General features: G+C 44.3%; 3 protein-coding genes across 3 annotated transcripts; all 3 read right to left on the bottom strand.

The window, feature by feature from the left end:
• Positions 1 to 16,581: 16,581 nt before the first annotated feature.
• LOC143766299 (gastrula zinc finger protein XlCGF66.1-like) lies at positions 16,582 to 37,590 on the bottom strand. Its single transcript, XM_077253868.1, has 7 exons — positions 37,533 to 37,590; positions 33,721 to 33,860; positions 33,412 to 33,591; positions 33,207 to 33,330; positions 33,026 to 33,123; positions 32,743 to 32,833; positions 16,582 to 19,869 (listed from the first exon to the last, which is right to left on the bottom strand). The coding sequence occupies exons 2-7, from the start codon at positions 33,796 to 33,798 to the stop codon at positions 18,920 to 18,922; spliced, it is 1,521 nt and encodes a 506-aa protein (XP_077109983.1). The 5' UTR covers positions 33,799 to 33,860; positions 37,533 to 37,590; the 3' UTR covers positions 16,582 to 18,919.
• Positions 37,591 to 47,472: 9,882 nt separating this feature from the next.
• LOC143766302 (uncharacterized) lies at positions 47,473 to 88,993 on the bottom strand. Its single transcript, XM_077253871.1, has 7 exons — positions 88,636 to 88,993; positions 88,327 to 88,506; positions 88,121 to 88,244; positions 87,941 to 88,038; positions 87,659 to 87,749; positions 85,249 to 86,370; positions 47,473 to 49,474 (listed from the first exon to the last, which is right to left on the bottom strand). Exons 1-7 carry the CDS (start codon positions 88,708 to 88,710, stop codon positions 48,723 to 48,725), a joined length of 2,442 nt encoding a protein of 813 aa, XP_077109986.1. The 5' UTR covers positions 88,711 to 88,993; the 3' UTR covers positions 47,473 to 48,722.
• Positions 88,994 to 99,115: 10,122 nt separating this feature from the next.
• Positions 99,116 to 101,194, bottom strand: LOC143769290 (uncharacterized). The gene is made up of 3 exons (XM_077257800.1): positions 100,676 to 101,194; positions 100,436 to 100,595; positions 99,116 to 100,309 (listed from the first exon to the last, which is right to left on the bottom strand). Exons 1-3 carry the CDS (start codon positions 100,788 to 100,790, stop codon positions 99,310 to 99,312), a joined length of 1,275 nt encoding a protein of 424 aa, XP_077113915.1. The 5' UTR covers positions 100,791 to 101,194; the 3' UTR covers positions 99,116 to 99,309.
• Positions 101,195 to 132,002: the final 30,808 nt, after the last annotated feature.

Here is a 132,002-nt window from a genome sequence, read left to right as displayed (position 1 = left end):
GCGGGAAAAACGCAGAAAATCCGCAAAATTCTGGCAAATAGGATTAGCAAGATTCTTGCTAAAATTATACATGCAGAACCAATTAGGCTTCAAGACGACTGATAATTGTAGACTCATTACTTGTCTTCCACTTAAGTGCTCAAACTGTTTCCCTACGTGTGCACAAAACATGCAGAATGCATTCTAAATGATAGGATGCATAATGTATGAGTTTTTATAGCGTTTTTATAGTGGAAAAAACGCGAAAAAACCTGAATGTGTGCACATACCCTTAGGGGTATTCTCATCTGTGATATTTATGGTCCAAGTAAATGCTACAAACATTTGACAGGCGCCTTCCTTGCTCGGGACTCTACGCGAGGCTGCTGAGCAGTGCGGTAGCTGCAGATAAGTGTATAGTTATGCACAATATCATGGTTTAACACAAGGGCATAGCTTGATGTTTTCCTTACTAGTTTTCCTTTGCCTTCTGTTTTTATCTTTTTTGTTCGTGCTCAATGGACAATGCCATCAGGTGTGCATCTTGTGAGATGTATGCATGCCAACAGCCATTTGAGGGTGAATATATCTGTGCTCAATGTCAGTGTGTTACATGTTTAGAAGCCCAGGTAATGGATCTAAATGTGCAGCTTGCAACACTCGGGAGCATTGCAAACTTGGAGAGGAGTTTAGAGCTCACTGAGTGGCTCTGGCTGGGGCCAGTGATATGGAGGAGGGTGGAGGTGGGGAAGATCAGGACCCAGAAGTACATGGCTGTGTGACAGAAAAAGGGGTTGGGGAAAAAAGTGCCAGGGAGCCCAGTTCTGATCTGGCACAGCCTAGTAAATATGCCTGTTTGGCTGATATTAGGAATGCAAGCCCAGCTCTACAATCACTACAGCAGGACACTGCTCCTAGCAACCAAGAAAATGACTGCTGTAGGAAGGAGGGAAATAGGAGTGCAGCAAAGTCCAGACAGATGTTGGTGGTAGGGGACTCTATAATTAGGCGGACATACAGGGTCAACTGCCGCCGAGACGGCGAACAATGTGTTGTCTTCCGGGTGCTCTGGCATATTGTGGATCGAATAGTCAGATTGCTGGGAGGGGCTGGAAAAAACCTAGAGATCACGACACACATCAGTACCAATGAAAGAGAGAGTGGTGGAAGGTCCTTAAAATGATTGCAGGGAACTAAGAGAGAAGCTGAAGGCCAGGAAATCCAAGGTGGGGCTTTCAGACATATCGGTGGTGCCATGAGCATCACTAGAAAGACAGTGGATGCTCAGGGAGATAAATAAATGGCTTAGAAAGTGGTGCAGGAAGGAAAGATTTGGGTTCATGGAGTACTGGGCCGACTTCTCTGTTCTACAGGCAGGGCTGCCACTAGAAATTTCGGGGGCCCCATACTGGCAAAATTTCTGGGGCCCCCTTGAGACTCCGCCCAGGCTCCACCCCAGCCCCACCTCCACGCTCCACCCCTCAAACTGTCCACAGTCCCACCGCTCTCTCTTGGAAAAACTCCACTTCTCACCTATGACACATTGACAGTTCCCATCACCAGATCACACATATATAGCCGGCAGCTTTTGTTTTGGCCAAAAGATTTTTTTAAGCCACCAAAATGACAAGGTAGACACTTTTGGCCAGGCCCTACTCTACTGTAACCTATTAAATATTTGTTAAAATATGCAATACAATTTAGGTATATTTTTATTTTTCAATTTTTAAAATGACCTATAATACCACATACAAGGAACAAATACCACAGCACCATGACCAGACACCATATTATCACCACAGTGACCTATAATACTATCTACAAGGCACAAATACAGCCACACCATGACCAGATGACATATTACCACCACAGTGATCGAATAATATCAAATACAAGGAACAAATACCACAACATCATGACCAGACCACATATTACCACCACGTAGTGACTGAATACTACAATACTGATCAATAATAAAAAAAACACAATACTATCACCATAAGTGCCATTATACACAGGAGATCTGTACTTAGTATGCAGTGTCTGTGTACAGGTAATACAGTGATCACCAGTGACATTATACACAGGAGCTCTGTATATAGTCTATAGGTAATCCAGTGATCACTGGTGATATTATACACAGGAGCTCTGTATATAGTATACAGTGTATAGTGTCAGAGTATAGGTAACAATGACTCACCAGTGACGTCTCTAGGTGAAGTCCTTCATCTTTCATCCCGCACAGACCGACATCATTTCATGCAGCCAGGACTCGTTTCTGCAGGAAATAACACCGTTATCTCGAGTTCCACTTGCAGAACACATTACTTAATTTTCCCAACTTCTACATTACACCACATGAAGAAGGCGACATAGTGTCACTCCACACAGTAATAGGTCCGCCCCTCCATTTAAAATAGTGTACTCAAAAAATAAAATAAATACATCACTGCAGTAATAATATCCCTTAATTAGCCCCTATGGTAATAATATTCGCCATCCTGGCCCCGTGTGTCTCATTCCTGGCGTCAGCCATATGTTCTCCCATCCTGCCCTAATGAGTATCCATTCTACACCATATGATCTCCCCATCCTGCCCCATCTGTCTCCATCGTATCCATCCTGCCCCATCTGTCTCCAATCCTGCCTCCAGTGTCTCCAATCATGCCCGTATCACCATTCTGCCCCATCTCCAATCATGCCCCCATTTCTGCAATCATGCCCCCTGTGTCTCAATTCTGCCCCATCTGTTTCCATTCCTGCCCCATCTGTCTCCAGTCATGCCCCAGTGTCTCCAGTCATGCCGCCATGTCTGTCATCCTGCCCCCTGTGTCTCCAATCATGCCCCGTTTCTCCTTTCTGCCCGTGTCCAGCTTTCTGCCCGTGTCCAGCTTTCTGCCCCTGTGCCCAGCTTTCTGCCCCTGTGCCCAGCTTCCTGCCCCTGTGCCCAGCTTCCTGCCCCTGTGCCCAGCTTTCTGCCCCTGTGCCCAGCTTTCTGCCCCTATGTCCAGTGTTCTGCCCCTATGTCCAGCGTTCTGCCCGTTTCCAGCTTTCTGCCCCTATGCCCAGCTTCCTGCCCCTGTGCCCAGCTTTCTGCCGCTGTGCCCAGCTTTCTGCCTGTGTCCAGCGTTCTGCATCAATGTCCAGCGTTCTGCCTCCCTGTGTCCAGCGTTCTGCCCCCGTGTCCAGCTTTCTGCCCCCGTGTCCAGCTTTCTGCCCCCCTGTGTCCAGCTTTCTGCCCCCCTGTGTCCAGCTTTCTGCCCCCCTGTGTCCAGCTTTCTGCCCCCGTGTCCAGCTTTCTGCCCCCGTGTCCAGCTTTCTGCCCCCGTGTCCAGCTTTCTGCCCCCCTGTGTCCAGCTTTCTGCCCCCGTGTCCAGCTTTCTGCCCCCCTGTGTCTAGCTTTCTGCCCCCGTGTCCAGCTTTCTGCCCCCGTGTCCAGCTTTCTGCCCCCGTGTCCAGCTTTCTGCCCCCGTGTCCAGCTTTCTGCCCCCGTGTCCAGCTTTCTGCCCCCGTGTCCAGCTTTCAGCCCCCGTGTCCAGCTTTCAGCCCCCGTGTCCAGCTTTCAGCCCCCGTGTCCAGCTTTCAGCCCGTGTCCAGCTTTCAGCCCCTGTGCCCAGCTTTCAGCCCGTGTCCAGCTTTCAGCCCGTGTCCAGCTTTCAGCCCGTGTCCAGCTTTCTGCCCCTGTGTCCAGCTTTCTGCCCCTGTGTCCAGCTTTCTGCCCTTATGTCCAGCTTTCTGCCCCTATGTCCAGCTTTCTGCCCAGCGTTCTGCCCGTGTCCAGCTTTCTGCCCGTGTCCAGCTTCCTGCCCCTGTGCCCAGCTTCCTGCCCCTGTGCCCAGCTTCCTGCCCCTGTGTCCAGCTTTCTGCCCCAATGTCCAGCTTTCTGCCCCAATGTCAAGCTTTCTGCCCCAGTGTCCAGCTTTCTGCCCCAGTGTCCAGCTTTCTGCCCCTGTGTGCAGCTTTCTGCCCCAATGTCCAGCTTTCTGCCCCAATGTCCAGCTTTCTGCCCCAATGTCCAGCTTTCTGCCCCAGTGTCCAGCATTCTGCCCGTGTGCAGCTTTCTGCCCTAATGTCCAGCTTTCTGCCCCAATGTCCAGCTTTCTGCCCCTATGTCCAGCTTTCTGCCCAGCATTCTGCCCGTATCCAGCTTCCTGCCCCTGTGTCCAGCATTCTGCCCATGTCCAGCGTTCTGCCCCAATGTCCAGCGTTCTGCCCCTGTGTCCAGCATTCTGCCCCAATGTCCAGCTTTCTGCCCGTGTGCAGCGTTCTGCCCCAGTGTCCAGCGTTCTGCCCCAGTGTCCAGCGTTCTGCCCAGCGTTTTGCCCATGTCCAGCTTTCTGCCCGTGTCCAGCTTCCTGCCCCTGTGCCCAGCTTCCTGCCCCTGTGCCCAGCTTCCTGCCCGTGTCCAGCGTTCTGCCCCAATGTCCAGCTTTCTGCCCGTGTGCAGCGTTCTGCCCCAGTGTCCAGCGTTCTGCCCGTGTGCAGCTTTCTGCCCCAATATCCAGCTTTCTGCCCCAATATCCAGCTTTCTGCCCCAATGTCCAGCTTTCTGCCCCAATGTCCAGCTTTCTGCCCCAATGTCCAGCTTTCTGCCCAGCGTTCTGCCCGTGTCCAGCTTCCTGCCCCTGTGCCCAGCTTCCTGCCCCTGTGCCCAGCTTCCTGCCCCTGTGCCCAGCATTCTGCCCGTGTCCAGCATTCTGCCCGTGTCCAGCGTTCTGCCCCAATGTCCAGCGTTCTGCCCCAGTGTCCAGCTTTCTGCCCCAGTGTGCAGCTTTCTGCCCCTGTGTGCAGCGCTCTGCCCCAATGTCCAGCGCCCTGCCCCAATGTCCAGCGCTCTGCCCCCCCCCCGTGTCCAGGGCTCTGCCCCCCCGTGTCCAGCGCTCTGCCCCCCGTGTCCAGCGCTCTGCCCCCCCCGTGTCCAGCGCTCTGCCCCCCCCCGTGTCCAGCGCTCTGCCCCCCCGTGTCCAGCGCTCTGCCCCCCGTGTCCAGCGCTCTGCCCCTCCTGTGTCCAGCGCTCTGCCCCCCCTGTGTCCAGCGCTCTGCCCCCCTTGTGTCCAGCGCTCTGCCCCCCCTGTGTCCAGCGCTCTGCCCCCCTGTGTCCAGCGCTCCCCGGATCGCCGCTCTCAATTAAAAAAAAAACAAAAAACAAGCTCTACTTACCTCCCGCGCTCCTGCTTTCTCCAAGCAGCTGCAGCGTGCACTCGCCGGCGACTGACAATGACGTCAGACGCCGGCGACATGCACGCTGCAGCTGACGTCAGCTGCCAGCCTCAGATTGGCTGGCGGCTGTTAACTATTGATGTGCGGGCGCGGGCCCGCACGGCAATAGCGCTGCAGCGCCGGCCGCAGCTAAGGGCCCGGTTCAGCCTGCGGCTGCCGGTAGGGGCCCGGAGGTGCAGATGAGACGGGGCCCGATGCGGGCCCCCTCTGCCCACCGGGCCCCATACGCCAGTCACGGCTGTAATGCCCTGATGGCGGCCCTGTCTACAGGCTGTATGGTAGCTACGGGCTGCACCTCAATGGGGAGGGTGCAGCTGTGCTGGGGGCAAAAAAATGGTTAGATGGATGGAGGAGCTTTTAAACTAGGATCTGTTGGAGGGAGAGTCATTATGCAAATAATGGGATCGAGTAGACAGAGAGAGTGAGATTTAGTGGGCTAGGACATTAGTGAGGTGTGTAGGAGTAATAAATGTGCTAATAGTATTAATTTTCTGCTGGAAATTGCAAGAATTCTTGCAAACCAAATGTTGGAGAGTTGGAGACTCTTACAGTAGTGTTTAAAATATTAGCAGTATGATACAGTGGGGAAAAAAGTATTTAGTCAGCCACCAATTGTGCAAGTTCTCCTACTTAAAAGGATGAGAGAGGCCTGTAATTGACATCATAGGTAGACCACAACTGTGAGAGACAAAATGAGAAAACAAATCCATCTTGTCTGATTTGGCAAGATTTATTTTGCAAATTATGGTGGAAAAGGTCACCTAAAAACATGCAAGATTTCTGGCTCTCACAGACCTGTAACTTCTTCTTTAAGAGGCTCCTCTGTCCTCCACTCATTACCTGTAGTAATGGCACCTGTTTGAACTTGTTATCAGTATAAAAGACACCTGTCCACAACCTCAAACAGTCACACTCCAAACTCCATTATGGTGCCCTTGAAATAGGTCAACAAGACAACAACGCTAATCACACCAGTAAACGAGCAAAACCTTGGTTCCAGTCCAACAAAATTGAGGTTATTGAGAGGCCAACCCAATCTATGGACATTAATCCAATAGAACACTTGTGGGGTGACATAAAAGATGCCGTTTCTGAGGCAAAGCCAGCAAATGCAAAAAAAATGTGGGATGTAGTCAAAGCATCCTGGGCTGGAATAACAGTTGACACGTGCTAGAAGTTGGTTGACTCTACGCAACATAGTTGTGAAGCAGTTCTAAAAATAAGTGGGTAAACAACTAAGTATTAGGTTAGTGATTCACAGTAATGATAAATCAACAAAAAAGTACTTATTGTGAGTTTGTAAAGACAAATGCATACACTGCAATTTTTTTTTACAACAGCCCAACTTTGGGGGACATTGGGGGGAGCTATAATAATCTAGAGTCAGTGTGGAAAAATGTTCATGGGGATGGCAATAATGGAACTCTGCAAATTGCAGATAGCTAAAACCTCCTAATATAGCTAAACAGGTAGAGGATGAAATCCTGCAGCAAATTAAAAAGGCAGCAAATAATAATAGGGTCCTTATTATGGGGGATGGTAACTACCCAGATATTCAATGGGATATAGACTCTTCTGGATGTTCTAAAAGCTGCAAGTTCTTATCCGCAGTTTAAGATAACTACCTCTCTCAGCTGATAGATGAGCCAACCAGGGGAGGTAATCTACAAGATCTGGTCCTGTCAAATAGACCAGATACAATTTCAGATGTACAGGTCAAGGAGCATTCTTGTAGTAATGTCCCCATATTCTAGTACTGTACTCATCCAGGTCCCCATATTATTGTAAGGTTCCCATCCTGCTTCCCATTTTGTATTAATGACCCATCATAGTCCTCATCTTGTTGTACTGCCCAATCCAGGTCCTAATCTTGGAGTTTTGCCCCATCCTGGTCCTCATTTTGGAGTAGTGTCCCCATCCTAGTCTCTTTCTTATAGTAATTTCTCTATCCTTGTCTCATCTTATAATAATGTCCCCATCCTGGTCCTTATCTTGTAATAATGTCCCCCATAATGGTCCTCACCTTGTAGTAACGACGCATCCTGGTCCCCTTCTTATAGTAATGTCCCATTCTGGTCCCCTTCTTAAAATAATGCCCCACCCTGGTCCTCATAGTAATGCCCCATCCGTATCCCCTTCTAATGTCTCATCCTGATCCTTTTCTTATAGTAATTCCCCAAACTTGTCCTCTTCTTATAGTAATGTCCCATTCTGGTTCCCTTCTTAAAGTAATGCCCCACCCTGGTCCTCATCTTATAGTAATGCCCCATCCGTATCCCCTTCTTCTAATAAGGTCTCATCCTGGGAAACACCTGGTGCTCGGGTGACCGTATAATTTTTTTTTCCCCGCCAGTATGGAGCCTGTTCACACACAAGGTGGCAAATGTGACACAGATGATGAAGGATCTGGCTAAGGAATGCCAGTGTCTGGGATCATCACAGTTCCAGTTGCAGGGTCAGAATTAGTCTTATGAAAACTTCCTCTAACCCTTCACTGCTAGCAGAGACTGCGATGTCTGTCCCCTAGGACGTTCAGTTGGTATCTCCTGAACCAGCAGTGGCCCTTTCTGACACATTTTCAGGAGAGAGAGACCGGTTTAGAGCGTACAGAAAGAGATGCAAGCTATTATTTAACCTACGTCCAAGTGGGAGGCAATAGCTAGGTCCCTATTACAAGGGGTTCACCAGACTTGAGCATTTTCCTTGTCCTCACAAGCCCCAGAACGGTCTTCAGTTGATTATTTCTTTATGCCTTAGGGATTTTCTATGATGAACTCGGCAGAATGCAGGTCGAAGAGGCTAGGATCATGAATCTGACATATGGGAGTCGCACCACTGAGGACTGCTGTACTGGATTTCGATAGTTGTCCACTGAGGTTCAGTAGAATGATGCTGCCCTTAGGTCCCAATTTCATAGAGGTTTGTCTTAATCCCTGAAATACACTCTTGTTCTGCATGATCACCCTTGTTCTTTGGCAGAAGCCATGACCCAGGCTGTATGGATGGACTGCAGAATTCATGAGAGGCATGGTGGGCAGCAGGATGCCTTGTAGTCTTCCGCCATCCTGTTTACTAGCGGTAAGGCCAATGGAGGATGGAGCTGCCACTTTTCGTGCTGTGGAGAAAAAAGGGAGACAGGATCTTGGACCCTGTTTCTACTGTGGTGTCACAGGACATTTTTTAAAGGACTGCTATGCTTGACCTGAAGCAGGTAAGTGCAGCGCCCCAGAGTCCTGGTCGTTGCAGTAATGTTGCTCCGCCTCTAAGGGGGGCTTTGGTACGTCTGATGGCACTGAAGGAGTTCACCTGACCAGGTATCACAGACACTAATACACTTCACAGTCTGGCCTCCAGGGGGAGCTAAGGGCGCTATGTATTAGGCCACTCCTCACAATTAGGTAAAACTGGGGGTTGGATAGGAAGTTAGAGAGAAGCTGACTGGGAATCGAACAGGCAACATCCTGTGGCAGAGGGTGTTGCGGGGAGAGACTCAGGGGGGTCCTTGTCAGGAGTGGGATCCTGGCAGAGACCTAGCGAACCAGAGAGAACGTTACAGGACCGCGCCTGCACTTCCTTGCGGCGGTACCCAAGAAAGGACAAGAAGCGAGGTGCATTGAGAAGAGTGAGAAGCGAGATCAAAGCAACAAGGAGATAAGCCAGTAGGAGTAGTGCTGAAAGATCGAGCAACTTCCTACAGAGGCGCGTAGCCGGTGGCCAGAATGCCGAGGAAGTAATTGACACCAAGTATTACTTCAAACAGAGGCAGGACAGTTGATTATAGGTTGGCTGTCTCACACAAATCACCTATGAAGACATGGGGGGCAACAGTGGGAGAGGGGCGACTCTAGGGTCCCGGAAGAACTCCAGGCCTACTCGTCATACGGGTGCGTCCTAGCCAAATGATCTGGGGGACGGAGAAGAACATCAAGATCAGTTGTGAGGGAACATCAGAAACAGACACAACAGTTGTGGGGACTTTCCCGTGGTGCTCAGCAGGGGAAGACTGCAACATACAGGCGCTAGTTGGTAGGCACCGATTTCCACCTGCAAAGGGAACTCTGGAGGTGCCATTGGACCGGCCGGTCTCAGCAAGCTCGGTTAGCAGTGCTCTGGATTGAGGATCCTGAAACCATCAGTAAAGAGGTAAAGAGACTGCATCCCTGTGTCCTCGTTATTGATTGTGCCTTGCACCACACACCGAACTGTTATTTCTTTATTGGACGCCCCTTAGCAGGGTCACCGACCGGGGTCTAGCCACCGTGACATCGACAGAGCCAGCAGAGAGAGACCCGGTACTGAGTACGCTGTGGCCATGTGTCTGGGGGCGCTCCATAAGCAGCCAGGAAAACATCTAAGTCTGAGTGATAGTCGAAGGTCACACAAACTTCCAACAATCCTTTTTCTCCTCAGCTAAAGTACTGCTCAAAACGGTTTTGTCTTTCAAGAACCAGGCATTGGTGTTCATTAACTGCAGGTCTGCAGCTAACTGTATTGATTCTGAACCGGTTCGGAAAATAGGATTAGGGACACTTAGTCTGACAAAACTCATTCACATTGTTGAGATTGACAAACCACCTCTTCTTCAGAACTGTCTCAAAGATGAAATTCACACTTCAAATAGGATCACTTCAATCAGAATCCATTTCCTATTTTGTCTTGGATAAGTTACCTTCTGGGGTGGTAATGGGGCTTCCATGGTTGTTCATTTCCAATCCTGTTATTGATTGATTTCAGAAGGAAACTGTTAAATGGGGCCTCAAGGGCAAAAGTAATGTCTAAGCTCTGTGAAAGTATGCTCTACATTGTCCTTATGACTGTGCTATTGATATTGTGTATGGGGCTAAATGAACTAAAACTTGCCTGTATAATTTATCTGGCCCTGAACGTACCACCATGAAAAGTTATGTGACCGAAAGTTTACAGAAGGGTCATATCCGTGCTTTCTCCTCCCCTGTGGCTAATGGATTCTTCTTTGTAATAAAGAAGGATGGGGGTCTCTGTCCTTGCATTGACTTCCGAGAACTGAACAAGATCACTGTTAAAAATACATACTACCCACTTCCGCTCATCCTTGACTTTTATAATCAGCTTACTGGGGATAAATGGTTTTCTAAACTTGATCTTAGAGGGGCTTACAATTTAATACGCATCTGGAAGGGGGGATGAGTGGAAAACAGTATTTTTAATGTTGGAGGGTCTATTTAAAATTCTTGTCATGCCTTTTGGGTTAACAAATGCACCAGCAGTGTTTCAAAACTTTATGAATAATGTCTTTTCTGATTGCATTGGAAGATTTGTTGCTATTTACCTTTAAAAAGGATCCTGGGAAGGTGCAAGCTATAATTGATTGGGTTTAACTTAGTGACCTGAAAGCGGTGCAAAGTTTTGTTGGATTCGCCAACTATTATAGGAAATACATTAAGGGGTTTTTGCAGATTATTAAACTTCTTACTGATTTCACTTGCAAGGTGGCGCACTTCAAGGTTTGGTCACTGGATTTTATTGGACTTTTTAGAAACTTAAACAGTATGTTAAGTCGTCTGGTCCTGTTCTAGTGAGTTTTCTAGGATAAATTCTGGGTGTCTGGGGCTGGAGGTCGATGTGCGGAAGCTTTGGGATGTTTGGATGGGGTTGAAAGGAATATTGCGTTTGCTCCAGCTCGCCAAAAATGGAAGGCTGATAGAAGACGTTCATCAGTTCCTGGTTTCATTAAAGTTAAAGGTACCATCGGCGACATTAGGTCTGAAATTCATAGACATGTGCTGGAAGTGGTCAATCCAGTGGCATTTAGGTTGAAACTTTCTCTATCTCTCTGAATCCCTAATGTTTTCCATAGATCCCTGTTGCTCCCTCAGTGGTATTGCAAGTGTTCCCGACTCCTACAGTTGCTGTTGATGACAGTCTAAATTATGAGATACAAAGGGTTGTGGATTACCGGAGGGTCCAAAATTCCCTCCAGTACATTGGAAGGGATATGGACTGGAGGAGAGATCCTGTGTTCCAGCCTGATCCATGACGGCTGATTGACTGGTCAGGGCCTTTCATGCTAGGTTTCCTGGAAAGCCTGGGAGTCCAATGGCCCCCCTAAAGAGGGGGTATTGTCATGGTTTCATAAACTGTGGCATAGGGACAGAGTGACATCTCAGCCACCGCATGGAATCTGGAGTGTACTGGACTGTTGGTTTTGTGAGTGACAGTCCAGTCATCCAATCTGTTCCTGGGGCGTGCTGGGCTGTCAGCATTTTAATAGAGTAGCAGGGTAGTCAATCTAGTCTAGTCTGCAGAGGTTCTCCCTAAGTGCCTCCCATCCTAAGTAATTTGCAAGGCATTTAGCTGGCTAGCTGTTAGAAATCAGTGTCAGTTGTAGATTTGCTTTAGCTAGGTGTGTGGGCTTCCTTTGTGTCTGACTTCTGATTCTGTTTATGACCTTGGAACTGTTGTGACAATTCTCAGATTTTGATACTCTCTGACTTGAGGTATCTGACCCCAGACTTGGCCTCTATCCATTTTTGTACTCCCTGGCTTTAATGTACCCTTCTGGCATTTGACCCCGGACTGTTTTATGACCACACAATTCACTTAGCCCTTTTATACTACGAGCCATCCTGGTGTCTGACTTTGAACCTCCTGACTACCCTGTCTTATGGCTTGTCCGTGAGTACTCAGCATCATAGATACATTCTGTACTGCAAGTGAATCAAATGCCAAGCCTAAGGCATCAGCGTGTCTACACAAGTAATTTTTGGGCTATGAGCTAAACGTCCAGTTACAGGTATCCATTGACCTCACACCACGATTCTCAAAGACTATCATGGTGTATTGCAAGACGGCAATGGAGGCTCGACTGGAGTGCTAGTCTCTTCAGCAATGAGTCCCGCTTTTATCTTTGATGTAATGATAGACAGAAATCATGATTTTTTTTCCATTCCAGACCCAAACAGTCTAGAAGGGTCTCATGATCTAAAGTCTGGAAAACTAGTTATGGTCAAAAGACACGTCAGGAAATCCCCGGAGCCCAGATATGACGGTCTATATCAAGTCATGCTAACCACATCCCCTTCTGTGAAGTTAGAAGGATGAGCCAATTGGATTCACGCCAGTCACTGTAAAAGATACATCCCTCAAAAATGAGAATACATGCCATTTTATGTATCCTTATCATAAAGACGTATAGGTGAACCCCAGGCCAAATGGTGTTGGAAGAACTGAAATAATCTGTTGACAAATGTAACCTGTTTGAAATAGTATAATGAAACATTTAATTTTTCATGAGAATTTAGTATATTTTTATAAGAATATGCTATTAGAAAACGTGATTACAATTTTAATATAAAATTGTATCAAAATGTCACTTATCAAGAAGCTTTGGTAGATGCAGCTTTGTTAAAAATGAGCTAGTGCATTTGTTTTCATCTATAGGTTCCCGTACTGAACATCACTGGTATGACAATTGTATGAGATTTGGCCCTTTAGGAAATCAGATAGCCAATTATCTTTTCATTAGTACTGTTTTTTTATATGTTTTATTCATATGATGCTCATGCTTCATTAGTCTCAATGGGAGACTAGAAGCTGCAGTACTTTGATCCGCTCTGCTACATACAGGCGATGATCAGATCGCCTGTATGTATCAGAAAGTCGTCGTTACTTACCGGTAACGGTATTTTTCGGAGCCCATGACAACACCATGAGAGAGAGGATCTGCCCTTTAGGGACAGGAAACCTAGACAAAAATGGCGTCACCTCTCCCACGCATCAGTTGGACAACAGAGCATGAGAGGATCTCCATGGTTAATGGCAGAAATATACAATATGCCGAAATATACAATACCCTAATAAAATCTTTTTTTTTTTCCACAAAAATGATTTTTTAGCCCCCAGTTTTGTATTTTCCCAAGGGTAACAGGAGAAATTGGACCATAAAATATGATGTCCATATGTGGGGGTAAACCACTGTTTGGGCGCACGGCAGAGCTCGGAAGGGAAGAAGCAGTTTTACTTTTTCAACGCAGAATTGGCTGGAATTTAGATTGGACGCCATGTCGCGTTTGGAGAGCCCCTGATGTGCCTAAACAGTGGAAACCCCCCAATTCTAACCCTAACCCAAACACACCCCTAACCCTAATCCCAACCCTAACCCTAACCACACCCCTAACCCGAACATGCCCCTAACCCTAATCCCAACCCTAAACACACCCCTAACCCCAATATACCCCTAACCCAATCACACCCCTAACCCGGACATATCCCTAACCCTAATCCCAACCGTAAATGTAATCCTAACCCCATCTCTAGTACCAACCCTAACTTTAGCCCTAACCCTAACTTTCGCCCCAACCCTAACCCTAACTTTAGCCCCAACCCTAACTTTAGTCCCAACCCTAACCGTATCTTTAGCCCCAACCCTAACGTTAGCTCTAACCCTAACAGGAAAATGGAAATAAATACTTTTTTTTATTTTATCATTTTTCCCTGATAATGGGGGGTTTGATTTACTATCTTGGGGGGGTTTATAGCAGGTTTTTGATTGGCAGCTGTCACACACTAAAATTTTATTGCAAAAAATAGTGTTTGCATCACATTTTGAAAGCTATACTTTTTCCATATTTTGGCCCTCAGAGTCATGTGATGGCTCCCTGTGTGCTCCCATCAGAACGACGATGCTATCACGTTGTGCTGATGGTCTTCATGGAGACCCTTGGCCAAAAGATGGCCGTGGGGTCCTTCAGGGAAGGCAGCTTGTCAGTGCCTGCTCTGAGCAGGCACTGACATGCCTCCTCACCTGCCTGTCAGACGCTGCTCTGATGCTCTGCAGTGCAGAAGCATTACAGAGTATCAGATCAGCGATCTGGTACTGTACAGTGATGTCCCATCCTGGGACAATGTAAAAAAGTTTAAAAAAAAAAGTTATTAAAAAGTGTAAAAATATTGTTTAAAAATCCCAAGATAAAGCACAAAAAATAAAGAAACACATATTTGGTATTTCCGCATCCATAATGAATCGCTCTATAAAACTGTCCCACTAGTTAACCCCTTCAGTGAACATCGTAAGAAAAAAACGAAACCTAGGAAAAAAAAGAATGCTTTATCATCATACCACTGAACAAAAAGTGCAATAAAACACGATCAAAAAGACAAATGTAAACAAAAATGGTACCGCTGACAACTTCACCTTGTCCCTCAAAAGAAAAGCTGCCATACAGCTCTATCGGCAGAAAAATAAAAAAGTTATAGCTCTCAGAATAAAGCAATGCAAAAATAATTATTTTTTCTATAAAATAGTTTTTATTGTGTAAAAGCGCCAAAACATAAAATACAATATTAATGGGTATCGTACTGAACTTAAGAATAAAGCTGCCTTACCAATTTTACCATACACGGAACGGTATACAGAAAAAGAAAAAGCAATTCTTGAATTGCTGGTTTTTGTTCATTCTACCACCCAAAAATCGAAATACAGAGCGAACTAAAAATGTCATGTCTGAAAATGGTACCAATAAAAACGTCAAACCGTCCCGTAAAAAAACTATTTTTTTTTTGTAGAAGGGTTGAAAGTTGATCAGTGATTTTTCTTTTTTTCCAACAAAATTCACATGTCCATTTTTTTTTAAAGGACCACCTCACATTTGAGGTGACTGAGGGGTCTTTTTGACAGAAAGAACCAAAAAGTAACATCATTCTAAAAAGTGCACCCCTCAAGGTGCTGAAAACTACATTCAAGAAATGTATTAATCCTTCAGGTGCTTCACAAGAACTGAAGCAATGTGGAAGGAAAAAATTAACATTTAATTTTTTTAAACAAAAAATGTATTTTTTTTTACCTTTTTAAATGTACCTTTTTTATTTTCAGAAGGGTAACAGGAGAAAATGGATCAGAAAATTTGTTGTGCACTTTCTCCTGAGCACGCAGATACCTTATTTGTGGGGGAAATCAACTGTGTGGGTGCAAAGCAGGGCTCAGAAGGGAAGGAGCACCATTTAACTTTTTCAATGTAAAATTTGCTAGCATAATTAGGGTACGCAATGTCGCGTTTGGAGTACTCTGATGTGGAAGCCCCCCACAAGTTGCACGATTTTGGAAAACACACGCCTCAATTTTATTCAGGTGTATAGTGAGCATTTTGAACCCACAGGTATGACACAGAATTTGATAACATTAGGTTGTCATATTGAATACATCGTCATTAGTGTTGAGTGCAAGGCTCGGTACTCCAGCTCGCAACGGGTGCTTGGGTATGCACATAATATCGCGGGGTAACATGCTCGAGTCTCTGCCCTGCATGTTTCACGGCTGTTAGACACAAAAAAAATATGAGACACTCCAAGTACCCGATGCAAACTCAAGTAGTGAGCACTTGTGCTCAACACGAGTTGTCATATCTCCATTTTTTTTTTTTTTACTTTTGGAAAAAAAAAACAATTCTAACCCCAACACAACCATTAGTTTTAAAATTTGTATCTAACTAAGGGGCTGACAAAGGGGGGTCGGATTTACTATTGTTGCCGGGTAGCAGCTGGCACATCTCAGAGGACGCACTGCACATGCACCCTTTTTTTTATTCTGGAAGATGATGCAGAGGGCCATGGATGTATCAGTAGAGCCCATGGATGTAATAGAACAAAGCAGCTTACTGTCTGCCAGTTCTCGTCAGTGTGATGCTAAGGCCATAAATTTGTTGACTTCCACATTCTTCTGCAAGTTGAGGGTGGAATTTCCTGTTATCGATCAGATCCCAACTTTTCACCTCTTTCCGACATCGGGTGTAACAGTACACCAATGTCTGACTCCCTCCCTTTGATGTGGGCTCCGGTGCTCAGCCCACATCTTTTCCGGCACATGTCAGCTGTTTTGTTAACTAGTTAAATGCCATTTAAAAATGCGCTTCCGCCAAGCGTGCCGGAAATCCCGCCCATCAGCGCCAGTGTCACAAGACCGCGGGTCGCCGATGGGTTGGCATGACAACCAGAAGTCTCCAGCAGACGTCTATGGTTGTCACTGCCGAATTGCCGGTGGTCGGCGCTCACAGCAAGTGAGCAATTCTGCTACATACAGGCGATCTGATCATCGCCTGTAAGAAAAGCCGATCAAGTTATGGCAGCTTCTAGTCTCCCATGAAGACTATTAAAGCATGCCAAAATAAAAAAAAAAAAAAAAAAAGTTTAAAAATATAAAAAAAAATTAATAAGTAAAAAGTTCAAATCACCCCTCATTCAAAATTTTAAAAATAATCAAACATACACATTTTTGGTATTGCCGAGTTCAGAAAGAATTGCCTGATCTATCAATATAAAAAAAGTTCAAATGACCCCCCTTCCAAAATAAAAAAAAAAATCAAACATACACATTTTTGGTATTGCCGCGTTCAGAAAGAATCGCCTGATCTATCAATATAAAAAAAGAATTAACCCGATCGCTAAAGGACGTAACGAGAAAAAATATCGGGTGATCAAAAGATCGAATCTGCACCATGGTATCATTAAAAACATCAGCTCGGTGTGCAAGCAATAAGCCCTCACCCAACCTGAGATCACGAAAAATGGAGACGCTATGGGCATCGGAAAATGGCACCATTTTATTTTAGTCTCTTTTTCTTAAACAAAATTTAGAATTTTTTGTCGCCACATAGATAAAAAAGAAGCTAGACATGTTTGGTGTCTATGAGCACATAATGACCTGGAGAATCATAATGGCAGGTCAATTTTAGCATTTAGTGAACATAGCAAAAAAGCAAAACAAAAAATTGTGGAATTTAACTTTTTTATTACAATTTCACCACACTTGGATTTTTGTTCCCGTTTTCCATTACACTATATGTTAAAACCAATGGTGTTGTTCAAAAGTACAAATTGTTCTGCCAAAAACAAGCCCTTACATGGCCATACTGACAGAAAAATAAAAAAGTTATGGCTCTGGGAAGAAGGAAACAAAAAAACGAAAACGCAAAAATTAAAATACCTCCGGGCATTAAGGGGTTAATTACATGTTTGCAGATCGGGGGAGGGGGAAATTGGGGTGGAAGTTAAATGTTTCTCAGTTGCAGTTAAGGTTCATCTGGGGATCATAGGCTTGCATCAATTTTCACTATGAGAACACTATAGATATTACAATTATATTTACAGTGCTTTGCAAAAGTATTCGGCCCCCTTGAACTTTTCAACCTTTTCCCACATTTCATGCTTCAAACATAAAGATACCACATGTAATTTTTTGGTGAAGAATCAACAACAAGTGCAACACAATTGTGAAGTTGAACGAAATTTATTGCTTATTTAAAATTTTTGTGGAAATTCAAAAACTGAAAAGTGGGGCGTGCAATATTATTCGGCCCCTTTACTTTCAGTGCAGAAGTTCATTGTGGATCTCTGAATGATCCAATGTTGTCCTAAATGCCTAATGATGATAAATATAGTCCACCTGTGTGTAATCAAGTCTCTGTATAAAAGCACCTGCTCTGTGATAGTCTCAGGGTTCTGTTTGAAGCACAGAAAGCATCATAAAGACCAAGGAACACAACAGGCAGGTCCGTGATACTGTTGTGGAGAAGTTTAAAGCCGGATTTGGATACAAAATGATTTCCAAAACTTTAAACATCCCAAGGAGCACTGTGCAAGCGATCATATTGAAATGGAAGGAGTATCATACCACTGCAAATCTACCAAGTCCCGGTCGTCTCTCTAAACTTTCATCTCAAACAAGGAAAAAGACTGATCAGAGATGCAGCCAAGAGGCCCATGACCACTGTGGATGAACTGCAGAGATCTACAGCTGAGGTGAGACAGTCTGTCCATAGGACAATAATCAGTCGTACACTGCACATATCTGGCCTTTATGGAAGAGTGGCAAGAAGAAAGCCATTTCTCAAAGATATCCATTAAAAGTGTAATTTAAAGTTTGCAACAAGCCACCTGAGAGACACACCAAACATGTGGAAGAAGGTGCTCTGGTCAAATGAAACCTAAATCGAACTTTTTGGCAACAATGCCAAACGATATGTTTGGCAAGAAGGCAATAAAGCTTATCGCCCTGAACACACCATCCCCACTGTCAAACATGGTGGTGCCAGCATCATGGTTTGGGCCTGCTTTTCCTCAGCAGGGACAGGGAAGATGGTTAAAATTGATGGGAAGATGGATGGAGCCAAATACAGGACCATTCTGGAAGAAAACCTGTTGGAGTCTGCAAAAGACCCGAGACTGGGAGGGAGATTTGTCTTCCAACAAGATAATGATAATATTATGATAATATAATGATAATATAATGATAATATTATTAATGATCCCAAACATAAAGCAAAATCTACAATGGAATGGTTCACAAATAAACATATCCAGGTGTTAGAATGGCCAAGTCAAAGTCCAGACCTCAATCCAATCGAGAATCTGTGGAAAGAGCTGAAAACTGCTGTTCACAAAAGATCTCCATCAAACCTCACTGAGCTCGAGCTGTTTGCCAAGGAAGAATGAGCAAGAATTTCAGTCTCTCGATTTAAAAAACTGATATAGACATACCCCAAGTGACTTGCAGCTGTAATCTCAGCAAAAGGTGGCGCAACAAAGTGTTAAGTTAAAGGGGCCGAATAATATTGCACGCCCCACTTTTCAGTTTTTGAATTTCCACAACAATTTATATATATAAGTTGTTTTATGTCTAAGAAGTGATTTGCAGATAAAAAAATCTCTCGCATTCTGTGTTTTACAATGTGAGATCTTTGATGTGCAATTAGACCCGAGTTGTGGTTGAAGCACTTTCAACATGTTCTACATTAAAGTAAGGCTTCTTCCCGCTGTGACTCTTCAGATGTTTATCAAGACTGGATTTTTGAGAAAAAGATTTCTCACATTCAGAACATGAATATGGCCTCTCTCCTGTGTGAATTCTTTGATGAGTAGCAAGATTTGATTTGTGGCCAAAATATTTTCCACATTCTGAACATGAATACGGCTTCTCTCCTGTGTGACTTCTCTGATGCGCAACCAAAACTGATTTCCGGTTAAAACATTTCCTACATTCAGAACATGAAAATGGCTTTTCTCCGGTGTGAACTCTCTGATGTGTTTCTAAATATGTTTTCTTGGTAAAATATTTCCCACATTCAGAGCATGAAAATGGCTTCTCTCCTGTGTGAACTCGTTGATGTGTAGCAACATGTGATTTCTTGGTAAAATATTTTCCACATTCTGGGCATGAAAAAGGCTTCTCCCCTCTGTGGCTTCTTTGATGCTCAATAAGACTTGTTTTCCGACTAAAACATTTCCTACATTCTGAACATGAATAAGGCTTCTCCACTTGGTGAATTCGCTGCTGTACAACAAGATCAGATTCATGGTTGAAGCATTTCCCACATTCAGAACATGAAGATGGCTTCTTCACAGTGTGAATTTGCTGATGTTTAACAAGATTGGATTCATGGGGGAAACATTTCCCACATTCTGAACTTGAATGTGGCTTAATTCCTATATGAGCTCTTTCATTTTGCTTTGTAATCTGTGATGAAGCAGAAGATAGGACCAGTTGAAAAGGATCAGATGATAGGTCTTTGTTTTGAAGGGCTGAGTTTACATACGGGATAATGGTGTGCTCTTCATAAGTATCATGTGTGATTCCATTATCACGTGCCTTGAAATCTGAAGATATTTGATGTCCTTCTGGGCACCAAGAATAGTTATCTGCTTGAAATAAAACCAAATTTTACTATTTTTTATTAATATTACTTTGAATTTACATATTTTTTTTTAAACAATTTAACAAACATAAAAGTTTTTAAGTTTAAATTTTCTGGTCACCATCCCCTTTCTAGTAAATTGCTCAGTAAAGAATCATAAAGTCAACTATAGGTCAGTGTTATGAGTATCATGTGTGTGTGTCTGTTTCACACCCTCTCAGACAGCAGCACTCAAGCACAGAGCAGAGAAGGTTAGTGTCATGATCAGTTCCAGGGTTTAATCCTGTCTGCCCTTTTTCCTGGCGGATCATGTCAAGGGTTAACTTTGCCCTGCCTCATTCTGGGTTCAGGTTTGCTATTTAGCTCCCATGAATCTTGCTGGCAGTGTCAGCTGTAGTTCTGCCTTCGGTGTGTGAACCTGACCAGTAGCATAGCTACCAGCGGGGCAGAGGGGGCGGTCGCCCAGGGCCCTGCGCTCTGAGAGGGCCCACCCGGAGCTGCACTATTGTTGCAGCGCGCCGATGCAGTTACATTCTGCGGCAGAGCAGGGAGAATCGATCTCCCTGCTCTGTCGCCTGACCGCTATGGGGCCCCTGAGCAGGCGGGGGGTCCGGTGCCAGCAGTGGCCCCCCCCGCCGTCATCGGAAGATCAGCTGTACCGGCATTTAGCCAATACAGCTGATCGCATTGATGGGAGAAGGAGTGCTGCGCTCCTTCTCCCATCATCCCCCTGTCAGTGTCGGCGTCACTGCCCGGCGCCCACTGTCAGGATATCAGTGGGAGCAGCGCAGGAACCAGGACGAAGAGAGGTGAGTATTTATTTATTTTTTAATGGGTGCTGCTGCCTTATTACAGGGTCTGCCTATGGTGGGCTGCCTTATTACAGGGTCTGACTGTGGGGGCTGCCTTATTACAGGGTCTGACTATAGGGGTGTTGCCTCATTACAGGGTCTGATTATGGGGGCTGCCTTATTACAGGGTCTGCCTATAGGGGTGCTGCCTTATTACAGGGTCTGCCTATGGGGGTGCTGCCTTATTACAGGGTCTGACTATGGGGGTGCTACCTTATTACAGGGTCTGCCTATGGGGGTGCTGCCTTATACTACAGAGTCTGGCTATAGGGGTGCTGCCTTATTAAAGGGTCTGACTATGGGGGCTGCCTTATTACAGGGTCTGACTATGGGGGTGCTGCCTTATAACAGGGTCTGACTAAGGGGGCTGCCTTATTACAGGGTCTGACTAGGGGGGTGCTGCCTTATTACAGGGTCTGCCACCTTATTACAGGGTCTGCCTATAGGGGTGCTGCCTTATTACAGGGTCTAACTATGGGGGCTGCCTTATTACAGAGTCTGACTATGGGGGTGCTGTCTTATTACAGTGTCTGACTATGGGGGCTGCCTTATTACAAGGTCTGACTATGGGGGTGCTGCCTTATTACAGGGTCTGACTAAGGGGACTGCCTTATTACAGGGTCTGACTAGGGGGGTGCTGCCTTATTACAGGGTCTGCCACCTTATTACAGGGTCTGCCTATAGGGGTGCTGCCTTATTACAGGGTCTAACTATGGGGGCTGCCTTATTACAGAGTCTGACTATGGGGGTGCTGTCTTATTACAGTGTCTGACTATGGGGGTGCTGTCTTATTACAGTGTCTGACTATGGGGGCTGCCTTATTACAGGGTCTGACTATGGGGGTGCTGCCTTATTACAGGGTCTGACTAAGGGGGCTGCCTTATTACAGGGTCTGACTAGGGGGGGGTGCTGCCTTATTACAGGGTCTGCCACCTTATTACAGGGTCTGCCTATAGGGGTGCTGCCTTATTACAGGGTCTAACTATGGGGGCTGCCTTATTACAGAGTCTGACTATGGGGGTGCTCTTATTACAGTGTCTGACTATGGGGGCTGCCGTATGCTACAGAGTCTGCCTATGGGGAGTGCATTATACTATATTGTGGACTATTTGGTGCATTATGCTACTGTATATGGAGACTATCTAGGGGGCCATCATACAGCGTGGATATTACAGTGTGGGGGTCATTATACATTGTTGGAGCCATCAAATAGTTTGGGGGCTACTAAGGAGTCAGTATACTGTGTGGGTGGTACTTTACAGTGAGGGGGCATTATACTGTGTATAAGAGAGCATCATACTGTGTATAGGGGAGCTGAACAGGGGGAGACTCGGAACTTTATTAAATGTTAAGTGGGCACTTATTGTTATAGGGGAACTCAGGTTACTGTAGCTATCAAAGGGGCAAACAGGGCATTATTACTTTCTAGGGGTAAAATATGGGCACTGTTTTCTAGGTCACTTGCACCTGGCATTACTATATCGTATAGAGTTGTTTTAGAATTTAGAGGGCACAGAGAACCACACAGCAGGTGCAGTAATAGGGTCACATACGGCAGCAGCGGCTCAGTATTGGGGTATCAGGTGCAGTAATAGGGACACAAATGGCAGCAGCGGCTCAGTATTGGGGTATCAGGTGCAGTAATAGGGACACATATGGCAGCAGCGGCTCAGTATTGGGGTATCAGGTGCAGTAATAGGGGCACATACGGCAGCAGCAGCTCAGTATTGGGGTATCAGGGGCAGTAATAGGGACACGTACGGCAGCAGCGGCTCAGTATTGAGGTATCAGGTGCAGCAATAGGGACACATACGGCACCAGCGGCTCAGTAATGGGGTATCAGGTGCAGTAATAGGGACACATATGACAGCAGCGGCTAAGTATTAGGGTATCAGGGGCAGTAATAGGGACACATATGGCAGCAGCAGCTCAGTATTGGGGTATCAGGTGCAGTAATAGGGACACATATGGCAGCAGCGGCTCAGTATTGGGGTATCAGGTGCAGTAATAGGGGCACATACGGCAGCAGCAGCTCAGTATTGGGGTATCAGGGGCAGTAATAGGGACATATAAGGCAGCAGCGGCTCAGTATTGGGGTATCAGGTGCAGTAATAGGGACACAAATGGCAGCAGCGGCTCAGTATTGGGGTATCAGGTGCAGTAATAGGGACACAAATGGCAGCAGCAGCTCAGTATTGGGGTATCAGGTGCAGTAATAGGGACACATATGGCAGCAGCGGCTCAGTATTGGGGTATCAGGTGCAGTAATAGGGGTACATACGGCAGCAGCAGCTCAGTATTTGGGGTATCAGGGGCAGTAATAGGGACATATAAGGCAGCAGCGGCTCAGTATTGGGGTATCAGATGCAGTAATAGGGACACAAATGGCAGCAGCGGCTCAGTATTGGGGTATCAGGTGCAGTAATAGGGACACATACGGCAGCAGCAGCTCAGTATTGGGGTATCAGGGGCAGTAATAGGGACATATAAGGCAGCAGCGGCTCAGTATTGGGGTATCAGGTGCAGTAATAGGGACACATACGGCAGCAGCGGCTCAGTATTGGGGTATCAGGTGCAGTAATAAAGACACATACGGCAGCAGCGGCTCAGTATTGAGGTATCAGGTGCAGCAATAAGGACACATACGGCACCAGCGGCTCAGTAATGGGGTATCAGGTGCAGTAATAGGGACACATATGACAGCAGCGGCTAAGTATTAGGGTATCAGGGGCAGTAATAGGGACACATACGGCAGCAGCGGCTCAGCATTGGGGTATCAGTAGGATAAGATAGGAGGATAGGATATTGTGCAGGTTGGGAATAAATGGTGATGGGGGCTGGAACATGAGAAGTGAAACGTGTCTTTGTTGTATTCTCTGCAGACGAGTTGTAGCTGGAAGAAGTTGTCATGTCGGTCTGGGCCAGATGGAAAAGACAGGAAAAATGAACGATTCCATCAGAAAGAACGTCAGCGGTAAGACATTATCTGTAGCTGTGCTGTGATCGATGTTCTGTAGGGCTAGTATCTACTACTGACCATATGGCAATAATATCCATATTGGTCTTTATATAGAGATTATCTTCAGTAACAAGTAAGGGTTAGACGGATGCGCGGTATCTAAACACTGGTATATATTGGCTTTGGTATGTATATCTTCTATATCTTTACCATATATGATGTTATGATCAGGTTGACTAAATGGTAAATTATGATATCTATATAATGATGTGCACTTTATATGGTCTCTGGTTTTACATACGGTTATTTGTTATCTGATATGTATACTGGTATCCGCCTCCGTCTTATGCTTATGTGCTGAGGGTTATATATGGGGGATATCCCCATTTGCTGTTTTTATACCTGTTATGTTTAATAAAGACTTTTTTGTAATTTATATACTTGGACATATGACTGCGTTTTTTTAGTGGGCTGTTCTCGGTGAGTATGCAGTTTTGTCCATGATGGTCTTATCCAGTCTCTATATTTCACTCTATATATAAGTGAATAAATTCTTATTGGGAATAATATTATTATTACTCTGTTAGTGACTGGTATGTATTCCATGAAGTTTTTCTGAGTAACAGCACAGTTATCTGCTGAGGTTCTCCTCCAGTATTAGGGCGCGTCACCGAGTTGTAATCAAGGTTACCTGGTTAGGGGCCCACTCAGAGGTTTCGCCCCCCTGAACCAAAACCCTAGCTACGCCTCTGAATCTGACCCTGGTAGCTCTTGATTTGTCCTGCTGTGAACCCTGACTTGTCCTGTGTCTGTTAACTCCCTCTGTCTGCCCTTTTCCCAGCATTCCCCTGTTTATCTGCTTGATTCTCCGGTTCTGACCTCCTGGCTTGGCTATTGACTCTGTTACTGTTTGTCCCTATTGTACCGTATATTGCACGTTCGGGTTTACTGATCTCTTGCTACATCCTGACTATCCGTTCTGTCTAATCCTTTTATACTGTCTCATTCTTTTGACTCGGTTTTTCTGACCACTCTCTCGCCACTTGGTGGAATCTGTTGTTCTGCTCTGTGTGTGCAGTCTCACTTCCCTCTCAAGCTCCCCCTGGTGGAGTTTGCGCTGTACTGCACTGCAGCAGCATGACATTATAGCTGACCCATACATTTAAAGGGATTTGTGCATTTGTTTTCCTCTGCTCTGTTTGCTATGGATCCGCTCCATACCTTGGTGGATCAAATGGACAGTTTGACAGTTATGATACAAGACCTGTTTGTGGAACAGAGGGCCTTGTGATCGTCTCATAACCACCTGCAAAGGGAGCTTTCTGACACAGTTAAATCGTTGCAGACTGACCGTAAGCACTCTGACACTGTTGATGTCTCCTTGCACTCTCCTGAACCTACAGTCAAGCTCCCAGCTACCTTCTCTGGGGAGAGGGAGAGATTTCATACTTTTAAGGAGAGCTGCAAGCTTTTTTTTTCTCTTAGACCCCGATCTTCTGGAGATGAGAGTCAGCGGGTGGGGATAATCATTTCCTTACTGTGGGAGGGACCTCAGTCATGGGCTTTCTTTTTACCTGCTTCTGCCCCTGAACGTGTGTCTGCGGACAGATTCTTTGAGGCTTTGGGACTGATTTATGATGAACCAGACCGGGTCAGGGTTGCAGAGGACAAGATCATGAGCCTCTCCCAGAATGAACTCACTGCTGAACAGTATTGTTCTGAGTTTAGGCGTGGTCTGTTGAGGTATCTTGGGGTGAATCTGCTCTGAGATGCCTGTTTGAGAGAGGACTTTCTGATCATCTCAAGGATGCACTGGCCCTTCATACGCCACCCAGTTCCCTGGTGGAGGCCATGAACCAGGCCATTCGCATGGACCGGAGGTTACGGGAGAGAAGAATTATCCAGCGTGAGATTCCTGTTTTGCCTGCCAAGTCTGAGGTGATGTCATTCAAGGAGACTATGGAAGTTGGTGCCATCAATTTCAAGGAGAGGAAGCGGCGACGTGATGGGAAATTATGTTTTTATTGTGGAGATCCAGGACATTGGAAGAAGGACTACCCCTCTTGTCCATCGAGTAACAAGCTGCCAAGTCTGGGTGATGGTCTAGGAGGTCATCCAGACTCTCAGGTACCATTTTCGTCATTTCCAAATGTTTTGTTAGAGGTGGAACTGTGTTATGGAGGTGGTTTTGTATCCACTTCAGCGTTTGTGGACTGTGGATCTTCCATGAACTTCATTGACTATAGTCTGGTGTCCAAGTTAAAGTTAGGGACAGTTAAGCTAGAGACTCCCATCCATATCGTTGCCATTGATAAGACACCATTGGCTCAAAATATCCTTAAATTTGTCTCTGAGGAGTTCCTCCTCAAGGTGGATTCCTTGCACTAGGAACAAATTTCATGTTATATTATGAGTAATCTTCCTGCGGGACTGGTGTTGGGGTTCCCCTGGTTGCAGAGGCATAATCCTGTTATAGACTGGGGATCTCGTGATATTGTTAAATGGGGTCCTAATTGTTCAAATGGTTGTCTTTCTGCTGTGTTTGTGTCCGCCATTAGTCCGGAGGGTATTCCGGAGTACCTAAAGTACTTTGAGGACGTGTTCTCTGAAAAAGAGGCTGAGGTCTTACAACCCCATCGTCCTTATGATTGTACCCTCAATTTTATTCCGGGTTGTAAATTGCCCAAAGCCCGTTTGTACAATCTTCCTGGCCCAGAACGTACTGCTATGAAAAACTATATCTCTGATAGTCTACGCAAAAGGTCACATCTGTCCCTCTGTCTCACCTGTGGCCTCGGGATTTTTTTTTTGTCAAGAAAAAAGATGGTGGTTTACGCCCATGCCTCGATTTCCGGGAACTAAATAAAACTATGGTAAGAAATACCTGCCCTCTCCCACTCATTCCTGATCTCTATAACCAATTGTCTGGGGCTAAGTGGTTTTGCAAACTTGATCTTAGGGGAGCATATAACCTTATCCGCATTCAGGAAGAGGATGAGTGGAAAACGGCATTTCTCACCTCCGAGGGTCTGTTTGAAAATTTGGTCATGCCCCTTGGTCTCACGAACGCGCCCGCAGTGTTTCAGAACTTCATGACGTTTTTTCTGATTTTATCAGGCGCTTTATGGTTGTATACCTGGATGATATTCTTGTTTTATCACCTGACAAGGAATCCCACATTGATCATTTACATGCTGTTCTTCACAGGTTACAGGGACATTCTCTGTTCGCTAAACCCGAGAAATGTTTGTTTTGTGTCCAGGAGCTTTCTTTTCTGGGGATCATCCTTTCTGCGAATGGGTTTCAGATGGATCCCGGAAAGGTACAGGCCATTGTTGATTGGGTGCAACCCAAATACCTTAAGGGCATGCAGCATTTTCTGGGTTTTGCCAATTATTACCGGAAATTCATCAAGGGGTTTTCTCAGGTAGTCAAGCCACTCAATGATCTCACTCGCAAGGGGGCTGATCTCAAAGTTTGGTCATCCTTGGCAGTTGAAGCATTTATTACATTTAAAAAGTGCTTTATGTCTGCTCCTGTATTAGTTCAGCCCGATCCAACTGAATCATTCATTGTAGAGGTGGACGCATCAGAGGTGGGAGTAGGGGCGGTGTTGTCTCAGGGATCCGTTACTTTGACCAACTTAAGACCATGTGCCTTTTTCTACTGGAAGTTTTCTTCTGCTGAGAGGAACTATGATGTTGGGAACCGGGAGTTATTGGACATAAAATTGGCTTTTGAGGAATGGAGGGCACGGTTCATCGGATCACGGTGATTACTGACCGCAACAACTTGTCTTATATTGAATCACCAAATGGTTAACTCCTAGACAGGCTGGGTGGTCGCTTTTTTCTCTCATTTTCATTTTTCAATCACTTTTCGGCCTGATTCCAAGAATGTCAAGGCTGATGCCTTATCTCGCAGTTTTGATCCGATATCATCCCCCGTACCTCCTTCCCCCATTTTTCAGCACGGGGTGGTTGTTGCGGGGGTATCCACTGAATTGGAGCAGGAGATTCGGAAGGCTCAGTCTCTTGCTCCTACCTCTTTGCCTGACAATAAGCTTTTTGTCCCAGTTCAGTACCGATTAAGGGTTCTCTGGGAGTTCTACGATTCTGCTCTCAGTGGACACCCGGGGATCTCAGCCACCCGGAAAGCCATTTGTAGGCTATTTTGGTGGTCCTCCATGACCTCTGATATCACTGTGTTTGTGTCTGCTTGTGATACCTGTGCCCATGCTAAAAGCTCCCATAACCGGCCGGCCGGGGAATTGGTGCCATTGCCAATTCCGGATAGACCATGGACTCATTTGTCCATGGATTTTTTCACTGATCTCCCTCCTTCTAATGGCAAAACTGTAATCTGAGTAGTGGTTGACAGATTCAGTAAACAGGCGCATTTTGTACCTCTGGCAGGATGCCTAATGCTGAGACATTATCTAAGCTTTTTGTTGAGCACGTTGTACGGCTGCATGGTGTGCCTTTGAATGTGGTTTCTGATAGAGGGGTACAATTTGTGGACTTTTGGAGGGCATTTTGTAAAAGATTGGGTATTTGTTTGACCTTCTCTGCTTACCATCCTGAGACCAACGGTCAGACGGAGAGGACCAATCAGTCTCTTGAACAGGTGTCTTGCTATGTCTCAGCAGGATGATTGGTGTTCTTCCTTGCCCGTGGCTGAGTTTGCATTTAACAATCAGATTAACCAGTCCACGGGCACCTCCCCATTCTCCTGTAACTATGGTTTTCACCCCCATTTTGGTGAATTTTCTAGGCTGGATTCAGGATGGCCAGAGGCTGATACAGCAGTGCAACGAATAGGGGAGGTGTGGAGGGAGGTCCAGAAGAACATTGAGGATGCTTAGGGCAAACATAAACTTTTTGCGGATAGGTGACGGTCTGTGGGACCTAGATTCCTGGTAGGAGATAAAGTGTGGTTGTCTACCAGGAACATTTGTCTTAAGGTTCCTTCTGCTAAGCTAGGTCCCAGGTTTATTGGTCCTTACGAGATCATTGAGGTGGTCAATCCAGTTGCCTTTCGCTTACAGCTTCCTCCGTCGCTTCGGATCCCCAATGTGTTCCATAAGTCCCTTCTTAAGTAATTTGTAACATCCTTTGCTGGGCCTCCATCCCCTACGCCTCCTGTCTCTGTGGATGGTCAGACCGAGTAAGAAGTGGAACAGATTGTGGATTCTCACATGGTCCATAGTTCACTTCAGTATTTGGTCCATTGGAGGGGTTATCTGTTCATGCTGATCGATTAGTCCGGGCATTTCACGTACGTTATCCCAGGAAACCTGGGGGTCCGGTGGCCCCCTTGAGAGGAGGGTACTGTCATGATCCATTCCAGGGTTTATTCCTGTCTGCCCTTTTTCCGGGAGGATCATGTCAAGGGTTAACTTTGCTCTGCCTCATTTTGGGTTTAGGTTTGCTATTTAGCTCCCATGAATCTTGCTGGCAGTGTCAGCTATAGTTCTGCCTCCGGCGTGTGAACCTGATCGTGCTGGTAGTTCTTGATTTGTCCTGCTGTGAACCCTGACTTGTCCTGTGTCTATTAACTCCCTCTGTCTTCCCTTTTCCCAGCGTTCCTCTGTTTGTCTGTTTATCTGCTTGATTCTCCGGTTCTGACCTCCTGGCTTGGCTATTGACTCCGTTACTGTTTGTCCCTATTATACTGTATATTGCCGGTTCTAGTTTACTGATCTCTTGGTACATCCTGACTATCCGTTCTGTCTAATCCCTTTATACTGTCATGCTATCTCGTGCTTCTGACTCGGTTTGTCTGACCACTCTCTTGCCACTTGGTGGCATCTGTTCTGCTGCTCTGTGTGTGCAGTCTCACTTCCCTCTCCCCCTGGTGGAGGTTGCGCTGTACTGCACTGCAGGAGCATGACAGTTAGTATTGTCATATACGAAGAAACCATGACTTTAAAGACAGTGGCTCAGCAATAATTTTAATAAAAATTATGTTTACAATCACCTGCATGATTTAAATAAATATTATGATGAATTAAACAACAAATTCGGCAGCATTAAAAAAAACCATGACAAACCTTCTCACTGAACAGAAAGTCTAAAGCAAAATAAAAAAATACCTCCCCATTTCCTCCTACAGTCGTGGACAGAGTATTAAAGAAGGAGCCATTCAATATTATTATCATCATCATTATTTAGACACTGATCCAACCAAAATCGAAAGGGATTAAGGAACCCAAAAGAGGATTGAAGTGAAACACACCTCAATAGGTGGGGAATACTGCTTATGTGATTATGTGATTTTATACCTAAAGGATAGATCCAAAGAAAAATCCAGTCTTATGGGTAGTGCCTAAAGAGGACCTTTTACCAAATTTTTCATGTTGATCTGGACACAGGATGTAATATTGGCTGCAGAGCGGAATAAAACTTTATTTTTTTAACTTGTTTATGTTGTATTTTTACTGTCTGTGGCTGTGACATTAGCAATCAAAATATTTGGCTCTCAATGCGTTAACTTTGTGTAAGTGTGATCTACAAGACAGTTTGTCCTGGGAGTGTGTACTTCTTCTACCTGTAAGATGCTGACCAATCATAAGCAGGAAGCAACACTTAAGGAAAGAACACAAGCCCCAATGTAGCTTAGAACAGTTTTCTCTGTGCACAATGTAATCATACGTTTGTGGCAGTGTGGGGGATGGTGTAGTATAGCAGAAGCGAAAGGGTTAGGAGAAGAAAAAAGCTGATAGGAGGATTTGTAATGTGACACAGCTAAACTCAGTTGCACTGTTTCCCCGCCACACACTGTATTCCCCTTTGGCAAGGTATGGAACATAGTTTTGATTTATACTGTATGTCCCCTGCCCAGCTCTTTAACTACAGAGCAAGCTGTGCCACATTCGATAGTGCTGATGACCAAGTCACTATAAAGACATTGTCTGCTGAGACATCAGCTAAAAATACCGCTGCTCTCTGCATCATAGGGACAGAGGATAGAATACTTCCCCCCTTCTTAAAAAGACTGAGTTTTACTTTGTTGCTCACTGTGCCCCATTCTAGCTACTTGTAAGTGCTATACCTTTACTGAACAGTTCAGGGAAGTTTACCTGCATTTTTCTGAACAGGCACAACCCTCCTTAATGAACTTAGTGTTTCAAACCACCTGACATATAGTCACAGTCACCATATTGATTCTGAGGATAGAGAGACACATCGAGGTTATGTTACTTAGTCGAGCTTCAAGATGATCCAACCGTATCACCAAAGACCTAGCCACTAAGCTATCTCCTTTAAAAATTATAAGTCTTTATTTCCCAAGTTAAAACTTCATTGTCGTCAAAGAATCCTTGTACATAGTAGATGCATATGCAGCGGACAGAACAGGTATAAGCAATGCGTTTCGATCAACTAAGATCTTTATCACAGCTGTGATTTTTAAAGGAACTGGAACTATTACTTTACTCTGCATATTGGATCCACTACAAGTCGCGTCAGGACGAGTTCTGCGCACCTGTGGTATCGGTGAGCTGGCAGAGGCTAAGCCTCAATTTTTTTTCTATTTTTTATACTAAGCTATCTGCTTTGAACCTTAAAGCTCAAATAACTGCAGAAGATAACCAGGTTCTTCTCAGGAGACTATCCACTCTTCTATCTAGTGGGTCTTAAAACATTCTGAATTCATCGAAAGGCAATGATGATCATTTGTACACAGCTATATAAAAAAAAATTTTTTTGCCACCTGCCCTGATAGTTGATGCACCTTTTTCGAAGGGATATTTCCTTAAGGAGAGAGAGAGCAAAGTGTGGAACTGAGGAAAGGGGCCCATACCCTAGAATAGCTGAGACATGCAGACCCTTCTCATTATGTTAGGGTCGAGTCATATAAGTCTCCCATACATAACAGTCAGCCAGCCCCTCTGAATACAGTTGGTTTTGCTCTCCTCATTGTCTATCCTGAGGTTTGTTCCTCACCTTATATTCTGAATGGACCTGGACATTTTACTTAACTGTATATCTATAGTGGACTTACCGCTTTAATCAGTTTGTAAAGTCAAACCATAAAACAAAGGCCATGATAGGCTACGTTCACATTTGCGTTGTTGTGCGCAACGTCGGCGATGCAACGCACAACGCATGCACAACGCATGCATAACGCAGCGTTTTGTGATGCATGCGTTAATTTTTTTTACGCCCAAAAAATGCATCATACAGCATTGTCTGCGCCCTGACAGTTGCGCCAAAAATGACGCATGCGTCACAAAACGCTAGACAACGCATGTCCATGCGCCCACCATGTTAAATATAGGGACGCATGACGCATGCGTCGCCGCGGCTGCGCCCGACGCAACGCAAATGTGAACGTAGCCTTACTTCACCCTCATATGTGGATGATGATGAGGAGGAGGAGACATAACCATTTCCCCATCAGGGTAAAAAAAAAAAAAAAAAAAAGTTTTTAACCTCAGCTTCCTGCGTAAATGAGGGAGAGTGGGGTGAAGATTTTAGAAATGTAAAACTGACACAGTGACTTATACGCCCCACCCACTTCCGCACCTCTTCCTTCAGCTCCACCTATGTCTGCATGCGTCCCCTATCTTTAACATTGGGTACGCAGGCCATGCGGATGTATGCAGATGCTTCCGCATGCGTCGTTTTGGCGCTGCGCCGACCACAACAAAATGCAACATGTTGCGGTTGACGCAGGTCAGCCCAGAGTCAAAACGACGCATGCGGAGGCATCCGCATACATCCACATGGCCTGCGTACCCAATATAAAAGATAGGCTATGCAGGATGCATGTAGGCGGAGCTGTAGGAAGACGTGCGGCAGTCGGCGGGGCTTAACAGGAGAAGAAGGCTGCCATCCGCAGCCCTGCCGAACGCTAGTGTGAAACTAGCCTAGGTACAGGAAACCACTGAAACATTGGAGAGGCTCAACATTTTGACAGTATCTTGTAGGTTTCCTGTCCTTATGGGTGAAACCTCTCTCATGTGCTGTCATGGGTGAAAAGAAAAAATACAGTAAATAGAACTGACATGCCACAAAGTGAATGAGAAGAATCTGTGAGTTCTCTGCATTTAGTGGTTTCTACTCACCTGGGTAGTCATATGTAGGAATCTCCTCTTTACACCGGTCATCACCTCTCACATATGTCTCTGTAGTATTAATGTGGTTCAGATCTTCACCCTGAAACAAAAATTGTAAAAGTCACAGACAGATGGAGAAGTCACATCTATGATCAGCTCTAATCCTGCCATCTCCACCGTTCTCATTACACAAGTATAAAACATATAATACCGGTGGATAAAACAAGACTGAGATCTTTACAGCCGTCTACACATCATAGGGGAGATCTCATGACACCTTCTCTCCATCTACCTGATGATCCTGAGGAACATTGGGGTCTTCTTGTTTACAGTCCTGTGGAAGAAGAGGACGGGGACATCTCTCTGGTGTTGTCCTCTTACTGGATAGAACTGCAGGAAACACATACAGGGACTGAATTCATTATTTACATACAGATAATTATAGGCCGTGTGTATTTGGTCCTGTCTGGTACCTAATGATGTGCGGGTTTGGGGAACCTCCATCATGACGTCCTTGTACACATCTTTGTGTCCTTCTAAATACTCCCACTCCTCCATGGAGAAATAGACGGTGACATCCTGACACCTTATAGGAACCTGACACATACAATGATACAGTCATCCCTGATCCCTTCATAGCTTTACTATATAATGTCCCAGCATTCCCAGCAGTGTCACCTCTCCTGTCAGCAGCTCAATCATCTTGCAGACGAGTTCTAGGATCTTCCGGTCATTGATGTCCTCATGTATTAGGAGATGAGGTGGAGGCCCTGTGATTGGGCTCAGGGGTCTTTCCCATGCCTCAGACTCAGGGTCCTGACAGTGCTCACCAGAGGTCTTCTTCACTACTGTGTAATCCTGGTTTTGCAGAGACACATTAATAAATCTCACTACAGACATTTCCAGAGTCCTCACCTCTCCAGTTCTGTCCATCTGTTATTCCCATAGATAAGAATGATGTAATGTGACATCATCACAATCTCTCACCTCTCCAGTAAGCCGGAAGAGGATCTCTAGGGTGAGGTGTAATATCCTCTCCGCCATCTTGTCCCTGTCCCTATCCATCCTTGATGGACCAGAAAATTCTCTTATATAGAAGATCTGAGAGGATCAGATATTGTAGGAACCTGAATGGAAAGAAAATGAGCTAATGCAAAATTATTGGAGATAAGGGAGGTAAGATATCACCTGTGCAGCAGAAAAAAACAAACTTTTTCTCCATGAAATGTGCTATTTAAATGCCAAACTTGCGTTATAAAGAGTAAATACCAAATAACCCCTTAATGATCGCCGATATGCCTTTTAAGGGCAGTCATTGAGAGGCCTTATTCCTCAGCGTCGCTTTTTAACGATGGTGAGGAATAAAATAGTGCTGCCTCGTGGCCGCAATTCCGGCGGGTGTCAGCTGGACATAATAGCTGACACACTGCAGCATCGGCCCTGGCCGGGTTTGCGGACAATCGGGGCCGATTACCCATTAAATACTGCTGTCAATTGCAACAGTGGCATTTAATGGGTTGAAAGGGGTTTACAAAACCCGCTCTGTAACAATCGGACCCCGTGATGAGAATTGTGGATCCCGATTGTTACCATGGTAGAGGCGCAGATTCTACAAGGGGGTCACTTTGGTTTTTTTTTCTGCTGTTCTGGAACCTATGGGGCTCCGCAAATGTCGCCTGCAAACTATTCTAGCAAAATCTGTGCTCTAAAAGCCAAATAGCGCTCCTTCCTTCTCAGCCCTGACATGTGGCCTAACAGTAAATTCTGGTGACCTATGGGGCATCACCGCCCCATGAGAAATTGCGCTATAAATTATGGGGTCCAGTTTCACCTTTTAACCCTTGTGTACCTGACAAATATGTAGCAAATACAAAAATTACATTTATACCACAAAAATTTCATATTTCCACGTCTCAATGTTATAAAATTTTGTGAGGCACCTATGTGTTCAAAATACTCACTACACCCTTAGATGAATTCCCTAGGCAGTGAAATTTTCAGTATGGGATCACCTGGGTGGATTTCTGCTGTTCTTGCACCTCAAGGGCTCAGCTAATAAAGCCCACAATCCATTCAAACAAAATCTGCATTCTAAAATCAAAGTTGCGCTCATATCCATGTGATCTCCGCAATGAGCTCACACAGTAGTGTACAAACACATATGGGTACCACCACATTTGGGAGAAATTGGTTAACAAATTGTGGGATGCAATTTCTCCCATTACTCATTGTGTAAATTATAAATTTGGCGGTAAAACAGTATTTTAGTGGAAAAAAGTTAAATTTTTTGTTCTCACATCTAAATGTTATCAAGTTTTGCAAATCAACTGTAGGTTAAAAATGCTCAGTACACCCCTAGATGAATTCCTTGAGAGGTCTAGTTTCCTAAATGGGGCCAGGATTTCTGCTGTTTTCGCATGTCAGAGGGTCTCCAAATGCGACATGGCGTTCACAATCTTTTCCAGACAAATAGCACTCTTTCCTTTCCTAGTCCTGTCATGGGGACAAACAGAAATTTTTGACCACTTATAGGGTATCATCAAGTGTGGAAGAAGTTGCGTAACAAATTACGAGGTCTGTTTTCTCCTATCATCCATTGTGAAAATTACAAATTTGAGGCTAAAGCAACATTTTTGTGAAAAAATTTACATTTTCAATATGACAACCTAATTTTATCAAATTCTGAGTAGTACTTGTGGGTTTAAAATACTCACTGTACCCATGAATAAAATGAATGAGGGGTGTAGTTTCCAAAATGAGGTAACTTGTATTTTTTTCTCACTGCTTAGGCACATCAGGGGCTCTACAAACGCCACATGGCGCACGCAGATCATTCCATAAAAGTCTGTGTTATAAAACGTCACTCCAAGCCATGCGCCCAAACAGTACTTTTCCCCCAGATATGGGATATCGGTGTACTCAGGAGAAATTGCACAATAAAAGTTAGGGTCCGTTTTCTCCTGTTTCCCTTGTAAAAAAAAAAAAAAAAAATGCAAATTACATTTTTTGTTTTTTTAAAAATTTTCTGTAAAACACCTGGGAGATCATGGTGCCCATCACGCATCTAGATAAGTTCCTTGAGGGGTCTAGTTTCTAAAATGGGGTCACTTGTGGGGGGGTTCTACTGTTCAGGCACATCATGGGCCTGATCATCATCACACCATTTTTGAGTTCAAAAAGTCAATCAGTGCTACTTCCCTTCCAAGGCATGATGTGCGCCAAAACAATACTTCTCCCCCATGTATGTGGTATCGGCGTACTCAGTAGAAATTTCACAACACATTTGATGGTCCACTTTTTCCTGTTACCCTTGTGAAAATAAAAAATTTGTGACTAAAGGAAAATTTTTGTAAAATAAATTAAGATTAGATTTCCCCCACAAATAAGGTATCTGAGTACTCAGGAGAAATTGCACAACGAATTTTGTGGTCCATTTTCACCTATTACCCATGTAAAAATTAAAAAGTTTGGGTCTAAAGTAGATTTTTTGTGAAAAAAAATTAAATATTCATTTGTTCCTTCCACGTTGCTTTAGTTCCTGTGAAGTACCTGAAGGGTTAATAAACTTCTTGAATGTGGTTTTGAGCACTTTGAGGGGTGCAAATTTTTGAATGGTGTAAATTTGGGGAATTTTCCTTCATGTAGGCCCCTCAAAGTGACTTCAAATGTGAGGTGGTGCCTAAAAAAAATGGTTTTGTAAATTTTGTTGGAAAAATGAGAAATTACTGGTCAACCTTTAACCCTTATAACTTCCAAAAAAAAAATTATGTTTCAAAAATTGGGCTGATGTAAAGTAGACATGTGGGAAATGTTACTTATTAACTATTTTGTACGACATGACTCTCTGATTTAAGGGCATAAAAATGAAAAGGTTTAAAATTACCAAATATTTTTCAAAAATAAACGCAAGTCATATCAAATAAATTTTACCAGTAACATAAAGTACAATGTGTCACGAAAAAAACAGTGTTCTAGAGTTATTACTTCATAAAGTGACAGTGGTCAGATTAAAAAAAATTTGGCCTGGTCAGGAAGGTGAAAATCGGATCGGTCGCTTAGGGGATATAGAGTGGAATAGCTAATCTTGTTCCAAGACATAATGAACGTTATAATTTTCCCAAAATACGACTCACATATGAAAAAAAAAACATTTTGAATTTTTTCCTTTTTCTCAGTACATTTTATGGTAAGATGAATGGAGTCAATCAAAACTAGAACTCATCTCTCAATATACAAGCCCTCATAAGGCTCTGTGGACGGAAAAAGTAATAGAATGATGGCTCCTGAAACTAGAGGAGTCAAATACGAAACCACAAAAACTTCCCTAGTTTTTCGTTTCGAAAACTGGAAATAGGATCCATTGTTTTCCTGTTTCTACCAGAAGCAGCGGGATCTGAAATCCAACGGTCTCTGCGCCAGGGTCCAGCGAACCGATCCTCTCATCTGTAGACTGCAGCAGAGCGAGAGCATGTAGGGAAATCAGAGGATTAGACCCCGGAAACAAGTGTGACTATAGGGGTCCCTCTGATATAAGGGTCATACAGTGACCACCCTGCTGCAGTCACAGAGACAGGACTGTGCACCTGGTAATGTGGCACTGTACCATCTATATGAAGGCAGCAAAATAGTGAAAGTTACCCAAAAATATAAAATGTGTCCACATTATAGATATAATTTAGGAATGAAAAGAAATAAAAAATACAAATCTTTAAATACTCTTAAAAGCTAAATAACTCACACATGAAGGGGTTAATCATAAGGATTCCCCCCCCCCAAAGTAAATGGCATTCTACACATACCTTCAGAGCCGCCCACCACATATATGGCTGCTCTGTGCGCACAGGACCTGTGATGAGGTCACAGGAGGGGAGGAGTCAGGGGTCACATGATCAGGGGCCTCAGTGTATGCAGGACTCTGCTGTGCTGGTTGTCATGGTGCTGGATGAGGGGAAGTTTATGTGTGGGGTCAGGAGGGGTTTATAGGGTGGATGTAGTAGACCCGTGTGTGTACGAGGCGTACGGAGCGGAGCCGTGTGTGTACGAGGTGTACGGAGCGGAGCTGTGTGTGTACGAGGTGTACGGAGCGGAGCTGTGTGTGTACGAGGTGTACGGAGCGGAGCCGTGTGTGTACGAGGTGTATGGAGCGGAGCCGTGTGTGTACGGAGCAGAGCTGCGTGTGTACGAGGTGTACGGAGCAGAGCCGTGTGTGTACGAGGTGTACGGAGCGGAGCTGTGTGTGTACGAGGTGTACGGAGCGGAGCCGTGTGTGTACGAGGTGTACGGAGCGGAGCCGTGTGTGTACGAGGTGTATGGAGCGGAGCCGTGTGTGTACGGAGCAGAGCTGCGTGTGTACGAGGTGTACGGAGCAGAGCCGTGTGTGTACGAGGTGTACGGAGCACAGCCGTGTGTGTACGAGGTGTACGGAGCAGAGTCGTGTGTGTACGAGGTGTACGGAGCAGAGCTGTGTGTGTACGAGGTGTACGGAGCGGAGCCGTGTGTGTACGAGGTGTACGGAGCAGAGCCACATGTGTACGGGGTGTACAGAGTGGAGCAGCGTGTGTACGGAGCAGAGTCGTGTGTACAGAGCGGAGCAGCGCATGTACGCTGTGTACAGAGCGGAGCAGCGCATGTACGCGGTGTACGGAGTGGAGCCGCGCGTGTACGAGGAGTACGGAGCGGAGCCGCACGTGTACGAGGTGTACGGAGCGGAGCCATGCGTGTACAATGTGTATGGAGCGGAGCCGTGCATGTATGGTGTACGAAGCGGAGCCGCACGTTTATGTGTACGGAGCAGAGCCATGTGTGTATGAGGTGTACGGAGCAGAGCTGTGTGTGTACGAGGTGTACGGAGCGGAGCTGTGTGTGTACGAGGTGTACGGAGCAGAGCCGTGTGTGTACGAGGTGTACGGAGCGGAGCCGCACGTTTATGTGTACGGAGCGGAGCCATGTGTGTACGAGGTGTACGGAGCGGAGCCGCGCGTGTATGAGGTGTACGGAGCAGAACTGTGTGTTCAGTTTAATTCCCTCCTCCGCCATCCCTCATCTCTGCTGAATACTTTGCCATACACTTCAAAAAGATCAACCAAATCAGGCAAAGTCTTTATTGCTCAACCATGACAACCTGTCCATATACAACCCCTGGCAAAAATTATGGAATCACCGGCCTTGGAGGATGTTCATTCAGTTTAATTTTGTAGAAATAAAGCAGATCACAGACATGGCACAAAACCAAAGTCAATTCAAATGGCAACTTTCTGGCTTTAAGAAACACTAAAAGAAATCAAGAACAAAAAATGTGGTAGTCAGTAATGGTTACTTTTTTTAACCAAGCATAGGGGAAAAATTATGGAATCATGACAAAACAAACAAACAAGAAAACACTGCAAAACATCACTAGTATTTAGTTGCACCACCTCTGGCTTTTATAACAGCTTGCAGTCTCTGAGTCATAGACTTAATGATTGTCACACAGTACTCTTCATTGGATTGAGATCCGGACTATTTGCAGGCCATGACATTGACCTTATGTGTCTTTTTTCAAGGAATGTTTTCACAGTTTTTGCTCTATGGCAGGATGCATTATCATCTTGAAAAATGATTTCATCATCCCCAAACATCCTTTCAATTGGTGGGATAAGAAACGTGTCCAAAATATCAACATAAACTTGGGCATTTATTGAAGATGTAATGACAGCCATTTCCCCAGTGCCTTTACCTGACATGCAGCCCCATATCATCAATGACTGTGGAAATTTGCATGTTCTCTTCAGGCAGTGATCTTTATAAATCTCATTGGAACGGCACCAAACAAAAGTTTCAGCATCATCACCTTGCCAAATGCAGATTCGCGATTCATCACTGAATATGACTTTCATCCAGTCATCCACAGTCCACGATTGCGTTTCTTTAGCCCATTGTAACCTTGTTTTTTTCTGTTTAGGTGTTAATGATGGCTTTCGTTTAGCTTTTCTGTATGTAATTCCCATTTCCTTTAGGCGGTGTCTTACAGTTCGGTCACAGATGTTGACTCCAGTTTCCACCCATTGGTTCCTCATTTGTTTTGTTGTGCATTTCCTGTTTTGGAGACATATTGCTTTAAGTTTCCGGTCTTGACACTTTGATGTCTTCCTTGGTCTACCAGTATGTTTGCCTTTAACAACCTTCCCATGTTGTTTGTATTTGGTCCAGATTTTAGACACAACTGACTGTGAACAACAAACATCTATTGCAACATTGCTTGATGATTTACCCTCTTCTAAGAGTTTGATAATCCTCTCCTTTGTTTCAATTGACATCTCTCATGTTGGAGCCATGATTCATGTCAGTCCACTTGGTGCAACAGCTCTCCAAGGTGTGATCACTGCTTTATAGATGCAGACTAACGAGCAGAGCTAATATGATGCATTAGTTTTGGGAATGAAAATTTACAGGGTGATTCCATAACTTTTTCCCTCACGATTGAGTGATTCCATTCCATAATTTTTACCCTATGCTTGGTTAAAAAAAGTAACCATTACTGACTACCACATTTTTTGTTCTCGATTTCTTTTAGTGTTTCTTAAAGCCAGAAAGTTGTCATTTGAAATGAATTTAGTTTTGTGCCATGTCTGTGATCTGCTTTTTTTTCTACATAATTAAGCAGCTGAAAGAACATCCTCCAAGGCTGGTGATTACATAATTTTTGCCAGGGGTTATAACAGACCATTGCACTTCCCCATAACCTTCCTCCCCACCATCAGTGAAGGGGAGCTTACTCATCTTCTCTCCAAATTGCACCTCACCCCATCCCACCTCCTCCCCAATGTCACTACTACACGTATCCCATCCCTAACCCATCTCCTCAACCAATAATTAACCTCTGGTGTCGTCCATTTTGCTTTCAAATATGCAACAATCTAGCCTATACTGAAGAAGCCATTCCTCGACATCCAGTTATCGGCCTGTATTGCTGCTCCTGTTTGTCTCCAAACTCCTTGAACTATAAGTCACTATCGAACTTTCCTCCCATCACTCGTCCAACTCATTCGTCGATAACCTACAACCTGGCTTCTGTCCCCACCACTCCACTGAAACTGCCCTAACCAAAATTACTAACAACTTACTGCCAAAGCCAAGACATTTCAATATACTTCTCCCTCTAGATCTGTTCTTTTCCTTTGACAGTCGACCACTCCCTCCTGCTACAGATCTTCTCTTCCATTGGCATCAAAGACCTTGCCATCTCCTGGATCTACTTTTTTTTTTTACTAAATGCACATTTATCATCTTCCATTCCTATACTTCCCCTTTATACCGCCCTCTCTGTGTTGGTGTCCCTCAAGATCTCTACTCTTCTCCAACTATACCTTTGGCCTAGGACAACTCATAAAGTAGACATGGAGATTTACCTCTCTGGCCCAGATGTCACCTCTTTGGCCCAGAGTCACACTAGCGTATGGCATCCAACGCGAGAATCGGATGCGATATGCTAATGACCATCGGTTCCTGCTCTGCTACAAGTGGGAGCTGAGTGTCAGTGCTCTATGCTCCAATCCTTTCACATGAGAGGATCTCAGCACAGCTGCAGAGGAGATGGAGAAAGTAATTTCTCGATCTCTGCTACCGGTGGGAATCGCTCTGCACTTGGATGATATCCGAGTGCTGTGCGTGGTGTCACATGTATCCATAGTCTTGTATGGGTGCAAGTGAGCAGAGTCTCGCTGCCTTTGTTCTCTCATGCCGATTCGGCAGATTACTGACGAGAAAAAGATATTCATTGTTGTCAGGAGGGGTATCCATGAGCTACGGTCGTGATAGCCATCGTCTCGAGCAACATAGACTGTGACTGCACACTATACTGGCTGGAGATACCAAAAGCTGTGGTCAAACCAAAAGTTGGGAGACAGTGGGTATCACCTGGTAAGGGGCAGTGGAACTACCGATCTCAAATTGGGAACTTGTGGACTGAGGACATTGTATTTTGGCCATCAACGTGGATTTGTTCTATAACCATGGACAGAAGTAATAAAGTGAACTGCATCGTTAATCTGCTTGGGTGTTTATTGCAACCCACAGCCTCACATCTTCACAATCGTTATGTTGTGAAAATGTAGTTTCCGTTTTTTCATCATTTACAGATCAGTAGCATGTTTCAGTCTAGTGATTTCCAGAATTCCACGATTTTCCCTTGTTGCAATTTCAAGGTTGAAAAGTGCTATTTCAATGCATGTTTATCTTTTTACCATGTATCTACATTACTTAATCAGCCCATTTCTGGGTCATAACAACCATTTGTCTGCCCAGTATAAGTAATGGTGACCATTTTTTCACAAAAAAAAGTAAAATTCAAACTCACCATGACCACTCCCATGACGATTAGAGCCATCTGAGGCCTCATCTTACCTTTGAATTTGGTAGCCTGTTGTTGCTAATGGTGCAATATGGTGAGCATCTCTTGATATCTGCTTCAAGATGCTGACGTCCTGTGTATTGTCCTTCATTCCTGAAGGCCTAAGGCAGCATAAATTCTACGGCTTCCTGGTTTTCAACTGTATAAAGTGGAGCTCTTTCTTGGATTCATTGAAAGTATTGCATGAGCAGAGGACATCATGAGGCCCCAAAGTAACGATAAAATGTCCCCTCGCTCAAAAAAAAAAATACTTTGATGTACAATATTTCCATTGTCCCAATAGTGCCAGTGGTGTCACTTATATCTAAATGTTACCATTATATTGGCAGCCATACCAACCCATTGTATTATTATTATTTTTTTTTTTTTCATTTTTCCAGTAGTAGTAGTATACAAACATTCTAGCACTGGAAACTGTTCTGAAAATGCAGAAGCGCTGTAATAACTTCACTAGCCAAGAAGTATGAGTTATTGCTCCATTTTGCAGCTTGAGTGGTCAACAATTCTAACAGTTTTATTTTTTTGGGTCAGGGAAGTTATGTTATTATTAGAAGGTGTGAAGCCAGGTGAGACAAACACTCATAAAATTAGGTGATTATATACTAATTTATTTCTAAAGATTTATCAAACCTTTCTGGGAGAAAAACTGCACTTATTGTTCATACTAACCAATCATATTTTTTAAGCAACACTGAAAAAATAAAATCAGTTTGGTAATCGATTGCTATGGGTTACAAAGCCTGTTTTGCAGCAGTCTGAACGTTTTAGGCAGGTATATAAAAAGGCTGCAAAGTAAGGATTTTTTTTTTTTTTTTTAAAGTGTTAATAGTATATTTTTATCAATTAACAAAATGAATGAATAAAAGAAAAATCTAAATCAATGTTTGGTGTGACTGCTCGTTGCCTTTATCATTTAAGTACAATTGTACGCAGGTTTTGAAGGAACTTCGCAGGAAGTTTGTTCTAAACATCTTGAAGAACTAACCATAGGTCTTCTGTGTATGAGGCTTGTGCAAATTCTTGTCTTTTATGTAATCCCATACACAATCCATGATGTTGAGACCAGGGCTCTGTAGGGGCCATATAGTCACTTCCAGGTCTCCTTGTTCTTCATTACACTGAAGATAGTTCTTAATGACATTGGCTGTGTGTTTGGTGGCGTTATCCTACTGCAGAATAAATAATTCCCTGATATTGCATGATGGATGTACAGGGTCGGAGTGGCCAACAGGAGGACTGGAGGATTCTCTGGTGGGCCCGGACCTTCATTACAGCGGCAGGCTCAATGATGATAAGAAGCCAACTGATCAGAACATCATTTCCTTCAGTACACAAAGTGAGCTATGATCTGCAGCAGAAGAGTTTGTCAGTTAAGCATGAACAGCTCTCCCAGGTAGTCTAACTTCAGTGTGAGCGATGAGCAGAACTTGGAATCACAAGCATGTGGTCACCACTTTTTTTGGTGCCCGCTCCATGGCTAAGGAGGTCAGGTCAAGTAATGAGCTCTGCTGTGTTTTTGTAAAACAGGCGCCTCTATTCCCCTGAACGGTTATGGGCACACTGTAAGGTGCCAAAAGAGATACATGGCTCCCCAATATATCACAAAAGTCAGATTTCAGAACCTAAGCAGCATTATCAGCGATGGCTAACTGAGGGAACCCTTCCGACCGCAACACTGAGTGAGTGTGAATGGGCGTTTGTCAAGGATGATACAAGGAATTGGGCTCAGTCTCTTAACCCTCCTTCCTCATTTCTCCACTGACTGAGCCCTCACTTTCTGGATCACCCCTGACTGAGCTCCCAGCCCCGTAACACCTTTGACTGAGTGAGCCCCTTCTAGCCATATTCTTCTGGACCAACTTAGCCCCCTCTCCGTGTATCACCCCTTACTGATCAACTGATTGATGCCCTCTCCTTTACATCCCTGACTGAGTGAACCCCCTTCTCCTGTATCATTCCTGATTGAGTGAGCCCCCCCCATATCACCCTCAACTGACTTGGCCCACTCCCCTTGTATTGTCCCTGGCTGCCTGAGTCCCCTCCCCTTGTATCATTCTTGAATGATTTTGCCCAACTGATTTGAGATTTCTCTCTTCTTCATTCACTTTGCATTTTAATTAACAAAAATAAACTATTTTTGACAGCATTCTTATTTTGCAGCATTTTATTCCACACTTGCCTAAAACTTTTAGGCTGGTTTCACATGTCCTGATATTTCCGGTACCGGAAAAACTGGTACCAAAGATATCAGTGTCCATATGTCCGTGTGTATACTATGTGCGACACACATGTGGCAACCGTATCACACCGACGGACGCCCGGGAAGTAGCGCTACTGTAAGCGCTGTTCACCTGAGTGTGGAGCTGAAGCAAGCCGTCATCCCTTCTCCCCTGCTTTGCCAGCGAGCAGGGGAGAATCAATGAATGGTACGCAGAGGGCACAGGCTCAGTAACTAGCGCTGACGTGACAGAGTCTGTGCTCGCTGCCGGAATGAACTAATGTAACCTCAGAACCGTGGAAGAATGCCAGTGATGAGGTTAGAAAAAACAGCAAAACAAGGCAGAGATGCTTACCTGCCTAGGCCTCCAAACAAATGCTCTATCAGGATGCAGTGGACCCATGTGGTTAAGATGGAAAAACACAGGTGCAGCATAGCCGATGAGGCACCCACTCACGACCTACCAAACTAATGGAGGGGGTGGCTGCTTGGCACATTGCTGCACATAAAAGTGGCGTATGTGGCGCTGTTCACACAACGGAGATGCACAGCATCCAGGCAAGCCTAGTAGTGACACCCTTCTATTAGATCAGGCGGGCCTGCCCAGCGCTAACCAAATGCACCCCATGTGAACAGACACAACAGTTTACAAGACAAAAATGGGCCCAACTGCACCCCGGAAAAAAAGTGCAAAAAATACATAAAAAAAAAAATTTAAAATTATGTGAGGTATTAGTTGATATTTTGGCCAAAATACGGAAGCTCATGACCCGCGTCAAGGGTCCCCACACTCATGAATCCTAATTCTAAATAGCAAGAGCACAAAAAGAGGATTCAGAGATCCTCCAAAAATTTGAAAAAATAACCGATGAGGCAGCCACTCACGACCTACCAAACTAATGGAGGGGGTGGCTGCTTGGCACATTGCTGCACATCACGACCTCCATTAGTTTGGTAGGTCGTGAGTGGCTGCCTCATCGGTTATGCTGCACCTGTGTTTTTCCATCTTAACCACATGGGTCCACTGCATCCTGATAGTGCATTTGTTTGGAGGCCTAGGCAGGTAAGCATCTCTGCCTTGTTTTGCTGTTTTTTCTAATTTTTGGAGGATCTCTGAATCCTCTTTTTGTGCTCTTGCTATTTAGAACAGTGATGAGGTTACAGCAGTTCAAGCTCTGTCACAGTGACCTCATCACTTGCATTCTCCCACATTCCTGAGGTCATGTGAGTTCATGCCGGCAGCGAACACAGACTCAGTTGCTGTGCCTGTGCCCGCTGCAAATCATTAATTCCCCAGTAGTTTACAGCGGCGGCGGTTGCATTAGCATCGCTCCCGGTTGTAAACTGTGTATCCCCCAGATTTGGATTAAGGCGTGGGACTGACTGAACGCCAGACAGGTATGGGTATATGGCTGTTTTTTTTATTTTTTACATATCGAGTGCGTCGCTTGGATTACCAGTATAAGGCTAGTTTCACACTAGCGTTTTGAGGAGCTGCGGAGGGCTGCGGACTTCCTCAGTGAAGCCCCGCCATTGGCCGCACCTCCGCAGCTAGCTCCTCCTAATTCTGCATGCGGCCTGCGTACCTATCTTTAACATTAGGTACGCAGGTCGTGCCGCTGTATGCGGATGCTTCCGCATGCGTTGTTTTGACGATGCGGCGACCAGCGTAGAACGCAGCTTGTAGCAATTTTTTTTTCTCCGCATCGTCAAAACGACGCATGCGGAAGCATGCGCATACAGCGGCACGACCTGTGTACCTAATGTTAAAGATAGGCACGCAGGCCGCATGCAGAAGTAGGCGGAGCTAGCGGCCGAAGGCGGGGCTTCACGGAGGAAGTCCGCAGCGCCTCAAAACGCTAGTGTGAAACTAGCCTAATAAAGATGGCAAAACTGTGTGGTGTATGATTTCATTAAAAGACTTTATTCTGCATGTGTGCGTGTTTTATTAACCCTTTAACAACTATAGGATTAGTAAAGGACAGGTGTGTTATTGACACCTCTCCATTACTAAGCCGGCTTAATGTCACCTTACAATAGGAAGGTGACATTAACCCCTCATTACCCCACTTGCCACCACTACAGGGCAAGTGGGAAGAACCAGGCAAAGCTCCAGAATTGGCTTAACTAATAGATGAGCCTTTTCTGGGCAGCTGTGAGCTGCTGTTTTTAGGCTGGGGGGCCATATCCATGGCCCCTTACCAGCCTGAGAATAGCAGCCCGCACCTGTGAGTTTTGCCAGGTTGGTTTAAAAACATAGGGGGACCCCATTTCAGGTTTTTCATTCATTCATTCATTCATTCTCCCCTGCTCGCAGTGTCTACCATTTCACGATAAATTTACAATAATGTAGTTTCATTTCTGATGCATAGATGCGCCAAATTTATTAAGAGGCGTACACTTTACTTTTTAGAAATAGTCTTTTTTACATACATAGGCTTTAATAAATTCAACCAGATGTTATTTTGCCTGACGAATGCACCCAAGAAAATTGTAATGTCTCGTAGAACAGGGCCTACGAACTTACATTTCTAGACCAGAGGTGCACAAACTACGGCCCCAGGATCACATGCGGTCTTTATTACCCTTATGTGTGGCCATCACACATCTAGTCACAGACGTGCTTAACAGAAGTTTTGGCTGCTCACGTGTACTTTCCTTATCAGGGAGAAGAGGAATGCGAGGTAGGATAGGTACCATATTTTTCAGACTATAAGATGCACTTTTTTCCCAAAAAAGTTTTGGGGGAAAATGGGGGTGCATCTTAATATAGTCCTAATGTTCTTACAAGGAATACGGTGGCAGCAAAAGTCAGGCGATTCTGCCGGCCTTTGGCTGAGAAAAGGGGGTGATGGATGGTCCGACACTGCAGGGCGATGATCTGACTCCCATCCCATGCTGGTGTGGCAGGTTCGGCGGTGTTCGGAGGTGGGAGGGCTCCGCCGACGTTTTGTGACAGCCTGGAGCCCCCGCACTTCCATTGCTGCAATGCAGTGGCCTACGAGCATATGCGGATTGAGATCTTGGCGAAAAGATCTCGGTGCCGAGATCTCAATCTTTACATGCAATGCCTCTGGCAGCCTTTCGCAATTTAATCTTAATTTTTTTTTTATTATTTTTCTACTTGTCATACAAAATACAAAACTTGATCCTAAAAATGTCAACAATACAAAAAGATATTACAGAATATACAGCTCTGGCGAAAATTAAGAGACCACTGCAAAGTTTTCAGTTAGTCTGATTTTTCTCTTTATAGGTATATTTTTGAGTAAAATGTAAATTGTTCTTTTATTCTATAAACTACTGACAACATGTCTCCGAAGTTCCAAGCAATAAATTTTGTATTTTCAGAAAATGAGAAATGGTCAAAATAACAAAAAAAGCATTGTTTGCAGACCTCAAATAATGGAAAAAAAACAAGTTCATAATCATTTAAAAACAACAATACTAATGTGTTATCTCAGGAAGAGGTCAGAAATCAATATTTTGTGGAGTAACCATGATTTTTATTCACAGCTTTCATGCGTCTTGGCATGCTTTCCACCAGTCTTTCACACTGCTTTTGGGTGACCTTATGCCACTCCTGGTACAAAAATGTAAGCAGTTCTTTGTTTGACGGCTTGTGACTATCCATCTTCCTCTTGATTACATTCCAGAGGTTTTCAATGGGGTTCAGGTCTGGAGATTGGGCTGACCATGACAGAAATTTGATGTGGTGGTCCTTCATCCACACCTTGATTGACCTAACTGTTTGGCATGGTGCATTGTCGTGCTGGAACACATCAAATCCCTGTCATGGCCAGCCCAATCTCCAGACCTGAACCCCAATGAAAACCTCTGGAATATAATCAAGAGGAAGATGGATAATCACAAGCACCTTTTTCTACCACACTTTTTTCTTCCACTCAACTTTCCATTAATATGCTTGGATACAGCACTCTGTGAACAGCCAGCTTTTTTAGCAATGGCCTTTTGTGGCTTACCCTCCTTATGGAGTGTGTTAATGATGGCCTTCTGGACATCTGTCAAGTCAGCAGTTTTCCCCATGATTGTGGAACCTACTGAAACAGACTAATGGACCTTTTTAAAGGCTTAGGAAGCCTTTGCATTGCAGGTGTTTTTTGTTATTTATTCTAATTTACTGAGATAATGACTTTTGGGTTTTCATTGGATGTAAGCCATAATCATCAACATTAACAGAAATAAACACTTGAAATAAATCACTGTTTGTAATGACTTTATATGATATACAAGTTTCACTTTTTGTATTGAAGAACTGAAATAAATTCACTTTTTGATGATATTCTAATTGTGTGAGAAGCACCTGTATTTCTCACATTCTCGAAATGACTTGCCTTACTCTGTGAGATCTTTGATGCGCAATTAGATCTGAATTGTGGTTAAAGCACATTCCACATCCACTACATTAAAAAAAGGCTTCTTCCATCTGTGGCTCATTTGATGTTTATTAAGATCTGATTTTTGAGAATAAGATTTCTCACATTCAGAACATGAGTATGGCTTCTCCCCAGTGTGAGTTCTCTGATGTGCAATAAGATTTGATTTCTGGCTAAAACATTTCCCACATTCTGAACATGCATATGGTTTCTCCCCAGTGTGACTTCTCCGATGCGTGATCAAACTTGATTGCCGGTTAAAAAATTTACCACATTCAGAACATGAAAATGGCTTCTCACCTGTGTGACCTCTCTGATGTGCTTCAACATGTGATTTTTTGGAAAAACATTTCCCACATTCTGAGCATGAAAATGGCTTCTCCCCTGTGTGACGTCTCTGATGCATAACCAAAGCTGATTTCTGGTTAAAACATTTGCCACATTCTGAGCATGAAAATGGCTTTTCCCCTGTGTGAACTCTTTGATGTGCAGCTAAATTTGCCTTCCGTTTAAAAGACTTACCACATTGTGAACATAAAAATGGTTTCTCTCCTGTGTGAAGTCTGTAATGTCTAAAAAGTACTGATTTCTGGCTAAAACATTTAGCACAAAATGAACATGAAAAAGGCTTCTCCCCGGTGTGAATTCTGTGATGCTCAACAAGTTTTGATTTCCGATTAAAATATTTTCCACATTCTGAACATGAATATGGCCTCTCCGTTATGTGAATTCGCTGATGTGTAACAAGATCGGATTCATGGCTGAAATATTTTCCACATTCTGAATTTGAATATGGCAATGACTCAGAAGATAGGACAGGTTGAAAAGGATCAGATGATAGATCTTTGCTGTAAGCGGTTGAGTTTTCATACGGGATAATGGAGTGCTCTTCATAAGTATCATGTGTGAATCCATGATCACCTGATATAAAATCTGAAGATATTTGATGTCCTTCTGGGCTCCAAGAATAGTCATCTGCTAAAGATAAACCCAATTTTTAATTATATTGCTTTGAAATTATATTTTTTAAAACAATTTCTATATAAAAGCTTTCAATTTTCCTGTCACCGCCCCCTTTCGAGGAAATTGCTCAGTAAAGAATCAAAGTCACCTAGAGTTCAGCACAGTTTAGAAAAAAGTAGTAGAAAAGGGTAGTATGGTCATGAACAAATGCAACATGCAGCAATATCTTGCGTAAGCTATGGGTGCCTGCACCTTGCTCCTTGACAAATCACCAAATCACACATGCTTGCTGTACAAAAAAAAAATTGCATAATATAATTTACAAGAAACCCATGACAACAACCGCAAGATTCATTAAAACATCAAGTTTATTTGTAGATTAAAACATGAAAAAATAAAATGTTAAAAGGACATATTAGTGCTAAGTTCGACACGTTTCGAGCTATACTAGCTTTTAATCCTGTGATTAAGTTTAAAACACGTCAACCTTAGTGCTAATATGTACTTTTAACTTTTTAGTTTTTCATGTTTTAATCTATAAATAAACAATATTTTAATGAATCTTGCGATTGCTAGTTTTCCAACATTTTTCCATGGTTTACTTTCTCAGGAAACCAGTCTGACGCCTCTGTGCACTGCACCCTCATCCCAGGCATTGCTCTTCTCGGTGAGCTTCATTGTGTTTTTCAACCCATAACAGCACCAAAAGGGAGAGAGAGAGAGAAGGCCAAACCTTCTCACTAGACAAAAGGCCTTGAGCAAAATAAAAATATACCTCCGGTTTTTGCTGTCCAAATTTGTTATTATTACTATTACACATACAAATCCATACTTTGCAATATGTGATGAGAAAAAAAACAAAAAAAAAGCCACAACCAACTACAATTAAGAGGGAGGGAATAAGTAGTGGTGCTGTGATGGGTTTCTGTAAAATCAAAACACAAGTGTAATTAAGATGTTTTCTCATCATCCAAGAAATCACCTGAAAGAGGATTATGGAGAAACACACCCCAGTAAGGAAGGAATATGGCTTGGACAATCTTACACCTGAAGGAAAGATCCAAAGTATAACCTAGCCTTTTGGGTAGTGCTTAAGTAAAATATGAAAACTCTAGGGATCATCTAATAAGACAATAACTCTTTTGATCCAGAGCTCCTAATAGGAAATCTAAAAAGTTAAAAGAAAAACGCATTTTTTTTTTAGTTCTGAGGAGTGGATCTATATTTATAGACCTTCATTATCTTGATAGACCTATTTGATTCATTATCTTCTGTGATTGGGAATAAACAGAAGGAAAGCAGTCTAATTCTCAACAAAAGAAAACTTTGGATGCCATAAACCAAGAAATTCCAAGGGTGGTCCACCAAAAGACACTAGACACATTCATACATTCTTATAGATAAAGATAGAATTATTCCATTCTCTGTAATGGCATCAAACCGTAATGACTGCTTATATTACTCATGGAGTAACGTTTGTCCTTGTGGAGAGTGATATACCGGCTATGTCATGCCAAGGTAAGGAGGTTTATTCGCCGTGCAATGCTCCTCTTAAAAATTTTATACGCAAATTGCCTTTTTGGAGAGGAAGAGAACTTGAACTCTATAGCGCTATGGCTTTTATCCTGAGTCATATTGCAAGGCTCGTTAAAGGGTCGATAGTGACTTGTAGGATTGCTGCTTCCAACAGGTAGAGCTAGAAGAGGCAATTTGCATATAATACCCAGAGGGATTGTTTTATTTTCAATGGGGCAAAAGGGGGGTGATTTGAACTTGTGGTTTTTTATATTTATTTTTTTACTGACTTCAATAGTCTCCGTAGAACACATGATGCGATCATCTGATCGCTTGTGCTACACAGAGCAGTGCTTCAGCCAGCACTCATAGGAGATTCACAATGACAGGCACGGGGGTCTTCTGCCGACACCCGGCTGTCATGTAAACCATCGGCGCCCCACGGTCATGCGACAGGGGCACCAATGGGCAAGACTTGTGACGTGCTTCTGGCCGGCTGGGTGACCTCTTCAAAGCTATCACCAATTGTGAGCTGCTGCCTCACCACCACCAGAGCTGCCGCACCCCCGACCTTCTCTCTCTTCCCCATTATCCCATAGAATGTACGTCCGCAAGGACAGGGTCCTCTCCCCTCTGTACCGGTCTGTCATTGTAAATTTGTTTACTGTAAACGATATCTATAACTCTGTATGTAACCTCCTTCTCATGTACAGCCCCATGGAATTAATGGTGCTATATAAATAAATAATAAAATAATAATTGTAACTCTGCTTTCTGTTCCCTCAGTCTGCAAGTGGGGACACTTAAAGAAGAATTCTCCTTGATAAGACAAGATTTAAGGAAGGTAAATGAGAGAGTAGTGGAAGTGGAAAATAGTTAATCAGAGTGCCTATCTACTTGCAAAAACTGATGACCTGGAAAATCTTTCAAGGAGAAACAACATTAGGCTGGTGGGAGTACCGGAAAAGACAGTGTGGGAATTCCACTGAATACTTTGAGGCCTGGCTTCAGGAAGTGTTTCGGTCAGACACATTGTCCTAACTCTATGTAGCGGAACGAGCTCACAGAGTCCCAACTTGTCCTATGCAGCCGGGCTCATCCCAGAGCCATTCTAATAAAATTGCTACATTACAGAGACATAGTCGCTATTCTTCGTTCAGCCAGAAATAACCCGGATATTAAAATTGACGGCCAGAAGATATCCTTCTATCCAGATTAGTCGGCGGAAGTCCAAAAAAGAGACTCCAATTCATCGATGTCAAGAGGCGTCTAGGGGCAGCAGAAGTCCAATACCCAATGCTATACCCAGCTAATCTGCGGGTGGCAGCTTTGGGGTCAGTTCAGTTTTTGGACAATCCAAAAAATGCCATGGACTTGGTGAATAAGCTTTATCTACAAAAGGTTCCTTATGGTTTCATTTTTTTTTCCTGTTCGAGTTTGAATTTCTAATCTGCTGAAATGAGAACTGGTATTGTATTTGCACTTTGAACAGGAGGAGTCCAGAGGGTTTCCATTGCCAGCTGCTGGAGTGGCAATGAAAATGTGCAATCAACATGTACCGTTTACTGGAGGACAGGTTCCCCAGATTTTGTTCTCTACAGTGGGATACAAGTTCACATAGTATCACCGTATTTTTTGCTTTTCTTTTCGTGTTTTGGTTAAATGGGTTTTCTATGAGTGTCATTTGGTCATCATAGGCTTGTCAAGGTAAGGAGGCTTATTTGCCGTGCAATGCTCCTCTGGGAAATGTAATATGCAAATTGCCTCTTCAGAGAAAAAGAGCTCTATAGCGCCACCTGTTGGAAGTAGCGATCCTACAAGTCACAATCAACCCTTTAATGAGTCTTGCAATATCACTTAGGATAAAATGCCAAATAAGTATCTCAATTCGCAGACATGGTGTTTAAGTCCTCTTTTTCTCTGAAGAGGCAATTTGCATATTACATTTCCCAGAGGAGCACTGCATGGCGAATAAGCCTCCTTACCTTGACAAGCCAGCTGGTATGTCACTCTCCACAAGGAGAAACCTTACCCCTTAGACCCCAGTCCAGTGCCTCTCACCTAGCCAAATCAGTTCTCATGCTTCGCACTGACGAGGGCCAACAGCCCGAAACACCGTGTCTGCGAATTGAGATACTGATTTGGCTTTTATCCTAAGTCATATTGCACGACTCGTTAAAGGGTGGATTGTGACTTGTAGGATCGCTACTTCCAACAGGTGGCGCTAGAGAGTTCAAGTCCTCTTTTTCTCTGAAGATGCAATTTGCATATTTGGTCATCATGTCATTCAATGCTGTTTAATGTCATAACATGTGAAAGTATGTCTAAGTGTGCGATGCAGGTTAAACATATGGTGGGTCATTTATGGATCATTCTTCTAAACAATGACTAAGCATATATCTTTGATGAGCTGGAATGTGTGGGGATTGGGAGACCCTATTAAACATACAGCAATACTAAAATACATCAGGGAAACAGCGCCTTCCATCACGTGTCTGCATGAGATGCACATGAGTAGAGAAAATCTAATACTTGATAGACCCTGGCTGAGTTATTCTTTTCATTCAGTGGGATCTAGTCATGCAAGAGGAGTTTCTATTCTTATACATAAAGATACTCAGTTTAATCTTCTCCTCTGTAAGATAGACGGGGAAGGGAGATACATCTGCTTCAACTGTAGAATCTTTAGACTGGACTATATACTTGTCTCCGTGAATATACCTCTCCCATTGATGGTCACTTGATAGAACAGGCCATCAAGGATTATTTCGTATATAACTCTGGGTCATGGGATACTTTGTGGGATGCAATGAAGGCCTAACTTAGGGGAGCTCTTATTCAGGCAGTGAGCAGAGAAAAGTTAAAGGACAGACAGTTTGGGAAATTCCTCAAGTTGAGAGCTCAGGACAAGGAACAACTTTTTGCCTCAAGTGGAGAAAGAGCGCATCTTCTTGAGATGAAGGTTGCCCAAGATGCTTACAATTCACATGTATTAGAATTAGCTAAAGTTAAGAGATCATTTCAAAAACAATTTTACTTTGATGAAGGCAAAAAAGCGGGATATGTCCTAGCATTAATAGCAAACGCACAGAGGAGAAACATATATTGTGGCACTGAGGGATGAGGCTGGGGAGATGATGTATGAAACCCCACAAATATTAAAACAATTTAAAAGATTCTATGAATCCCTGTATACATCCAAGGATCCCCATTGAATTGTATAAAAAATATGGGGTATAATGTTACCTAAACTTTAAAATACATTTCCGGAAGCCATTAAATCACATTCATTGCCTAAGTCCATGCAAGAAGCCATTATATTAGCGATACCTAAACAACATAAGGATCCCCTACAACCAGATTCGTATAGGCCCATTTCCCTTCTCAATATGGATGTAGAGATAATAGCTAAGTTTCTGGCCAATAGACTTACCAGGGTTATTTATTCTATTGTTCATCAAGATCAGTCCGTGTTTATGCCAGGAAGGTTGGTGGCAACTAACATAAGACGTCTATGTTTGAATCTGCAGATGCCGGTTGAAAACTCAGGAGATAGAGTCATTTGCTCCTTAGACGCGGCCAAAGCTTTTGACAGCGTGGAGTGGGGATTCCTGTGGTCAGTTTTACAAGAATTTGGATTATGGGTGGAATTTATAAATTCGATAAAAATCTTATTTACCAAACTTACAGCCAGGATAAGGGTGAATGGTTCCTCATCAGAAGCACTGGTATTGGGGAGAGGTACTAGACAAGGTTGTCCCTTGTCACCTTTGCTTTTCGCATTGGTGGTTGAGCCCCTGGTGATTTTGCTACGGAAACATTCTGGGACAGAGGGGTTTAGAAGAGGGGGGTTGGAAGATAAAATTGCACTTTACGCGGACGACATTTTACTCTTTCTAGCTAATGCTAAGGCCGGGTTCACATTGCGTTAACAGCAGCCCGTTCAACACATACGTTAACGGGTTGCTGTTAACGCAAGTGCCGGTATGGCAGCGCACTAGCGCAGATAGAGCATCTGCTAGCTCTATCTGCGCTAGCAGTGACGGACCCGGAAATGCTGCAGCCCGCGTCTCGGGGTCCGTCACTCAATGATGGCACATTGCTAGCGCACGCCCATTGTGGGCGTGCGCTAGCGATGCATCCGTCATTGGATTCAATGGCGGCATTAACGGAATGCGTTACACCGCGTTATGCCGCGGTGTAACATAGTCCATCTAACGGACGGGTTTAACGCAATGTGAACCCAGCCTTAGTCTCTGCCGACGACAATGCGGGTGATCCAGTCTTTTGGAATCTACTCTGGGCTGGTGACTAACTGGTCTAAATTGGTGCTGATGCCACTAGATAAGAGGGGGGTCAGGTTGTCAATCCACGTAGCTCTGGACTGCAGCAGGCATCAATATTTAAATATTTGGGAGTGATGGTCTCACCTAGCCCGCTAGATTATGAAAAACTAAATTTAGCCCCAATCCTCACTAAGTTTACATGAAAAAGGAATGCATGGTCTAAACTTCCTTTATCAGTTGTGGGGAGAGCCAATTTAATTAAAATGATATTGATGCCTCAGGTGCTGTATCTTTTTCACAATTCACTGATATGGTTCCCCTTTAGGTTCTTTCAGGCTATTGAAGGATCTCTGCTTTGGAGGGGTGGAACAGCTCGTATTAAATTGGAAACTCTGCAGATGGACAAGTCAGACGAGGGGTTAGCATTTCCTAACCTGTGGGTCTATTTCTTGGCAGCCCAAGCTCAATATTTACCTGGGAGGATGCATGTAAAAATTTGTTAAAGGATCTCATGCAGTGGGGGTAAATAGCCGATCATTGTACGAAGTACTAGAGAGTAACAAATTCAAATCTTCTAAAAAAAAAACTTCCCACATTGTTAACGCATGAAATATGGCGGAAAATAAGAGATCTGCAACAAATAGAGAGTTGCACACAATTTACATCAATATGGTACACCCCATGGTTAGTTAACCTGAGACGTTTGGTGGGTTTTGGAAAGTGGAGGGAGATGGGGGTGGGCAGGGTATCCCAGCTGTTATTAGATAATGTAATCAAATCTTATGCACAATTACAGGAGGAGATTGATCTCAATCCAGAGGACTTTTATAAATTCCTCCAGCTACGTCATGCGTTCAGTGCGGACTTTACGGAGAGTGGTTTGAAAGTCTATGTACCAAATACTGCTATACAGTTAATTAGTAGATCAAATAGTTCATCTGGAATAATATCGCGGCTATATAGATCTTTATTAACATTCGTGCTAAGCAAACACCCAATAGAAGAAGGTCAGTGGATAGAGATACTGGTACCTCAACGCTTGCTTAGTGACGCGCATAGACTTTCTCAACTTTATCTAATACATAAGGTGTATAGAACACCGGAGATTATGCGTAAGATTGGGGCCAGAGCAGATGCATGCTGTCCTAGGTGTGGAGTAGAGCTGGCTACTCTACTTCATATGATGTGGTCATGTCCTAAAAAGGAGGGATACTGGAGGAAAGTACTAGGATTAATTAGAAGAGTGTTTAAGGTGGTGGAAACTACGCCCCGAGGCCTCATTCACACATCAGTATTTTTGCATCAGTTTGAAGCCAAAGCCAGGAGTGGAACTGACAGAGAAAAACTGTATTCGAAAGACTGACATCTGTTCTGTGTTTTGGAGACACTCCTGGTTTTGGCATACAAATACTGATCAAAAATACTGATATGTGAATGAGGCCTTAGTTTGTGTGCTGGAGCATGTGGAAGATCTACAGACAACTGAGCAGGGTAAAATAGCTATAGCATGAATGCTGTATTTAGAAAGGAAACTAATAGCGCAACACTGGTTGGATACTAAGAGCCCAACAAAAAAGGAATGTATCAACAAAATAAACTGGTGTATAAGTTTAGAAAAAGGTGTGTACAAAAAAAGAGGCAATATTAATACATTTGAACAGCTTTGGGCTGCCTGGATGGATGAACCAGGGCTCCCACCGAGGCAATTAGTGAGATATAGATTGGGCTTGATTTAATAAAGAGGATTACGAGAGATATGATTCATGTTTATCCCATGAGCAATAATAATGATTGCACATCTAGAAGCTCCAAAAGGAGATGTTTTCAGTGGTTACTGCTCACCTGGGTAGTCATATGTAGGAATCTCCACTTTACACCACTCATCACCCCTCACATATGTCTCTGTAGTATTAATATGGGTCAGATCTTCACCCTGAAACGCATATTGTAAAAGTCACAGACAGATGGAGGAGTCACACCTATGATCAGCTCTAATCCTGCCATCTCCACCGTTCTCATTACACAAGTATAAAACATATAATACTGGTGGATAAAACAAGACCGAGCACAAGACCTTCACAGCCGTCTACACATCTTAGGGGAGATCTCATGACACCTTCTCTCCATCTACCTGATGATCCTGAGGAATATTGGGATCTTCTTGTTTACAGTCCTGTGGAAAGAGAGGACGGGGACATCTCTCTGGTGTTGTCCTCTTACTGGATAGATCTGGAGGAAACACATACAGGGACTGAATTCATTCTTTACATACAGATAATTATATTCCGTGTGTATTTAGTCCTATCTATTACCTGGTGATGTGAGGGGCTGGGGAACGTCTATCATGACGTCCTTGTACAGATCTTTATGTCCTTCTAAATATTCCCACTCCTCCATGGAGAAATAGACAGCAACATCTTGACACTTAATAGGAACCTGACACATACAATGATACCGTCATCCCCCCGATCCCTTCATAGCATTACTGTATAATGTCCCAGCATTCCCAGCAGTGTCACCTCTCCAGTCAGCAGCTCAATCATCTTGTAGGTGAGTTCTAGGATCTTCTGGTCCTTGATGTCCTCATGTATCAGGGGGTGAGGTAGAGGCCCCGTGATTGGGCTCAGAGGTCTTCCCCATCCCTCAGACACAGGGTCCTGACAGCATTCACTAGAGGTCTTCTTCACTACTGTGTAATCCTGGATATGGAGAAACACATTAATAAATCTCACTACAGACATTTCCAGGGGCCTCACCTCTGCAGTTCTGTCCATCTGTTATTCCCATAAATAAGAATTATGCGATATCATCAGAATCTCTCACCTCTCCAGTAAGCCGGAAGAGGATCTCTAGGGTGAGGTGTAATATCCTCTCCGCCATCTTGTGCCTGTCTATATCCATCCTTGATGGGTCTATCAGGAAAACTCTCTAATATAGAAGATCTCCACGGACAGGATCCAATGTTGTAGGCAAAGAGCTGATAAGTAAAATTACTGAAGAAAATAAGTGAGATAAGATATCACTTGTGCAGAGAAAAAAAAGCTATATAACCATGAAATGTGCTATTTAAGTGCAAAAATAGAAAAAACAAACTCATCTCATTTTTATAGCACTGTAAAGAGCGGGTAGTAAAAAAAAAGGAGCTGAATTGCTATTTTGTGTGAAGAAAAATATTTCTTATTTGAACAATAAGTTATAAGATATTCCCAGGATACAACTCATCTCACACAAAAAAAAAAGTTCATAAGACTTTATAACAGATATGAAATAAATGAAATTAAGAAATGATTTGGCTTCAAGGCCTTTGTGCATATGGAGATACAGTGGGGAAAATAAGTATTTGATACGCTGCCCATTTTGCCAGTTTTCCCACCTACAAAGAATGGAGAGATCTGTAATTTTTATCGCAGGTACACTTCAACTGTGAGGGACAGAATCTAAAAATAAAAAAAACTGAAAATCACATTGTATGATTTTTACATAATTAAATTGCATTTTATTGCATGAAATAAGTATGTGATCACCTACCAACCAGCAAGAATTCTGGCTCTCACAGACCTGTTAGTTTTTCTTTAAGAAGCCCTCCTACTCTGCACTCATTAACAGTATTAATTACACCTGTTTGAACTCGTTACCTGTATAAAGGACACCTGTCCACACACTTAATCACACTCCAACCTCTCCACCATGGCCAAGACCAAAGCTGCCTAAGGACACCAGGCACAAAATTGTAGATCTGCACAAGGCTGGTGATGGACTACAGGACTAGGAATATGGCTATATACCTATGGCTCGCGAGCCAGATGTGGCTCTTTTTAGGGATGCACTTGGCTCGCAGACAAATGTTAAATAAAAAAAAAATAACGCTAAACATATAAAACATTCTCGTGGGGGCGTGGCCTGGAACTACATGGCGCCAGATGTATAGTAAATCAGCTCTAAGGAGAGAAGAAAATGGCTCACATAAACCCTCCCTGACTTTCAGAAACTGTTTTAAAAGACCACACACGAGTGACCGCTCATTCAACTGACACTGACATTGCTCCGTGGATACGACCGGAGCAGACCAGAAGTGGCAGTGACTGCCCTCATGAACGGGAGCAGAATCATTAAGCGCAGACCGGAGGCGAGCTCACCAGCAAGTATAGGGAGTTCTCGCGCTGTCACCTGGTGTTCTCCTCACCCCAGCCTAGCAGCAACTGAGCTCCGCTCGCTCAATCGCCGCTCTAGCTGTCAGGAGAGCGGGCGCCATATATCCCAGGTGACGGCTTCATGAGGTGCAGATCAGAAGGTCGTTGTGAAGTCAGGAAGTAAACTTCCCTCCTTTTAATCAAGTAGCCAGCTAGATAATTTCAGAAACCCTTTTATCGAAGAAGATGGCTAAAAGAAAAAAAGAAAAATTTTCAGCAGGAATGGACAGAGAAATTGGCCTTTGTGGAGAGAGCAGATTCTGCAGTATATCTAATATTGAAGAAACGGTCAAATATAAAGTGGCACTTAGACACACTTTCTCACATCTAAAGAACATTAAGACCAACCTACGATCACGTTTAACGGATGGAAGTCTCGACACCTGCATGAAGCTTAACCTCTCCACATAACAATCAGACTACAAAGCCATCAGCAAAACCATGCAGCGCCAGAAGTCGCATTAATAGTAAGAAGTACTTTATTCATCATTGGTTAGCAACAGCATAACAACGTTATTAGAAAGAATTCAGAGACTTATTGTACTTTAAAAGTGTTGGTCTTACATACAGCTCTGGCAAAAATTAAGAGACCACTGCAAAATTTTCAGTTGGTCTGATTTTTCTTTATATAGGTATATTTTTGAGTAAAATGTAAATTGTTCTTTTATTCTTTAAACTACTGACAACATGTCTCCGAAGTTGCAAGTAATACATTTTTTACTTATTTTCTGTAAAGTGAGAAATGGTCAAAATAACAAAAAAATGCATTGCTTGCAGACCTCAAATAATGCAAAAAAACAAGTTCATAATCATTTAGAAACAACAATACTAATGTTTTAACTCAGGAAGAGTTCAGAAATCAATATTTGGTGGAATAACCATGATTTTTAATCACAGCTTTCATGCGTCTTGTCATGCTTTCCACCAGGCTTTCACACTGCTTTTGGCTGACCTTATGCCACTCCTGGTACAAAAATTGAAGCAGTTCTTCTTTGTTTGATGGCTTGTGACTATCCATCTTCCTCTTGATTACATTCCAGAGGTTTTCAATGGGGTCCAGGTCTGGAGATTGGGCTGGCCATGACAGGGAGTTGATATGGTGGTCCTTAATCCACACCTTGATTGACCTAGCTGTGTGGCATGGCGCATTGTCCTGCTAGAAAAACCAGTCCTAAGGGTTGGTGAACATTGCCTGAGCAGAAGGAATCAACTCTTTTTCCAGGATAACCTTGTATGCAGCTTGATTCATACGTCCTTCGCAAAGAGCAACCTGCCCAATTTCAGCCTTGCTGAAGCATCCCCAGATCATCACCGCTCCTCCACCAAATTTCACAGTGGGTGCAAGACACTGTAGCTTGTACGCCTATCCAAGTTTCTGTCTAACCATTAGATGACGAGGTGTTGGGCAAAGCTGAAAATTAGACTCATCAGAGAAGATTACCTTACTTCAGTCATCTATGGTCCAATCCTTACGGTCTTGGCAAACTTCAGCCTTGCTCTCATTTACTTCTCATTGATGAAAGGCTTTTTTCTAGCTTTACATGACTTGAGTCCTGCCTCTAGGAGCCTGTTACAAACTGTTCTTGCAGTGCACTGCACCCCAGCTGCCATTTTCCATTCCTTTTTAGGTCACTTGATGTCATCCTGTGGTTGCTGAGTGACATTCAAATAAGATGACGGTCATCCAGGTCAGTAGAGATTTGTTTTCACTCTGACAATCTGTAATTTTGTTGTCCCCAATGTCTGCTGCTTGACCTTGTTGTAATGGACTGCCATCTTAGAAATTTTAAGGATGGAGGCACCATGACACTCACTGGGTCCCAGTGCTAGTACAACCCCTGGCAAAAATTATGGAATCACCGGCCTTGGAGGATGTTCATTCAGTTGTTTAATTTTGTAGAAAAAAAGCAGATCACAGACATGGCACAAAACTAAAGTCATTTCAATGGCAACTTTCTGGCTTTAAGAAACACTAAAAGAAATCAAGAACAAAAAATGTGGTAGTCAGTAATGGTTACTTTTTTTAACCAAAGCATAGAGGAAAAATTATGGAATCACTAAATTCTGAGGAAGAAATTATGGAATTATGAAAAACAAACAAACAAAAAAACACTCCAAAACCTCACTAGTATTTTGTTGCACCACCTCTGGATTTTATAACAGCTAGCAGTCTCTGAGGCATGGACTTAATGAGTGTCAAACAGTACTCTTCATCAATCTGGCTCCAATTTTCTCTGATTGCTGTTGCCAGATCAGCTTTGCAGGTTGGAGCCTTGTCACGGACCATTTTCTTCAACTTCCACCAAAGATTTTCAATTGGATTGAGATCCATACTATTTGCAGGCCATGACATTGACCTTATGTGTCTTTTTTCATGGAATGTTTGCACAGTTCTTTGGCAGGATGCATTATCATCTTGAAAAATGATTTCATCATCCCCAAACATCCTTTCAATTGATGGGATAAGAAAAGTGTCAAAAATATCAACATAAACCTGTGCATTTATTGAAGATGTAATGACAGCCATCTCCCCAGTGCCTTTACCTGACATGCAGCCCCATATCATCAATGACTGTGGAAATTTGCATGTTCTCTTCAGGCAGTCATCTTTATAAATCTCATTGGAACGGCACCAAACAAAAGTTCCAGCATCATCACCTTGCCCAATGCAGATTTGCGATTCATCACTGAATATTTCTTTCATCCAGTCATCCACAGTCCATGATTGCTTTTCCTTAGCCCATTGTAACCTTGTTTTTTTCTGTCTAGGTGTTAATGATGGCTTTCGTTTAGCTTTTCTGTATGTAAATCCCATTTCCTTTAGGCGGCTTCTTACAGTTCGGTCAGAGACGTTGACTCCAGTTCCCACCCATTCGTTCCTCAATTGTTTTGTTGTGCATTTCCTGTTTTGGAGACATATTGTTTTAAGTTTCTTGTCTTGACGCTTTGATGTCTTCCTTGGTCTACCAGTATGTTTGCCTTTAACAACCTTCCCATGTTGTTTGTAATTGGTCCAGATTTTAGACACAGCTGACTGAACAACCAACATTGCGTGATGATTTACCCTCTTTTAAGAGTTTGATAATCCTTTCCTTTGTTTCAATTGACATCTCTCATGTTGGAGCCATGATTCATGTCAGTCCACTTGGTGCAACAGCTCTCCAAGGTGTGATCACTCCTTTTTAGGTGCAGACTAACAAGCAGATCTAATTTGACGCAGGTGTTATTTTTGGGAATGAAAATTTACAGGGTGAATCCATAATTTTTTCCTCAGAATTGAGTGATTTCATAATTTTTCCCCTATGCATTGGTAAAAAAGTAACCATTACTGACTACCACATTTTTTGTTCTTGATTTCTTTTAGTGTTTCTTAAAGCCAGAAAGTTGCCATTTGAAATTACTTTAGTTTTGTGCCATGTCTGTGATCTGCTTTTTTTTCTACAAAAATTAAACAACTGAATGAACATCCTCCAAGGCCGGTGATTCCATAATTTTTGCCAGGGGTTGTAAAGAGAGAATTGAGCCCTTCTTTTCCTCACTGAAGACTTTTCTTTTCAACTCCTTTGGCAAGTTTAAGGCTATGTGCACACGATCAGGATTTCTTGCAGAAATTTCCTGAGCAAAACTGGACATTTTCTGCAAGAAATCTGCATGCGTTTTTTTTGTGTTTTTTGTGCATTTTTTTCCAGAGCTTCCCAATGTATTAAATAGCAGGAAAAACGTGAAAAATCCGCAAAATTAATGAACATGATGCATTTTTTACTGCGATGCATTTTTTTGCGGAAAAAAATGCATCATGTGCACAAAAATTGCGGAATGCATTCTAAATGATGGGATGCATAATGTATGCCTTTTTTTTTTTTTTTTTAGCGAAAAAAAACGCAACTTGTGCACACAGTCTTAAGGTTATTTTTTCATTCCTATTACTTTTGAGATACTACTAGTCACTTGTTTTGCCATCCAGCTTGTCCTATTGCAAGAGGACTGTGAACACCACAGCAGTGTTTTTTTTATACTTTCCTTCATTACATAAGATTTGTTTCAGGTGATCACCTAATCAAAAGCACATTAAGTAGAATGAGGTGTACTCTGGTTGGAATTCAACTGACACTGGAATGGAATGGTTTGTCAGACATGCAGAGAAGCTGATTTTTATAAAACTGTGCAGTGGTCTCTTAATTTTTGACAGAGCTGTAAAAAGCACACATTTACTATTATTTAGTTGTAAGCATATTGTATGGCTCTCACGGAATCACGTTTTAAAATACCCTATTTTTGTACTATAAGATGCACTTTTTTCCCCAAAACTTTTTGGGGAAAATGGGGGTGTGTCTTATAGTCAGAATATACTTACAAGTAGTGTGGTGGCAGGAAAAGTCAGGCGAATCTGCGGCGGTACAGGTCCGACACTGCAGGGCGATGATCACACTCCCTTTCCAGACTGGTGCGGCAGTGCTCTGTGGTGCGGGGGGAGTTCGCCAGCATTTTTTGAAAGCCCAGAGGCCCCCGCACATCCATTGTTGCAATGTGGTAGCCCCCGGGAAAATGTCTGTGGATGTGCAGGGGCCTCCTGGCTTTCACAAAATGCCGGCAGACCCCCCCGCACCACAGAACACCACCGAACCAACCTGGAATGGGATTTCCTAAAGGCCACTGCATCACAGCAATGGATGTGCGGGGGCCTCCGGGAAATCACAAAATGCTGACACAGCCCCCGCACCACAGAGCACTGCCGAACCTGCCGCACCAGTCTGGGATGGGAGTCATATCACTGAACCACCGAAAACCCCTTGTGACCATGCTCCACCAGCACTGCCGATATCCCCCTGGTAAGCTGAATTTGGACTGTAAGACGGATCCCCATTTGACACATTAATTTTTTTCCCCTATTTTCTCTTTCTGAAAATTTGGGGTGCATCTTATGGTCTGGTGCATCTTATAGTTCGAAAAATACAGTATGTGACATTCATGGCTCTCAGCCAACAAGGTTCCCGACCCCTAGACTCGGAGCTTGGTGAGAAGGCAACAACTCTTGGCACAATTATTAGAAAATGGAAGAAACACAAGATGTCAACCTTCCTCTGTCTGGGGCTACATGCATGATCTTGCCTTGTGGGCTAAGGATGATTCTGAAAGAGGGCAGGAATCAGCTCAGAACTACACAGGATGACCTGGTCAATGACATGAAGAGAGCTGGGACCACAGTTAATAACACTACGCCATCATGGATTAAATTCCTGCAGGGCATGCAAGGTCCCCCTGCTCATGCCAACACATGTCCAGGCCTGTTTGAAGTTCACCAATGACCATCTGGATGATCTAGAGGAGGCATGAGAGAAGGTCATGTGGTCAGATGAGACCAAAATAGAACTTTTTGGAATCAACTCCACTTGCCGTGTTTGGAGAAAGAAGGATGAGTACAACCCCAAGAACACCATCCCAACCATGAAGCATGGTGGGGGGAAAACATACTTTGGCTGTCATTTTCCGCAAAGGGGACAGGACAACTGCACCACATCGAAGGGAGGATGGATGGGGTCATCTATCGTGAGATTTTGGCCAACAACCTCTTTCCCTCTGTAAGAGCATTGAAGATGGTTTGTGACTGGGTCTTCCAGCATGACAATGACCCAAAACACACAGCCAGGGCAACTAAGGAGTGGCTCCGTAAGAAGCATTTCACGGTCCTGGAGTGGCCTAACCAATCTCCAGACCTGAACTCCATAAAAAATCTTTGGAGGGAGCTGAAAGTCATTGTTGTCCAGTGACAGCCCTGAAAGCTGAAAGATCTGGAGATCTGTATGAAGAAGTGAGCCAAAATCCCTGCTGCACTGTGTACAAACTTCGTCAAGAACTATAAGAAACGTCTGACCTCTGTATTTGCAAACAAAGGTTTCTGTACCAAATATTAAAGTTCTGTTTTTCTATCAATAAATCAAATACTTATTGTCCCCATTTCAACTGTATATCATTATACTTGTCTGCAGACTCCCTTACAGGTTTCATGGACTATAAGAAATGTGACAAAACCTGGGTAACGCAACTTGGGGTGATATTCGGTGAGAGGCAACTGAATGACAAAGAAACCTGATATAAAAGACTTGAAACTGAAAATCAGGGAACTCCTTAGGAGAAGGATTAAAACCTGGTGGAATAAGGCCGCCTTAGAAAACTACTTACCAAAGGACATTATACCTAGGGGGCTACGCATCCAACTGCTTCCTACATTAGATGTGACTGTGAAGCACAGATGTGCTACCATTTGAGACCAAAAATAGATTTTTAAAATATATATTTTTTTAAATTAAAATATAAAAATTTGTATCATCCATCTTTTTCACCATTATAAATATAGAAAAAAAATACATGTTACAAAGAGATCTGATTTATCAAAATATAAATTTAATTAACCCATACCCGCTAGGTGGCCCCGTTGCGGCATGCATCCAAACCCCCTGCAAAACAGGATTCGGACACATGAGGCGATGGAGCCATAGACTGTAACGGTTCCGGCAGAGCGAACGTTCATCATTTTTGAAGTGTGCGCCTACTGCAGGCTGACACCCAGGTACAGTCCCCTGCATGTTTGTGTCCCCCTGCAGTAGGCGCACACTTCAAAAATGATGAACGTTCGCTCTGCCGGAACCGTTACAGTCTACGGCTCCATCGCCTCATGTGTCCGAATCCTGTTTTGCAGGGGGATGGGAAGTGTGCTGTGACGGGAAAGCGCTAGTGATGAGCAAACATGCTAGGAAAAGGCGATATCCCATGCTCATGTGCTAACAGAGCGTTTTCAGAGAGCTCGAAAAATATGTTCAGGTCCCCGAGGCTGCATGACTATCTGCTGTTCAACAGGCACAACACATGTAGGGATTTCCTGTTTGTTAGTAAAATAGCCCAGACTTGAAGGGGTTAATTATAATGATGACCCCCCCCCCTCAAAGTAACAGAGCTCCAGCACCTACCTCCACCTGCAGAGCCGCACACCACATATATGGCTGTTCTGTGCGCACAGGACCTGTGATGAGGTCACAGGAGGGGAGGAGTCAGGGGTCACATGATCTTGGACCTCAGTGTATGCAGGACTCTGCTGTGCTGGTTGTCATGGTGCTGGATGAGGGGAAGTTTATGTGTGGGGTCAGGAGGGGTTTACAGGGTGGATGTAGCAGAGCCGTGTGTGTACGAGGTGTACGGAGCGGAGCCGTGTGTGTACGAGGTGTACGGAGCAGAGCCGTGTGTGTACGAGGTGTGCGGAGCGGAGCCGTGTGTGTACGAGGTGTACGGAGCAGAGCCGTGTGTGTACGAGGTGTACGGAGCGGAGCCGTGTGTGTACGAGGTGTACGGAGTGGAGCCACATGTGTACGAGGTGTACGGAGCGGAGCCGTGTGTGTACGGGGTGTACGGAGCAGAGCCGCATGTGTACGAGGTGTACGGAGCAGAGCCGCATGTGTACGAGGTGTACGGAGCGGAGCAAAGTGTGTGTGAGGTGTACGGAGCGGAGCCGTGTATGTACGAGGTGTACAGAGCGGAGCCGTGCGTGTGCGAGTTGTGCAGACTGGCATATCACCATATCCATTATATTTATAAATGTATGAGAATACTATAGACTATATAGACTGCAGAACATTATACTCTATATCAGGGGTGCACAGTCTTTTTAGGCCCACAGGCCACAATGGGCTTTGAGCAGCCTAGATTCCAGAAGGAGCCGTGGATCATCTCGTTATCTCCTAGACCCTTATCACCTTCATTCTTGAACTTACGGTATTTCTGCTCTCTGTTGATTATTTCTGATAGTAGAGGTGAGCGAACATGTTTGGAAAACGTTCTCCAATCTCAAGTTCGGCAGGAACGTAGAACATTCGGATTCGTGTTCGCTTTCACAAGCATTATTACTCAACATCGGTCACAGTTCGGTTAATCATCGCATTTCCATTAATGCTTTTGTATTACTTTGGTTACGTTGGCGGACATCTTGTTTTCCTGGCACCATTTCCTCAGTGTCACAGTGCAGAGAGGTCGCTCCTGCGCTAGTGCTGAAAGTGAACTTATCAGTGAAATAGGTAGGAATCTGTCTTGTGTGAAATCAAAATTCTAGCATCAAAGTACATTATGCAAAAACTGTGTGGCAGTCTCCGAAAACACCATATGCTACTCCAAATCGTTTGTGCTAAAACTGTGTTTCAGTGGCAAATCAGGCGGCCAGATTTCCACTTTAAAATCATTGGGCGTTAGGCTGCCGTCACACTAGCAGTATTTGGTCAGTATTTTTCATCAGTATTTGTAGGCCAAAACCAGGAGTGGAACAAATAGAGGAAAAGTATAATAGAAACATATGCACCACTTCTGCATTTATCGCCCACTCCTGGTTTTGGCTTACAAATACTGATATAAAATACTGACCAAATACTGCTAGTGTGACGGCAGCGTAACAGTATTGTTCAGGCACATGATGTAAGAAAACAGTGATTGTTAATTATTGACAGGTGACTGACAGCTGTGGGCCTAAGGTTGTGAAACAGCAGAGTACACGTGGGAAAGGCTACTCACAACATGAGTGGGGAAAAAGTGAGGTCGTGGTGGAAGGGGGAATAGGCTTGATGTTCGACATGTCCGTGGGTTAGATGTGAATGAAAGCTCAACTGAACAAACTGTCTCGTCCTATCCTAAGACCACTGACAACATCTGTTACTTGCCGGCATACTCAACTCCCTTTGATAGCCATACAGCGGTACACCTTGTAGATGAGGCTCAGAACGAGCTTGTGCTCCAGTGGATGGCAAGAGCTGCATAAAGTGGCCTCTCCTTCTCTTCCTCCACCTTAACATCACACACAGCACGATCCTCAGAGGTGGCACCCCAATCTCCCTCGTTTCCACATCAAAAATTTTCAAACACCTAACTGACTGTGGGGAACCTAAGATGGACCATTCTGAAGAGCTGTTCACACATTGTATTCCATGGGCATCAGAGGTCTGCTCCAAAGAATCTCAGAATCCAGACAAGGAAAGCATCTGCACTGATGCCGAAAATTGCTGTCTTTGTGTCACCTATTACAACACATCTTTCTCAATCCATCATAATATCTCTGCCTGCATCTCGCTCACAGTCTAGCAGTTTGTCCTGTTCTCCATACTCCGCCCTCTCTCAGCAAAGCAGCCAGCTCTTGGTACCGCAGTTGTTGTAACGTAAAAGAATGTTTCCTCCTACACATAGTAAAGCTAAGAGCTTGAACTCCACCATCTCCAATCTGTTGGCTACAGAAATGCTGCCTTTCTGCCTGGTGGATACCGACAGTTTCCCTGAACAAATCTGTCTGCCAGGGTGCATTTCACCACTGACACTTGGACGAGCAAACAGGAGCTGTTACATAAGTCTTTGACTCCCCAAGGCTTGAAGGACAAACCTCTGTATCTAACAGTTTTTCCACTGCTTCTGCCTCCTCCACTTCCTCTAGGGCCTCCACCTGTGACCTCAACCGTTCCCTTAATCAGACATGTGTTCCAACAGTGATAGAATCTCCTGCACCACCGTACTGCGCAGCCATGGCTCAGCAGTGTTTAAATTAACATGCCTTGGAGATCAAAGTGACACAGCTCAAGAGTTGTGGACAGGTATCCAGCTGAGTTAGAGCAATGGCTGTCTCCACTAAATCTGGAGCAAGGGAAGGCCATGTGTGATAACGGTGCCAACCTGGTGGCAGCCGTATGCCATGTGGCAACCTCACACACGAGCATTGCATGACTCACGTCCTAATCCTGGTGATACAGCAATTTCTATGCCACTATCCCGGCCTGGATGTGCAGCTGCAGAAAGCACGGTCGCTGTGTGCTCACTTCCAACGATCACATCCCGCAGATCCATCAACTTGCATAGCTACAGAGGTCTTTCTTTGGGCCTACCGGTTAACCGTTTGATAGCGATGTTCCGACAGTGAAATAGCACTCTGCACAAGTTGCAGCGATTATGGCAGTAGCAACGAGCCTGGTACAGTATGTCTTTTTGCATAGCCTAGGCCAACACAGTCCGGACGTGGTGCAAATCATGCTTGCGGAGTGGGCACAAGTGAAAGACCACCCTTCTGCACAGTTTTGAAATGGCTACAAAGATGGTTATCGCTGATAATGCCATCATCAGCATCACTATTCCGGTCACCTACAAGCTGAAGCACACTTTGAATAGTCTGTGTGAAGAGGTGACGGTCCTAGAGGAAGAGTTGGAAGCAGAGGAGGATGTGGAAGGGATAACAATATGTTACATTTCCAGACAGTCTTCACTCAGGCAGGTGGCTTACTGCCATCAAGAAGGGCTCATGGTACCAGACAAACTGTTAGTGAAGATGCAGGAGCCAAGGAATAAATTTAGGAGGATGAGGTGATGGACACGCAATAGTCAGGCGATGAAGAGGATAAAAATACACTCTCTGTTGTCCTTGGTTGGCGGGAGGGGACGGAGGATGCAACTTTGAGTATTACCCTACCACTAACACACCATAGACTTGGACCTCCTGGAAGCGCCCAGCACGAGTACCTTCTTGCTGCACTATCTTCAACACTATGCCCGTATTCTTACAGTTAGAAATAGTTCTGACTACTGGGTTGCCACTCTGTTAGATCCACGGTACAAGAGTAAATTTAGCCAGATACTTCCCCCCTGGAAAGGGATGTGTGCATGCAGGAGTATCGAAATACACTTGTAGACAATCTTAAGAGTGGTATTCCCCAAGACAGCAGTGAGGCACATAGTGTGCAGCCCAGTTGTAGACATCCAACCCCGGGAATGTCAAGACGTCATCGCAGAAACATTAGCAGCAGCAGCAGTGTAAGTGGCATAAGCAATTTCTGTGAGTTAACACATTTTTTAGACCAGCCTGTGCACCAGCAGAACAGAGTACAAGTCTGACACGTTGTGAACAATCAAAAGAAGTGCTGCCTTATTTGTTTGATTGTATTTGAGTTGGTTACTAGGTAAGCACCTGTTCAGACCTTATTCATGTTTGAATGTGACAGTCAGTTTTTTTGATATTTGTATTAGCCTTCTGACTGACTGAGCACTCCGCCCCTTTGCCTCAGCCATTTGTAATTGCAGCAGGATCCTACCCCTCCATTTAAATATAGCTTTCAGTCTAAAGATGATTCATATTAGGTTCCCAGAGAGATGCAGACTAAGCGCGGATTGGCATTAGGTCCTAGCAATGAGAAACGTGTTATCGCGGCTGCCAGGTACACACAAATTGTCCAATCTATGCGCTAAGCTTTCTCAATTTTTCATATTTCTAGTGCAGTAATGCAGTTAAATTTTTATTTCATGTTTGCATGTTATAGCTCTACAGAATGCTGCCTTAGTTGCTTGATTGTATTTGAGTTAGTTACTCTAGGTAAGCACCTGTTCAGACCTTATTCATGTTTGGATGTGATGGTCAGATTTTTTTATATTTGACACGTTATTGTCTTCAAAAATGGAAGAGTGACCCTAGCTCACCTGTCATGTCTTGGAGGTTTTGTCATGCTTGGCAACCAGCGTTCCCAAAGAATGTGCCTTCAGCTCTGCTGGTGGTGTCCTGATGGATAAGCGCATCCAGCTGTCCCCTCAAAGTGTAGACTACCTAACTTTCATCAGAAGGAACAAGTCATGGATCTCCGATGACTTTTGCACCACAGATACAGATTGGACAGACTAGGCGATGGTGTCGTTTTTACTGTCATGTATTTATCCCACATTATTGCAGTCTGTGCCATCTTTGTGGTGTCTTCTGTGCCTGGTGTTGCTACAGTTTTTTGAAATGTGGAGACTCCAAGTTGGGTCTCCATCTGGTGGGTTGCCTGTAATAGAAACTGTGTTAGAGGTCTATTATACTGTTTCTCCTCTGTAGAAATCGATGCCACTTTTGTGCTGTGTGACAATTTTTTTTAAAATGTGGAGACTCCAAGTTGGGTCTTCACCTGGTGGGTTGCCCGTGTAAGTAGGCCTCCAAGGCAGGCAGGCCTGAGTCAATTGATCAGTCATTTGTTACTATTCTTACATTTTTCTATCAATAGTAGTCAATGACACTGATGTTTGTGCAGACTGTGGCTGGATTAAAAAAATAAATAAATTGGAGGTGTTGCATGAGGTGTGAGGTCTCCAAGCTAAGAAGGCTTACACTGGTCCCTTAACCACCAGGTCGTCATTGAAACTTCAACTCCAAACTGTAAATGCTGAACCAGGCCCTGATCCTGATACCTCATGCATGGCTGACTGCTGCTGTGCCATTTGCAAATTTCCACTGTGGGTCAGTTGATGTCACTTTGTTAGGTTTTGCCTCTCATTGATTCTAAAGGGGTTCAACGAACTGTTCAGCGAACGGGTGGTGTGTACGGCGAATCCGAACCGAACCTTGAAAGGTTCGATCATTTCTACGAGCAGTGAAGTCTAATTAACCAAGTACTGAGAAACTGTACACTACGCTGATGATCTACTCTGTACTATTGCTCTGCTTTACTATTTGGCGAATGGTAGATATGTATCTACGTTTTCTGCCATCTGGTGCAAGAATTCAGTTTGGCACCCCCTACACAAACCTCCAAGCACATATGCGATTTGCACACTTAGCCACGTGCGAGCTGCTCTAATTCTCCCAATGTTCAGAGAAAAACTGAGAGAAGCAGGAAGAAATGTGACATGTGTGACATGCATGTATGAAAATTGCATATGAGTGAAGTGTCCAAGTGATGACTGTGGAGCTGAATCCTGACAGTGTATAATACATGCTGTTAGGATTGGCTACAAGGCTTCATTTTATAATTAAAGGGCTTGTCCAGGTTTGAGATTTAAGTCTATGTGACTGCAAGCTTCTGAATTCTTACAGCACATGTAATGCACCCTTTTAGGATTCTCCCTTGCCAGTGCAAGCGTGGACAGTCATGTCAGCAGAAGTATGCAATTTGTATACTTCTGGCCACATTCCCAATTTTACGTGCCCAGCCTCGCCCAGTTCATTGAGTGAAGCCACACATGTCTAGTCAGCATGTGGTCACATGTATATAAATCACCTGCAAGAGAGAATCCTGACAGCGTGTAATGCGTGCTGTGAGAATGCAGAAGTCTGCAGTCACATAGAATGACAACAGACTTATCACAAACTTGGACAACGCCTTTAATGCTCATAACATAAACTAAAATATGAAAATTAGTCAGTAACACAAATAAAATTTACATCCACGTACCTTTTAGATTATTGTGTCTCTGTAGTCGTTCTCTTCTTCATCTTGTCTAGACTTCATGATGACTTTCTCAACCAAAGTTGTCTCTGCAGACTTCCATCTTTTCCAGTCTTGTGCAGCACATCCCGCCCTTAACCCCTTACCGACATTGGGCAATTTTTTTTTTTTAACAAAAGTTTGGAATTTTTTTTCACCACTTAAATAAAAAAGAATCTAGACATGTTTGGTGTATATGAACTCCTAATGACCTGGAGAATCATAATGGCAGGTTAGTTTTAGCATTTAGTGAACCTAGTAAAAAAAAAGCCAAACAAAAAACAAGTGTGGGATTGCACTTTTTTTTGCAATTTCACCGCACTTGGATTTTTTTCGTGTTTTCTAGTACACATGGTAAAACCAATGGTCCCACTTTTGGTACACGCTGTCCACACTATCCTCTTTCCATAGTTTCCTTTACACTGTCCTCTCACACTGTGTCCCCCCTAGATGGCCCAGTCTCTATACTATGCATCCTCATCACACTCCTCCTTGGCATACTGTCCACTTCTGGCTTACACCGTCCCCCACAATACTAAAGTCTCTATTCTGTGCCCACTCACACTTTTCTCCTCTCATACTGATAACTCACACATTTCCCCTTCCATTCTCATGTATGTCACCCCTGCGAACCATACTGTCTCCTCACATATTTACCCCTTGTTCTTCATACATCCTATCACCATCACACACAGAATAAGTCCCCCTCAACACTGATTAAATCCACCCCCTACAAAGAATAGATCCCCCTTCCACACTGAATAATCCCCCCCACGAAAGTAATAAATCCCCAGCCCTCCACACAGAGTAGATCCCCCTCCACACTGAATAATCCCCTCTTCACAGTAAACAAATCCCCCCCACACGAAGAATGAATCACCCCCCTACATTGAATCTTTGGTGTCTTCAGCACTTACCTCTGATCCTCTGCTCTCTTCTGCGTGCCGGCAAGTGACATCAGCAGCGAGATCACATGATCTAATCATGCTGCTGATGTCACTCTGACCCAGTGTTCAGAGCTTCAATTGTACTTATGTCTGAAAGCCTGGACTCTGGGAGCTGGTGCGCTGCAGCTTGTCAGCTGGCTCAGAGAATGGCCAAATCCTAGCCCAGGGGAAAGACACTCCACACCGGCACATTAGACAGCCCAATTGCACCTGCTGCTGGCTGCACCTGGGGCATATGCCCCGGTTGTCCCCCCTCAGATATGCTTCTGGAGAATGGGGGTGGGCCCTTCGCATCTCAGGTATGTTTTTTTTTCTTATTGTTTTGGGATCTTGAGCTGCTATTTTACGCTGTGTGTTATTGGTTATTATGGTACCTTCTGCGACAACATCCTCAATGACTCTTGTATTCCTTGAAATGTTGTTTTCGGAATGTTGACAGCCTCAACACCCCAGGTAAATGGAGATTTATAAATAATTGACAAAATCTATATATATAATTGTCTAAGGGTTTTTCTGTCTGTCCTGGAAATCCCGCGTCTCTGATTGGTCGAGGCCTGGCGGCCTCGACCAATCAGCGACGGGCACAGCATGGCGACGATGATGTCATAAAGGTTGCCTCGACCAATCAGCGACGGGCACAGTCTGCCGCGAATTCGCCTCGACCAATCAGCGACGGGCACAGTATCGACGTAGATGTCATAATGGTTGCCATGGCGACGATGATGTCATAAAGGTTGCCTCGACCAATCAGCAACGGGCACAGTCTGCCGCGAATTCTGGAATCATCATTGTCCATATACTATGGGGACATGCATATTCTAGAATACCCGATGCATTAGAATCGGGCCTGTTGCCTCGACCAATCAGCGACGGGCACAGTCTGCCGTGAATTCTGGAATCATCATTGTCCATATACTACGGGGACATGCATATTCTAGAATACCCGATGCATTAGAATCTATATATATAATTGTCTAAGGGTTTTTCTGTCTGTCCTGGAAATCCCGCGTCTGATTGGTCGAGGCCGCCTGGGCTTTGACCAATCAGCGACGGGCACAGTCTGCCGCGAATTCTGGAATCATCATTGTCCATATACTACGGGGACATGCATATTCTAGAATACCCGATGCGTTAGAATCGGGCCACAATCTAGTATCTTTATATCCAGTGTTCCTTCAAGAGAAAAACTGGATAAAAAATGAAGACCTACAGTCATGGCCAAAAGTATTGACACCTCTGCAATTCTGTCAGATAATACTCAGTTTCTTCCTGAAAATGACTGCAAACACAAATTCTTTGGTATTATTATCTTCATTTAATTTGTCTTAAATGAAAACACACAAAAAGAATTGTCCTAAAGCCAAATTAGATATAATTCCACACCAAAAATAACAAAAGGGGGTGGACAAAAGTATTGGCACCTTTTGAAAAATCATGTGATGCTTCTCTAATTTGTGTAATTAACAGCACCTGTAACTTACCTGTGGCACCTAACAGGTGTTGGCAATAACTAAATCACACTTGCAGCCAGCTGACATGGATTAAAGTTGGGGCGGACGTGCGGGCCCAGGTGATAGCGGGTAATCCACATCCCAGCCTTTTTAAGGTAATTATACCGGTTCATTGACCGCCTGTACAATAACCTCTGGTGCGGTATATTTTAATACTATAGTGGTGTGTTAGGCTGTTACTGGTGGGGTACATCTAAGTATATGGATTCACACTGTTGTAGTTTTCTATCTTGAGATTATATGTCCCTACTCATATATGGAACAACTGGTATAACCAATTGGGTTTCTAACCAGGATTGTTGGATGTGGAATATATCCGTGTCTCGCTTTGTGCTGCACGTCAACATTGGTAAACAGTGGGGGATGCTGTTCTACTCCCCAAATCTGGCAATATGTTTTTAAATTTTGTAGTATTTCAATAAAATTCTTTGTTTGATATGAAAAATTGCCTTATGATCATCTTTTTCATGATAATCTATGGATTAAAGTTGACTCAACCTCTGTCCTGTATCCTTGTGTGTACCACATTGAGCATGGAGAAAAGAAAGAAGACCAAAGAACTGTCTGAGGACTTGAGAAACCAAATTGTGAGGAAGCATGAGTAATCTCAAGGCTACAAGTCCATCTCCAAAGACCTGAATGTTCCTGTGTCTACCGTGCGCAGTGTCATCAAGAAGTTTAAAGCCCATGGCACTGTAGCTATCCTCCCTAGATGTGGACAGAAAAGAAAAATTGACAAGAGATTTCAACGCAAGATTGTTGGATAAAGAACCACGACTAACATCCAAACAAGTTCAAGCTGCCCTGCAGTCCGAGGGTACAACAGTGTCAACCCGTACTATCCGTTGGCGTCTGAATGAAAAGGGACTGTATGGTAGGAGACCCAGGAAGACCCCACTTCTTACCCCGAGACATAAAAAAGCCAGGCTGGAGTTTGCCAAAACTTACCTGAAAAAGCCTAAAATGTTTTGGAAGAATGTTCTCTGGTCAGATGAGACAAAAGTAGAGCTTTTTGGGCAAAGGCATCAACATAGAGTTTACAGGAGAAAAAAAGAGGCATTCAAAGAAAAGAACACTGTCCCTACAGTCAAACATGGCGGAGGTTCCCTGATGTTTTGGGGTTGCTTTGCTGCCTCTGGCACTGGACTGCTTGACTATGTGCATGGCATTATGAAGTCTGAAGACTACCAACAAATTTTGCAGCATAATGTAAGGCCCAGTGTGAGAAAGCTGGGTCTCCCTCAGAGGTCATGGGTCTTCCAGCAGGACAATGACCTAAAACACACTTCAAAAAGCACTAGAAATTTGAAAATGGTTTGAGAGAAAGCACTGGAGACTTCTAAGGTGGCCAGCAGTGAGTCCAGACCTGAATCCCATAGAACACCTGTGGAGAGATCTAAAAATGGCAGTTTGGAGAAGGCACCCTTCAAATATCAGGGACCTGGAGCAGTTTGCCAAAGAAGAATGGTCTAAAATTCGAGCAGAGCATTGAAAGAAACTCATTGATGGTTACCGGAAGCGGTTGGTCGCAGTTATTTTGGCTAAAGGTTGTGCAACCAAGTATTAGGCTGAGGGTGCCAATACTTTTGTCTGGCCCATTTTTGGAGTTTTGTGTGAAATGATCAGTGTTTTGCATTTTGCTTCATTCTCTTTTGTGTTTTTTCATTTAAGACAAAATAAATGAAGATAATAATACCAAAGAATTTGTGTTTGCAATCATTTCCAGGAAGAAACTGAGTATAATCTGACAGAATTGCAGGGGTGTCAATACTTTTGGCCATGACTGTATATTACACACCTGCCCTGGTTAGCCCAGGCTCTGCTTCCTGACCCTGGGTCCACTGTCTTCTGTTGTGCTCAACATCAGGTTTTTCAAGTTGCCCGGCGTGGATCAATGACAATCTCCCTAGACATTTTTAAAGCTCATTGACACTCAAACCAGTGTCTTGGAATTGAGACTTTAGACTTCTATGTTTAGTGTGCTCAACTTTCTGTGCAAACTGTGCTTTTACACTATTCCATCCCTGCTGGGTTTCCCTTAATCGGTCCTCCTGCTTCTGAAATTCCTGAGTGTGCCAAGTCCTTGCTACCTATGTGCTTTCTTGCTTACGTATTCAATTTCTGAGGTCCATGTTATCTAAGGCTTAGAGGATCTACCTTACCCACCTTTATGAAATAAAAATATCCTAACTGTATTGAAGCCTCTTTGTAAAAATCTCTTTAAAAAAAACATGAGGGGTAGCAATTTTATTTAGCTTTCAATTTATTTATAAGCTAATATTCAAGATCCAGTAAGCAGATTCCTTATGGTCAAAATGTATTGAAGATCAAACTTTTTGCCTGATTAACATTTTTCAAGGCACTTGTTGAGGTTATCTTTGGATGGAAGGTCTCTAATATTGTACAGGTAACACACTGATTGACTCACTGGTGACGTGTCTAGTTGAATTCCTTCATCTTTGCTTTTCTTCTTCATCCAGCGCAGACCCCGCCATCACTTCTTCCAGCCAGGACTCATCTCTGCTTTAAAATAAACCATTGTCTAGAGCACCACTTCCAAAGCAAATTTCCCACTTTTGCCCCTTCTACAATACGCAGCTGAATACAGATGTGCACCCATTAATATATAATTAATTATGCAACCCACCATTCCAAATATAAATTGTAATCCACCACTGCGCCCCCACTAATTAGTTTCCCCTCCCAATAAATACATAAATTAATTAGAACTTGTACTCTTCCCCAATACATTTTCAGTCACACTCCTGCCTCCTTAACGCCCCCACTCCGATTCATTATATTTACATGCCCACTCTGCCCCAATTCATTGTTATATCTTCTCTCTGTCCCACCCCTGTACTCAATTCATCACTATCCCCCAGCATCCAGTCTCAATTTATCATTTGCTCTCCCCTCCCCTCAATTCAGTATCATTCGCTCTCCCCTCAATTCATTAGCATTTGCTGTACCCCACCCTCAATTAATAATTTACTCTCCACATCTCCCCACCTTTAATTCATCATTTGCTTGCCCTCACCCTGAATTCATTATCATTTGCAGTACCCCATCCTCAAATCATCATTTGCTCTCCCCACCCTCAAATCATCATTTTCTTTCCCCTACACAATTCATTATTTGCTGTCCCCCTCCCCAATTCATTTGCTCTCAACACCCCCCACCCTCAAGTCATCATTTTCTGTCCTCCACCCTCAATTCATCATTTGCTTTCCCCTACCCTCTATTGAACATTTGCTGTCCCCATCCCAATTCATCATTATTTGCGCTCCCTCTCCTCAGTACATCATTCACTGTTCAACACCCTCAATTCATCATCACTTGCTTCCCCCAGAGAACATTTAATTCATTTTATTTAAAAAATAGTTTTCATACCTCTCACGATCATCTGCAAACGCAGCTTCGCTTCTTTTGTACTTCTAGAGAGTGGTGTGCGTATATGCCGGTGCAAAAGCGATGATGCACGCACGTCACAGAAGGCTGTTCCATGGAGCTCCAAGGAAGGCTGCTTGCAATGGCAAATACTACGTTATTATACCCTGGGACAGTGAGCAGAAGCACAAGAAGGGGGCCTAGAATGCATCCAGGCCCCCCCTCTTTACTTCTGCTCACATGACCCCATACAGCAGTAAGGACATTAATGCCCTGATGGCGGCCCTGGTTGTATATACTCCTGTTCAATTCCTTATGAATCACTAAAATATAGTTGATCCTTGGCGTACTCATAATTCTATTAGGCATGAATACACGCACTAGTCCCATGTACACGACACCTATGAACAATTAAACTATTGATTGTTGTTATTCTCATTATTACCACATATTCCATAATCCCGGACATACTGTACATATTTCTGACCATGCTCCAATCACTACAGATATATATTTTTCTAGTTCCATTTCCATGTTTGGAAGGTCCCATTTTCCTTTACATTGGTATAATTTAGAAAATTTTAAAAACACTTTCGTTTCTGTGAAAAATATCTAGATGACAATGTCGCACAGGGGACAACTAATTAGGATGCAAAATGAACATATAAACAGCAGCACAAGAATAGTTATTTTTATTTTTGCACAGTTCACCATGCAGTATAAGAGATAAGACTATTTTATGTTTTGCTGTTAGCACATAGTAAAAAGACCCTTTTTTATAAAAAAAAGTTGTCACGCTGTGACGGTCTTTGGTAAGGAAGGGGGCCCTCATACTGGGAAGTTAAACACAGTCTTCCACTCATCAACCTCCTTAATTATAATTATATGTTAGACTCCTCTGAGATCTAACTTGGAGAAAAATTTTGCCCCAATAATCTGATTGAATAAATCAGGAATGAGTGGGAGGGAATATGTATCCTGGATAGTATACCGGCTTAACTCCAGAAAGTCTAAACAGCGATGCAAGCCCACATCTTTCTTTTTAATGAAGAAAAACCCTGCTGCTACAGGCGAAGATGAGAGTATAATATGTCACTTGGCAAAACTCTCAGAGATAGTCTTTAATGGCCTGTCTCTCAAAACCTGACAGATTATATAATCTGGTTTTGGGCAACTTTGCCCCTGGAAGCAAGTTCACAGGACAATCATACACATGATGAGGAGGCAGTTCTTGACACCACTTTTCAGAGAACACCACCTCAAAATCAGACAGAAAAGATGGAATGTTTTTAGTGGAGACATTGGATATAATAGTACCTAGACAATTATTCTTGCACAAATCACTCCACTTAATTATCTCTCTTTCCTGCCAGTCTATGACGGGATTATGCTTAGTCAACCAGGGAAGACCCAACACAATAGGAGTAGGGAGGCCTTCCAGAAGGTAACAAAAAAGGATCTCCCTGTGAAGAGCCCCTACAGGAAGGTTAAATTTATGCGCTAATTGTGTAAAGCTTCCCTGACCAAGAAGCGCAGAGTCTATTGCAAATATACGGATGGGCTTCGCCAGCTTACTACAGGTGAAACCATGGATCAGAGTGAGCATCCACCATATGCTCCTTCTCCATTACCCAGTAGGAAAGATATTGTCTCAGTTTCCATACCAATAAATAATTCTGCAGGTAGGACAAACTGAGACACACCCGTGGAGAAGATATATACGCCCAGGTTGTAATCCTCCACATAACCTGGGGTCAGAAGTTCTCCAACAATTTCTGGTATTTAGGTATAGATGGACAAACTGCCCATAAAATGACCCTTTTTGCCACAGTAAAATCACACTCACGCAAGAGACTCATAAAGGGGAAAAGCCCCCATTAACTGCACAAATTCTTCAAAGCACACGGGGAAAACTTCAGTCCTAGGAAGTAAAACAGGAGGTGGGGAGACTACTGGTCTATCCAGAAGGCGTCTGTCTATGCGTATGACAAGAGCCATGGCAGCCTCCAACGACGCTGTTGTTTCGTACAGCGCCAATGTGTCTTTTAACCATTGAAACAGACCCCGATAAAACAGATTCCCAAGAGTGGGGTCATTCCACTGGGTCAGTGGCCCACAGAGAGAACTTTGAGCAGAATTCCTCTGCCGGGCAGTCTCACTGCTGGATCTTACATAGTTTAGATTCCGCAAGGGAGATCCAGTCTGGATCATCATAAACAAGGCCAAGGGCCACGAAAAATCCATCAACCGACTGGAGTGACAATGAGTCAGATGGGAGTGAGAAGGCCCAGGATTGAAGGTCTCCTTGAAGGAGGGAGACAACAATCCCTATCCTCTGTACCCAGATGACAACAGGCAAAGCCTAAAATAGAGCTTACAGGCTTCCCGGAACCTAACAAATTTGTCCTGACTCCCCGCATAACTATCCAGGAGTGTGACGTTAGGTTCCAGTCCAGCTGTCTGGTGAATAAACTTTAGACTGTAGGTCTAACAGCTCGCAAGAAAAATCCTGCACTTGTCTCGCAAGGTTAGCGACAGAATCCATGTCAGGATCAAAACATGTGGGGCCTATGAAAAGGTCATGCTGTAATGGTCTTCATTAAGGAAGTGGGGTGTGTCAAACTGTCCCTGGTACTGGGACTCTAACTATCCATGTCCCGGGAGTAGTAGAGACCAGAGTCTCCCACCTTACTATGCTCCTGTTAATGTCCTATGCGATCCCCTCTTCCAGGAGGCCTAGGACAGATATGCTAGTGTATACACATGTAAGACAAATAGGGATAACAAAAAGTAATTTACTTACAAAAATACTCACCAAGGGTAGAGAGGAAAAAGGGAAGGATATGAAGGTACAAACCAAATGGGAACAGGATAATGGAGAAAGCATACAATCCAAAACAGCACACAACATTCTCTAGCAGCAACTACTAGTGATGAGCGAGTATACTCGTTGCTCAGGTTTTCCCGAGCATGCCTCAGGTTGCCTGGTTGCTAGGGAATCCCCACATGTAATCAAGCTGTCTAGTCACCGCATATCATCCAGCTGAGGCAAGGAAAACTAAATATCCGAGCAGTCATAAATACTCGGAGACAACCCAAGCAACGAGTATACTCTCTCATCATTAGCAACTACGAACTCCAACTTCAGCACTCAAACTCCAGCAAGCCATGAAGCAAACTTTCACAGCCAGGGATGAGAAGGTCTGGCTAGGTTTTATAGAGAGAAAACGAGCAGATCAGGAGCAGCTATGAGACGGAGCTGCATGTCTCTAACCTGCATGCAAAGAGTCGTTAACCTCTTCAGCACCAAAGGAAACGAAGTCCATTTAACATGACGAACAAAACACACAGGCTAAATGGAAAACCTGCGATTCGCAATATGAAAAGAGCACCTAACCCCAGATCTCCCAGGAGGATGCGACACTTATTTAATCGTCATATTCTGAGAGTTGTAACTTCTTTATTATTTGTTGAACATAGCTGTTTGGGGGCTTAGTTTTTGAGTACCATTTTGGGGCATATAATTTTTTGATCACTTTTACTATGAGGGTATGTTCCCAAGGTCAGTAAACTCTGCGGGTTGGATGCGGCATCCAACCCGCAGCGGCGAGATGTACAGCATAGTGGATGAGATTTCAAGAAATCCCATGCCTACAATGCGTGCACAGACACCTGTGGAGACAGACATGCGGCGCATCTTTCCAGACCGCAGCATGTCAATTTATCTTGCGGAGGCGCAAGATAAATATCACCCATACTATGTATTGGATGCGGTGATTCCACACGGTTCAGTGAACACATGCGGAATCCCCTGCGTTCAAAAGCCGGACAGGTGCTGTATCCAAAATGCTGCCGATTACTGACCGTGGGTACATACCCTAAGGCTAAATCACATTCTTGTGTTCTATACTGAGTGCTTAACCTTAGGGTTTCCAAGTAAATACCACAAATATCTTTTTGATCAGTTTTCATTCAATATTTGGTATGTCAGTATGACAAAAAGCGACATTTTGGAAATTTTTTTTTACCGTGTTCACTGTACATAATAAACATGACAATTTTATATATCAGGTTGTTCCGGACGTGGCAATACCAATTATATCTACTTTTTTCACGCGCTTTTTAAAAAAAAAAACATTTTTACATATTTGACTTTTTTTTTTTTACTTTTTCACTAAGTCACACTGTGGGGGACATGTGTTGTGAATTCCGTTCTCGAACTCCCTCCTGTGGTCATGAATGGTACTTTGGCGATTTCTGTCTGTGGACTCCCTCTGGTGGCTGTGAGTGGAACTGCTGGTTCTGAGGTTGCTTCCTCAGCTGCCCTCGTTTGCGGCTAGGCTGGCTTCTCTATTTAACTCCACTCAGATCGTTACTCCATGCCAGCTGTCAATGTATCAGTACTGGTTCAGATCTCTCTCGGATCTTTCTGATGACCTGTCTACTCCAGCAGAAGCTAAGTCCCTGCTAGTTCATTTGTTGTTCATTGTGTACTGAATATATTTCTTAGTACTTGCTAAGTTCTAGTCCAGCTTGCTAACATGATATTGCCTTGCTAGCTAGAAGCTCTGGGTTGCAGAGTGGCACCTCCGCACCGTGAGTCGGTGCGGGGGTCTTTTTGCACACTCTGCGTGGCTTTTTGTAGTTTTTTTGTGCTGACCGCATAGATCCCTTTCCTATCCTCAGTCTATTTAGTAAGTCTGGCCTCCTTTGCTGAAACCTGTTTCATCCCTGTGTTTGTGACTTTCCTCCTTAACTCACAGTTAATATATGTGGGGGGCTGCCTTTACCTTTGGGGAATTTCTCTGAGGCAAGGTGAGGCTTATTTTCCTATCTTTAGGGGTAGTTAGCTCTTAGGCTGTGAAGAGGCGTCTAGGGAGAGTTAGGTACACTCCACAGCTATTTCTAGTGTGTGTGTTAGGATTAGGATTTGCGGTCAGCAGAGTTCCCACTTCCCAGAGCTTGTCATGTCTTCTAGTTTAACCATCAGGTCATTCCAGGTGCACCTAACCACCAGGTCCATAACAGACATGTATATTTTATTATTTGTTTAAGTGGTCATTTGGCCCGGAACAACTATGCACCAATAGGATCTGGAGATAAGCAACAAGGAACCTACGTTCAGGCATGGAGTGTTGGGGGGAGCTGCCTAATAAACCATATGCTGCCTAGGAATAGGCTGGGGAATCCAAACTCTGCATGACACAAGTGTTAAAATTCCTGCAAAGACTCACCAGCAGCAGTAGGATATAGCAGAGCTGGAAATGTTGCAAGAGGCAGCTCAGCAAGATGACCTGAGACTGGCAAGATCAGAACAGTGACCTCAGTGAGTAGGGTAGCGCTTACTGCCCGTGCAAGTCTCCCGCGCAACAATTTGTATATGGTATTTGTTTTCCTTTTGAAAAATTTATTAAAAAAAATATTGTAAAAATAAACATTTGGTTTTGCGGTGTTCATAAAAGATGACTATGAAAATATAAACTCAATTGACCTGATCAATAAAAACTATAAAAAGCAAAAGTAAAACAAAAACGGTGTAATTAAGATTTTTCAGCCATTGCAACTCCACAAAAAAAATGCTATAAAAAGTGATCAAAATGTTACATCTAACCTAAATGGGGTCAATAAAAAATGCCCGTTCACCACAGTAGAGAACAAGCATCATACAGCTCAATCCACTAAAAAAATTAAAATGCTATGGGCCTTGGAGAATGGCAACAAGCACATTTTTTTCCAACACAAATAAAACAAATATTAGTATAATTAGTATAAGTTTGGTAGCACCATAATCAGATTGACAATGGCCTGGAAAATCACAATGGAAGCTCACTTTAACAGTGCAATGAATGCAATTAAACAACCCTCAAAGAAAAAAAAATTGTGTAATTGTGTTTTTTTCTGCAGTTTCACCAAATTTGGAATTCATTTTTCATTTTCCAGTGTATCACATGGCAAAATGGATGGTGCTGTTTAAAAGTATAACTCACCCTGTAAAAAACAAGATTTGATACGGCTATGTTGGCAGGAAAATAAAAGAAGTTATGGTTCTTGAAAGACAGCCAGAAAAAAGCGAAAATGTAGAAAAAAAAAACGCATTGACCTTAAGGGGTTGAAGTAAAAAGCAACAAATACTGCGACAGGCAGAGAAATCAGCAATTTCCTGAATATTAATTGAAAAGAACTCTACAAAGAGCTATGAAAATAAATTAGAAAACTTTAATAAATAATGGTTAAAAAAAACCTTATAACAAACAGAACACACATAAAACAAATACTAAAGAAGTATTATCCTTCCAGAATAAATTGAATATTTTAATTTCTTTATTAGCTTTAGGGAGGGATTTGTGGATAAGATATTTCTCACAATCCCGACATGATGGCGTTTTCCACTTGAGATCTTTGATGCACAATTAGATCTCAGTTGCAGTTGAAGCAGTTTCCACATGCGCTACATAAAAAAAGTGATTCCTCTGATGTTTATTAAGATGTGATTTTTGAGAATAAGATTTACCACATTCTGAACAGGAATATGGCTTCTCCCCTGTGTGAATTCTTTGATGTATAGCAAGATTTGATTTCTGTGTAAAATATTTCCCACATTCTGAACATGAATACGGCTTCACTCCTGTGTGACTTCTCTGATGCGTAACCAAAACTGATTTTCGATTAAAAAATTTCCCACACTCAGAACATGAAAATGGCTTCTCCCCTGTGTGACCTCGCTGATGTGTTTCAAAATGTGATTTCTTGGTAAAACATTTGCCACATTCTAAGCATGAAAATGGCTTTTCTCCTGTGTGACTTCTCTGATGCATAACCAAAACTGACTTCTGGTTAAAAAACTTCCCGCATTCAGAACATGAAAATGGCTTCTCTCCTGTATGAATTCTTTGATGCTCAACAAGATATGATTTCCGATTAAAACATTTTCCACATTCTGAACATAAATATGGCTTTTCCAGCGCGTGACTTCGCTGATGTTTAATAAAATCGGATTCACGGTTGAAGCATTTCCCACATTCTGAACATGAATATGGCTTCTCCACTAAATGAATTCCCTGATGTGTAAGAAGATCGGATTCATGGTTGAAGCATTTCCCACATTCTGAACATGAATATGGCTTCTCCGCTAAGTGAATTCGCTGATGTGTAAGAAGTTCGGATTCATGGTTGAAGCATTTCCCACATTCTGAACATGAATATGGCTTCTCCGCTAAGTAAATTAGCTGATGTGTAAGAAGATTGGATTCATGGTTGAAGCATTTCCCACATCCTGAACCTGAATACGGCTTATCCACAGTGTGAACTCGGTGATGTGTGTCAAGATCGGATTCATGGTTCAAGCATTTCTCACTTTCCGAACTTGAACATGGCTTAATTTCTGTATGAGCTCTGTGATTTTGCTTTTCAATCTGCAATGAATCAGAAGATAGGACCAATTGAAAAGCATCAGATGATAGGTCTTTGCTTTGAAGGGCAGCGTGTATACATGGGATAATGGCATGGTCATCATATGTATCATATGTGATTCTATGACCACCTGCCTTGAAATAGGAAGATATTTGATGTCCTTCTGGGTTCCAAGTATAGTTATCTCCTAAAAATAAAACTCAATTTTATTATTTTGGATTATATTACTTTGAAATTATACATTATTCCTAAATTAATAAACATAGATGTTTTTGACTTTGGCAGATTGAAACTCATTAGGATGCTAAATTAAACACGTCGCCACTCTTTAAAGAAAATTGCTCAGTAGAGAGTCATAAAGTCACCTATAGATTAATGTTATTATGTAGTGTGTATCTGTTTCAACACCCCTCCCCCCGACAGCTGCACTTTAGCGTAGCGCAATGTAGAGTGGCATGGTCATGGCTTTAGAGAGTATAAAGCTGGCTTAGTACTATTCTTTTTTTAAATTATCTTTACAATCCACTCCTGGATTCAAGTAAAAATTATTTAAACCTAAATAAATATCATCGCTGAAAAGGAGGATTTGTGGGTTGTGGTATTTCCTGAGGAAGGAGTCATGTGCACTCCAAAACGCATAGAATAAACCACTGTTCAACTATACATTTGGTCTGTTTTTGGATGAGCTGGCAGCGTGGATCATAACCCACAAATCCTCAGATTCAGCTACGGTCGCATGCCGACCGTTGGATCTGCGGCAGCCAGCAATATATGCTTGTGAACATTTTACATCATGTGAGCAGTTAATTTTACTGGTAAATTTTCTATAATTTGTTATTTTATTAGTATATAAATATTATGAGCAAGATAGAAAATTGCACATAAAGCTAGAAAAGCCGAAGGGAGAAGAGTGTGAGGCAGAAGATATATTAAAAATATAAATTTATTTTAACAATAATTAAAATTAGGAACAAACAGACACAAGATTCTAGGCTGATGAAAGATAACATACCATAAGGTATGCCTTTCAGGTTACATACAGTCAGATAGGACTACAGTACAAAAGATAATAAATGCAAGGTATATACTACCCTGTATGATCTAAATGTTACTGACGTATACCAATGTAATAAACGCATCATAGTAAAACATGGTAGTAAATATCAGAATACACTAAAATAGATTGTCAAAAACATAACAGACAATACAGATCCATGAGTACGGAATACGAAGTTAGACACAGTGGCACATATAATGTAAAATCTCACCAGTTCATAGGGAGCCGCACCCAGGGCTCTGCCAGCTGTGACCCTGGGACCCCACTCAACTGCAGCCAGTAAGGTATATTTGAGTTATAAGACGCACCCCCATTTTCCAAAAAAATGTGGGGGGAAAAAGAGCATCTTATAATCTGAAAAATACGATATACATGAGAAGGATCTGTGACTTCTCTGCATTCAGTAGTTACTACTCACCTGGGCAGTTATCTATAGGAATCTCCTCTTTATACCGCTCATCATCCCTCACATATGTCTCTGTAGTATTAATATAGGTCAGATCTTCATCCTGAAACAAATATTGTAAAAGTCACAGACAGATGGAGAAGTCACATCTAAGATCAGCTCTAATCCTGCTATCTCCACATTACACAAGTATAAAACATTTGATACTGGTGGATAAAAGAAGACTGAACACAAGTCCTTCACAGCCGTCTACACATCATAGGGGAGATCTCATGACAGCTTCTCTCCATCTACCTGATGATCCTGAGGAACATTGGGGTCTTCTTGTTTACAGTCCTGCGGAAGAAGAGGACGGGGACATCTCTCTGGTGCTGTCCTCTTACTGGCTAGAACTGGAGGAACACATACAGGAACGGAATTCATTCTTTAGATACAGATAATTATAGACCATGTGTGTTTAGTCCTGTATATTACCTGGTGATGTGAGGGGCTGGGGAAATTCGATCGTGACGTCCTTGTACAGATCTTTGTGTCCTTCTAAATACTCCCACTCCTCCATTGAGAAATAGATGCTGACATCTTGACACCTTATAGGAAACTGACGCATACAATCATACCATCATCCACCAATCCCTTCATAGAATTACTATATAAGATCCCAGCATTCCCAGCAGTGTCACCTCTCCAGTCAGCAACTCTATCATCTTGTAGGCGAGTTCTAGGATCTTCTGGCCATTGATGTCCTCATGTATTAGCGGGTGAGGTGGAGGCCCCGTGATTGGGTTCAGGGGTCTTCCCCATCCCTCAGACACAGGGTCTTGACAGTGCTCACTAGAGGTTTTCTTCACTATTGTGTAATCCTAGTTATGGAGAGACACATTAATAAATCTCACTACAGACATTTCCAGCGTCCTCACCTCTCCAGTTCTGTCCATCTGTTATTCCCATAGATAAGAACGATGTAACGTGACGTCATCAGAATCTCTCACCTCTCCAGTAAGCCGGAAGAGGATCTCCAGGGTGAGATGTAATATCCTCTCCATCTTGTTCCTCTCCCTTTCCATCCTTGATAGGAAACTGTCTTATACAGAAGAAATTCACGGAAAGGATTCGATATTATAAGGACCTGATTGGTAAGAAAATGAGCGGATATGTAAAGCTTTTCTCACATGGAACTTAAAATTATATCAATTAAAAAGAAACCACCGGAGCAATAAGCGGAAGAGGATATGACTTTGGGAGGGGTGGATTTTTAACTCATGTAGCTTTTGTTTATATAGCGGTATACAGGCTCGGACTGGCCCACCGGAGAACCGGAGGATTCACCGGTGTGCCCAGGCACTGAAAACTGCTGGCATACTGGTCAGTGGCTATGGGGTCCCTGAGTCAAGGGGAATTCGCCCTGTGCCAGTGCAGCAACAGCTGGAGACAGGATCCTGTCCCCGCTACGAAAGCAAAATGAATATTCACGCTTCCCCACGCCCCTATTGGCGTGGAGAGGGGTGAATACCATTTCTCTTTAATAGCGGGCAGCGTTAGCAGCAGGTTGCAGCTAACACTGCCCGCATGTAAAGCACCACATACACACACGCAGGCACACACACACAACACAGCTCACCTCCCGGCGCCCTGCTTGCTGTGTGAGACAGCCCAGCTGGATGACGTCATCATCCAGCGCGCTGTACCAGACAAAGCTGCCGATGAGGAAGAGGCTGCAGGATGTGCTGCTGCTGCGGGGAGGTAAGGTGTGTGTGGTGGTGAAGGACAATGATATTGGTGGGGGGAGACCATGATGGAGGTGATGGGCAATGATGGTGGTGGGGGGAGACAATGATGGAGGTGATGGGCAATGATGGTGGTGGAGGAGGCAGGCAATGATGGAGGTGAGGGGAGGCAATGATGGAAGTAATGGGCAATGATGGTGGGTGAGACAATGATGGAGGTGATGGGCAATGATGGTGAGGGAGGCAATGATGGAGGTGATGGGCAATGAGGGTGAGGGGAGGCAACGATGGAGGTGATGGGCAATGATGGTGGGGTAGGCAATGATGGAGGTGATAGGTAATGATGGCAGTGGGGGAAGCAATGATGGAGGTGATGGGCAATGATAGTGGAGGTGGGAGGCCATGATGGATGTGATGAAATGGGCAAATATGGTGGGGGAGGCAATGATAGAGGTGATAGGCAATGATGGTGGGGAGGCAACGATGGAGGTGATGGGCAATGAGGGTGTGTGGGAGGCAATGATGGATGTGATGAAATGGGCAATGATGGTGGTGGGGGAAGCAATGATGGAGGTGATGGGCAATGATGGTGGTAGGCAATGATGGAGGTGATGGGCAATAATGGTGGTGGGGAGGCAATGATGGAGGTTTTGAAATGAACAATGATGGTGGGGAGGCAATGATGGAGGTGGTGGAATGGGCAGTGATGGGAGTGGTGGAGGAGAAGGCAATGATGGAGGTGATGATGAGGACAATGATGGGGTGGAGAGGGGCTGCATTATACTTTATGAGGGGCTACATTATATTCTGTGGGGGGACTGCATTATTCTCAGGGGACTACATTATATTATGGGGGCTACATCATACTATATGAGGGGGCTACAGTATACTCCATGGGGGGTTGCATTATATTCTGTGGTGGGGATGCATTATTCTCTCAGGGGACTACATTATATTCTGGAGGGGCTACATATTACTATATGGGGGCACCATTATATTCTGTAGTGGGCCTGCATTCTCTCAGGGGACTACATTATATTCTGGGGGGTTACATCATACTATATGAGGGGGGCAGCATTATGCCCTATGAGGGGGCTACAGTATGCTCTATGGGGGCTGCATTATATTCTGTGGTGGGCTGCATTATACTATATGAGGGGGGCTGCATTATACCCTGTGAGGGTGATACATTAAATTCTATGGTGGGGACTGTGTTATACCGGAGTGGGTTGCATTATATTTTGAGGGGTGCTGCATTATATTCTAGGAGAGGGGACTGCATTATATTTTATGAGGGGGCTACCCCAACCATTGCTACATAATTAAGACATGTACTACCTTGTATTATACCTTGATATTAGCGCTTTTTACCGCACAATTGGTGGTATTGTATCTATTTCTATGTAGCTACATAGTGGGCCCCAAGAATGATTTTCTCTGGTGGGCCCAAGGTGCACAGTATGTCTGTGCCTGGTGTGTCACGGTGAGGAGGGTGGGGCTTATATAGGGGAGGTAAATCTGTGTCTCTCCCTCTTTCACGGATGAACTGGAGAAAACATCTCAGCAGTTCCAGGGACGTATAATACTGGGGTTTGTTATGATCCTTAGTGGTTGAGGATCACAAATTACTCCAGCTAAGTAACATACATAGGACAAGCTCTAGGGAGGTGGCAAACTGGACTGACCGCAAATCTGAAACTATCCAAACACACTAGAAGTAGCCGGTGAACGTGCCTAAAAAATCCTAGACGTCTCGAGCCAGCCTAAGGAACTAACTACCCCTAGAGAGAAAGAAAGACCTCTCTTGCCTCCAGAGAAATAATCCCCAAAGAAATAGAAGTCCCCAACATATAATAACGGTGAGGTAAGAGGAAGGCACATACACAGGGGTGGAAACAGATTTAGCAAATGAGGCCCACTAATACTAGATAGCAGAAAATAGTAAAAGGGGTCTGTGCGGTCAGTAAAAAACCCTTACAAAATATTCACACTGAGATTACAAGAACCCCCGCACCAACTAACGGTGTGTGGGGGGGGGAGAAACTCAGTCCCCTAGAGCAACCAGCAAGCGAGGAAATCACATTTTAGCGAGCTGGACTAAAAACATAATAAATGCTGATAATCAAAAAATGATCAAACAAAAACTTAGCTTGTCTTGGAGAGACTGGGAGCAAGGTAGTCACAAGGAAACTGAAGAGCACTGAATACATTGAGAGCAGGCAAGGAACTGAGTATCCAGGTGAACTAAATAGGAAACCAACCAAGGATAACGAACCAGCAGATGTTGCCCACCTGCAGAAAGACAACACTACACAGTACCGCTTGTGACCACTAGAGGGAGCCCAAAAACAGAGTTCACAACAGTACCCCCCCTTGAGGAGGGGTCACCGAACCCTCATCAAGACCCCCAGGGCGATCAGGATGAGCCACGTGGAAGGCACGAACCAAATCGGCCACATGAACATCAGAGGCGACAACCCAGGAATTATCCTCCTGACCATAGCCCTTCCACTTCACCAAATACTGAAGCCTCCGTCTAGAGATACGAGAATCCAAAATCTTCTCCACCACGTACTCCAATTCGCCCTCGACCAGTACCTGGAGCAGGAGGCTCAACAGAAGGAACCACAGGTACCACATACCTCCGCAACAAAGACCTATGGAACACATTATGAATGGCAAACGATGCTGGGAGATCCAAACGAAAAGACACCGGGTTAAGGATTTCCAAGATCTTATAAGGACCGATGAAGCGAGGCTTGAATTTAGGAGAGGAGACCTTCATAGGAACATACCGAGAAGACAGCCACACCAAATCCCCAACACGAAGTCGGGGACCCACACCGCGGCGGCGGTTGGCAAAGCGCTGAGCCCTCTCTTGTGACAACCTCAAATTGTCCACCACATGGTTCCAAATCTGCTGCAACCTATCCACCACAGAATCCACCCCAGGACAGTCAGAAGGCTCAACCTGACCCGAGGAAAAACGAGGATGGAAACCAGAATTGCAGAAAAAAGGCGAAACCAAAGTAGCAGAACTAGCCCGATTATTAAGGGCAAACTCGGCCAATGACAAAAAAGTCACCCAATCATCCTGATCAGCAGAAACAAAACATCTCAAATAAGTTTCCAACGTCTGATTAGTTCGCTCGGTTTGGCCATTAGTCTGAGGATGGAAGGCCGACGAAAAAGACAAATCAATGCCCATCTTAGCACAAAAAGTCCGCCAAAACCTGGACACAAACTGGGATCCTCTATCAGACACAATATTCTCAGGAATGCCGTGCAAGCGAACCACATTCTGAAAAAATAGAGGAACCAAATCGGAGGAAGAAGGCAACTTAGGCAAGGGCACCAAATGGACCATCTTGGAAAAACGATCACACACCACCCAGATGACAGACATTTTCTGAGATACCGGAAGATCCGAAATAAAATCCAAGGAAATGTGCGTCCAAGGCCTTTTCGGAATAGGCAAAGGCAAAAGCAAACCGCTGGCACGAGAACAGCAAGGCTTAGCCCGAGCACAAATCCCACAAGACTGCACAAAGGAACGCACATCCCGCGACAAGGAAGGCCACCAGAAGGACCTAGCCACCAAATCTCTGGTACCAAAAATCCCAGGATGACCTGCCAACACCGAAGAATGAACCTCGGAAATAACTCTGCTGGTCCATCTATCCGGGACAAACAGTCTCTCTGGTGGACAACGGTCAGGTCTATCCGCCTGAAATTTCTGCAGCACTCGTCGCAAATCTGGGGAAATGGCAGACAAAATCACTCCCTCTCTGAGAATACCAGCCGGCTCAGAAACTCCCGGAGAGTCAGGCACAAAACTCCTAGAAAGTGCATCAGCTTTCACGTTCTTCGAACCAGGCAGATATGAGACCACGAAGTTGAAACGGGAGAAAAACAACGACCAACGAGCCTGTCTAGGATTCAGGCGCTTGGCAGATTCAAGGTAAATCAGATTTTTGTGATCAGTCAAGACCACCACACGATGTTTAGCTCCTTCGAGCCAATCTCGCCACTCCTCAAATGCCCACTTCATAGCCAACAACTCCCGATTACCAACATCATAATTCCGCTCGGCAGGCGAAAACTTTCTTGAAAAGAAAGCACATGGTTTCATCACAGAGCCATCAGAGCTTCTCTGCGACAAAACAGCCCCTGCTCCAATCTCAGAAGCATCAACCTCGACCTGGAAGGGGAGAGAGACATCTGGCTGACATAAGACTGGAGCTGAAGAAAACCGGTGCTTCAGCTCTCGAAAGGCCTCCACGGCCGCAGGAGACCAATTAGTCACATCGGAACCCTTCTTGGTCAAATCCGTCAAAGGTTTAACCACGCTAGAAAAATTAGCGATGAAACGACGGTAAAAATTAGCAAAACCCAAGAACTTCTGAAGACTCTTAACAGACGTGGGCTGAGTCCAGTCATGAATAGCCTGGACCTTGACTGGGTCCATCTCCACAGTAGAAGGAGAAAAAATAAAACCCAAAAAGGAGACCTTCTGTACTCCAAAGAGGCATTTTGAGCCCTACACAAATAAAGCATTAGCACGCAGGACCTGAAACACCATCCTGACCTGCTTCACATGGGACTCCCAATCATCAGAAAAGACCAAAATGTCATCCAGATAAACAATCATAAATTTATCCAGATATTCTCGGAAGATGTCATGCATGAAAGACTGAAACACAGAAGGAGCATTAGAGAGTCCAAAAGGCATCACCAAGTACTCAAAATGGCCTTCAGGCGTATTAAATGCTGTTTTCCATTCATCTCCCTGCTTAATGCGCACAAGGTTATACGCACCACGGAGATCTATCTTGGTGAACCAACTGGCACCCTTAATCCGAGCAAACAAATCAGACAATAATGGCAGAGGATACTGAAATTTGACTGTGATTTTATTCAGAAGACGATAATCTATACAAGGTCTCAAAGAACCGTCCTTCTTGGCCACAAAAAAAAACCTGCACCAAGAGGGGAAGAGGATGGGCGAATATGTCCCTTCTCCAAAGACTCCTTTATATAACTCCGCATCGCGGCATGCTCTGGTATAGACAAATTAAAAAGTCGTCCCTTAGGGAATTTACTACCAGGAATTAAATTTATAGCACAGTCACAATCCCTATGAGGGGGCAGGGCACTGGACCTGGGCTCATCAAATACATCCTGGTAGTCAGACAAAAACTCAGGGACCTCAGAAGGAGTGGAAGAAGCAATAGACACCAACGGAGTATCGCCATGAATTCCCTGACAACCCCAACTTGACACAGACATAGCTTTCCAATCTAAAACTGGATTATCAGCCTGCAGCCATGGCAGACCCAAAACGACAACATCATGCAAATTATGCAAAACTAGAAAGCGAATCACCTCCTGATGTACGGGAGTCATGCACATGGTCATTTGCGTCCAATACTGAGGCTTATTCTCAGCCAATGGCGTAGCATCAATTCCCCTCAGAGGAATAGGAAATTCCAAAGGCTCCAGGACAAAACCACAGCGCCTGGCAAACGACAAATCCATCAGATTCAGGGCAGCACCCGAATCCACAAAAGCCATAACCGGGTAAGACGACAAAGAACAAATCAAAATAACAGACAAAATAAATTTAGGCTGTATAGTACCAATGGTGACAGGTTTAGCGATTTTCCTTAAGCGTTTAGAGCATGCTGAGATAACATGAGTAGAATCACCACAGTAAAAGCACAACCCATTTTGACGTCTATGACTTTGTCGCTCAATTCTGGTCAGAGTTCGGTCACATTGCATAGACTCAGGTCTCTGTTCAGAAAATACCGCCAAAGGATGAGCAGATTTGCGCTCCCGCAAACGCCGATCAACCTGAATGGCTAAAGCCATAGAATCACTCAGACTTGTAGGGGTGGGAAACCCCACCATAACATTCTTAATGGCTTCAGAAAGACCTTCTCTGAAATTTGCAGCCAGGGCACACTCATTCCATTGAGTAAGCACCGACCATTTCCGAAATTTTTGACAATACACCTCTGCTTCATCCTGACCTTGAGAGATAGCCAGCAACGCTTTTTCTGCCTGATTCTCAAGATTAGGCTCCTCATAAAGCAGTCCAAGAGCCAGAAAAAATGCATCTATATTAAGCAATGCAGGATCTCCTGGCGCCATAGAGAAGGCCCAATCTTGAGGGTCGCCACGCAACAAGGAGATAACAATTTTAACTTGCTGAGCGGAATCACCAGAGGAACGAGGTCTCAGAGATAGAAATAACTTACAATTATTCTTAAAATTCATAAACCTAGATCTATCTCCAGAAAACAACTCAGGAATGGGTATCTTTGGTTCTGACATAGGGCTATGAATAACAAAATCCTGAATACTTTGCACCCGTGCAGTAAGATGATCCACACTAGAAGTCAGAGTCTGAATATTCATTTCTGCAGCTGAGCTCAAAACCACCCAGAGTTCAAGGGGATGAAAGAAGCTAAACAGACTGCAGCAAAGGAAAAGCGGGAGGAAAAAAAAAAAAAAAAATGTACTCAGGTCTTCTTTTTATCCCACTTCTGCGATGCATTAAACACTTTTTTGGCCTGCTCTACTGCTATGATCCTTAGTGGTTGAGGATCACAAATTACTCCAGCTAAGTAACATACATAGGACAAGCTCTAGGGAGGTGGCAAACTGGACTGACCGCAAATCTGAAACTATCCAAACACACTAGAAGTAGCCGGTGAACGTGCCTAAAAAATCCTAGATGTCTCGAGCCAGCCTAAGGAACTAACTACCCCTAGAGAGAAAGAAAGACCTCTCTTGCCTCCAGAGAAATAATCCCCAAAGAAATAGAAGCCCCCAACTGGAAACAGATTTAGCAAATGAGGCCCACTAATACTAGATAGCAGAAAATAGTAAAAGGGGTCTGTGCGGTCAGTAAAAAACCCTTACAAAATATCCACACTGAGATTACAAGAACCCCCGCACCAACTAACGGTGTGGGGGGGAGAAACTCAGTCCCCTAGAGCAACCAGCAAGCGAGGAAATCACATTTTAGCGAGCTGGACTAAAAACATAATAAATGCTGATAATCAAAAAATGATCAAACAAAAACTTAGCTTGTCTTGGAGAGACTGGGAGCAAGGTAGTCACAAGAAACTGAAGAGCACTGAATACATTGAGAGCAGGCAAGGAACTGAGTATCCAGGTGAACTAAATAGGAAACCAACCAAGGATAACGAACCAGCAGATGTTGCCCACCTGCAGAAAGACAACACTACACAGTACTGCTTGTGACCACTAGAGGGAGCCCAAAAACAGAGTTCACAACAGGGGTTATCACATCACATTACAGCTGATAGGAGCACATTCACTTCAGACATCATGTATTAGTGTAGTATCAGGTCCTACATCATACATGGGATTAATACTACCTCAGAAATGTATGTAGCCACCATGTTCCCTCATGTGGCTGCTATAAGTTACCTCACACAAAGCAGAGACAGCTCCTGTGTGACCTACCTGCAGACATATCACATTACTGCTGTATTATAAAGAGCCGTCATGAGTTTTTGGTGCTACTGACTGTATAATATGGGAAACAAGGGCTGTGAGAAGATATCAGCTATGACACAGTGCCAGCCATTACCATGGTGGACCTGGGCAGTCACATTTACTAAACACTGGTGAGAGAGGAACAATCAGGGGGTGGAATATCAAAAACAAACAAGTCCTCAATCAGAAAACCCAGAAAACAGGGGCCAGAACTTCCTTCTACTTTAACTGCACAACCTTATTTTTCATGCATCATATTCAATTAATGAGGTGCAAAAAATATTTTTAGAAGTGGACACAGAATATATTTGAAAACTATAATAGTTTTTATTAGTTTATACAAAACATAATTTAAAATGTTCAGGAACATACAAATACTGGGAAAACATGTATGCTCCTGAACATTTTTAATTATGTTTTATATAAACTAATAAAAACTATTATAGTTTTAAAATATATTCTGTGTCCACTTCTAAATATATTTTTTTTGCACCTCATTAATTGAATATGGTGCATGAAAAATAAGGTTGTGCAGGGGATGCTACATGTATGATAGGAATAAGCATGGACACATACAGTGTCTGCCATTACTATGGTAGAGCTCGGCAGGCACATGTACTAGAGACACTGCTGAGAGGAGAGCAGTCGGGGGATGGTATATGAATGATGATTATACCCCTTTCACACATCAGTTTTTTGCCATCAGTCACAATCCATTGGCTCGACGGGTCCGTCGCAGATTGTGAAAAACTGATGCGGCGGATCCATTTTTTGTAAGGATCCGACTACCGTTTTACGATGGATCCGTTTTTTAAAAATGCCCAATGGGAGGCTGCCAAACGTTACTGGCTAATGAAAACCTATATATACCGTGTTTCTACAGCCCATTTTTGACAGGTTGTAGAGCAAGTGGTAAAAATGGAGGTGTGATTGCGAACATTGTGAAAATCTATGTGGATTTTACTGTTGAGGCGCATTGTTTGAAAGCGATCGTTCTTGAGAAGGAGCGAGAAAGACAGCGCATCACGCGTCTGTGCTGGCATCGTTTTTGGATTCACCCAATCACTGCACTGAGAATGACACATGGGGTGTATTCTACTTTATACATGGAGCTACGAGGAAACCCCGAGAATTTTTTTTTAACTATGTTCGGATGAAAGCGGAGAACTTTGGTTTTTTGGTTGCACATGTTGGACACCTCATCCGTAGAAGTGACACGTATTGCCGCTTCACAATTTCACCGGCGGAGCGTCTGATGGTGACTCTTAGGTAAGGCATTTTTATTGTATCTCCTACTGTTAAAGCTGACTTGTAACTAATGTTGTTGCTGGCATTTTGTAGTAATTATCGCCTTGCCTTTAACAGATTCCTTGCAATCCCTTTCCTCACTCCATTTCCAATTCAGACTCGGGATTTCCACCATATCGGGGATTGTTAAACACACCTGCTGTGCATTGTGGGACTGTTTGCATGAAGAATATATCCCACAACGGAGAGTTGACTGGACATTGCTGAAAACCATCAAAAAATGTCAGTTTCCTAATTGCTTGGGTGCAGTGGACGGGAAACATTCGTATCGTCAAACCTGCTGCATCTGGCTCTGAATATTTCAATTACAAGAAATATTTCTCCATCGTGCTTATGGCCATTGCAGATGCACAATACAAATTCATAGCGGTCAATATTGGGGCCTATGGCCGCTCCAATGACTCAAGTTTTTAAAGTGTCTGCAATGGGGCGTCATTTATATGGAAACAGCTTCCAATTTCCACCACCAAGACCGCTTCCTGAAACCTCTGGGCCACCGTTTGTGTGTTGGAGATGAAGCGTTCCAACTCCCAGAACACCTGCTGAAGCCATACTCAAGTAGTGGATTGACGCGAACGAAAAGAGTGTTTAATTACTGATTAACACGAGCATGAAGAATGGTTGAGTGTGCTTTTGGCATTCTCACATCCAAAAGGCGAGTTCTGTTGACCAGTATCAACCTGAAGACTGACACTGTGGACGAGGTGGTGAAAGCTTGTGTGGTCCTGCACAATTTCCTAATATGCAGGGAACAGATTGCCATGGATGACAATTTGGTTGAAACATCCTCGTATGATTATCACAATATTACTTTTCGAAGTCCTGTGGCAGTTTCAAGAATGAGGGACAAATTTGCAGACTACTTTATTTCACCTCAAGGAAGAGTAGACTGGCAGGATGAGATGGTTTGATAGCTTTGTCTTTTGATAGAATATATGTTGGAGTACCAAACCTATTGCAATTTTCATATTTGTGATTACACCATGAATTTTTTCTAGTAACCAAAGTTTGGTACCTTGTTACCCAAAGTATTGTACCTTATCATTAAATAAATGAAAGACAAAGCTTTTTATAAAAAAAAAAAAATATATTACAAAATTATAAATTAAGGTAGTTTGGGGTGGAAATAGTACTGGAGGGGCTGATAGATCGGACCACTTCGACAGTGGGAGTATGGAGAGTGGATTGTGGTGGTGACAGATCGGAAACACAAGGTGAAGGGGTGGAGAAACCAAGAGGATGGGTGGACAAAACCAGGAGTAGAAATGGGATTTGGTAAGGATGAGGGGTGGAGGGATTGGGAGACAGAAGAGGTGGTGGGTGGAGAAGAGGGTTGTATTTGGGGCATGATGGGTGGGAAAAAGAAGACTGGTGGTAGTGGGCATCGAGTACAGGTTGGGCAGGGAGTGGAGGCGCAGATGCTGTGGTTGGGAACTGGTATAGAGCAGGAAGCTGGTATTGCACAGGAAGGGGAGGAGGGACAGTGGCTGGAGGGGAGGCAGGTGCGGGAGGAACTACCGGGGCAGGTGGAGGGGCTTGGGAGCTAACCTGTGTTAGAGCAAACTGGCAGGCTTGCATTACATGCATCTGCTGGTCAGGAGATAGCTTGTCTATGCGCTCAACTACTGCTTGGAAAAAGGAATGATTGGGCGATTTACTTGCATTTAAATGCATTCTATCCAGATGCGTGCTCATTTCAAGCAAACTGTTGTTCATGAGGTTGAATCCAGCAGGGATTTGCTCAGACAACAGTTTTAGGGAGTTCTGGAAGCATGCATTTAGATGCAAGAACTCGGGTGCATAGTTCTTTTCCTGACCCCTATGGCGCTGCCGCCCAGAACCCAAAGGTGTTCTATAGGTGGCAGCAGTGTCAGAGGGGTAGGGTAAAGGAAAAGCTACATCCTCACCAGCAGCTTCATGTAACGAAGTCTGCCACGATGCTCCAGCGCTGGTAGATGGGACCGACAGAACAAATGTGAGGGAAGGCAGGGAAGGTGCAGATGGGTCGGGTCTGTCGAAGTGGTTCCCGGTGGCGGACTCCTGTGGGATCTCTTCAGAAGGGTTCGACTCTGCAGATTCCCGAGTGCTGCAGATGGTGCTGTGGAACAAAGAGAAAAAATGTAATTAATATATTGCTATTGCTTGGCCTGGCTGAAACAAACATAAAAAAAAAGGTTACACATGTGAACACTTTTACTTACTAAATGGGGTGAGGAATATTTACCTACTGCTCACCATAGTCGACCGAAGGAACGACAGTACTATAGCATAGTTGTATTTCGAGCTTCTGCATCCTCCTGATCCACTCGGGGCCTGCATCTCCTTGTTGAACTCCTTCTTGAAACAATCCCTGAGTGACCGCCACCGCTTGATAACTCTGTCCCCTATAAATTTAAAGCACAAATTGGTTAGTATACAACACATTACATCCAACAATGTAACTTACTTAACTGTGAATACTTACGCGCTTGATTCTGGCCCCGAACATCAAGGTCCTCCCAATGTTCCACAACTTCGTTGCACACTTCCTCCCATAGCCAACGGGTCACAACAACATGAGCGTGGCAGCGGTCCCCCATGTTCCACAGCGGCTCCCACTCTCGGACTAGATCGATGAGGAGGTCGATGTCAAGACCTGCCTCCTCACTGTCAGAGTCGGGAGCATGAAGTGAAGCCTATTAAAAAAGACAAAAAACAAAAACATTACACTCAAATCATCAATATGAAGTGGAATAATAATAATAATAATAAAAAAAATGTACTTATTCTGTGCCAATTGCCCTGACGCTCCTGCCGACAACCCTGGGGGGCGCTTTGAGGACCTCTATGATGAGCCCCAGAATCGAAAGACTAAAGAAAATAAAAATTAAAAATGATGTGCTTGGATGTAGGCTTATGTGTTGTGTGTACTGTGATGTCTGTGATGATCTGTTTCTGCGATGCATGTAAGAAACGTACAAAATGTGAGCCCGCTCTGGGTCTTTCTCCACCCCCGACCGTCTTCTGGAAGCACCCCTGATACTGCAGCTTCCTGTTAAACAAGAATTAATGCATTAATGCATATTGCTATGTGTACAAAAAATGTTAACATCACAAAAAAAAACAAAAAAAACAACAACTATATATATATATATATATATATATATATATATATATATATATATATATATATATACACACACACACATCAAAACTATGAATTAACACATGTGGAATCATATACTTAACAAAAAGGTGTGAAACAACTGAAAATATGTCTTATATTCTAGGTTCTTCAAAGTAGCCATCTTTTGCTTTGATGACTGCTTTACACACTCTTGATGGGCTTCAAGAGGTAGTCACCGGGAATGTTCTTCCAACACTGTTGAAGGAGTTTCCAAAGATGCATAGCACTTGTTGGCCCTTTTGCCTTCACTCTGCGAACCAGCTCACTCCAAACAATCTCGATTAGGTTCAGGTCGGGTGACTGTGGAGGCCAGGTCATCTGGTGTAGCACCACATCACTCTCCTTCTTGGTCAAATAGCCCTTCCCAGCCTGGAGGTGTGTTTGGGGTCATTGTCCTGTTGAAAAATAAATGATGGTCCAACTAAACGTAAACCGGATGGAATAGCATGCCGCTGCAAGATGCTGTGGTAGCCATGCTGGTTCAGTATGCCTTCAATTTTGAATAAATCAGCAACAGTGTCACTAGCAAAGCACCCCCACACCATCACAGCTCCTCCTCCGCGCTTCACGATGGGAACCAGGCATGTAGAGTCTATCCGTTCACCTTTTCTACATCGCACAAAGACACGGTGGTTGGAACCAAAGATCTCAAATTTGGACTCATCAGATCAAAGCACAGATTTCCACTGGTCTAATGTCCATTCCTTGTGTTCTTTAGCCCAAACAAGTCTCTTCTGCTTGTTGCCTGTCCTTAGCAGTGGTTTCCTAGCAGCTATTTTACCATGAAGGCCTGCTGCACAAAGTCTCCCCTTAAGGCCGGAGACACACTGGTGTGAGATACGGCCGAGTCTCGGTGGATAAAAGCAAGCTGTGGCACCTGCACTCCGGAGCGGAGCGTGCAGCTGCATAGCAATACATGGAGCCGCACGCTCCGCTCCGGAGTGCCGGTGCCACAGCTTGCTTTTAACCACCGAGACTCGGCCGTATCTCGCACCAGTGTGTCTCCGGCCTAACAGTTGTTGTAGAGGTGTGTCTGCTGCTAGACCTCTGTGTGGCATTGACCTGGTCTCTAATCTGAGCTGCTGATAACCTGCGATTTTTCAGGCTGGTGACCCTGATAAACTTATCCTCAGAAGCAGAAGTGACTCTTGGTCTTCCTTTCCTGGGGTGGTCCTCATGTGAGACAGTTTCTTTGTAGCACTTCATGGTTTTTGCCACTGCACTTGGGGACACTTTCAAAGTTTTCCCAATTTTTCGGACTGACTGACCTTTATTTCTTAAAGTAATGATGGCCACTCGTTTTTCTTTACTTAGAATTTGTTTTATGGCAAGAAAAAAGCAGCTAACAGTCTATTCAGTAGGACTATCAGCTGTGTATCCACCAGACTTCTGCACAACACAACTGATGGTCCCAACCCCATTTATAAGGCAAGAAATACCACTTACTAAACCTGACAGGGTACACCTGTGAATTGAAAACCATTCCCGGTCAATACCTCTTGAAGCTCATCAAGAGAATGCCAAGAGTGTTCAAAGCAGCATCGAAGCTAAAGGTGGCTTGTTGTGAATTTGGATTCTGGGCTCCCCCGGTGGCCGCTTGTGGAATTGGACTTGTCATCCTCTTTCCTGTTTCACCTGGTTCCATCAGTAGTGGGTGTCGCTATTTAAGCTCATTTCTCTGGTGGTTTCTTGCCGGTCAACAATGTTATCTGATGCCTCTCAGTGCTTGTTCCTGCTTCTGACAACTACTAGATAAGTTGGACTTTTGTCCATGTTTTGTTTTGCCTATTTGTTCCAGTTCACAGCTGAAGTTTTGTTACTGTGTCTGGAAAGCTCTCGTTGATCAGGGATTGCTACTCTGGCGTTATGAGTTAATGCCAGAGTTTAAGGTAATCTCTGGATGGTGTTTTGTTAGTGTTTTTCTGCTGACCATGAAAGTATACTATCTGTCTTCTGCTATCTAGTAAGCGGACCTCAAATTTGCTAAGACTATTTTCCTGCTGCGTTTGTTGTTTCATCTGAACTCACCGTCATTATATGTGGGGGGCTACTGTCTTCTTTGGAATATTTCTCTAGAGGTGAGCCAGGTCTTATATTTCCCTCTGCTAGCTATTTAGGTCTTAGGCCAGAGCTGGGCATCTAGCATTAAATAGGAAATGCTACCTGGCTATTTCTAGTTGCGCGGCAGGCTTAGTTCATGGTCAGTATAGTTCCATCTTCCGAGAGCTTGTCCCTCTATAGGCTTGCTATGATCTCTGCTTGCAGAGATCATGACAGTTTGACCGGCCATAAAGTGTTAAACACCCAGGTTGAGAAAGGAGAGTTATAAGAAGTCTGCTGGAATTTTTTTTTTTTTTTTTTTTTTTTTCCCTCCAGTTTGCCTTGCTGCAGTCTTTTTTCTCTCTCTCCTCCTAATCTCTGTATTGCTCTGTGTGCACCTGACAATAATGGATCTTCAGAGTGTAACTGCGGGTTTGAATAATCTCATCACGAAAGTACAAAATTTACAAGATTTTGTGGTACATGCTCCAGTATCTGAGCCGAGAATTCCTTTGCCGGAGTTCTTCACAGGGAATAGAGCTAGCTTCCAGAATTTCCGAAATAATTGTAAGCTTTATTTGTCCCTGAAGTCTCGTTCAGCTGGAGACCCTGCTCAGCAGGTTAGGATTGTGATTTCCTTGCTCAGGGGTGACCCTCAAGATTGGGCCTTCTCATTGCCAGCAGGGGATCCTGCGTTGCGCGATGTGGATGCGTTTTTTCTGGCCTTGGGCTTGCTTTATGAGGAACCTCATTTGGAACTTCAGGCAGAAAAAACTTTGATGGCACTATCTCAGGGGCAAGACGAAGCTGAGGTTTACTGCCAAAAATTCCGTAAATGGTCTGTGCTTACTCAGTGGAATGAGTGCGCCTTGGCGGCAACTTTCAGAGAAGGTCTCTCTGATGCCGTTAAGGATGTTATGGTGGGGTTCCCTGTGCCTGCAGGTCTGAATGAGTCCATGACAATGGCTATTCAGATTGATAGGCGTCTGCGGGAGCGCAAACCGGTGCACCATCTGGCGGTGTCTATGGAAAAGACGCCAGAAAGTATGCAGTGTGATAGAATTCTGTCCAGGAGCGAGCGACAGAATTTTAGACGGAAGAATGGATTGTGCTTCTATTGTGGGGATTCTACTCATGTTATATCAGCATGCTCTAGGCGTACAAAGAAGCTTGATAAGTCTGTTTCCATTGGCACCATTCAGTCTAAGTTTATTTTGTCTGTAACCCTGATTTGCTCTTTGTCATCCATTGCCACGGACGCCTATGTTGACTCTGGCGCCGCTCTGAGTCTTATGGATTGGTCCTTTGCCAATCGTTGTGGTTTTGATTTAGAGCCTTTGGAGACTCTTATTCCTCTGAAGGGGATTGACTCCACCCCATTGGCTAATAATAAACCACAATACTGGACACAAGTAACCATGCGTATCAATCCGGATCACCAGGAGATTATTCGTTTCCTGGTGCTGTATAATTTACATGACGATTTGGTACTGGGATTGCCATGGTTGCAGTCTCACAATCCAGTCTTGGACTGGAGAGCAATGTCTGTGTTGAGCTGGGGATGTAAGGGTATTCATGGGGACTTACCTTTGGTTTCTATTTCGTCGTCCATTCCCTCTGAAGTCCCTGAGTTCCTCTCTGATTATCAAGACGTCTTTGACGAACCCAAGCTTGGGTCGTTACCTCCGCACCGTGAGTGCGATTGTGCCATAGATTTGATACCGGGTTGCAAATATCCAAAGGGTCGTTTGTTTAATCTGTCTGTGCCGGAACATGCTGCTATGCGGGAATATATAAAGGAGTCTTTGGAAAAGGGACATATTCGTCCATCTTCTTCTCCCTTGGGAGCTGGGTTTTTCTTTGTCTCAAAAAAGGACGGCTCTTTGAGACCATGTATTGATTATCGGCTTCTGAATAAGATCACTGTTAAGTACCAATACCCATTGCCATTGCTTACTGATTTGTTTGCTCGTATAGAGGGTGCTAAGTGGTTCTCTAAAATTGATCTTCGTGGGGCGTATAATTTGGTGCGGATCAGGCAGGGGGATGAGTGGAAGACCGCATTTAATACGCCCGAGGGCCACTTTGAGTATTTGGTCATGCCTTTTGGTCTTTCTAATGCCCCTTCAGTTTTCCAGTCTTTTATGCATGATATTTTCCGCGATTTTCTGGATAAATTTATGATAATATATCTGGATGATATTCTGATTTTTTCTGATGACTGGGACTCTCATGTCCAGCAGGTCAGGAGAGTTTTTCAGGTTCTGCGGTCTAATTCTTTATGTGTGAAGGGGTCTAAGTGCGTTTTTGGGGTCCAGAAAATTTCCTTTTTGGGGTATATTTTTTCTCCCTCTTCCATTGAGATGGATCCCGTCAAGGTGCAAGCTATTTGTGACTGGACTCAGCCCTCCTCTCTAAAGGGTCTTCAGAGATTTTTGGGCTTTGCCAACTTTTACCGCCGATTTATTGCTGGTTTTTCGGATGTCGTTAAACCACTGACTGATTTGACCAGACATGGCGCTGATGTTGCTAATTGGTCCCCTCATGCTGTAGAGGCCTTTCAGGAGCTTAAGCACCGTTTTGCCTCTGCCCCTGTGTTACGTCAGCCTGATGTGAATCTGCCTTTTCAGGTTGAGGTTGACGCTTCGGAGATCGGAGCTGGGGCAGTGTTGTCGCAGAAAGGTTCCGACTGCTCCGTCATTAGGCCTTGTGCTTTCTTTTCTCGCAAATTTTCGCCCGCAGAGCGGAATTATGATGTTGGGAATAGGGAGCTTTTGGCCATGAAGTGGGCGTTTGAGGAGTGGCGCCATTGGCTAGAGGGGGCTAAGCATCAGGTGGTGGTATTGACTGACCACAAAAATTTGATTTATCTTGAGACTGCCAGGCGCCTGAATCCTAGACAGGCGCGCTGGTCTTTATTTTTTTCTCGCTTTAATTTTGTGGTGTCATACCTACCGGGTTCTAAGAATGTTAAGGCAGATGCCCTTTCTAGGAGTTTTGACCCGGACTCTCCTGGTAATACTGAACCCACAGCTATCCTTAGGGAGGGAGTAATTTTGTCGGCCGTTTCTCCTGATCTGCGGCGGTCCTTGCAAGAGTTTCAGGCGGATAGACCGGATCGTTGTCCGCCTGATAGACTGTTTGTTCCGGAGGATTGGACCAGTAGAGTCATCTCTGAGGTACATTCTTCTGCATTGGCAGGTCATCCCGGAATTTTTGGTACCAGGGATTTGGTGGCAAGATCCTTCTGGTGGCCTTCCCTGTCACGAGATGTGCGAGTCTTTGTGCAGTCATGTGACATTTGTGCTCGGGCCAAGTCTTGTAGTTCTCGGGCTAGCGGACTGCTGTTGCCCTTGCCTATTCCTAAGAGGCCTTGGACACACATCTCGATGGATTTTATTTCAGATCTGCCTGTTTCCCAGAAGATGTCTGTCATCTGGGTGGTCTGTGACCGTTTCTCTAAGATGGTCCATTTGGTTCCTCTGCCCAAGTTGCCTTCTTCTTCTGAGTTGGTTCCTCTGTTTTTTCAGAATGTTGTCCGATTGCACGGTATTCCTGAGAATATTGTTTCTGACAGAGGTACCCAATTTGTGTCTAGATTTTGGCGGGCATTCTGTGCTAGGATGGGCATAGATTTGTCTTTTTCATCTGCTTTTCACCCTCAGACTAATGGCCAGACCGAGCGGACTAATCAGACCCTGGAGACATATCTGAGGTGTTTTGTCTCTGCTGACCAGGATGATTGGGTTGCTTTTTTGCCATTGGCAGAGTTCGCCCTCAATAATCGGGCCAGCTCTTCCACCTTGGTGTCCCCGTTTTTCTGTAATTCGGGGTTTCACCCTCGATTTTCCTCCGGTCAGGTGGAATCCTCGGATTGTCCTGGAGTGGATGCGGTGGTGGAGAGATTGCATCACATCTGGGGGCAGGTTATGGACAATTTGAAGTTGTCCCAGGAGAAGACTCAGCGTTTTGCCAACCGTCATCGTCGTGTTGGTTCTCGGCTTTGTGTTGGAGATTTGGTGTGGTTGTCTTCTCGTTTTGTCCCTATGAGGGTCTCTTCTCCTAAGTTTAAACCTCGGTTCATCGGCCCTTATAGAATATTGGAGATTCTTAATCCTGTTTCTTTCCGTTTGGACCTCCCTGCGTCCTTTTCCATTCATAACGTTTTTCATCGGTCGTTATTGCGCAGGTATGAGATACCTGTTGTACCTTCAGTTGAGCCTCCTGCTCCGGTGTTGGTTGAGGGTGAGTTGGAGTACGTTGTGGAGAAAATTTTGGACTCTCGTGTTTCCAGACGGAGACTCCAGTATCTGGTCAACTGGAAGGGTTACGGCCAGGAGGATAATTCTTGGGTCAATGCATCTGATGTTCATGCTTCTGATCTTGTTCGTGCCTTCCATAGGGCTCATCCTGGTCGCCCTGGTGGATCTGGTGAGGGTTCGGTGCCCCCTCCTTGAGGGGGGGGTACTGTTGTGAATTTGGATTCTGGGCTCCCCCGGTGGCCGCTTGTGGAATTGGACTTGTCATCCTCTTTCCTGTTTCACCTGGTTCCATCAGTAGTGGGTGTCGCTATTTAAGCTCATTTCTCTGGTGGTTTCTTGCCGGTCAACAATGTTATCTGATGCCTCTCAGTGCTTGTTCCTGCTTCTGACAACTACTAGATAAGTTGGACTTTTGTCCATGTTTTGTTTTGCCTATTTGTTCCAGTTCACAGCTGAAGTTTTGTTACTGTGTCTGGAAAGCTCTCGTTGATCAGGGATTGCTACTCTGGCGTTATGAGTTAATGCCAGAGTTTAAGGTAATCTCTGGATGGTGTTTTGTTAGTGTTTTTCTGCTGACCATGAAAGTATACTATCTGTCTTCTGCTATCTAGTAAGCGGACCTCAAATTTGCTAAGACTATTTTCCTGCTGCGTTTGTTGTTTCATCTGAACTCACCGTCATTATATGTGGGGGGCTACTGTCTTCTTTGGAATATTTCTCTAGAGGTGAGCCAGGTCTTATATTTCCCTCTGCTAGCTATTTAGGTCTTAGGCCAGAGCTGGGCATCTAGCATTAAATAGGAAATGCTACCTGGCTATTTCTAGTTGCGCGGCAGGCTTAGTTCATGGTCAGTATAGTTCCATCTTCCGAGAGCTTGTCCCTCTATAGGCTTGCTATGATCTCTGCTTGCAGAGATCATGACAGTGGCTACTTTGAAGAACCTGGAATATAAGACATATTTTCAGTTGTTTCACACTTTTTTTGTTAAGTACATAATTCCACATGTGTTAATTCATAGTTTTTATGCCTTCAGTGTGAATGTACAATTTTTAAAGTCATGAAAATACAGACAAATCTTTAAATGAGAAAGTGTGTCCAAACTTTTGGTCTGTACTGTATATTTACCTCAGTTCGCTGACGATGTGAGGGGGGGATCCCAGAAGAAGACATTACTGAGACTGGCTGGCCTGGCTGTGTGGCTGGTAGGCTTAGCTCTGTGGCTGGCAGGCTTAGCTCTGTGGCTGGCAGGCCTGGCTTCTGCTGGCTGGCCTGCCTGTGTGGCTGGTAGGCCTGGCTTCCGCTGGCTGGCCTTACTGTGTGGCTGACAGGCTTAGCTCTGTGGCTGGCCTGGCTCTGTTGCTGGTCTGGCTCTGTTGCTGGTAGGCCTGGCTTCTGCTGGCTGACCTGGCTGTGTGGCTGATAGGCTTAGCTCCGTTGCTGGCTGGCCTGGCTGTTAGGCCTAGCTTCTGCTGGCTGGCCTGGCTCTGTGGCTAGTAGGCCTGGCTTCCGCTAGTTGGCTGTGTGACTGCCAGGCTTAGCTCTGTGGCTGGCTGGCCTGGCTCTGTTGCTGGTAGGCCTGGCTTCTGCTGGCTGGCAGGTTTAGCTCTGTGGCTGTCAGGCCTGGCTGTGGCTGGTAGGCCTGGCTTCTGCTGGCTGGCCTGGCTCTGTGGCTGGTAAGCCTGGCTTCCGCTGGCTGGTCTTGGGCTGGCTGGACTCCCGCTGGCTTGCTTGCTGGTACATGGATGAGTGAAGCACTACCTGGCAGGATTTCTATACGTTTCCTAATTGGGGGCTGGCTAATTGTATCGGAGCATGCTACGTTTAAAAAACGGATCTCTTGCCAGATTCCGTCATTTGACGGATCCGACGCCCATAGGCTTCCATTTGAGCAAATGACAGACGGCGACGGATCCGTCACTGTCCGATTTTTCGACGTACACAAAAAACGTTACTTTGTCCGTCGTCTCCGGGAGCCAGACAAACAATTTTTGACAGATCCAGCGAACGACGGATGAAACATGAGGCCATCTGTCTCAATCCGTCGCTAATACAAGTCTATGAGAAAAAAAAGGATCTGGCGGCATCATTTTTTCTTTTAAATTTGACGGATTGTGACTGACGGCAAAAAACTAATGTGTGAAAGGGGCCTTTGTTGCTGCACTTCATGTTAATGCTGTGTATACTAACCCGTATTATTCCATCTCCCCTTCCCATTTATGTAGTCTTGTAATCTGTATGTGACCTCCTCTTTGCTATATACTGATCATCTTGTGTGTACAGATTCAGTGCAACCAGGTTACTTTCTCCATATATGTAGTATCTGTGTAAAGGCTCCGTCCAAATGTGCTGTATACTTATCATGGATACAGACCTGGGGTACATGTTATCATTCGTCACTCTGCTATATACGGATCATCTACCATATAATTGTCTAAGGGGTACTTCCGTCTGTCTGTCCTTCTGTCTGTCACGGATATTCATTGGTCGCGGCCTCTGTCTGTCATGGAATCCAAGTCGCTGATTGGTCGTGGCAAAACGCCCACGACCATTGCCACGGCCAATCAGCGACGGGCGCAGTCCGACGGCAACATGGCCACTCCTTCCTCCCCGCAGTCAGTGCCCGCTCCATACTCCCCTCCAGTCAGCTCACACAGGGTTAATGGCAGCGTTAATGGACCGCGTTATGCCGCGGTGTAACGCACTCCATTAACGCTGCTATTAACCCTGTGTGACCAACTTTTTACTATTGAGGCTGCCTATGCAGCTTCAATAGTAAAAAAATCTAATGTTAAAAATAATAAAAAAGTAAAAAAATCATCATATACTCACCTTCCGGCGCCTTTCGCGCTCCTCGCAACGCTCTGGTAACCGCTCCATGCATTGCAATCTCGCGAGATGATGACGTAGCGGTCTCGCGAGACCGCTACGTCATCATCTCGCGAGACCGCAATGCACTCTTCAGACCGCAGCGCACAAGGAGCGTCGGACAACGCCTGGATCCAGGGGCCAACGGAAGGCGAGTATATAACTATTTTTTATTTTAATTCTTTTTTTTAACAGGGATATCATGCCCACATTGCTATATACGTGGGCTGTGCAATATACTACATGGGCTGTGCAGTATACTATGTGGGCTGGGCAATATACAACGTGGGCTGCGCAATGTACTACGTGTGCTGCGCAATATACAAGGTGGGCTGTGCACTGTACGTGAGCTGTGCACTGTACAACGTGGGCTGCGCAATATACAAGGTGGGCTGGGCAATGTACTACGTGGGCTGCGCACTGTACTACGTGGAATGCACAATTTACTACGTGGGCTGCGCAATGTACTACGAGGTTGCGCAATGTACTACGCGGGCTGCGCAATATACAACGTGGGCTGCGCAATATATAATGTGGGCTGCGCAATATACGTGTGCTGCGCAATATACAACGTGGGCTGCGCAATGTACTATGTGGGCTGCGCAATGTACTGCTTGGGCTGCGCAATGTACTCCGTGGGCTGCGCAATGTACTGCGTAGGCTGCGCAATGTACTCCGTGGGCTGCGCAATGTACTGCGTAGGCTGCGCAATGTACTGCGTAGGCTGCGCAATGTACTGCGTGGGCTGCGCAATGTACTGCATGGCTGTGCAATATACTACGTGGGCTGTGCTATACACTACGCATACATATTCTAGAATACCCGATGCGTTAGAATCGGGCCACCATCTAGTGCTATGTATAAAGATCCGGTGTCTCCTGGTTATTTTCCTCACTGTACATATAATCTGTACATGACTTCCATCTCTGTGCTTTATTTCTGTAGCTATGGGACCGTTTAGTCCTCTTATGTTGCATGCTGACCTGCTTGACATATCCATCCTGTTTCTGTGTGCAGAATTATTAGGCAAGTTGTATTTTAGAGGATTATTTTTATTATTGATCAACAACTATGTTCTCAATCAACCCAAAAGACTCATACATATCAAAGCTTAATATTTGTAGAAGTTGGAGTGGGGTTTTTTTTAGATTTGGCCATCTTAGGATGATATCCGTTTGTGCAGATAACTATTGCTGTACAGAATTATTAGGCAACTTAATTAAAACCAAATATATTCCCATCTCACTTGTTTATTTTCACCAGGCAAACCAATATAACTGCACAAAATTTAGAAATAAACATTTCTAACATGCAAAAACAAAACCCCAAAACATTATTGACCAATATAGCCACCTTTCTTTATGATGACACTCAACAGCCTTCCATCCATAGATTCTGTCACTTGCTTGATCTGTTTACGATCAACACTGCGTCCAGCAGCCACCACAGCCTCCCAAACACAGTTCCGAGAGGTGTACTGTTTACCCTCCCTGTAGATCTCACATTTTGTGAGGGACCACAGGTTCTCTATGGGGTTCAGATCAGGTGTACAAGGGGGCCATGTCATTATTTTTTCTTCTTTGAGGCCTTTACTGGCCAGCCACGCTTGTGGAGTAGTTGGAGGCATGTGATGGAGCATTGTCCTGCATGAAAATCATGTTTTTCTTGAACGATACCGACTTCTTCCTGTACCACTGCTTGAAGAAGTTGTCTTCCAGAAACTGGCAGTAGGTCTGGGAATTGAGCTTCAGTCCATCCTCAATCCGAAAAGGTCCCATAAGTTCACCTTTGATGATACCAGCACATACCAGTACCCCACCTCCACCTTGCTGGCGTCTGAGTCGGAGTGGAGCTCTCTGCCCTTTACTGATCCAGCCTCTGGCCCATCCATCTAGCCCATCAAGAGTCACTCTCATTTCATCAGTCCATAAAACCTTTGAAAAGTCAGTTTTAAGATATTTCTTGGCTCAATCTTGACGTTTTATGTTATGTTTCTTGTTCAAAGGTGGTCGTTTTTCAGCCTTCTTTACCTTGGCCATGTCCCTGAGTATCGCACACCTTGTGCTTTTTGTTACTCCAGTAATGTTGCATCTCTGAAATATGGCAAAACTGGTGGCAAATGGCATCTTGGCAGCTTCATTTTCCTCAATTCATGGGCAGTTATTTTGCGCCTTTTTTGCCCATCACGCTTCTTGCAACCCTGTTGGCTATTTGCCATGAAACGCTTGATTGTTCGGTGATCACGCTTCAAAAGTTTGGCAATTTCAAGACTGCTGCATCCCTCTGCAAGACATCTCACAATTTTGGAATTTTCAAAGCCCGTCAAATCTCTCCTCTGACCCATTTTGCCAAAGGAAAGGAAGTTGCCTAATAATTAAGCACACCTTTTATAGGGTTTTGATGTCATTAGACAACACCCCTCCTCATTACAGAGATGTACATCACCTGATTTACTTAATTGGTAGTTGGCTCTCAAGCCTGAACAGCTTGGAGTAGGACAACATGTATAAAAAGTATCATGTGATCAAAATACAACTTGCCTAATAATTCTGCACACAGTGTATTGTCCCCCTCATATGTTGCAGAATCGGTGTATATCCACCAAGTGCTTGTTTTATATTACCTAAGATGGTGGATAGCACATGCCCGAGTGGATTACCTGGAGCCTTAGCATATATGTTTCATCATATATAAAATAAATATTTGGGGAGCAACTCAGCACAGGGCAGGGCGGTGAGTGGGGCACTAATAACTCTGCACATGGCGGGGCGGTGAGTGGGCACTAATAACTCCGCACATGGTGGGGCATTGAGTGGGCACTCCTAGTGTGATACTGCACCTTGCCCTGGTGGACACATCATGGGCCTAGTTTTCAACCCTGTCTTGTCTATTGTATGTAGGTAGAGTGACTGACTTGGATACAGAACTTGCAGTCTTCTACACATACACCTATGGCTTCAGGCAGCTCATACTATTATTTATTTATATAGCACCATTAATTCCATGGTGCTGTACATGAGAAAGGGGTTACATACAAAGGATATCGTTTACTGTAAACAAATTTACAATGATTATACTAGACCTACATATTATATTTCTTACTATTTATGTGCAACTGGTGACTTGAGAGCCGTGTCTGTCTGTAACTACTGTAGAGGAGCAGGCGGCTTCTTCTCATTTATTGTTACAGCATATAACACAGCATTGCCCATCACTGACTATATCTGACCTTATGATGTGAGATTTTCCAGTTATCAAACTCTTACAGTTTGTAAACTCTAACTTATATGTACATGCATGTTGTTTCATCCTCAGTTATATAAATTTCAGGAACTGAATTTAAAAAAAGGAGGCCTTAGACCTACCGGTAATAGATTTTCCATCATGACAGCACCAACAGGAGGTTGTCCTTCTTATCCTTGATAGGGACAGGAACACACAAGAGGTTAAAAGGCCCCTCCCTCCACCACCCTCACATTGATTTTTCCAAGTACCACACCAGGATGGATGCAACAAAGTCTTATTTCACATTCCTTCTACATACGTTATCGTCACATATCAGATAGGAATTTTCTAAAAAGGGAGGGAATATAATTGGTGCTGTCATGATGGACTCCTGGAAAACCTAGGTCTAATGCCTACTTTCCAGGACATCGCTCCTGACAGCACCAACAGGAGAATACCAGAGGATATGATTAGGGTGGGATTACTGCCTGGAGGATTTTCCTCCCGAAGGGCAATTTTTGGCTAGCCAACACATCCAATTTATAGTGTTTGCAAAACGTACTTATATTTGAACAGGTTGCAGCCCTGCAGATCTGTTCCACAGAGACACCTGCTTGTTCAGCCCAGGATGTGGCTACTGCTCTTGTGGAGTGTGCCTTAACATTGACTGGAGGGGATTCGCCCTCAGCTGAGTAGGTCAGATGGACTACTGATTTTGCCCATCGAGCCAATGTTGCTTTCGATGCTTTTTTCCCCCTTATTTTTCCCCCAAAACTGTACAAACAAATTGGAGTCTATTCGCCAGTCCTTTGTGACCTCCAAGTATCTGAGGACTATTCTTTTGACATCTAGAGAGTGAAAAGCCTTCTCCTGATTATTCTTATAATTTTGAGAAAAGGAAGGTAAAACTATTTCCTAGTTCATGTGAAAGGAGGATGTCACCTTTGGAAGAAAGACGGGGTCTAATCTCAGAATAATGCAATCTTCTAGGATTTTTAGGTATGGGCTTTTTATGGAAAAAAAAAAAACCTGTATTTCCCCAATTCTTCTGGCCATAGTTATGGTCACAAGGAAAGCAGCACAAGGGAGAGAGATTTTATGTCCGAATTTTCCACGGGTTCATAGGGGGTTTTGCACAAAACGTTTAGGACAATGTTCAAATCCCATGGAGGGACATAGGCCCTAACTGTGGGAAGTAATCTGCTTGTGGATTTAATAAAATGCTGAATCCAAGGATGGGATGCTAGTGGGAAGTCCAAAAAAGCAAATAAGACTGAGATTTGTACTTTAAAAGTACTAGGCCTCAGGCCTTTTTCAAAGGCTGCCTGTAAAAACTCTAGAATTTTGGGAATGTCAGACTTTGAGAGACCTATCGTCGCTTCAGGAAACTGAGAAGTGAATTTTTCCATATTTTCGTATATATGGCCGAAGTCACTGGCTTCCTACTACTCTGGATAGTTGTTATGACTGCCTCGAAGAGTCCCCTTGACCTCAGCATTTCCCATTCAGAATCCTATGGCCATCTTCCTGAGAAGGGGAAACCAACTCCTTCTGGGCCAGAAGGGTACTATCATGATGACTGTGGCTTGATCTTCTCGGACTTTCTTCAGAACTGCTGGGATTAGAGAAAAGGGGGACAGGCATATGCCAGGCCCATGTCCCACTTGAGAGATAGGGCATCCACCCCTGTTGGTCTGTCTCCCTGATTTAGAGAAAAGAATTTCCTCCTCTTTGAATTTTTCCTTGTGGCAAACAGGTCTACTAGGGGAGTACCCCATCGGTGTATTATGTGACCATATTCTTCCGATTTCAGCTCCCACTCCGACTGCTGCATTGTTTTCCGGCTGAGAAAATCTGCGACAATGTTTTGGGAGCCTTTCAAGTGTATTGCAGTCACCGAGAGCACCATCTTTTCTGCCCAAAGGAAGATCTTTCGTGCAACTGCATGTAGATGGTGATGTCTCGGGCCTCCTTGATGCCTGAGCAGACTGTAGTAACATTGTCTGATAGAATGCGGATGTGTTTGTTTTTAATTTTGGTCCGCACCACCTTAGCGTTTCCCAGACTGCTTGTAGTTCTCGGAGGTTGGAAGATCCGGGAGGATCTGAACTTTGCCAGACGCCCTGTATGAACTGATCCTGCACCTGTGCCCCCAGCCTTTGCCGCTGGCGTCTGTGGTAATTAATACGAATGGGGACTGTGTCCACATAACCCCTTTCTTTAGGTTGCTTGCAGATGTCCACCAGCTTAGAGATTTTAGTGTCAATGTTAATAGTCTTAATTTTTTGTCCGGACCTTCCGTCCTTCTGTTCCAAGTTGACAGGATTTGATGTTGTAAGATTGACACCACCAGACTCCTGGAATAGAGGCAGTCATCAGTCCCAGAATTCTCATAGCGTCTCTGATGGACACTTTATATTTCCTTTTGAAGGCTAAGACTTTCTGGTAGGAAGGACATCTGTTTTTCGGAATCCAGGAGAATTCCTAGGAAAACTTTTTGTTTTCCTGGCACTAGGTCAGATTTTCCCCAGATTATTATCCACCCCAGGTTGTTTAATAATAAGACGGTTGATGTTAAACTGGCTCTGAGGAGCTGTGGGGACTCTGCGATCAAGAGGAAATCATCCAGATACTGGACAATTACTATTCCCTGCTCTCTGAGGCCTGTTTCACACGTCAGTGGTTCCGGTACGTGTGGTGACAGTTTTCTCACGTACCGGAGACACCGACTCACGTAGACACATTAAAATAAATGTGTCTCTGCACATGTCAGTGTGATTTCACGGACCGTGTGTCCATTTGAAAAACACGGAGACATGTTAGTGTTCGTGGGAGCACACGGATCACACGGATCCATTAAAGTCAATGGGTGCGTGTCAACACGTACCGCACACGGATGCCATCCGGTTGCCGACTGAGGACCACACGGACCGTGCAGGAGACAGCGCTAGAGTTAAGCGCTTTCCCGCCTGCGTGTGGTGCTGAAGCCGACATTCATTCCTTCTCCTCAGCAGTGTTTGCTGGAGAGAAGGAATGAAAAATCAAGGGTTTTTTATTTTTTTTGTGTTTAAAATAAAGTTCCTGGTCACCTCCCGCCTCCCACCCCCTGTGCGCCCGCCCGCTTGCATTAAAATACTCACCCAGCTCTCGCGATGCTTCCTCTCAGTGCCGCAGCTTGTCCTGTGTGAGCGGTCACGTGGTGCCGCTCATTACAGTGATGAATATGCGGCTCCATTCCTATGGGAGGTGGAGCCGCATATTCATCACTGTAATGAGCGGTACCACGTGACCGCTCACACAGGACTAGCTGCCGGCGCTGAGAGGAAGCATCGCGGGAGCTGGGTGAGTATTTTAATGCAAGTGGGCGGGCGCACAGGGGGTGGGAGGCGGGAGGTGACCACAAACTTTATTTTAAACACAAAAAAAATTTAAAAAACCTTTAATTCCTTCTTTCCAGCGAACGCTGCTGGGGAGAAGGAATGAATGCTGGCTTCAGCACCACACGCAGGGGGGACAGCGCTTAACTCTAGCGCTGTCTCCTGCACGGTCCGTGTGGTCCTCAGTCGGCACACGGGCGGCACACAGTTGCCGCACGTGTGCCACACTGATGTGCCACGTGAGCAAACGGACACGGATAACTCCGGTACCGATTTCTCCGGTACCGGAATTATCTGGACGTGTGTGACTGGCCTGAGGAAGGCCATCCCTTCTGCCATTATTTTGGAAAAAATGCGTGGTGCTGAAGAAAGACCAAAGGGTAGACACCTGAACTGATAATGACGAACTTCCGTTCCATCTGTCAGCGCGAATCTCACAAATTGCTGGCTGTGGGGATGAATTGGTACATGGTAGTATGCTTCTTTCAGATCTAGCGTGCTCATGACCATATTCTGTTTGATTAGCGGGGTTGTAGATTTTATAGATTCCATCTTGAATCTTTTGTAAGCAACCCATCTGTTCAGGGATTTTAGATTTATTATTGTGGGATAGTCTCCTCTTGGTTTTTTGATTGAGAAGAGGCCCAATAGTACCCCCAACCTCTTTCTGCTTCCTGTACCGGAACCACTGCTCCTAAACGTATTCATTTATTTACGTCCGATAGCAGTCTCTTTGCAACTTGGGGAGATTGGGCTGTTAGGTGAAATCTTCCTTGGGGTAACTGTATGAATTCGATTCTGTATCCTTCCTTTATTGTCTGTATTATCCATGGATTTTTGGATATTTTTGACCAAGCTGGGAGAAAGTTTTGAAGTCTCCTCCCAACCAATCTGGTGTCATTGCCTTCGAGAGCTAACTGATGAACTGGAAGGGGTACTGTTTCCCTTGCCGCCTTTCAAGTAGCTCCATCTACCCGTTTTTCCCTTTCCTCTGTACTCTGGTCTCTGATAAGCATATGGTCCACGAAAGGGCTCCACCCTTTTAGGTTTCTCTTCTGGGAAACCTTTTTTGTCATCTGAAGCTTTCTCCAGCATGTCGTCCAGAACTGGACCAAAAACTCGAAGGCCCGAAAAGGGGATGGAGCATAATTTATTTTTTGAGTTGCAGTCCCCTGACCAGGTTTTCAGCCATATTGCACGTCTTACAGAATTTGTTAGGGCTTCATTCCTTGCGGCAAATCTAATTGATTCCGCTGAGGCATCCGCCATAAAAGCTGTTGTCATTTTGAGCAACGGCAAGGATTCCAGGATTTCTTCCCTGGGTTTAAATGAGCCTCTAAGTCCTCTAACCATATATTCATGGATCTGTCAACCGAGGTTGAGGCTATGTTTGCCTTAATTGTAGCAGCTGAAGATTCCCATGACTTCTTTAGAAGACCCTCCGCCTTCCTATCCATAGGATCTTTAAGGCATGAAGAGTCTTCAAAGGGGATAGCCGTTTTCTTTGCTACCCTGGCTATTGGGACATCAACTTTCGGGGTTTCTTCTCATAATTTAATATCCTCCAACTCGAATGGGAGACGTGTCCTAAATCTTAGTGAGTTTTTTCTCCACCTCCTCCCATTCCTCTAGAATCATGTGCATATTGACCGGAAATACTTTATTCATACGTCGTCTCAAGCCGCCAAACATTTGATCCTGTACTGAGGAAGGAGGTAGACCTGTATCGCCCACTCCCATAGTACTCCTGACAATAAGGTGTCTGTATCTTCCCAGGAAAAGCGATATTTTTTCTTTTCTTCTGGGAGCCCCGACGCAAATTCCTCACTTTCCTCCTGTTCTGCATTGGAGTCAATTGAGGTCTCCTCACCTTCAGAACTGAACTCCATCTCCCATCGCGGTCTCTTTCGTCTAGGGCCTATTCGGGAGGGATGTGGAACTTCCTCCCTAATTATGGTTCTTATGTCCGACATAAAAGAGAAGTGTTCATCTTTGACCACTTTCGCGATGCACTCTGGGCATAATTGTTTTCCATATGGGTCAGGTAATTTTGCATTACAAATGGCACACTTCTTACCCTTCTTTTTAGGCACAGATGTAGCCATGGTCCTTTTAGGGATTTCCTTGTCCTATAATGGAACAAAGGAATATACTATTAAATATATCCCCTCTAATTGGTTGTGGCCAGAAGTCAGAGAGACAGAGGGGCAGAGTAAGGCACAAAGTCCCAGACACTCACTTGTACTGGGGTCTCAGTAGGAGTATCAGGCCGGTTAACAGAGTGTCCTTCCATAGCTGGCTGATCTGATGCAGTGAACATCAACTCCCACCACCTGCCATGCCTTAGTCTCACCTGTCTTCCATCTGAATCATCAGGAAAAATGTGGTCCCCCTTTAATTCCTAGGGTTTTGCACCATTTTTTCAAATATAGGCCGGAAATACATTCCACGGTGGAATGCACTCTGGCCGCTAGAGGGCGCGCATTCACCACGAAACCAGAAATCCTCTTCTGTGCTTGTAAAATGCACTCTGGATGCGCCGCGCGAGCCAAGAACCCCTCGGGAGGGGAAGCGGCTCACTTCAGGGTCTACTGCCCGCGTGGACCAGGCTGAGGGACCACTTGTACTGCGGGGCGTCGGCCTCCGGACCTTCGTCAAGATAAAGGGGGGTAGGATGACGAGGATCCCCGCCCGATCCTCCTGCGTCCGGCGTCGGAGCTCCTGCTCCTGGAGAAAAGGTAAATCTCCAGGAGCGTCTGCGTCTGTCCCTAATAGGGAAAACACTGAGAGGGTGGTGGAGGGAGGGGCCTTTTAACCTCTTGTGTGTTCCTGTCCCTATCAAGGATAAGAAGGACAACCTCTTGTTGGTGCTGTCAGGAGGGACGTCCTGGAAAAAGCAATTATTTGCTTTTCCTTTTTAGTGGGTTTTTGAAGTTACTTATAATTTGGTTAGTAGGGGTAACCATCTCAGGTATGGACCCCTGGTTTGGAGGGGTGTCCATGACATTATGACCCCTTTGTGTCGAGGGGCAACCGTCTCAGGTATGGCCCCCTTGTTTTGAGGGGTAACAATCTGTTGGACAAAAAGGAGGGGGGTTTTGAAGGAGGTTGCTTACACCAAAGGAGGACGGCAGAGCCCACTGCCGGGATGGGTGACTCCCATCAGTGTTAACTGGGTGATAAAATTGGAAGTGGGTCCCTACTGAGAGAGGGCTCAGCAGGGCATTTTTTGGTATGAGTAACAGTCAGCTGGGTCCCCCTGAGCCGGTTGTGGTACGGCTGGGGGTGGCATGGTGGAGCTGTTTGTTGCAGTTTTTTTCAAAAAATGGTTGAACCTTCAAATCCTCTCTTTTTTTCAGAGTCAAGTTAATGTTGTTTAAAGTTATTCAGTGGAGGGATAACAATCTCAGGTATGGCCCCCTGGTGTGGAGAGGTGACCATTACGGTATGACCCTCTGGACTCCAGAAACATTTATAGCTTATAAGACCCTGCTAGGGTAAAGTCCCTGGGGTCATGGCAATCATATTTTGCATACCTACAGAATAAATTGGCTCCTCCGAGCTAGGAACAATGGCTGGAGGGGAGGAAAAATAAAAGGTAGGCATGCTTTTCAATACAATCTGTAGCTTCAAGGACCCTCTCTTTTTGTTCATGTGTCTTGAGAATGCTGAGGCACGGTTCTTGACTGTTTATATTGACCAACTCTTGCTTCTTTTAAGGTTGTCTTCTGGACAAAGCAGTAATCTAGTGCATTAAACTGAAGAGCAGTATACCTAATCTGGGTGCCCTTGAGTCAGTGGGGAGTTACTAAGGGTAAAGTGATCAAGTGCATTAACACGGAGGGCAATATGACTATTCCCGATGCTCTTGAGATGGTGGGAACGGCTAAGAGTAAAATTATGTGCATTAACACAAAGGGCAATATGCCTATTCCCAATGCCCTTGAGCCAGGAGGAGCGGCTAAGGGCAAAGTAATTAAGTGCATCAACATGAAGGACAAGATGCCTATCTCCGATGATTGACCCAGTTGGAGCAGTTAACAGTGAATGTCATCAAGGGCATTAAAAACAATTAACATAGGTTTATTTCAATTACTATGGCCAAATATTATGAAAGTTATTTAATGGTCGGTTTTATTGTTGATGTTATATTGTGTATAGCTTTTAATTACTCCCTATTATAATATCTTCCTCTTTATATATACTCATCACTTTTCCGATAGTAGAGTAAGTGGGTTTAAGAAATTATTACTGCACAGCACAGATACTGTACATAATGGTGGTTTCTAGAACCAAAAACTATGAATTGGTGAATTATTAGAGCGGTATAATACTTTTTTGAAGCATGACAGATGTCATTATACAAGTAATCAGACTGTGGATAACACTTTTATTATGGTTTACTTTCCACATTCCCCATTATGGGATCTTCATTGCAGGATGTTTAGCGACTGTTATTTTGCTTTAGTTACCGTATTATAGACCATAATTTGGTAGAGTTGCATTGATAAATTCTGTCAGAGCTCTGGAATTGTGTTACTTGTATGCACAGTCTTTCCATAGCATGTAGAAATGGTTGCTAGCTTTATTAGGTATGGTGGATGGTGGTCGAGTACATTTAAGGTGTCAAATATCCTCTTTGATGGAGGTTTAGGAGTCAGGTGGAAGTTGCGGAAAAGTTAAGGTGGACTCATTTTAACTGTGACGGATCGCACAGGGGAAGGGGTGTGTCGACTTCACTCACCTCCAGGGAGGGGTAAGAAGGACCCAGCAAGGATCGGCTCTCTGGCGCCACCACTTGGCCCAGGTCAGTCAGGGAACGAGTTATTGAGGTGCTGCCAGTGAGGGGGATATACTGTACATCACCAGTCCAGGATGGGGGGGATAGAGATTATATATATATATATATATATATATATATATATATATATAATTGTCTAAGGGTTTTTCCATCTGTCTGTCTGTCTGTCTTTCTGTCTGTCCTGGAAATCCCGCATCTCTGATTGGTCGAGGCCGCCAGGCAGCGACGGGCACAGTATCGACGTGGATGTCATAATGGTTGCCATGGCGACGATGATGTCATCAAGGTTGCCTCGACCAATCAGCGCCGGGCACAGTCTGCCGCGAATTCTGGAATCATCATTGTCCATATACTACGGGGACATGCATATTCTAGAATACCCGATGCATTAGAATCGGGCCACAGTCTAGTATATATATATATAGATAGATAGATAGATAGATAGATAGATATAAATATATACTGTATATATAGATAGATCTATCTATCTCCTGGCCGTCACTGTCCGAGTTGCTCACAGTACAGTATGCTGCCACCAGTTCCTCGTTCGATATACAGGCCCCCTCCGACAACAGGCTTATATCGGGTCAGAAACCAACCGTGGGATTCGTGCATTGAGATAAAAGAGCAACCCAAGATTAATTTTATATTTAATCAAGAAAAGGCGCACTAGAAATATACAGGTTGTTAGGGTTGGCAGATTGTGCTAAATAAAATAAATAATAAAGCGCAATCGCAACCTGGGATCCATCATGCAGAGATGGAAAACTGCTGCTAGAGTAAAATGACGGAACGCACAGCGAACGATTACTTGAACACACAAACGAAAGAGCTGTTCTGCAACTGAGCCGTGTCACTCGCACACAGAAACGAGAGTTATGCTCTGCAACAGAACTGTGCCACTTGCACACAGAAAGGAAAGAGATGCTCTGCAACTGAGATAATACCCTGACTAGGGTTGAGCTTGCTCTGGGACTCTACTGTGCTAACCGCACACATGTAGGAACCAGATGCTAAGCCTAGCGGCTAATTACCCCCACTGATGCTAGCTGCCTGCCTACGTGTACAGTCCCAAAGCTGGACAGACATACAACACTTGCAGACAGAGCAGTAGTCTCCTCTCACATAGACGAACATAAATGATACTAGCGTGCCAGAAGGTGTTGCTGGGAGCCTTTTATGCCCAAAGCTCCACCCCAAACACTCATGCTAACATCGGAGGGCAAATCCGGAGCTGCCACATCACCAGAGCAGGCGACGTCCGAGCACCAATGAGAAGGTGCCAGCAACATCACAGACATGCTCAATAAAGTGATTTCTGGACTTAGACTCCAGTATGCAATGCGGAGTGTGCAATACACTGGTTATCATAGTCTTGACTGGAGAGCCAACAGTAACCAAACGTGTGGCATGAGCCTGAGCAAGACGCTGGGACCGACATCCATGCTGAGCAGCAGTCCCAGCAGCCGGGACTGAATGGTAGACCACAGCACTCGACACGGCTCGGAATCCATCCCGCTCAGTGGGAAAATCCCAACGCCCAACACAGGCATATATTTACAAAGGCAGGTATACAGTCAAGAGTGTAGTACAAGGGTAGGGTACAGATAGATTACAATTACCGTGTTATGTAGTATGTGACCACAGGGAGGCGCTGATGGATCACAGGTCCAGATCTTAGTTATGTGATTCCCTGGTCGCCTCAGGTAACGGTCCTCCGGCCAGTAGAAGAACTGAGTCCAAAATGAGGAGCTGCATACTATCCCCTAGGTTGCTGCCTCCCTCACGCTGCGCCCACCCCTGGGCTGGGCCACCTCCCTCTTTCCATATCTGAGAACATGATTTTCCAGGCAAAACCGTGGATGGCCCATAACTTTTCGCCCGAAGATCCAAATGGAACGACGGCAGCACCAATGGGTTCTGCTGGATTTTATCTGTGCATGGAGACCAAATAAGGCTACTGTATTTAATTCCTGGTAGCTATGCTCGGTAACTCAATAACACAGAGTGCTAGGGGTGGCTGCCTGGTATGGGCTCGTGGGGAAAAGAATGTGCTCGGCTAGGATCATAGATATTGCACTCTGTTATTATAGGCCATTATCTCAGACCCTTGCTGGGATCTGTGGTGCTGCAAACTCTGCATACTGTATGGCTTGAGTCAGACAAAGAAATCCAGTTTGGCTGGTCCTGCACAAGAGTTCATACCCCTGTGATAAATTGCTGGGGACACAGGGTCTAGGCTTTTTGCCCCCTGGAGAGAGCTTCAAAGGCCTTGTTGCTTGGGTTAATTAACTCCTTTGTGCCATCGGACGGAATAGTATGTCTGATGGCAGAACCCCTGCTTTGATGCAGGCTCTGGTGGTGAGCCTGCATCAAAGCTGGGACATGTCAGCTGCTTTGAACAGAATCGCGATCTGCCTGCGCATATTAACTAGTTAAATGCCGCTTTCAAACTCTGACAGTGGCATTTAACAAGGACTTCAGGCCACCAGGCAGGAAATTCATGCACCGCTGATCCCCCATCACGTGACCAGGGGTCACTGATGCGTCGGCATAACAACCAGAGGTCTGCAGCAGACCTCTATGGTTGTTGATGTCAGATTGCTGTGAGCGCCACCCAGTGGTCGACGCTCATAGCAATGCAGTAATTTTGCTACATAGGGGCGATCTGAGCAGAACTTCTAGTCTCCCATGGAAACTGTTGAAGCATGCCAAAAAAAAAAAGTTTTTAAAAATATAAATAAAATATAAAAGTTGAAATCGCCCTCCTTTTACCCATTCAAAATAAAACAATTAAAAAAAACAAAACATCAAACCTACACATATTTGGCATCATCGCATTCAAAATCGCCCGATCTATCAATAAAAAAAGATTAACCTGATCGCTAAATGGCGTAGCGAGAAAAAAATTAAAAACACTAGAATTACGTTATTTTGGTTGCCGCGACATTGCATTAAAATGCAATAACGGGCGATCAAAAGAACATATTTGCACCAAAATGGCATAATTAAAAAGGTCAGCTCGGCAAGCAAAAAATAAGCCCTCACCCAATCTGAGATCACGAAAAATGGAGACGCTACGGGTATCGGAAAATGGCGCTTTTTTTTTCTTAGCAAAGTTTTGGATTTTTTTTTCACCACTGAGATAAGAAATAACCGAGACATGTTTGGTGTCTATGAACTCATAATGACCTGGAGAATCACAATAGCAGGTCAGTTTTAGCATTTAGTGAACCTAGCAAAAAAGCCAAACAAAAAAACAAGTGTGGGATTGCACTTTTTTTGCAATTTCACTGCACTTGGAATTTATTTTCCCTGTTTCTAGTACATGACATGGTAAAACCAATGGTGTCGTTCAAAAGTACAACTCGTCCCACAAAAAATAAGCCCTCACATGGCCATATTGATGGAAAAATAAAAAAAGTTATGGCTCTGGGAAGGAGGGGAGCTTAAAACAAATACGCAAAACTGAAAAAAGCTCCGGTCATTAAGGCTAGGTGCACACGTTCAGGATTTCTTGCAGAATTATCCTGAGCAAAACAGGACATTTTCTGCAAGAAATCCGCATGCGTTTTTTGAGTGTTTTTCTCGCGTTTTTACCGCGTTTTTGGTGTGTTTTTCTTTGCGGATTTTTCCGGAGTTTCCCAATGCAATAATCTAGTGGGAAATCTGCAAAAAATTAATGAACATGCTGCGTTTTTTACCACGATGCATTTTTTTCGCGGAAAAAAACGCATCATGTGCACAAAAATTGCGGAATGCATTCTAAATGATGGGATGCATAATGTGTGCGGTTTTTTGTGATTTTTATAGCGAAAAAACACGAAAAAATGCGAAAAATCTGCTACGTGTGCACACAGCCTAAGGGTTTAAAGAAAAACATTGATCATCTCTCTCCAAGATAGTGACTTCGCTGGATAATGAGGTCACTTTGACTGAGGTGTATTTCATTTTCCTTTACAGCCTGAGGGAATGCAAGGGTGGGAGGCTGAGCTTGGAGTAACTATTTTGGGCCAAACTGTATCAAACACGGGATTCCATCAGATAGGAAAATGATATCAAGTAGATATCATTTTCCCATATGTCCCACAGTGGTTAAGCACAGGAGTGAGGATAATAGGGTCATTGGTGCCCTGAAAGTTTAGTGGCTATGCTTGAATGGCAAGCCAGTGCGTGCCGCCCCTCTATGGCTGTCTGTGCTGGTGCTGTATGTCAAACAGCTGGGGATATCACGGTACTTTTGAATCCCAATGTACCAGCACTCCACCTGACTCCTACTGTGGTTGTATTCATCCTGTGATTTAAATAAAGCTGTGGCCAGTTTGACAACCAAAATAATGTGTTTTGTGTATTTATTCCAGTGTCCAGGTTTACTGTAGTTATGGTTGTTTTAAGATGGTGTCGGGGTCCGTCCCATATCCAAAAGTCATGTCAGGTCATCATGTAAAAACACGCTCTCACACAGCTCTATCGACTAAAGACTCTTAGGGCTCATTTCCACTTGCGAGAGGAAAAACGGTCCGATTTAGGGACCGAAAAAAAGGAGGTAAATCATGCGATTGTCATGCGACTTTTTATCGCAACATCCGTATGACATCCGTATTGCTGTCCGATTTTTACGCACCGGTGTCCTTTGAAAAGCCGGAAAATCAGTGCGGTGTACAGTAAAATCACACTGACAGGTTAGCATAGAATAGATATATACACACAGAGTAGGTATATATACATATATATATGTCAGTGAGACACCTATATGTATATTTATATTTAATGCAGCGCTAGATAGCATAAAAGCCGCTAATTCAGTTGCCGGCTTTTGCTATCTCCTTCACAAACCCGACAGGATATGAGACATGGTTTACATACAGTAAACCATCTCATATCCCGTCTTTTATTACATATTCGTCTTCACTAATGTAAGAAGTGTCTGTGTGTCAAATTTGGGGGCTCTAGCTATTAAATTAAAGGGTTAAATCGCGGGAAAAAATTGGCGTGGGCTCCCGCGCAATTTTCTCCGCCAGAGTGGTAAAGCCAGTGACTGAGGGCAGATATTAATAGCCTAGAGAGGGTCCATGGTTATTGGCCCCCCTGGCTAAAAACATCTGCCCCCAGCCACCCCAGAAAAGGCACATCTGGAAGATGCGCCTATTCTGGCACTTGGCCACTCTCTTCCCACTCCCGTGTAGCGGTGGGATATGGGGTAATGAAGGGTTAATGTCACCTTGCTATTGTAAGGTGACATTAAGCCAGGTTAATAATCGAGAGGCGTCAATTATGACACCTATCCATTATTAATCCAATAGTACGGAATTTTTAATAAAACACACACAAGTTCCCACGCTCGAGTTCATATGAGGACATCCAGCAGAGGGCGCATCACCGCGACTCAAGGTAACTACAGGACATTCCCCTGCATTCCATTCATTCTCAAAATTTTACAGACAGGAGCACAGCTGCATTAGCATAGCTCCTGGGTGTAAAATGATTTAACCCCTTCAGATGGATTTACATCGTGGGACGTGACTGAACGACGGAAGGTATGGAATATTGTTGATTTTTTATTTTTCCTTTTTTACAGAACGAGGGTCTTCAGGTTGATTAAGAGTATAATAAAATATTAAAACACCCTGTGTCTTTATTTCATTAAAATACTTTTTAATAATGTGTGTGTGTGTGTGTTTTATTAACCATTTCCTACTATTGGATTAATAGGGGGATGTCCTGTAGCTACCTTGAGTCGCGGTGATGTGCCCTCTGCTGGATGTCCTCATATGAACTCGAGCGTGGGAACTTGTGTGTGTTTTATTAAAAATTCTGTACAATAGCAAGGTGACATTAACCCTTCATTACCCCATATCCCACCGCTACACGGGAGTGGGAAGAGAGTGGCCAAGTGCCAGAATAGGCGCATCTTCCAGATGTGCCTTTTCTGGGGTGGCTGGGGGCAGATGTTTTTAGCCAGGGGGGGGCCAATAACCATGGACCCTCTCTAGGCTATTAATATCTGCCCTCAGTCACTGGCTTTACCACTCTGGCGGAGAAAATTGCACGGAAGCCCACGCCAATTTTTTCCACGATTTAACCCTTTAATTTAATACACTTAACAGACACTTCTTACATTAGTGAAGACAAATATGTAATAAAAGAAGGGATATGAGATGGTTTACTGTATGCAAACCATGTCTCATATCCTGTCGGGTTTGTGAAGGAGATAGCAAAAGCCGGCAATATATATATAGAGGTGTCTCACTGACATATATATATGTATATATACCTATTCTATGTGTATATATCTACTCTATTCTAACCTGTCAGTGTGATTTTACTGTACACCGCGCTGAATTACCGGCTTTTCAAAGGACACCGGTGCGTAAAAATCAGACAGAACTCGCATGGTGCGAGTGCTGTGCGATTTTTTTCTCGCACCCATTGACTTGCATTGGCGAGTCTCGTCCGAGAATCGCAGCAATATGCAGAATGCTGTGATTTTTTTCTCAGTCCGATTTCGGCTGAGAAAAAAAATCGCAAATGAAAAGACACCTATTTAATAACATTGGTCCGAGTGCAATCCGATTTTTTATCGGATTGCACTCATCCGTTTTCCTCGCAAGTGGAAATGAGCCCTTACAGGAATTCCCCACTGATATAAGCATAAACACAAAAAACTAGAAGAGCATACCTCCCAACCGTCCCGATTTCAGCGGGACAGTCCCGCTTTGGCACCGGGGTCCCGCTGTCCCGCTTCGGGCATTTAAAATCCCGAATTTGCGGCCGCCGGTGAAGCCCCGCCCACTTCCGGGACGTAGAGACGATTAGGACTAGTCCCGCACTCCGGGCGGGGTCAGTGACGTAAGCGGCCGGCATGATCACACTCTGCAGCCTTTGTTTAGTAAATCTGGGCCAGGAGATCGGGGAAGGAGGGACCAGCTGCGTGCGCGGCGCCGACTCCAGCCTGGTGTCTCCCCCACCACGCACCGCAACGCGCATGCGCGGGAATCTGTGGTACCCTATGCTGAGGCGCAGAGTCTGGTCCTTGTGTCACTCGGAGGCGGCAGCGGCGTGTGAGGGGGAGGGAGGCGGTCATCATTACCGGCACACACCGGCATGCATTGTGTATGGCGGATAAGGGGCGGCAGGGAGAAGCCTGCAAACCAGATAGTGCAGTGTGTCCATGCACCTCTCCATCCACAGGTAGCACTGTAACACCTCTAACAGTGCCAGCCAGCACCCTCCTAGTGCCAACCTGGCTGTGGGTGTGTGTGTGTGATGGCTGGGTGTGTGTGTGATGGCTGGGTGTGTGTGTGATGGCTGGGTGTGTGTGTGTGTGATGGCTGGGTGTGTGTGTGTGATGGCTGGGTGTGTGTGTGTGATGGCTGCGTGTGTGTGATGGCTGGGTGTGTGTGTGTGATGGCTGCGTGTGTGTGTGTGATGGCTGCGTGTGTGTGTGTGTGTGATGGCTGCGTGTGTGTGTGTGATGACTGCGTGTGTGTGTGTGATGACTGCGTGTGTGTGTGATGGGTGTGTGTGTGAAGGCTGCGTATGTGATGCATTTGTGTCAAAGCTGCATGTGTTTGTGAGCTGCGTTTGTGATGCTGCGTGTGTATGTATGATACTGTGTGTGTGATGCTGCATGTGTGTGAGCTGCGTGCGTGTGTGAGCTGTGTGTGTGCTGCGTGTGTGTGGGCCGTGTGTGGGCCGTGTGTGTGAGCTGTGTGCGTGTGCATGTGTGTGAGCGTGTGTGTGTGAGCTGCGTGCCTGTATGTCATTATACAGTATGGAGAACTGTGGCCATTATACAGTATGGAGCATCATGTGCGGTCATTATACAGTATGCAGCATCATGTGCACCCAGCATACAGTATGGAGCATCATGTGTGGTCATCATACAGTATGGAGCATCATGTGCGGTCATTATACAGTATGGAGCATCATGTGTGGTCATTATACAGTATGAAGCATCATGTGCACCCAGCATACAGTATGGAGCATCATGTGTGGCCATTATACAGTATGGAGCATCATGTGCGGTCATCATACAGTATGGAGCATCATGTGCGGTCATTATACAGTATGGAGCATCATGTGTGGTCATTATACAGTATGAAGCATCATGTGCACCCAGCATACAGTATGGAGCATCATGTGTGGTCATCATACAGTATGGAGCATCATGTGCGGTCATTATACAGTATGGAGCGTCATGTGCGGCCATTATACGGTATGGAGCATCATGTGGGGCCATTATACGGTATGCATGCCGTCATTATACAGTATGGAGCGTCATGTGTGTTCATTATACAGTATGGAGCGTCATGTGTGGCAATTATACAGTATGGGGCATCATGTGCGGTCATTATACAGTATGGAGCGTCATGTGTGGCAATTATACAGTATGGAGCATCATGTGTGGCCATTATACAGTATGGAGCATCATGTGCGGTCATTATACAGTATGGAGCATCATGTGCAGTCATTATACAGTATGGAGCATCATGTGCGGCCATTATACAGTATGGAGCATCATGTGCGGTCATTATACAGTATGGAGCATCATGTGTGGCCATTATACAGTATGGGGCATCATGTGCGGTCATTATACAGTATGGAGCATCATGTGCGGTCATTATACAGTATGGAGCATCATGTGCGGCCATTATACGGTATGGGGCATCATGTGCGGTCATTATACAGTATGGAGCATCATGTGCGGTCATTATACAGTATGGAGCATCATGTGCGGTCATTATACAGTATGGAGCATCATGTGCGGTCATTATACAGTATGGAGCGTCATGTGCGGCCATTATACAGTATGGAGCGTCATGTGTGGCCATTATACAGTATGGAGCGTCATGTGTGGCCATTATACAGTATGGAGCGTCATGTGTGGCCATTATACAGTATGGAGCGTCATGTGCGGTCATTATACAGTATGGAGCACTGTGTGGCCATATTTTTTTGTTTATAACTATTGTATATGAAACAGTGTGATCAGCAGTGCTAAATGGGTGTAGTTGGGACGTGGATATGGGTGTGACTAATTATGAATGGGTGTGGTCAGAGGCGTGGCCTAAAATTTGCCGCGGCGCGCTTCGCGCGCCGCTAACTTTGTCCCTCTTTCCCATCTTCAAAAGTTGGGAGGTATGGAAGAGCTCTGCATTTATGAAAAAGAGGACGCAAATGTGCATGGTCAGGAAAAGCGTAAACTGGTGTGGAAGTCGTAAACGATAATAATGAAGCCCCCAAAATAACGGGGCTCCAGCACCTACCTCCACCTGCAGAGCCGCACACCTCATATATGGCTGCTCTGTGCGCACAGGACCTGTGATGAGGTCACAGGAGGGGAGGAGTCAGGGGTCACATGATCAGGGGCCTCAGTGTATGCAGGACTCTGCTGTGCTGGTTGTCATGGTGCTGGATGAGGGGAAGTTTATGTGTGGGGTCAGGAGGGGTTTACAGTGTGGATGTAGCTGAGCCGTGTGTGTACGAGGTGTACGGAGCGGAGCCGTGTGTGTACCAGGTGTACGGAGCGCAGCCAAGTGTGTACGAGGTGTACGGAGCGGAGCCGTGTGTGTACAAGGGGCTGAATACAAATGCACATCACTATTTTTAGATTTATATTTTTTATATACAAACCATGTATCATTTCATTTCCACTTCACAAATACTTTTATTGGGATATTATTAGTGATGAGCGAGCATGCTCACCACTACTCGGTATTCGCCAGAGCATCTCACTGCTCAAGATGCTCGGAGCTCGCCGAGTATTTCCGGGGTTGCTCGGTGGGAGCTTGGGTCCCCTCCCTGTATGTTTGGTGCTCTTTACAGAGCCAATGAACATGCAGGGATTGCCTGCCACACACTGTAATGCCACATCCATGTGATAGTCTTGCCGCACAGCGTCATCAGGTCTATATCAGACCTGGCACCATCATGCTCGTCACAGTCTACTCCGGAATCAGGCAGTGTAGGGAGAGGTGCTGCTGAGCTAGGGAGAGATTTGCTTTTTTCTTAGTGTAGGTATACACAATATATTATACATATATCCATCTCAA

This window comes from Ranitomeya variabilis, chromosome 4 (assembly GCF_051348905.1).
Source record: "Ranitomeya variabilis isolate aRanVar5 chromosome 4, aRanVar5.hap1, whole genome shotgun sequence".
NCBI classification, from domain to species: Eukaryota; Metazoa; Chordata; class Amphibia; order Anura; family Dendrobatidae; genus Ranitomeya; species Ranitomeya variabilis.
Note: the sequence above shows the minus strand (reverse complement) of the source record. Positions and strands in the feature narration are given on the sequence as shown.

Coding starts and splice junctions, on each gene's coding strand:
- LOC143769290 (XM_077257800.1), bottom strand. CDS start 100,790: ATGGGGGACCGCTGCCACGCTCATGTTGTTGTGACCCGTTGGCTATGG. Junction 100,596..100,675: donor TCGGGGCCAGAATCAAGCGC/GTAAGTATTCAC, acceptor TTAAATTTATAG/GGGACAGAGTTATCAAGCGG. Junction 100,310..100,435: donor TCGACTATGGTGAGCAGTAG/GTAAATATTCCT, acceptor TTTGTTCCACAG/CACCATCTGCAGCACTCGGG.
- LOC143766302 (XM_077253871.1), bottom strand. CDS start 88,710: ATGGAAAGGGAGAGGAACAAGATGGAGAGGATATTACATCTCACCCTG. Junction 87,750..87,940: donor ATGTTCCTCAGGATCATCAG/GTAGATGGAGAG, acceptor TATTTGTTTCAG/GATGAAGATCTGACCTATAT. Junction 86,371..87,658: donor TCCTATAGATAACTGCCCAG/GTGAGTAGTAAC, acceptor TTTTATTTTTAG/GAGATAACTATACTTGGAAC.
- LOC143766299 (XM_077253868.1), bottom strand. CDS start 33,798: ATGGATAGGGACAGGGACAAGATGGCGGAGAGGATATTACACCTCACC. Junction 33,331..33,411: donor TTGAGCTGCTGACAGGAGAG/GTGACACTGCTG, acceptor TGTATGTGTCAG/GTTCCTATAAGGTGTCAGGA. Junction 19,870..32,742: donor TCCTACATATGACTACCCAG/GTGAGTAGAAAC, acceptor TTTTATTTCAAG/CAGATAACTATTCTTGGTGC.